This window comes from Phaseolus vulgaris, chromosome 1 (assembly GCF_000499845.2).
Source record: "Phaseolus vulgaris cultivar G19833 chromosome 1, P. vulgaris v2.0, whole genome shotgun sequence".
Lineage (NCBI taxonomy): Eukaryota > Viridiplantae > Streptophyta > Magnoliopsida > Fabales > Fabaceae > Phaseolus > Phaseolus vulgaris.
The window spans coordinates 36,916,865-37,048,960 of NC_023759.2; the positions used below are offsets into that span (position 1 = coordinate 36,916,865).

The 132,096-nt window shown below is 33.2% G+C and overlaps 9 protein-coding genes and 1 long non-coding RNA gene across 13 annotated transcripts; 4 read left to right on the top strand and 6 right to left on the bottom strand.

The window, feature by feature from the left end:
* Positions 1-4,111: 4,111 nt before the first annotated feature.
* LOC137814051 (disease resistance protein RGA2-like) lies at positions 4,112-6,956 on the bottom strand. 2 transcript variants are annotated; one of them, XM_068616585.1, is made up of 2 exons: positions 6,582-6,887; positions 4,112-6,507 (listed from the first exon to the last, which is right to left on the bottom strand). In XM_068616585.1, the coding sequence occupies exon 2, from the start codon at positions 6,417-6,419 to the stop codon at positions 4,245-4,247; it is 2,175 nt and encodes a 724-aa protein (XP_068472686.1). In that variant the 5' UTR covers positions 6,420-6,507; positions 6,582-6,887; the 3' UTR covers positions 4,112-4,244. The 2 variants fall into 2 exon arrangements, with proteins under 2 accessions (XP_068472686.1, XP_068472685.1); XM_068616584.1 differs by having other exon boundaries at positions 4,112-6,956.
* Positions 6,957-13,528: 6,572 nt separating this feature from the next.
* On the top strand, positions 13,529-14,475 carry LOC137815984 (uncharacterized). Its single transcript, XM_068619091.1, has 3 exons — positions 13,529-13,930; positions 14,082-14,144; positions 14,353-14,475. Exons 1-3 carry the CDS (start codon positions 13,529-13,531, stop codon positions 14,473-14,475), a joined length of 588 nt encoding a protein of 195 aa, XP_068475192.1.
* Positions 14,476-23,728: 9,253 nt separating this feature from the next.
* LOC137814052 (putative disease resistance protein RGA3) lies at positions 23,729-26,805 on the top strand. Of its 2 annotated transcripts, XM_068616587.1 has the most exons (2): positions 23,729-25,404; positions 25,746-26,805. In XM_068616587.1, exons 1-2 carry the CDS (start codon positions 23,836-23,838, stop codon positions 25,761-25,763), a joined length of 1,587 nt encoding a protein of 528 aa, XP_068472688.1. In that variant the 5' UTR covers positions 23,729-23,835; the 3' UTR covers positions 25,764-26,805. The 2 variants fall into 2 exon arrangements, with proteins under 2 accessions (XP_068472688.1, XP_068472687.1); XM_068616586.1 differs by having other exon boundaries at positions 23,731-26,805.
* Positions 26,806-35,710: 8,905 nt separating this feature from the next.
* On the top strand, positions 35,711-38,416 carry LOC137814055 (putative disease resistance protein RGA4). The gene has a single exon (XM_068616591.1). The coding sequence runs from the start codon at positions 35,834-35,836 to the stop codon at positions 38,348-38,350; it is 2,517 nt and encodes an 838-aa protein (XP_068472692.1). The 5' UTR covers positions 35,711-35,833; the 3' UTR covers positions 38,351-38,416.
* A 7,755-nt stretch (positions 38,417-46,171) lies between these two features.
* On the bottom strand, positions 46,172-47,413 carry LOC137815985 (uncharacterized). Its single transcript, XM_068619092.1, has one exon. It carries the CDS (start codon positions 47,411-47,413, stop codon positions 46,172-46,174), a length of 1,242 nt encoding a protein of 413 aa, XP_068475193.1.
* An 8,438-nt stretch (positions 47,414-55,851) lies between these two features.
* Positions 55,852-83,946, bottom strand: LOC137814053 (insulin-degrading enzyme-like 1, peroxisomal). 2 transcript variants are annotated; one of them, XM_068616588.1, is made up of 26 exons: positions 83,521-83,946; positions 83,316-83,391; positions 79,707-79,774; positions 78,254-78,345; positions 78,107-78,180; positions 77,973-78,016; positions 76,588-76,639; positions 75,827-75,949; positions 75,620-75,732; positions 75,367-75,529; positions 69,285-69,377; positions 68,972-69,057; positions 68,541-68,627; positions 68,350-68,453; positions 68,067-68,169; positions 67,804-67,899; positions 67,503-67,692; positions 67,333-67,394; positions 66,558-66,662; positions 61,626-61,827; positions 61,341-61,549; positions 60,775-60,899; positions 60,641-60,692; positions 60,465-60,551; positions 56,441-56,563; positions 55,852-56,285 (listed from the first exon to the last, which is right to left on the bottom strand). In XM_068616588.1, the coding sequence occupies exons 1-26, from the start codon at positions 83,638-83,640 to the stop codon at positions 56,043-56,045; spliced, it is 2,892 nt and encodes a 963-aa protein (XP_068472689.1). In that variant the 5' UTR covers positions 83,641-83,946; the 3' UTR covers positions 55,852-56,042. The 2 variants fall into 2 exon arrangements, with proteins under 2 accessions (XP_068472689.1, XP_068472690.1); XM_068616589.1 differs by having other exon boundaries at positions 78,254-78,710; positions 83,521-83,892.
* A 9,358-nt stretch (positions 83,947-93,304) lies between these two features.
* On the bottom strand, positions 93,305-94,433 carry LOC137814056 (uncharacterized). The gene is made up of 3 exons (XR_011081590.1): positions 94,297-94,433; positions 94,108-94,217; positions 93,305-93,439 (listed from the first exon to the last, which is right to left on the bottom strand). It is a non-coding gene; the product is annotated as an uncharacterized lncRNA (long non-coding RNA).
* Positions 94,434-97,446: 3,013 nt separating this feature from the next.
* On the bottom strand, positions 97,447-99,055 carry LOC137815987 (uncharacterized). Its single transcript, XM_068619093.1, has 2 exons — positions 98,351-99,055; positions 97,447-98,262 (listed from the first exon to the last, which is right to left on the bottom strand). The coding sequence occupies exons 1-2, from the start codon at positions 99,053-99,055 to the stop codon at positions 97,447-97,449; spliced, it is 1,521 nt and encodes a 506-aa protein (XP_068475194.1).
* Positions 99,056-107,727: 8,672 nt separating this feature from the next.
* Positions 107,728-108,450, top strand: LOC137815988 (uncharacterized). The gene has a single exon (XM_068619094.1). It carries the CDS (start codon positions 107,728-107,730, stop codon positions 108,448-108,450), a length of 723 nt encoding a protein of 240 aa, XP_068475195.1.
* A 14,378-nt stretch (positions 108,451-122,828) lies between these two features.
* LOC137814054 (putative disease resistance protein RGA3) lies at positions 122,829-125,761 on the bottom strand. Its single transcript, XM_068616590.1, has one exon. The coding sequence runs from the start codon at positions 125,617-125,619 to the stop codon at positions 122,992-122,994; it is 2,628 nt and encodes an 875-aa protein (XP_068472691.1). The 5' UTR covers positions 125,620-125,761; the 3' UTR covers positions 122,829-122,991.
* Positions 125,762-132,096: the final 6,335 nt, after the last annotated feature.

Here is a 132,096-nt window from a genome sequence, read left to right on the forward strand (position 1 = left end):
CAGATACTGATCTCTGAGTTGTTTGACAACCTCCCCAGTCTGAGTCGCAATAAGCTGTCAATGTCAGATTGTTCTCGGATGGCAATAGAAATCCTTGTCCCGGTGATCCTTTGATGTACTTTAAGACTCAAATTGCGACATCCCAATGAGGTTTCTGTGGAGCCGGTATATATTGACTTAGGATCCGAACCGAAAACACTATGTCAAGCCGAGTAACCGTGAGGTATATCAGTTGTCCCACATGTCTCCTGTATGTGACTGGATCCTTTAATAACTCTTCATCGTCTGGTGTGAGTTTTAGGTATTGTTCCATTGGAAATTTGTCTAGACATACAATGTTCTCCCCCTGTCGATGACGCCTAGGTGGCAAGTCCATGTAAATAATTTCATTTTATTTGCCATGTAATAAGGCATTTTTCACATCCATCTAGTGAATAAACCAATTTCTGGTTGTCGTAATGATGAGGAGACACTTGAAATTTGTTAATTTCGTTATTGGTGAAAAAGTTTCGCAATAGTCGACACCTTCAATCTAAGTGTACCCCTTTGCGACAAGGCACGCCTTATATCTGTCGACAATGTCATCTGAGTTATACTTTATTTTATAGACTCATTTACATCCGATGGGTTTTCGCCCGGCGGGTAAAGTGTCAAGGTCCACATTTGATTTAGCTGCAAGGCAGAAAGTTCTTCGTCCATTGCATAAGTGTGAGGTTCTTTGGTGGTTGTGATTTTAGCATGATATCCACTATGTGTAGAAGAAAATTGTGAATTAGAAAGAAAATGATGCATAGGATACCTGGTTCCATTCAGCCAGTCTTGGGTAGTGGTCAAATGATTGGCTTGGAATCCCTTTACGTAGTCTTGAAGCCAAGAAGGTGGGGTTGATGTGCGACTGGATCATCGAACAGGAAGGTCAAATGGAGAAGGTTCGGCAATGGGTGTTAGACTTCTTGGCGTGGGAGAAGAAGATTGGTCTGCTAGAGATTCAGGTGTGTTGTGATGAGTAGGAGAAGATGGTGGATCGAGTGAATGTTGGACAGGAGTGGGTAAGTCAATGTCAATTGCGGGCAAAATATCTAGTAATGGAGGTGAAGATTGTGTCTGAGACTATTGGCAGAATGGGAAAACACTTTCATGGAAGGTGACATCCCGACTTGTAAAAAAAGTGCCTGCATCTATATCAAAAAATTTGTATCCTTTTTTATTGAGTGGGTAACCAATGAAGATGCATTGTCGAGCGCGCAAATCAAATTTTTGCTTAGGTGAAACAACAGTTGCATAACAAAGGCAACCAAAAGTTTTTAGGTGAGAAAGTGAAGGTGGGCGAATATATAGCATCTCAAAAGGTGATTTATTTTTTAGTAAAGGTGATGGCAAGCGATTAATGATATATGTGACATTTAAAACGCATTCCCCCAAAATTCTAATGGTAAATGGGACTGAAATAAGAGGACTCGTGTTGTGTTTAAAATGTGTCTATGTTTGCGTTCTACTACTCCATTTTGTTGAGGAGTGTAGACGCAAGTGTGTTGACATTCAATACCTTTTTTGAGAAAAAAAATTACGCATTGAAATAAATTCCAATCCGTTGTCAATGCGAATGATTTTAATAGATGCCTGAAATTGATTTTGTACAAATCTAATGAATGATTCTAAGAGATGTTGGGTTTCAAACTTGTGATTCATAAGAAATAGCCAAGTACATCTAGTATAGTTATCGACTATAGTGAGAAAAAAACGTTTTCCAAAATGAGTTGGGGTTTTATGACAACCCCAAATGTCACAATGCAATAGATTAAATAGAGAATGAGATTTTATTGTGCTTAAAGGAAAGGGTAGCTTGTTTGTTTAGCTTTGGGACAAATACTACAATTATTATGAATGGGAATGAGATGTTTACTGATAGGTAGTAATGAAGATGCAAGTTGTAGACGTGCTGGAGAAGGATGTCTGAGGCGCTTGTGCCATAAATCAGGGTTGGTCGAAATTTGAGATGCGTGGGCTTGGTTTGGAAGAGGGGACATGTAGTATAAGCCTGTGAGTTGTTTACCCGAGCCAATCATCCTCCCTTTAGTCAAGTTCTGCAAAACGCAACCATGTGGAAAAAAACGACACATTTAGTGAATTGATTATCTTACTAATGAACATGAGATTTAAATTAAAAGAAGGAACGTAAAGAACATCTTTGAGAGCGATATTGTCATTGAATTTAATTGTGCCCGTAGATGAGATGGGTGCAGTTGAGACTGTGGGCAGATTAACTCTGCTATCCAAAATCCATGGTTTCGTAAAAGCATAATTAATAGATGAGTTATGGACAAACAGACCTGCAACGTTTATAAACGTGTCACTTTTACCATTATGGTTAAGTGAGTAAACAACATTTGCCAATTGCTGAATTTGTTCGACAGTGAAGCCTTGTACCAAGTTTCCATCGGACTCGTTACCGGTGCCTTCTTTGTCAGACATGATCTCTTATTTAGTGGATAAAAATGGAGAGTTTGTCAGAACATCGATACCATATAAGAAAATTATATATAGGAAGATGATAAGAAAAATGGAAATGATTTTATTCTCTTGTGTGTAGGGAATATATACAACCTAATTATGTAGTGATCCACTAATCATGGAATTCTATCATTATCAAATTAATTACGTAGAATAACGTAAAATAATTACGTATAATTTGATAATCATTATTTTCTTAATAATTTTTTTGAAAACCTTTTTAGGATCAGTTCAAGAAAATATTCTTTATTTTAGATGGTTTGAACAAAACTAGTTAGACAAATTAAATCTAAATATCATAAAAATCGATAAAAAAAAATATGGAGAACTTGACCAACAAATTGCTGTAAAATCCCACCTTTAGAAGAAACAAAATTTCTAAATATTGAAAACAAGAAGGTAACAATACAACTTCCCCTCTTGAAATGCTTAGAGAAAAATGAGAAATATATATAAAAGACATTCAAAATATTTGAATATTCATAGTCAAGTCGATAACAATCAATTATACCAAGTAGCAATAGCTAAAATACAATGAATCAACGGTATCAAACAAAAGTAAAAGGTTAGAAAAATCACTAATAAAACCGTTTTAATTCTTCAAACAAGAATTAAAAGATCTGAAAATAGGAAGATATGCTAATACAACATTGGAAGAAATTAATAAAAAATTAGATTGTATAAATGTCCTACTTTAAAAGGTTTTAGAATGTATATCGATAACTTTAGGTATTTCTTCCTGCACCTCTATATTCTTTGAAATACTAGACTCATCCTTGATAATTTTTTATGATTCTAAAATAAGGGTTTCGGAATATTCTTTCTGGAATGATAAATCTGGAATTCATAAAATGGATTACAGAAAGTATGTTCCGGAATTATTAAAAAAATAATAATTCATAAGTCATTTTTAAAAGGATAAAATGATTTTTTCCAAAAATGATTGGGGTGGAGAGAGAAACACCCATAACTTTATGACAACGTATTAACTAGAGAAAACCATAGAAAATATTTTTGGAAAGAAAATATTATTGCAGGGTACCCTCTAGTTTTTTTTTGCTGAAAAGGTTAGAGAAAACTAACCTGATACGCGTTAAAAGATATCACTTGTGGAAGAATTGTTTCCATGAAAAAGAAAAATACGATAATTGCTTTCTACAAATAGTCTAAAGATAGAACACCGAATTAAAAAAAGTGAAGCCCAAGGAATAAGAGAGTTGGGAGATTTTTGTAATCAATAATAAGGGTACAATAAGAAAATTCCACCCTCCACGGTTAAAAGAAGAAATATTAAAAGAAATCAATTGGCTAGAAGAAATGCACAACACCATACAAATACCAAAAAAATCACAAGGTTGCCACCACTAACAACAATACTAATAAATCTACGGACAGATCAAGAATATTTTGCTATAAATGTGGAAGGATTGACCACATGAAAAAAGATTTGTAAAGTAAAAGAAAAAACTTAATAAACTAAATATGAGTGAAGAATTGAAAGAACAAATAGCTAATTTACTCCTGTATAAAAAGCGTAATTAGAAACAATTTTTTTATTTTTATTTCTAGAATAAGAAATAAAAAACATAAGGGAACTATAGAATAAGAATTTTTTAAAGTATAACTAGAAATAAAGAAAGCCAAATAAGTCACATAAAAAACGAGTTAAATATAAAAGAGTTGAGAGAAAACATTTAAATACACTACAAAATTTAAGGAAATAAAAAACGAATTTATATCTGCAATTTCAAGCGGATCTTCTTCTGCATTTGGAAAAGGAGTTTCCGTTCTCTTGTTTCACCAATGGAAAGGTGTTTGATGTGAGCAATGAAGGACCAGTACTCACCACATTGAGGTTCACATTTTCGACTCAATTCGGAACAACCGTCTATGCTCAAATCTTCAAGGGAACGGAGGCGATGCATGCCACTCGGGAGACAACACAGCTGAGGACAGTTAACAATATGAAGAATCTTAAGACGAGTCATTGCTGTAAGCCACTCAGGAAGCATCTCAAGACTATGCCAATTTGAAATTAACAATGTCTGCAAAGTGTCGGAAGCTCCTTCAATCCATTGAGGCAATGTCTGTTGCCTTGGACATTGCTCAATATGCAGAAACTTCATCCTCAAACTGTGGATTGGTTTTTCACAGTCCAAGGACAGATTTAGCATCTCACACCTTATGACAAACAGAACCTCCAGTTTAGGGAGAATATGAAAAGGAAAGGACTCTAGCCTCCTACATGATTGAACAATCAAAATTTCAAGGGATGTGAGTTGTTGTGCCCCTCGGAACAGAAACATCAAATTGTCACAAAATTCAAAACTCAAAGTATGAAGATTCATCAAACTTGCAAATTCCTCCTCTGGCAGAATAGACTGTTTTGTGGTGATAAACAATTTTCGAAGGCTGATTAACATCCCTAATCCTTTAGGCAATGTTTCAAGCTCCACACATCCTCTCAAAGACAAAGCTTGCAAATTTTGGAGTTTGCATATAGAATGAGGAAGTCTTTTTATGTTGCGGTTATTTTCAAGACTGAGAGCTCGCAGATGCTCCAGTTTAGCAATTGAATTGGGAAGTGTCTCAAGAGAAGAATCGCTTAAATCTAAAATACGCAAGAATTTGTATCTTGTTATCCATGCATCCAAAAGAGCTACATTATCAACACCAACTCCAACTATTGGAAATAATATAGTTCTCACACTACTGGACTTGGGGAACAAAGCATGGCTAAGTGAATCATTTTCAACAACTGATAAATGCCTTACTTGCTCAGGTATATTCCGGGTAACTGAGTTTACCACAAGAATCTCTTCTTTTGCAACATACTGGGCAAGATCATGTACCAAATCATGCACTTTGAAATAGTAAAGGTGACCAAAGTCCTCAAAATCCTCAAGAAATGATCTCGAATGTAACTCGTCTATATACTGTCTTGCAGTATTCTCTATCTTTTGACTTCCAACCTCAGATCTAAGTAAGCCAAGTGCCGCCCAAAGGTTAACAACTTCAGCACCAGTACAGCCATAATCTTTTGGATAAAGAGAAAAGAAAGCAAAACAGTGTCTCAAATAGGAAGGCATTTGGTCATAGCTCAACTTAAGAGCAGGTAAAATGTCATCTTTTTCTTGTTTTAAGTTCCATATGCCATGGTCTCTCACAAACTCCCACCTTTCTGAATTAAAATTTAAGAACAGAGAACTTCCTAAAGTTCGCACTGCTAGTGGAACCCCTCTACATTTATTCACAATTTCTTTTCCAATCTCTACTAGATTTGAATATTTTTTTTCTTCGCCTTCCTTAAATGCCCATTTGTTAAACAGAGAATAACAATTCTCCATGGAAAGACCTTCCAAAACATACGAGGGAACAGTGCCCATCATTGTAGCAATTGAATTACTTCGTGTTGTCACCAAGATTTTGCTTCCAATTGCACCCACTTTAATTAAATCTTTCAACTCTGTCCATTTTGCTCGATTATCATTCCATATATCATCCAAGACTAGCAAATACTTCTGACCAGAAAGCCTGTGTCTAAGACGACTTTGTAGCTGCTCAATATCAAAGTTTTTATTGTTTTCTTGGTGAGCAAGAGCAATAGTTGGAGCCGAAGCTGAAGCAGAGTTGATTATTTTAATAATTATCTGTCTTATGTCAAAGTCATCAGAGATACACACCCACATCTTCAACTGGAAAAGATCATCCATTCTCTTATCATTGAAAACCAACTTCGCAAGTGTGGTCTTCCCCAACCCTCCAATACCCACTATGGGAATAACACAAACACTTTGATCTCCATAACCATCACCATGAGGGTGAGGTTGCATCAAAAGATTAATAATTTCTTCTCTATCACTCTCCCTTCCAATCACCCCTGAAGCATCAACATGGGAATAACTCATATCTCTCCTTTGCACAAGTCTGTGATCAACCTCAATCCTCTCAAGACCAAACTTGTTTCCATCAGCTGCTATCTTATCAAATCTACGCCTAACATGTTTGATTTGATGAGCCATCCTAAAACGAAAAACAAGAGAATTAGATGAAGAAAAGAAGTGGTCTACCTTCATCCTTGTGCTGCATGAAGCTTTGAGAACTTGTTTTCTCAGGTTTTGGCACTCAAGTCCATCCAACACATCTTCAACATCGAAGCAGACGTTTCGAATCTGCCTGAGCCATTCCTGCAACCCATGGTTTTGTTCCTTCTTCTCCTCAGCATCTAAGAGCACACCTTTAACTATTAACAAGGTGTCTTTGATCCCTCGAAGATCCTCATACACACCATAGGTTCGAGAAGCTTCTTCCTAAGCATAAGAAGCTAGGTTGCTTAGCAATGATACAGTAATATCAAAGACAAAATACTCTGCCATGTTCTTCGGGAAGAGCCAAAGCGGTGTTGTGCTCAGTTTGTGGCGTGGTCGATGTCAATGCTCCTCCTCCTCCTTATGTTGTATTCATGTACACTTGTTTTAAGAACAATAAAGTTTCTTAACAATCATCACTAAATGAAATACACTTAACAAACATTAATAATAATATAATAATATTTTAAATTAAAAAAATAAATAAAAATGAATAAAATATTAATTTATTGAAGTGAGAAATGTTTTCACTGTTTACCGTGTTATTATATCAGCACCTTTTAAGAAATGTCAAACACATCATAACTATTTTGGAGTATGAAATATTTTCATTAGGGTAAATTTCCAATTTATTTTGTTTATAAGAAGGCAAATAGAGGATAATTTGTTTTTAAAAGATTTTTTTTTTGGTACAGATAATTTTTTCATACTATTATAATATTTAAAGACTATTTTTTTTTTATAATCAATTTAACACTAAATCATAAAATTTATGAATTAGTTACATTGTTTAATAGTCATACTGATATTATAATGTTTAGGTGTAATTTTTCATTTAATTTATGGAGAATTAATATTAATTGTCATTCTCTTTATTCACTCATATACTAAATAGGAATTTTCTTCTTTCATAACTAAATTGGATCCAAACTATCATTTATTTTTTGATAGAGATGAGTAGTAATGCACTAACATACTTTCTATTGACAATCAGTTAAAAGTTATTAAATACTAGAAAATAGAAAATAAAACATTAAATCAAATTCATATCTTATCTTATATTATAAAAAGAAAATAATTTTGTATAAAATTTCTTCCCAAAAATATTTTTTGATAAATATATATTAAATTAATTAAATAATAAAATAGTAAATATAAAAAATTAATAATATAAAAAAACAAAAGTGTCACAGTTAAAAAAAAGAGAATTCCATTAATTAGACAGGTGTGATATGTTAATAAAAAAGCAAACATATCACCATTTTAAATAAATTTTAATTTTTTTTAGAAATCAAAATAAGATAAAAAGAAAATTTCATTAATTTGGCACACAAATCATGTAGTTAATCACTTAGTATATTGAAAAAAGCAAACATAATTATCTTGAAAAATAATTAATGCAGTTTTAATATATATATATATATATATATAAATTAATTTAGGAAATTGTTATAAATAGAGTCACAAAAATTGAAGGTTAACAAATGGATACGCGTATATGTTACAATATCAATATTTTTGTAAATTAAATATTAATACAACCTTATTACAACTTACTCTTTTAAGTGGACATGAGTATTATAACCAAAGATATAATTATGTTTTCAATACCAATTATTATAAAAATATTTTAAGCTTTTGAATTTTATTTTTATTTTTTAAACAAATGATTTAATTAAATTTTAATCATCTCGTAAATTTGGATAATTTTCATTAAACAAGTGTTCTATATAATATTTAAAATATTTTTTATTTTCATTAATGGTCATGTAAAAATAAAGTACTCAGAAAAAAATAAAAAAATATCTTAAAGACTTAATATAATGGTATTTCTAATAAGAACTCAATTGAATATAATCATATTTATGAGTTAATTAAAATTTAATTAAGTTTTTAAAAATTATTTAGAATATGATTTATTAACAGTATGAAATAAAGTAATTAAAATTAAGTTAATAAAAGTTTGATTAAAAAACATGAACACGTTTAATTGAGCACGAAGAAGTTTCAGTTAAGCATGTCTTTTTGCTCCTTAGTATGTGAATAAACCTTTCTTAACTACGAAGCTAACAAAGTGAGCCACTCGCTTAGGCTAGGAAAGATAATAAAGGGCATTGGTATATTTTATTTGGGACCCACTAGAATTCTTATGAATAAAGACCTAGAAAAAACAAATTCAAAACTTTTATATTAAAATTTGAAAATAATTTCTCCAAACATTCAGTATAGAAAATTATTCTCTAGTGATAATATGAGTAACTATTTTTTCTAATAGTTGAATGTAACAAGACCAAAACTTATGTAAATACTACGTAAACTAATTTTTAGTAAAAAAAAATAATTAGTTGTTAGAATGACTAAATTAAAGATTATTTTAGAACAAAAAATTGATTTCTAAATTAGTTTCTATTATTGTTAAATGATTTTTAAATTAGTATTTAATTAACAACAAGGTTTTTACTACCAAATTTAGAAACTAAATAATTGGTAGTTAAAACTTTGGTTGCTAATTATATACCAATTTAGAAACCATTTAACAATAACATAAACTAATTTAGAAATCATTTTTTTTAAAATGGTCTCCAATTTAATTATTATAGCAACTAATTATTTTTTTATTTAAAATTGGTTTCTATTTCATGTTTTTTCTTGTAGTGTTATTTTTGAATTTGTTAAGGTTTTATTTTGATTATATTGTTCTTATGTTTAGGCTATATATTAATCATCATATTTTTCTTCTCATATTTGATATTGAAAAATACTTTTAAATCTATTTTTTTAATGAAGATTACCTAATTGAAATAATGATATAAAGTTGATTAATTGATTACATTTTAATAGATTAATATTATAATAAATTAAGACTTATTAAGTTTTAAGTTCTTTATAAATTTAATTATTTTTAATATTTATATTAAAATTTTATTTTATTGAGTGTCCAAATTTTATATATTTCAGTTGAATTCTTACAGTTTGATTTTGTCATTAAATGAGTGAATTAGATGTTAGCTTGAATCATCAACGCTTACATGAAAAATCAAGAAATTAAACATTTAAGTATTTATAATTGAGTCCATATTAAAAGTTCTCATTCATTTGAGTGTCTAAAATTTGTATATTTCTCAAATGAATCTCTATCTTCAACTATGGTATGATCATTTGATCTTATAGTCTTTAGCATAATATCATGAGCAATGAGAAAAATGAAACTTTGGAAACTTAATTATCTTTATCAAACACATTGTTTCGTGTCTCCAGTCTCCACTTGGTCGGTTTGATTTTAGTTTTAATATTCAATGTAATTTTTTATAAAGATAATTATGATTTTAGAGATTTGTTTTTATTATTGTTCAAGTTTGTGGTGTTGTGCTTGTCAAATGATTATATTACTTTAGTTGATGACAAAATCAAACAACAAAAACTCAATTGAAATCTATAAATATTTTGGATACTCAATATAATGAAAATATTTAAGAGGAACTCAATTAAAAATACTTAAATTTATGAGAAAATTAAAATTTAACTATGCTATTTTTAATTTTTTTATATAAAAACACCTAAGCAATAATATTTAGGCAGATTCTTCCTGCACCAGATCATTTTAAACTACACCCAATATACATAAAGGAAAAGACTAAAATACCCTTAATGAAATGAAAATTAGGGTTTTTTAAAATGTGCACCCAACCCACATCCAATTCACCCAACCCAACAACATTGCACCCTTTTTTCTATGATCACTGTGAGGAGGCAGCGCGCCGAGAAGACTGTGAGGCAGCGCGCCGAGAAGGAGATGAAGCCACTGGAGAAGGATTGAAGCCGCTGGAGAAGGATTAAAGTCGTCGGAGAAGGAGACGAAGCTACCGGAGAAGGATTGAAGCCGCCGGAGAAGACGAAGCCACCGGAGAAGGATTGAAGTCGCCAAAGGTAGTTGGTAAAAAGGTTCTATGACATATAGGTAGAGTCTGCAGCCAATATGAATAAATATGCAACTTTTGCCCAATTTTCATTGGCGATGTAAAATTAATATTAGAACCATTATCTCAACTACAACTAGTTTTTGCAAGCAAAATAGTAATGAACAACATAGATCATATCCTGTACTTATCTAATAAACTAAAAATGATTTGGAAGCTAAAATTGATTTGTAACTAGTATGTATCTCTACACTGCATCCAGTCCAGATTTGCTTTAGTAATATATCCCTCACTTGCTTAACAGAATGCAGTCTCGGGAGCTTGGATGTGTAGGAGCAAGAAGTTATGCTGTAAAACAATTTTTTTTGTCTTAGATTCAAGTTCAATCAAACTTTCAAGTCTGTCTGGTGCCCTAGATGCAAAGTTTATGAAGGAGAAACTTCATCTTTGCACTTTGGAGGGTGCTATATACAGATGTAAATGAATCAGAGGAAACCACTAGTCATGTGTAATACTGATCTTTGTGTGATACTGATCTTTGAAAGAGACTTTGCATGCTTCAGCTTCACCATGCTATATACACTTTTGGTTCAACTTTTTTTGTTTTGTTTAAGATCTTAAAAAAATTATTTTCATATGATTTTGTAGGAAACAAGCTCCGGAAAATTATGAAAGCATGAAAAATAAACACACACTTTTGCTCATAAGCAATTTATTCCACATTACATTAAACACTGAAGCCTTAAAATAGTTCATTTTATTTGAGATGAAATCTCATACTAGGTTTTTTTTTTATGAAAATGGATGTCTATTTAAGTATGCATATTACAAATTGAAGATTAAAGTTTCTTGTAAATTAATAAGTGTTATGCAATCTTTATTTTTATTTTATTTATTTTTTTGGAATGAATCTTCTATATTTTAATAATGTTATTAAATATTTGATATATATAAAATAAAATAAAAATAATAATTAATAATAAAAATAATAATCGATATATTTATAAAAATAAATAATAATAATTAATTAATTTAATTTATATTCATTATTATTATTATTATTTAATTAATATTATTATTTTATAAATTAATTCTAAATATGATTGTTATTCTAATATTCTAATATTTAAATATTCATATTATTAATATTAATATATTTTTTATTATTATAATATATATATAAATATATTTACAATATTATTATTTATTTATTATTATATTATATAATTATATTATATTATATTATTATAATTAATTATTTTAATAATAATAATAATAATTGTTGTTATTATATATATATAACCAAAAGTTCGTAAGTCAAATATGAGTTTTGGATAAACTTATCCAGAAGTATATTTTGTATTCTAGATATGAATATCCAGAATGATTTTATGTGTTCCAGATTTCAAATTGCGGAAGGATATTGTGAAACTTACGGATTTGTATATTTGAAAACTAACTTTATGTTGTTTTTTTCAGCATTGCCAATGGATACAACTGACTCATACATGGGAATTTCAGGAAAGATTGATGTGTGGGATGGATTAGATGATGTTGATCTGGAGCAGTCAATAACATATAACACGTTAGATAATGAACATAGAGCACATGAGTGCAGTGAGGCGTTTACTACAAATAAGGTAAGGTAAATGTTAGGCGTGTGAACCTTATTGTTTATGAATGTCACGACAATAAAGCAAGTTTATAATGCAATGAGTGTTCACCGAAGATCACAACGAGGTCATAGAACAGAAATGCAACAATTCATGTTGTTACTAGAGCGAGACATGTATGTGCATTGGTGTAGGTGTGAAGAGGTGTCGAATGTTGTGCAAGATATATTTTGGACACACCCAGATTCAGTAAAGCTAGTGAACTTGTTTAACATTGTCATATTGATGAATAGTACGTACAAAACGAACAAGTATAGGAAGCCGTTACTTGAGGTTGTTGGGATTACATCAACTGGTTTGACTTTTTCCGTTGCATTTTGTTTACTAGCAGCAGAAAAGGAAAATAATTTTTTGTGGGCCCTTGACAGACTTAAAGGGTTGTTTTTTAGAGTTGATTCATATCCTAGGGTGGTGGTATGTGATAGAGATATTGCCTTAATGAATGCAATCATAATCGTTTTTCCTGAAGCTTATAATTTACTTTGCCGATTTCACATTGATAAAAATGTGAAAGCAAAATGTAAAATGTTGGTGCATCCAAGAGAAGCATGGGATCAAGTAATGCAGTCTTGGAGATCTATTGTGGATTGTGATATTGTTGAGGCCTTTAAAGATCGTGTCAATGCATTTCAAGTTGTGTGTTCTCCATGGCCTATATTTGTTGATTATGTGATGGCTACATGGTTACGTCCACATAAAGTAAAATTTGTTAAGGCATGACAGATAAGGTGATGCACGTAGGAAACACAACAAGTAATAGGGTTGAGGCGACACATTGGAGCCTAAAGAGAGTTCTTCAAAATTCCATGGGGGATTGATGTTTCTGCTGGGATTCGATCAACAAGATGATTATTTTACAACATAATGCAATCAAAGCTTCATTCCAAAAGAGTCTGCATGTGGTCGGACATCGGTTTAAGGTTACAACTTACAAAAAATTGTTGGGTTTTGTGTCTAAATATGCTTTGAACCTGATTGCTGAAGAACTTGATAGGGTTAAATTTGTGGGATTTGATAAAAATAGATGTGGTGGATGTACTCTTACATGTACTCATGGTCTTCCTTGTGCGTGTCAATTGGCTTCGTTTGGTGCAGGTAGCATACCACTTAAATCAATACATGTCATGTGGACTCGATTAAGCTTTGATGATATTGCAACAGAACAATGTTCATATGAGTTGCCAATTGACAAAGAGTTTGAGGTGATCGCGGGCGGTTCAAAGAGTTAGACGTTGCAGGTAAGGTTAACATCAAAACTAAATTGCAAGAGATTGCCTTTCCAGAGAAGACATCTATTTACGCACCACATGATAAGGTCAAAACAAAAGGTGCTGTGAAGATGGCTCGTCCTACCAAATTCATGAGATCAACTAAGCGAATCCCTTCTTATTTTGAACATGTGGATTTCTTACACTCACAACATGATAGTTGTTCGAGTAAAAAATCTACTGAAGGACACTTACCACAAATTCTACCAGCACAATCCATTCCTTTGCTTGATCAGTTCCCTATAGGATATCATCCATACATTGTTGATGTTGTCGACATTAAGGCTGATGGCCATTGTGGGTACCGTGTTGTTGCTGCCGAATTGGGCATGGGAGAGGAGTCATGGGTTGTTGTTCGAATGAATTTGTTAAAAGAACTAAGTGAATGGAGACAAGAATATGTTGAACTGTTTGGTGGTGATGAACGATATGAATACTTGAAGAAGTCACTTCTAGTTGACCACATGTCTATGGTATCAACCACTAACACCATTTCATTTGTACTTTGCATTTCTTCATTTAACTCACTTTGCCATTTGTACTTTGCATTTCTTCATTTAACTCACTTTGCCATTTGTACTTTGCATTTCTTCATTTAACTCACTTCGCCATTTGTACTTGCAGGCAGGAGCAGATAAGTGGATGACAATCCCAGACATGGGATACGTTATTGCTAATCGGTATAATGTCATTTTCGTTTCATTGTCCATGATACAATCATTGAGTATTTTTCCTTTAAGAACCCAAGCACCAAGTAACTTCACTCATCACTGAATAATTGCAATTGGTCACGTCCACGGAAATCATTTTGTCCAGGTATACCCTAAACGAATAAAAAAAGCAAGTCATAATGTTAACTTAAAAGTTATGTAACTTATATTTATAACTTTTATAGGTGAAGCTGAAAGATGGTTATCCAATTCCACCAACAAATATACTATGGGCATCGCATCGTTATCCTACGACCCAATCTTGGTCAACATACTACATTAGTCGATACAAGTTTATACACAAATAGTGTCCATTAGACGATATTTCTAATATCAACATTTGTAATACATATTTAATGTTTATGTTTTAGTATGTTTAGTTTATTTTAATACATGTATTCACTACATTTCTATTGCAAATACGCGCTTATGGAACTATCATAAACAATTACGGATGACACAATCCATCACACACAATGGTGTCTACAAATGCCAAAATTCGGAACACATTAGTGATGGCAAAATCTGGAACACATAATGATGCCTAGGGATGACAAAAAATTAATAATATTGTAAATAATATATATATTATAATAATAAAAAATATATTAATCTATACCTATATATAAAAGGGATTCCTCTCTTAGCTGCTCTTAATTTTTTTTCCTATTTTATCCTTATATTAATATTTAATTTTATTATTGTATTATGGTTATTGTGTCATTTCCTATTCCCCTCTTAACTGCTTTTAATTTTTTTTTCCATTTTATCCTTACTTAATAATTTATTGTATTAATTTATTTTGGTTATTTGGACATTTTATAATTTCAAAAATTAATAAAATAATTTTTTAATTTATTTTATTTGTTATTATTTAACTGGAGAGTGGAGAGAATGGAGAGAATGGAGAGAGTGGAGAGATTGATTAATTACGTTTCTGTTTTAAAGATCTTCTTCTCTATTAAATAAAAAATTAAAGATATTTGTAATATTTTGTGGACCACTTTAACAGTGGAGATTTGGTACGTTACTTTTCTGATTTAAACTGATATTTTTTTTATTAAATTTGATTTAAGAAAAGGATTTTATGATTCTCCACTACACATAACCCACATATCCTACTTAAGAAAAGGATTTGGTACGAAGGAACATTAGATTTGGGTGCGAAAGATGGGAACAATTTAAACGAGTCTCTATACAGGTTTAAGGGTCCAAGGTGAAGAAAAGAAGCAGATTTCATTGCATTTTCTTCTTTTGTTGGTTTATTGTTTAATGATGTCATATGTATTGTAATGATTGTCATATATTATTGGTTGTTTATAGACCTAATGAAAAATATTGGTTTAATTCCTATAATTGATAAAATATTAAAAATTATTAAAAAAAATATGAAACTCAAATTCTATTTAATTATTTTTTCGGTTGAGTTTGTAGTTTTAAATAAATTTTAACTACCAAATACATATATTTTTACCCATAATTAATAAAATATTAAAAATTATAAAAAAATATGAAACTCAAACTCTATTTAATTATTTTCTATGAGAGACGGTTTTGAATTCAAATAGCAATTTTGAATTTTAAATTTTGAAAATTCATTCATTCTCTTTACCATATGTAACTTTTAATTACTGTTCTCCACTATTTTATTAACCTACTCTTTAACTGTATACTCTTTAACTTCTCATTTTAATGTCATTAAGAGAAATTGTTTTTGAAGAATAAAAAAATACTAAAGAAAGAGAAATAAAAAATGCGGATACACACTACTCTTTAACTGTATACTCTTTAACTTCTCAATTTAATGTTATTAAGAGAAATTGTTTTTGAAAAATAAAAAAAATACTAAAGAAATTAAAAATGCGGATACATAGGCACGTCAGTGCCTGTGTTCCCGCTAGTATTAATAATATGAATATGAATATTTAAATATTAGAATAACAATAATCTTTAAAATTAATTTATAAAATAATAATATTAATTAAAAAATAATAATAATAATGAACATAAATTAAATAAATAAATTATTATTATTTATTTTATTTTATATATATCAAATATTTAAAATATAGAAGCTTCATTCCAAAAAAAAAAATTAACAATAAAAAATAAAGATTGCATAACACTTGTCAATTTAAGCTTTGATCTTCAAAATGTGATTTGTGATATCCATACTTAAATAGACATTCATCTTCATAAAAAACTTAGTCTGAGATTCCATCTCAAATAAAATGAACCTTTTTTAAGACTTCAGTGTTTAATGTGGAATAAATTGCTTCTAAACAAAAATGTGTGCTTATTTTTCATGCTTTCAAAATTTTTCGGAGGAGCTTGTCTCCTACAAAATCATATGAAGATAACTTTTTTAAGATCTGAAAAAAAAAAAAAAAAGTCGAACCAAAAGTGTATATAACATGTACAAATATAGGATTTTGAACTGAAGCACTGGTGAAGCTGAAGCAAACCTGGGTGCAGCCCACATATACATACTAGTTACTTTAGCTTCCAAATCACTTTTAGTTTATTAGATAAGCACATGATATGATCTATGTTGTTCATTACTATTTTGCTTGCAAAAATTAGTTGTAGTTGTGATAACAGAAAAAAGGGTGCAATGCTGTTGGGTTGGGTGAATTGGATGTGGGTTGGGTGCTCATTTAAAAAAATCATAATTTTCATTTCATTAAGGGTATTTTAGTCTTTTTCTTTATATATATTGGGTGTAGTTTAAAATGATCTGGTGCAGGAAGAATCTGCCTAATATTTAAGATAATGGTGACGTCAACCTAATTGATGACAAAATTAATTGAAAATAAATAAATTAGACACTCAATAGAGATTTTTTTTAATAAATACTTAATTGTTGGTACAAAAACAAAGCAGCTGATCCAGTAGTGCGGGCTGCAATAAGAGCTCGGTGTCATTATGTTAATAAAAAATGGCTCGGCGGTATGTTAACCAATTGGTATACTACAAAAACACGACTTCAAAAAGAATAATCAAATTTTCGAGAGACCTCAAGTTTGGTTAAATCATAAATTAATTTAGGTTCACTACTTAAAAAATTAAAATTTGAATAATTTAATGAGTTAATGATATGATTAAATTTACCAAATTTATTTTTTAAAATTATCTTGAATAAATTCACTATTTCTTTCTTTTTCGATTGCCTGGAAAGAGCAAGATGTTTCTTTTGTTCTTTTTTCAACAATTTTTGATCTCTAATAAACTTATCATTAGGATTTTCATGTGAGGTGGTTTGGTGAGTTTTTCTACCAAACTTGTGCAATTTTAATTTATCGATGGATAAATTTTATAAAATTGACATAAATGAGGTACATCGTGTTTTAAAAACCTAATTTTTCTATTTTATTTTTATTTGTTAAATTTGTTTTTATTTAATATAAATATATTTTTTATTTAAAATATTTTAATTAATAAATTAATATTTAAATATTTAAATATTATTATATATTTTTTTCAAAGTATTCACTTATATTTTTAATATTATTTTCAAAGTATTTACATATATTTTTAATATAAAACTTTTTTTTAGCATTCCAACGTAAGCCTCCGAGACCCTTCGTTCTTTTTCACATATATATTAATGTTCCAATCTCAAGTCCACTAAGATGACATTGTTAGGTTCAATAATCACATTCAATGTATTGTTTGTTTTGAAACTTGATGCTTCTATCATAATTTTTCTTGTAAAAGGTGTCTTTGTTGACTAAAAGAGGTGATTGCACAAAAGTTATCCTTAAACTTGAATCCTAAGCAACGTGAGACTTTTTGACTTAATAAAATAAGCCCTCAGTCAAGGCCTAAGGGGTAGGAGTAAATTGGAACTCTCCTTTGTGGAACAAGATGCTTTGATGTCTCCAAATCCAAGAGAAAAGCTTGAAGACCTTGTTGTTGGGTGTGTGTGTTGTCTAGTTGTTTGAAACTTGTTAATTCACTCCTTAAGATGATCCAAGTTCATTTGAATCTTTAACCTTTTGAAAAGATGAGTTTTCTAAAAAGTTGTTGAAATTTCAACAGGTTGAAATTTCGAAACAACAGGTTGGTTTACCTTAGTAGTTTTTTAAAAGGTTTTGAAAAAGCTTGACTTTGTTGTTAAGTCAATTCAACCGATTGTTTCGACAAATCAATCGATTGTTTTTCCTGAAAACCTTAACAAAATTATGTTAAGTGGTTTTAAGATGTTTTAAATTATCCTAGCTACCTTGGCTCTTTTATTAAATGTTTTTGACCATTTGATTGGTCTATATAAAGGTGGTTTTACGCTCCTAATCTTGAAGTAAGAAAAATAGTTAATCAAAAACAGTTTTTCCAAGATTTGAAAGTGTTTTGGATCATTCTTAAGTGTGTGGAATAAGATTGGGTTGTAATTTTGAACTTTAAGCTTTGTAATACCTAGGTGTATTCTATTCCCTTCTTCCTTGATTACTGTATTTCTGTATTTGTGTTGCTAGAAAGTGTTGTGTGTTCTTGAGGGGTTCAAGATCAACACTCTTTGTGTGATTTTCCAAAGGTAGTGTGTTTCTTGAGGGGATCAAGGTCACTTCTTTGGTGTGTGGTGTTTGTAATATGGTTTTAATTGCATAGTGAAATACCCAGTGGTTTCTGGGGACTGGATGTAACTTTTAGTGTAAGAGTGAACCAGTATAAATATATTTGTGTGATTCTCTCTTTCCATGACCTCACATATATATGTTTTAAGTTGTTTTTATTAACTGTTGTTAAAAACAACTGGTTGAATCGCAAAAACAACCGGTTTGATTTTCTGGAAATCAACTAAAACAATTTTGTGTTTTGCTTTCCTTAGTTTATTTCTCTGTGATTCTTCATTGACTTTTATTATACCTTCAAAGTTTGCGAAAATCATTCTTAAACAATTCACCCCCCTCTTGTTTAAGGCCATATATTCTAACATCCTTTTCCTCCCCAAAAACGATACCAATGTTCTAACTTTAAGTTTGCTAAGATAGCATTGTTATGGTCAATCACCATATCTGAGATATTATCCATTGTGAAAATTGATGCTTCCGTCACAATTTTGCCTTAAGAGATTCTATAATGTTTCAAAAGAGGAAGAAGTTTATAAACAACCATTGGTCTCGACTCCTACGTGATGTGAAACTTGTGGATGTACCAAAATAATTTCTAAGGAAGCTTGCATCATAGGTTTATGAAGAAGTTTCTGAAGTCTATTATTTGTATGAGAACATTTAAGGGATCAAAAACACTTTGTCAATTGTGAAAGGTGAGATTTTTTATGTTAAGGAGAAGTAGAACCATGAGTTATGTGAATGACTAATGCAAATAAAAAATGTATGCTTGGATGTTATTAAGAGCCAGAGATCTTGAGAAAACAAGTTGTCAAAGCTTAAGGAAGCATCAAGATAAAGCTAGGCCACTTTTTTCTTAATCTAATTTCCTTATTTTTTTGTCACAAGATTTCTCATCAAATAAAATATATTCCACATAAATTGGATAAGAAAACAAACACTACAAGACAATTTGTTATTACCTACTACAAAAATCATAGGTAATACAAGAAATTCATTCGTAAAACATAATTTACCTATGGTAAAAAATTCGTTGGTAAATTGTTTGTAGGTAATTGTTACCTACATATTTTCAAAATTTGTCGATAAATTCATATGTTGGTAGTTAACGTCCATATGTAATTACGTATGGATAACTTCACATATAATTATGTATAGATAAATCTATTTGTAATTATGTATGAATAGATCCTTACATAATTACTATGGATAGTATGTACGTATTTATCTTCGAAATCATCCATACGTAATTTTTTTGATGTTTTCATGTATTAGTCTTTTTCTACAAGACATATATACAATCATGGACATTAGTTCTTTAATCTCTCCTACTCAACAGGATTTAAGGGAGTGCATTGTGAGACACCAAAAGAAGAAAACTCATATAATGTTTGAGAAAATCTACTTTCAAAATTTTCTTATTGAAATAAGACATGTATGTTATAAAATAGTAAATAATTTACATGTATAATAATAAACTTGAAAGAAACTAATGTGTGTCCGCCTTGATCTATTATCGACGAAATCCCCATTACAATTTTGTATTTGTATTTGTTGAAATACTTCATCATTATGGATCGGGCAATCAACCTTCTTTGTTCAAACAAAAATTTTATAAAGTGAGAAATTAGTATTACATCATAAATGAATGTGAAAGTATATTAAAGAAGTCATATAAAATGAATGGTGTGTTCATCCAACCTGATAGATCCTCCCGTGTGCAAACTCCCACCCTTTTTGGGTGCACGATTTTTCTTAGTTGTATCATATTTTGATTGATATAAAGACATGTTTCACTTTTTCAACAGATTATTTCAAACATTATTTCCAATTCATTTAGGCTTCTTATCTTCTTTTCAAACTTCTTTAAACATCTCTAAAAGTCTATAAGATGTCCTAGAGTGAAATTTTTTCCTTAATTATGTTTTTATCCTAAACCTTGATGACATCTTCTTTGTAAGACATAATGAAGAAGTTGCCATATATAATTCTCCATCTAAGCAAATGTTGTTCAAATAGACTAAGTATATTTAAAAAATAAAAATAACTAAAACAAAATTAATGCTGAAAACAACAACCATTGTAGCATTGTATGTTATCACAAAGAGAAGCAAAACCACATTAAAAAAGTCTATTATTATTTTGTAGATTATTCACATTATCCAAATTATCAAAACAATAAAATGATCATTAGACAATAAAACAAACAACTTCACTTAAATTTTAGTAAAATATAAGGCACATGTCTCCAATATTTCAAGAGTTAGATTCAATTAACTATATATATTTAGATGTGATATTATATATAATATATCTTGGTCTTAAATTATAAAAAAATATTAGGTGGTGTAGATTATTATGACCCAACTAATTTTTATATGACACATAATATATTATTATTATTATTATATGATCATAAATTAAAAATTAAATATGGGATAGAACAATGTCATAGTTTTCTTTGAAGTTATAGTATATAATTGTAATTATAAAGGAAAATATAATAATTTGAAAAATGCGATGATATGTCTAAACCCCTTTTGAACTTCTAAGTAATTTTCGTTTAATAAATTTGACCTGTGGTGATTCCTCTTATATGCAATTCAATGACATATAGGAAGTAATGTTAGGCAATATAAAATGAAAGTTCGCGTGTGGGAGGCAAGTTCATTTCGAAAATGGATAGGGTGATTCTCACTCCATCCAATCAATTTGAATTTGCACCCAATCTTTGCGAAAATATGAAAATACCCTTAATGAAATTTGCGATAATATAAAAATATCCTTAATGAAATTGAAAGAGGTTAAGGGAGAGATCTGTACCCAATCACAACACCCATTCGTTTTCGCATAGCAGTCGCCACGACCACCGCCACCTTCGTGCTCGCGCAGCAGCCACACCGCCACTGCCACCTTTGTTTTCGCACTGAACGCAACGGGCAGCGTCGTCTTGCCATTCTTTCGTTCACATTTCTCCTCTAAGGCAGTTGTATCCATTGAGAATGTTGAAAAAAAAATTCACTTAGCTTCTGGATATAGAAATCCATAAGTCAAAAAATATATTTTCGCATGCCCACATCTGGAACACAATTAACAATTCCAGATATGTACATCCGAAATTCAAAACCCAATTCCAGATATATACATCCAGAATACAAAAACCAATTTCGAAAAATGATATCCATAATGCATTTCTCTACTACGGACATAGGCATCCGGGAGCTTCAACTACAAATGTTATTTACTTATGGATGTTTATATCCGGAGTGTTTAACAAAGACAAGGGCATAATGAGATTTTAAAAAATTTGTTGGGTGTAGGAAACAATTGATTGGGTGCAGGAAGTAATTTCCAAATGGAAACTCAAACTGCAAAATGAGCAATGATAGAGAGAGGAAAAATGAAGACTCTTTCTTCCTACACCTCCATAGCTTCTTCTGCCACCCCCATACTAAATGTAAAAATACCATTTTCTCCTTTTTTGTGCCACCTCCATATATAATCCGGAAGCTGTTTTTGAATCCAGAAGTGTTCTTGAGATTTATAAAATCCAGAACTCTTTTTTGCATTTGAAATAAGCCTATGAATTATGTAATCCGGATATATTCTGGATTACATAATCTGGAAGTCAATCTCATATTTAGAAAAGACTTCTGGATTATATAATCCGGAAGCTAATCACTCCTCTGAAAAAAGGCTTCCGGATTACATAATTCGGAAGCTAATTTTACGTATAGAAAAGACTTCTGGATTATGTAATCCGGAAGCTAATCACAGAAGGCTTCCGGATTACATAATCCAGAAGCTAATTCTGGATCTAGAAAAAGACTTCCGGATTATGTAATCCAGAATATTAATAAAGGGTATTTTTGAAATATAAAAAATATATGGGGGTGGCACAAGAAGGTATGGAGGTGCAGGAAGAAGCAGCCAAAAATGAAATTAAGTCATTGTTTACTGGATCTGTACGTTAGATTCACCATGGATCCAATTCTCTATACATACAAATAATTCTATTAGTTGTTTAATATACTATTTTATAAAATTCGTATATAATATAAGAATGTAAATAACAGTTTCTAAATGTTATTGACTACGCAACATAAACATAGAAATGCAATAGCAGTTAAGAACTATAACCCAAAAAGTCCGTGCTGACCCATCCTGTTTGGTCAATACGTAACCCAAAAAGTCCTTGCTTCCACCTCATTACAAAATAATAAATAAGTCAAAGGAGTGTTCTCAAATTTTAGACTAGAAAAAAACCTCAATATTAAGAAAATTCAAACACGTCATCACAAAATCCTAAAAAAAATCTGTATAGCTATATAAAGTTCCTAATTGTTATTGATTATCCAACATAAACACTTTAATGCAATAACTAAAAACTATAGTCCAAAAAGTCCTTGCTTCCGCTCCTCTTCCAAGTCATTTTGTCAAAAATCCATTCTATTTGGTCAATACGTGTTCGCTGTACATTTCCTTTGCTCCTCTTCCAAATCATATCCTACTTCCATCAATTAACTGTATTAACACCATTTTCCTATAAATTAATAAAATACAAATTTACTTATTAAAATAAAAAATAACAATTTTTAAGGTTACCATATCACCTACTTTATTTTTATTGCTAACATCTGAAATATAAAATAATCGTAGTCTAATACTTATAGAAATTAAAATAATATTTGTATAATTTCAAGCACTAAATTAAATGTGGAAGTATATTACTTAAGGATTTAATTAAGTTTTAAATATATTATAAATTTAAGTATTTTTAATTAAATTTGTTGTTTTATATTTAAAATTTCTTTTATTTTTATTGAATTACGGGATGACATAACCTTATCTATATATTTTAGTCTCCAGTTTGTGGCCATTCATCAATTTGATTATTCCCTTAACTCAGCAAAGTCAAAAGTATTTGATTTGAATAAAAAAAAATTAATCAAGCTTTCAAGAAGTAAGAAAACAAATCTACCACACATTTTGTTCGTTTACTTTGTCCCTCACTTATGAAAAATTATACTTGCTTGTTTGTTGCCGGTTCAAAACGGTACACACTTCCAACTCTGTTTCTTCTCTTTCGTGAAGAACATGGCCGAATATTTTGTCTTTGATATTGCTGAATCACTGCTAAGGAAGCTTGCTTCTTTTGTTTGTGAAGAAGCTTCTCGTGTTTATGATGTGTATGAGGATATCATAGGGATCAAAGATACTTTGTCAATTGTGAAAGGTGTGCTTTTGGATGCTGAGCATAAGAAGGAGCAGAGGCATGGGCTGCGTGAATGGCTCAGGCAGATTCAAAACGTATGCCTAGATGCTGAAGATGTGTTGGATGGACTTGAGTGCCAAAATCTGAGAAAACAAGTTCTCAAAGCTTCAGGCAGCACAAGGATGAAGGTAGACCACTTATTTTCTTCATCTAATTCTCTTGTTTTTCGTTTTAGGATGGCTCATCAAATCAAACATGTTAGGCGTAGATTTGATAAGATAGCAGCTGATGGAAACAAGTTTGGTCTTGAGAGGATTGAGGTTGATCACAGACTTGTGCAAAGGAGAGATATGAGTTATTCCCATGTTGATGCTTCAGGGGTGATTGGAAGGGAGAGTGATAGAGAAGAAATTATTAAGCTTTTGATGCAACCTCACCCTCATGGTGATGGTTATGGAGATCAAAGTGTTTGTGTTGTTCCCATAGTGGGTATTGGTGGGTTGGGGAAGACCACACTTGCGAAGTTGGTTTTCAATGATAAGAGAATAGATGATCTTTTCCCGTTGAAGATGTGGGTGTGTATCTCTGATGACTTTGACATAAGACAGATAATTATTAAAATCATCAACTCTGCTTCAGCTTCGGCTCCAAGTATTGCTCTTGCTCACCAAGAAAACATTAACAGGTTAGATATTGAGCAGCTACAAAGTCGTCTTAGACTAAAGCTTTCTGGTCAGAAGTATTTACTCGTGTTGGATGATATATGGAATGATGATCGTGCGAAATGGATAGAGTTGAAAGATTTAATAAAAGTTGGTGCGGTGGGAAGCAAAATTGTAGTGACAACACGAAGTAACTCAATTGCTTCAATGGTGGGCACTGTTCCATCGTATGTTTTAGAAGGTCTTTCCATGGAGAATTGTTTTTCTCTGTTTGTCAAATGGGCATTTAAGGAAGGCGAAGGAAAAAACTATCCATATCTATTGGAGATTGGGAAAGAAATTGTGAAAAAATGTAGAGGGGTTCCACTGGCAGTACGAAGTTTAGGAAGTTCTCTGTTCCTAATTGTAGATTTAGAGAGGTGGGAATTTGTGAGATACCATGAAATATGGAAGATAAAACAAAACAAAGATGACATTTTACCTGCTCTTAAGTTGAGCTATGACCAAATGCCTTCCTATTTAAGGCACATTTTTGCTTTCTTTTCTCTTTATCCTAAAGATTATGGCTTTTCTAGTGCTGAAATTGTTATTCTTTGGGAGTCACTTGGATTACTTCAATCTCCAGTTGGAAATCGAAAGCTTGAGAATATTGCAAGGCAATATATTGATGAGTTACAAGCAAGATCATTGCTTGAGGATTTTGAGGACTTTGGTCACTATTACTATTTCAAAGTACATGATTTGGTACATGATCTTGCTCTGTATGTTGCCAAAGAGGAGCTTCTAATGGTAAACTCCCTTACTCGCTATATACCTGAGCAAATAAGGCATTTTTCAGTTGTTGACAATGATTCACTTAACCATGTTTTGTTCCCTAAATCCAGCAGTGTGAGAACTATATTATTTCCCCTAAAGGGAACCGGTATCGACAGTGAAACTCTTCTGCATACTTGGATAACAAGATACAAATACTTACGCTATTTAGATTTAAGTGATTCCTCTTTTGAGACACTGCCTAATTCAGTTGCTAAATTGGAGCATCTACGAACTCTCTTTTTAAATAACTGCAAAATAAAAAGATTTCCTCATTCTCTATGCAAACTCCATAATTTGAAATTTTTGTCTTTCAGAGGATGCATGGAGCTTGAAACATTGCCTAAAAGATTAGGGATGTTAGTCAGCCTTCGGAAATTGTATATAACCACAAAACAATCTGTTCTGCCTGAGGATGAATTTGCAAGCTTGAGAAATCTTCATACTTTGAGTTTTGAATATTGTGCCAACTTGAAGTTTTTGTTCAGAAGGGAACAACTCACTTTCCTTGAAGTTTTGATCGTTCAATCATGTGGGAGCCTACAGTTATTACCTCTTCATAATCTCCCTAAACTGGAGGTTCTGTTTGTATCAAGGTGTGAGATGCTAAATTTGAACTGTGAAATCCCAATCCACAGATTGAGGATGAAATTCCTGCATCTTGAGCATTGTCCGAAGCTGCATACATTGCCTCAATGGATTCAAGAATCAGTAGACACTTTGCGGACATTATTGATTTTGAATTGTGACACTCTTAAGATGTTTCCTAAGTGGCTCACAACGATGACTCGTCTTAAGATGCTCCATATTATTAACTGTCCTAAACTGTTGTGTCTCCCTAGTGAAATGCAAGGCCTCACTGCCCTTGATGATTTGACTATAGAGGGTTGTCCTGAATTGTGTCGAAAATGTGAGCCACAAAATGGTGAGTACTGGTCTTTCATCGCTCATATCAAACGCGTTTCCATTGGAGAAACAAGAAAAGGGAAACTCCTTTTTCGAATGCTGCAGCAGATGCGGTTAAGATTGCGCGATCAGTAACACTGAAATGTTGCATAAAAAACTATGCTGTGGCTGAATTTTCCATTTAACAACAAAAAATTGTATTGGGCAAGAGCAATTAACAAACTGTTAGGCACTTGTAAAGCCATTGCTAGTAAGTATTTTCACTTTTAACCTTTTTTTCTTTTGAATACTCAACTGTTAATATGAGAAAAGTTTGCATCTTCATGTCAAGGAGATGATTTGACAGTTACTTCTATCGTCTCCGATTACATTGAAACGCATCTCTATTTTTGAAGTACATAGTTTTTATTTGGGTTACATGAAGAACAATTGTAATTATTTTTTTATAATTCATCCATTTTAGTTCTACTATCTATCATTTTTTGAATTAGCATTAGTTTTCTTAGATAACCAATGAGTGTCATATATTCTATTTGGTAATTTCATATGTCTAAATATGTTTCGCAATGAGAGAAGAATGAAGTCATCACAATGCAGGTCTTAGTTTATGTTTCCTTAACGTAAATCATACAGATATCTTACTATCCACCATTTCCATGAATGTAAGTATAAACCACCTTGCTAAACCTTGACCACAACCTTGAGGATGACGGGGATGAACCAACTAATAATGAAACTTGGGGACGAACCTGATCGTGATTAGGTGCATAAAGCTTAAGCTCAACTTAAAGACTGTTAGATATTTTCAGTTTTGTTATGACCTGTTCTACAACATTAGTTAGTATTTGATTTAAGTTGTTATGCTTTATTTTTAGAGTTAGTTTCGTATTCATCTATTTGTTCTATTTTTTGTTGAGCCTATTTAATTTTTTTTTCCTCAAAATAAATATACAATATTCCTCCCAAACAGTTTCTCTTTTATTTTTCATTCCTGTTGTTCATATAAGAGTGATATTCAAGCTGTGATTCTGTGAACAATAAATTATTAAACAAAACAAAATGTCCTCCGATAATTTTGTACAACCAGTGATTCCGCGCTTTGATGTTACATGATCATCAAAGTATGTTAATGGAAAATTTTCTGAGATCCCATCATGATCAGTACCGGCAAGTAGATTTTCTGGGAATACCAGATTTGGCTGAGGGCACAACAACAACAGATTCACAGAAAATAGAAGTTGAACTGTTGAAATTGAAGGATCTTAAGGCAAATAATTATCTTTTTCCAAGCAATTGTTCATACAATCTTGCAAAGACACATCAAAGGAATTTTGGGATTCGATGAAAAATAAATTCCAAGGATCAGCTAGCAAAGCGACAACAACTTCAAGCACTTTTGCTCAGAATTTGAAATGCATCAGATGAAATTTGGTGAGTGAGTTTCTAACTTCTTCTCAAGAACGATGACCATCATCAGCAATATGAACATTTTGGGAAAAATTAGAAGATGTGGTTGTAGTTGAACAAAATAATGTCCTAATTGATACCAAAATTTAAATGTGGTTTGTTCCATTGAGGAGTAAAACAATATTGATCTTTTATCCCTTGATTAATGGCAAGGTTCATTATTAGTTCATGAGAGAAAGTTGCAGCAGCAAGACAATGTAGAGTTAGCTTTAAAAGTCCCATCAGATCATTCGAGGAAAGAAGATGGAGGATGTGGATCAAACAACATCAATAAAGATCGACGTAGAGGATATGGTAGAGGTCGAGAATGAAGAAACTATGCTTATCAACTGCTGGTGTTGACCCTCTCAGGTGGGAAGTACGGGCCAGTCTCGTAACAATAAGGGAGTCTCTAGTAGACTTAGGCAGGGTATTATGGGACTGCAATAGAGGTCATGCAATCAAGGAGCAGCTACAAGGTGTTGTACTGTGGCAATAAAAGAAGTGTTATAGGGGAGGATGGAGTGCGGAACAAGGCATCTAGCAAGGAACGAGTGTCAAACCTTTGTATTGAGCATGGTGGTTGGATGCTGAGGAGTTTGGTGTGCAGATGCTGTTATGTGCAACACTCTGTTGTTTGGTATGCTGGAATTGGATATGGGGATGTGCTTATTTCACTTCATTCAGTTTTGAAGCCACTATTTTTGGGCTTTTCTGATTGACCTAAGGCATGTGCTGGTTTCTAGTAGCCTGCAAGTTGTTTTACTGCATCAATGGTTGTGTGAGTCTAATAGGTGCTCTATGGTGATCAAGAACCAAAAGCTTCTGTTGTATGGAATTCTTGACTTTTGTATACGGGTTGGGATACCCCTGAAGTGTCCCATTTTAATTTTATTTATTCTTTGCTGATAAAAAAAAAAACTGCTGGTGTCAAGGGAATAAAACCGAGCAAGATATTTGTGAACAAAAAATATATATTTTATTTCACTGCTATTTTTCAAATAAGAATACAATCTCTCTAAATAGTCTTACCATAGACTTCTCAAATTCTACCTTCTCTCTCATAAAACCTATACTATAATTTACATTTAAATCATAGTATAAATGACATTCAAAACTAGAATTAAAGATAATAATTATTGGCTATTCAGATGCTAAAATAAAACTGGCGGAAGGCTTTGAGTTTAATGCTAACAAATTCCCCCTTAAACTCAAACCTTTCATATTATTCATTCAAATTGTTGCTTTTCTGATTGTCATACCTCACACTGCCTCCAATATTTGTCTTCACTATATCAATCCGTGCAGAATTTTGAATTGAATTACTTTTAATTTTCCAAACAAAATCTTCTCCACCTTCACCCTTTGAATTAAAAGGATTTAAGAAAGACTTTGACTTCAATGAGCTTCGAAGATAATGATTATACCATATTTCCCTTTCAGATGATGTCTCAACACCATTCCATTTATGGTCTTCTCCTAAATCAAAACCATTATTTTCAAGTAAAACACATGAACCAAAAGGGGCTTTTAATTTGAATTGTAATTCATTCACCTTTTCTTTTTGTGCCAAAAGCAACAAATGGAGTTCTTCAACTTGATTGACTCTACTTTCCTTGTCTTTCTCCATATCAACATATTTTTCTTCCAATTTTGTAAACCTTTTTTCCAGGTTATCAAATTTTGCTTCAACACTCTCCAATAATTTTCCCATACTGAGAATATTTTTTCTTCAAGTCAGGTACATAAATTTATGTGACACTTTCTTTGGACTTAAAGGCCATGTGCTCCTCCTCCATTGGATTGAGAGCAAAACTTTTTCCCTTCATTTCAACTTTAAACAAATCTCTGTCATCAACATCTTTGATTAAGCAACGTTTATTTTCAAACATCACTTTATAGCCTTTTTCCAACAATTGACCAACACTCAAAATATTTTGATCAATCTCTGGCACAAAAAGAACATTTGTGATGATTTTTATACCTTTATAGCTTGTGATAGCTATTGTGCCTTTTCCTTTTACTGCAAGGTGTTCATCATTTCCAATCCTCACCCTTTTAATTTCAGTAGTTTTCAATTCCTTGAAGAGTTCCTTGTCATGTGTCATGTGGTTGGTGCAGCCACTGTCAATTAGCCAAGATGCACTTGAAATATTGCAGCAAAAACCAGTTGCAACGAAAAGTACATCCTCCTCCTCATTTGCAATTTGAGCATCTACATCTTGTTGCTCACTTTGGTTTCTACAAATGATTGCTTTATGCCCAAGTTGATTGCACTTGTTGCACTTAGCATCAGGTCTTCTTCAACACTTAAACGGTGGATGACCTAACTTGTTGCAATGCTTACAAGGAGGATAAGTTCTACCTTTGTTTCTCCAGCCACCTTCATGTTTGACTAGTAAGGCTCCTTCTACTGCTTCATCTTGTCTCGTGGCTCTCCTTTGTTTTTGTGCTTGTAAAGCATTTAAGAGCTCTGCAAGAGAAATCTTTGATAGGTCCTTTGTGTTCTCCAGGGTTGTTATGGTGGCTTTAAACCTCTCTGGAACTGTTACAAGCAGTTTTTCCACAATTCTTGAATCTTTAAACACAAATCCAAGCAACCTCACTTTGTTGGCAATGCTTAGAAGTCTGTCCGAGTACTCTTTTACGGATTCTGACTCCTTCATTCTCTGCAATTCAAACTCTCTGATTAGATTCAGGGTTTGCATTCCACGAATCCTCTCATCGCCTTCATATTCTGCCTTGAGGTAATCCCAAATTTCTTTTGCTGACTTCAAGGACATTATCCTTGTGAATACCATAGGAGATACAGCTGCAAATAGACATGCTTTTGCCTTTGATTTCTTCATCTTTTATTTCTTGTGTGATTTTATTTGTGCCACTGTAGGGTTTTCTGGAAGGGACTGAATTTCATAGTCCTCTTCTACAGCTTCCCATAAATCCAATGTTTCTAGGTAGGTCTCCATACGAACAACCCACATTTGATAATTGTCTCCATCAAAGACAGGTGGTGCCATTGCTGAAAAATTTGATCCTCCTTCCATTGGTGCACTCTACTAACCTCACAGATCCCTCAAGAAAATAGCTCTGATACCAATGGTTGGTGTTGAGGGAATAAAACAGAGCAAGATATTTGTGAACAAAAAATATATATTTTATTTCACTGCTATTTTTCAAATAAGAATACAATCTCTTTAAATAGTCTTACAATAGACTTCTCAAATTCTACCTTCTCTCTCATAAAACCTATACTATAATTTACATTTAAATCATAGTATAAATGACATTCAAAACTAGAATTAAAGATAATAATTATTGGCTATTCAGATGCTAAAATAAAACTGATGACGGCTGAAGGCTTTGAGTTTAATGCTAACATCAACAAATCAACATCAATGAAACCAATCTTAGAAAAAAGGAAGGGGATGAGGTGGTTATCAAGAGAAGTTAGCAGACAAGACAAGTGTTGAATGCTATCAGTGTCACAAGTATGGTCACTACAAATTAGAATGCCGATCAAATTTGCCAAATGCACACAAAGCATCCAATTTTGTAGAAAAGGAGGAAGAGCAAGTTGGAGAAATCTCATTGCTGATGGTTTGTCATGTAAGGGAGTCAACCAGCGAACTTATGGTATTAATGTTGAATCTTAACAACTTTGATACCAATTATGGGATTAAACATTTATCATTACACTAAAAGATATATAGTTTATATTTAGGATGAAATCTTCTAGTTAAGAAGAGTGCAGCAGTCCAAACATTACGTATGGGACAATTGATGTACCTGCAACAATTTAGACGTGAGTGCAGCAATAATATGAGTGTCAATTTAGCTCATTTCATCCATTTCCACCTAAGTTCAATGGCTGCAGCATCTTCTTCAAGAGGTCCACACAATCTGATAATCTTGGTGCTATCTACTCGAATTCAAATAATGTATTTAACTCTAGGATGAAATATCTAGAAATAGACTGTCCATTTTTCCGAGACCATGCATCCAACAAAGAGCTTTGGGTGCTGTACATTGCATCTAATCTTCAACTTGCACACTTTCTAAAGCTCTTTCTGCAGCAAAATTTTCTCTTCTAAAGTCTAAGATTGGTGTAGCCCGTTCAACCACCAACTTGCGTGTTCCAATTGCTGCTATCAAAATATAACTGATCATGTCTTTCTATCGTTAGCTTTTTTGAATTTGTAAATTGCTTTCAATCCTGTCCTGTTATCAAATTTGTAAATCAAACTTACTCTTATCCGTTGTTTTTAGCTCTATCTCTCGTGTGCAGCAATTCAATCAACAAAACAATCATTTCCACTTCATTGTTTCACTGTAAACTTAATGTTATTTTTTCTTTAATATACCAATAATTAATTTTATAAAGAATCATTTTATTTAGATAACTTACGTAAGTTTTGAATCCCCAATTCTAATTAGTATAGTACATATGTTCAATCCAACTATAAATTTTGGTATAATAGTAACAATTTACATTAGAGCTAATGTCACAAATTAATTTAATTCTCAGTTGTACAATTAATAATTAGGGATGGTGGAGAGTTACATCAACTATCTTATAACATAGTTGAACTAAGTCAAGTTACATTCGAATAGTTAAATTTCTAGAACAACCCATTGACATTTTATATTTTGTTTTAATATTCTTGTTATTGTGAAATAAACATAGAAGAATTGAAAAATTTAGGAAAATGATGCTAATTGCATTTAGTAAAACAAGATCTCTATCAATGACAAATAATTGAGGACAAACATTCACTCTCAGAAACAACCTTCAAATTCTTTCACGAGCTCAAAAAAAAGTTGTTTTCTTGTATTACCCGATAACACAAAAGCCACAAATAAAGTCAATAATATACATGTGTTGGTTTTGCATTAACAAAATGTTATATGTATTAAGTAACTTCACTGCATGAGTCCAAACACTACAAGAAAAAAACATTTTAGTTGCCAACAGAAAGTGGGGGCTATAAAAAAGGGCTATAAAAAAAGCCACTAGTAAGGGTGAAGTTTACTAATGTTGAACACAAAAATAAATGTCAAATATTGTGTCCATAATGGATACCTTTAACTCACACTACAAATTATTAAAATAATAATAATAAATAAACGTCTAGAATGAGGACACAAAATAGATGCAATGAAAAAATTAAGTGACAAAATAATATTGAGTTTAGAAAGTGGACACAAAGTGGATGCAAGTTAAAAATTATTAAAATAATAATAATAAGTTAGCGTTTAGAATGTGGACACAAAGTAAAATGCAATAAAAAAATAAGTTGCAGAATGATACTGCGTCGAGAATGGAAACACAAAGATGCAAGTTAATATTTTATTAAATTTAGTGCAGGTTTAGGTGACACTAAGTTTAATTATTGTTGGAGATCACACATCAACTAGATATGAGGACATTTCATAGTATATAAGTGTGTGCAAACCTCAGCTTTTATGAAGTTGAGTTAGGCTTAAAGTCTACTTCTTAATATGATATCACAGTCATTTCGAGTCTATCCTAGCATTGTTTGTTGGGCTTATCAGACCACCTTCTATCGGTCTCACGCAAGAGTTGGTAGCCTCGACGTGAGGGACTATTTCATAGTATATAAGTGGGTGCAAAAACTTAAATTCCACTTCTTAATAATTATTTAACTTTATAGTCATTTTAGTGTCTCCAAAATCTATGTTATAGTTAAATAATATATTTTTATTTATGTAGGCTTAGCCAACACTACCTAATAAATTTGTGTCCCATTGGAAGTCGTCTCTAATGCATAGCCACCAAAAGATTAACTTCCATTTCTATTGGGACGCTAAACTCACACTAGCCCCATGTAGCGTCTCTTTTTTGCTCTTTGCGTTGCTCTTTTGGGGACTCTACGATTATTATTTCTTGTAGTGAGAAAACAGTTATCATAACTCTAGAAGTGTTATCAAACTCATTTTAGTAAATATACATGTCACACTCTAGCAACATCAATCATTGTTGCATATCAGTTCTTAATCTTCTTACCTCACATTCATGTGTAATGATTATGTGCATTACTTACTAGATAATCGTATGTAATGATTGAATGTATTACCTATGACTATAATTGGTATGTAATTTTAGGATAATATTCGTATGTAATGTTGAGTTTACCTACGGATTTGTATCTATATATAGTAATCCCTACACTAGAAGAAAATCATTAAATAGTAACAAAATTTAGAGACAAAAAATAATTAGTCACTAACTAAATTAAATACTAATTTAGAGACTAAAAGGTTATTCATATTTAAAGTGATTTCTATTATTAATAAATTTTCTTAAAATGGTTTCTAGATTGGTATCTAAATTAGCTACTTAAGTTTTAGTTACTAATATTTTAGATTCTAAATTAGCATCTAAATGACTAGTACAGACTAATTTAGAATATAAAGTACTAAGTAGTTAAAACATTAGTAGTTAATGGATAGATACTGGCCCAAGTCCACATCGTCATGGTTTTTGGGAATATTATTATAACCCCCACATAATTATGTTAGTGTAATAATATTAATTTAGATAAATATATTACGTGAATCAATCTTATTAATGCACAATTAACATAATTTTAAAGCACAATATCCAGATCTATTTGAATACTCTGATTTACTTGCACAATGTACCTAATTATATTATATAAACGTTTTAATATCTCTTATTATATTACATAAATACTCTAATTATATTAGAGGAATACTCAAAACTTTAAAATCTGGAGAAACCAGTGTCAAAGATCCAAGCCCTTGATTATAAATAGATGACCACTCATAGGAAGTAATCTCAACTCGAATTTTATCACTATACTTACTATATACTCATAATTTGATATTCTTATTGACCTGACCGTCAAAGTGTTTATTTTTTTGCAGGTGGAGCCCCCCTCATTACTTGGAAGCTGAATCATTAAAGCTTGAAAGAAGACTATTCGAAACTCACCCGGATTTGAACTGACCTCATCCCGACAAATATCAATTTATAAACCATTTTATAATTTTTTTATTAATAATAACAACTACTTTAGATACCGATAATTTCTTTAGTTTATAAAATGATATCTAATTTAGTCAAATAATAATTAATTATTATGGTATTTAAAATTAGTTTTTATTTAATGATTTTCTTGTACTACTATCTAAATATGAATTTTTTTAGTGGGAAAATTTGTCAAAGAGAAACATGAATTTCAATTAAAAAGATGAATTACATTCTATAACATCTAATCCGAAAGTAAAAAAATAAACTTTTGAATTACATGTTTCATGAGCCAAGAAATAAATTTCTGATTTGCTAAATCCAAAATTCGTAATTATACTTTTGGATTGGTTTTCCGAGAACACCTTACAAATTCCTAAATCTAGAAGTTGAAAAGTAGAATTTGAGACTGCATAATCATGATTTTTCTAATGAGGTGTTTTTCCCAAATTGTGTAATGTGGAACTTTAATCTTTTCTAATTATGGAATGTACTATTTGATCTTTCAAATTATACAATTTATAACTACATACTATTATGAGTTGCTCAAAGCTTTCAAGTTACACAATATTCTAGAAAAAAGAATAAAAAACTAGTGTGAACACCTCTAGTGTTGCTCAAATGCTATGAATAAAACGTAAAACATACCCAACACAACTAAGTAACTTCAACACCTTCAAGGCCTTCACCTCCAACAATAATTTTTTCCAAATCCAGTGACTAAAGCAAGAGCTAACAAGGGCATCAATGGAAGTTGAATGTGGTCATAGATAGAAAGGCTAAAAAAGACATTTAAAAAAAATAAGGGATGGAAACAAAAGCCCTTAAGTAGAGATGGTCCAAAATGTTTTTAGATCACATAATTCAATACTTACACTAGTATTATAGGCATACCGAGGTTAAAAGAACATTCAATCACTAAAAATTGACTTTGGTTGGTCAATGTCAACTGCTTGACTTGTCAAGATTTTGTATGAGCATAGAGGGACAATCAGCACCAACCAACTTTTACCCCCAAATCCTTTCTGCTATCCCAAAAACATGGCCGATTATTTTGCCTTCGATATTGTTAACTCACTGCTAGGGAAGCTTGCTTCGTATGCTTATGAAGAAGCTTCTCAAGCGTACGGTTTGTATGAGGATGTGCAAGAGATCAAAGACACTTTGTCAATTGTGAAAGGTGTGTTGTTGGATGCCGAGGAGAAGAAAGAACATAATCAAGGCTTGCGCGAATGGCTCAGGCAGATCCAAAACGTTTGCGCCGATGCTGAAGATGTATTGGATGGATTTGAGTATCAAAGCTCTCGAAAGCAAGTTGTCAAAGCTTCAGGCAGCATCAGGGTGAAGGTAGACCACTTCTTTTCTTCATCTAATCCTCTTGTTTTTCGTCTTAAGATGGCTCATGAAATCAAAGATGTTAGGGAAAGATTGAATAAGATAGCAGCTGATGGGAACAAGTTTGGTCTTGAGAGGATTGAGGTTGACAACAGACTTGTCCAAAGGAGAGAAATGACTTATTCCCATGTTGAAGCTTCTGATGTTGTAGGAAGGGAGAGTGATAAGGAGGAAATTATGAAGCTTTTGATGCAACCTCACCCTCATGGTGATGGTTATGGAGATCAAAGTGTTTGTGTTATTCCCATAGTGGGTATTGGAGGGTTGGGGAAGACCACACTGGCGAAGTTGGTTTTCAATGATAAGAGAATGGATGATCTTTTCCAGTTGAAGATGTGGGTGTGTATCTCTGATGACTTTGACATAAGACAGATAATTATTAAAATCATCAACTCTGCTTCTGCTTCAGCTCCAAGTATTGCTCTTGCTCACCAAGAAAACATCAACAGCTTAGATATTGATCAGCTGCAAAGTTGTCTTAGACACAAGCTTTCTGGAGAGAAGTATTTACTCGTGTTGGATGATATATGGAATGATGATTATGCAAAATGGATAGAGTTGAAAAATTTAATAAAAGTTGGTGCGGTGGGAAGCAAAATCATTGTGACAACTCGAAGTAACTCCATTGCTTCAATGATGGGCACCACTCCTCCATATATTTTAGAAGGCCTTTCTCCACAGAATTGCTTATCCCTGTTTGTGAGATGGGCATTTAAGGATGGTAAAGAGAAGCAACATCCAAACCTAATGGAGATAGGAAAAGAAATTGTGAAAAAATGCTGTGGGGTTCCACTAGCAGTGAGAACCTTGGGAACTTCCCTCTTCTCTACTTCAGATATAGAGAAGTGGGAATTTGTTAGAGATCATGAGATATGGAATTTAAAGCAAAAGAGAGAAGACATCTTACCTGCACTTAAGTTGAGTTATGATCAAATGCCATTCCATTTGAAGCACTGTTTTGCTTACTTTTCCCTTTTTCCCAAAGATTTTCGTTTTATTAATACAGAAATTACTAATCTTTGGGCGTCACTTGGACTACTTCAATCCCCGAATGGAACTCAAAAGGTGGACAAGATTGCAAGACAATATATAGAAGAGCTACATTCAAGATCTTTTCTTCAGGATTTCACTGACTATGGACTCTTCTATTTTTTCAACGTGCACGATTTGGTGCATGATCTTGCACTGTATGTTGCGAAGGAGGAGTTTCTGATGGTAGATTCACGTACGCAAAGTATACCAGAGCAAGTTAGGCACATATCAATTGTTGAAACTGATTCTCTTGACAATACCCTGTTCCCCAAATCCAAAAGTCTGAGAACAATTATTTTTCCCGTTGAAGGAGTGGGTCTTGCGAGAGAAGCTCTTCTGCAGACATGGTTATCAAGGTACAGATACTTACGGATGTTAGATTTAAGTGATTCTTCTTTCGAGACGCTTCCAAATTCAATTTATAAATTGGTGCATCTGCGAGTTCTGGATCTTTCTAACAACCGCCAAATCAAAAGACTTCCTCATTCTATTTGCAAACTCCAGAATTTGCAAGTTTTCTCAGTCAGCGGATGCATGGAGCTTGAAGCATTGCCTAAAGGAATTGGGATGTTGAAGAACCTTCGAGAGCTGAAAATAACCACAAAGCAAGCTTTTATGTCACAGGATGAAGTTGCAAAGTTGAGCAATCTTCAAACCTTGAGTTTTGAATATTGCGTGAACTTGAAGTTTGTGTTGGAAAAGGAACAACTCACTCAGCTAAGTTCCCTTCAGATATTGGTTGTTCGATCCTGCGGGAGCCTAGAGTCCTTACCCTTTTACATTCTGACTAAATTGGAGGCTCTCTTTGTGGCAGATTGTAAGAAGTTAAATTTGGTTTTTGAAGGCGAATTCCAAAGACTGAGGATGAAGTTTCTGCATGTAGAGAATTTTCCGTGGCTAATTAGACTTCCTACATGGATCGAAGGAGCTGCAGATACTTTGCAGACCTTGATTATTCATAATCTGCCAATCCTTGACGTACTTCCTCAGTTTATACCTAGAATGACTCGTCTTAAGAGACTCCACATTTCTGAATGTCCTTCACTTCGCTTTCTTCCCACTCACATGCATCGCCTCACTACCATTGAAGATTTGAGCTTAGATGGAACAACCGTAATTAATATTGTATAACTAATTCTTATTTAATTAGAAATTGGAAATAGATTATTTTTATTGAATTAGAAGAATATTCTTTTGGTTTTTTTTGACTATCATGGAGTTACTTTTTTTGCTTTTGACCAAAATGGGGTCCGTTTAAAAAAAATTATAAATTTAGGCAAGTCATGCCAATTCGGCACGACTTCATATGCACAAATCATCCCAATTAAACACGACTCTGCCCTGTCATACTGAAGTCGTGTCAACGTGGTATGACTTCTGCCACGTCATAATTTTTTTTTTATTGTTTATATTGGGTAGTAAGTTATGTAATGTTAAAAATTAATTTGATACATAATTTTCTAAGAGTGTTAGTTTTAAGGAACAAAAAATTGGATAATCGTGTATGGATCATGTTTGACGGTAAACCCTAAACCCTAATTAAAAAATGAAGAAAATTGTTATTGAATTTGGAAATAAATAGATAAATGAAAATTTATTGTATTTGAAAAATAAATAGAGAATTATTGTTGTGAATTAGCAAAATAAATAGCTTGAGAAGTAATGATTATTAGTGGACTTCAGTATACGACTTCAGTATGACATGGCAGAGTCGTGTCAAATTGGGACGATTTGTGCATATGAAGTCGTGCTAAATTGGCACGACTTGCCCAAATTTGTAATTTTTTTTAAACGGACCCCATTTTGGTAAAAACAAAAAAAAATAACCTCATCATGATCAAAAACCCATATTCTTTTTAGAGAGAACATCAATCCTACCATATAAATGTATGTCAATATTTTACATATCTTAATAATTGTTTATAGTATATTACAAAACTATATATATTTTGAAAAATAATAAGAATTCTACATCAAAGTGGAGAACTATCTATATATTTTAAATATTCTAAATTCTTCACGAGTCATTTTTTAAGGAGTTCTACTTCTACTGGTATAACATGTACATAAAGAAAAACATGGAAAGAAGTGATGTCTTTATAAATCTTAAATATCAATCTTAATAAACTTAACAAACAACAGGATCTATGACTTGACCTATAACCATAGTAATAGAGCCTATGTCATAATCTCACTTTATGACACATATGAATCCATATTCCATTTTTGATGATTCACTATAAACATCAAAAGTTACTTGGAAAGAAGTAGGTAGTTGAGTAATTCTCATAAAAAATATTAGTACAATTATAATTATTTTTCTCGAGAGTTCTTCTGTTAATAAAACGATGTATATTGACTAACATTGGCAATGTTGAGCAAGTATCATAGTGTCAAATTTGGTCTATGAATATCTTAATTGAGGACATTATTATGAACTATTAAGATATTTCACCTACTTGGGTAACTTCGGTAGATCTCATTATCTTTTATTTTGCAGTGTACCAAACTGTGACTTTCCAAATACAAAGACTCATACATTAATCTGATTTTAACTTAATGCAACAAATTATTACTCTTAATTTCAAAATCACATAGTATGATGATGATTAATCTATGCACAACATTCATACAAAAAAATATACAAATAATAATAAAGCATATAAGCGATTTTCTTTTATCCAAACTCATTAAATAAAAATAATAATTAATTTTACTTTATTTTATTATTACTTTATATATTTCTTTGAGTTAAAAAATTATATTTCTAATAATTTATAATAAAATAAAATAAGAAATAAAGCAAAAACTTTAAATAATTAAATATGAATCACTATATTATAGAAAAATAAAATAAGAAAAATTTAAAGAAATAAACAAGACTAATGCGTGACTAGAGGTAAAAAAAAATAAAAAAAAAAATAGGACCAATGCTTGACTAGAGATAAATATAAATAAATAAATATTATCAATGCGTAACTGGAGGGAAAGATAAATAAAACCAATGCGTAGCTGGATGTAATAATAAACAAATACGATAAATCTGTAACTTAAGATAAAAATAAATAAATAAAATTAGTGTGCAACTAAAGATAAAAATAAATATATAAATAAGTAAACAGGACTAATGCTTAACTAAAAATAAAAAATAAATAAATAAAACTAGAACCAATGCTTAACTGTAAAAATAAATTTAATTTTTCTTTTATTTTAATGTTTCACATAATATCTTCAATAATGTTTTGAATAATATTTTAAATATTATTATTATTATTTTATATTATCCATTAGAAGGTTTTTAATATTATCATTATTACTATTAATTAAAAATATAAATTTTATTAATTAATTAATATTTTAATTATTTATTTGTATTATTATTTTCAATTTATTTAATCATAATGTTTCTTAAAAATTACTTAATTTATTTTCTAACATTTAAATTTTATCTAAGATATAAAAAAAATTTTAAAAGTATAAAATTTGCTAATTCTTATTTTAAGGTAAAGATCAAATAATTAATATGGTTATTTAAAAACAAGGATATTACAGTAAAAAGTTTCCCTACCTAAATAATACAGGAACAAGCCTTATTTTAAGTGACAATCACTGTAAAAAAATTATTAAGTAAAAATTAATTTAAAAAAAAATTATTGATATTTAAAGTAATTTTTATTATTAATAAAATTTATAAATTATTTTTTATTTTTTTTATATATCAATAATTTTTAATTATTAATTAAATATTAATATAGTTACTAATTATTTTTATTTTTAAAAATAACTTTTATTTAATAATTTCTTTTATAGTGAACAAAGGAGAGTAACAAACATGAGAGATGCAATGGCAATATTGTGAGCATGGTTACCGTGAAGGAGCTTCAACCAACTTTCCAGGTTTTCTTGTTTACACTTGCAAATAGATATATTTTCAATTAGCTACTTTGGTTATATTTGGGTTAACCGTTATAGCTTGGTTTCTCCTTGATGTAACTGAGGAATCAAGTGGATGAAAATTAGAAATAGATTCAACAACATTGAGTTTGGAAAAAAAGAAACCGAACACGAGAAAGAGGTTTAATAAAAGCATCGACTCATTGATTTTTTTTTTATTAGCAAAGAATAAATAAAATAAAATGAGACATTTCAGGGGTGTCTCTTAACCCTTATACAAAACACCCAAAACAAGTTTCCTAACACTCTACCAACACATGATCCAACAAATAATACACTACAAACCAACAATAATAAACCAGTTCGAGATATAGGAACCCAACAAATACAGTTACATCAACCCACCAACAAATCACACTCTCAATATAGGACATGCACTCCACAACTAAACAGGATCTTTTCCAGCAGGCAAAGGTGCCAAACTAAGTGTCAAAACTCGACACACCGATCCTACAAGAGGGACAAGTACGCCAAAAAGAAATCCACCAAAGAGATCACACCCTTAGAATAGGACACAACACCCAACAACAAACAAAGTCTTTGCAGCAGGCTGAAGAACACCAAAAACCTAAGTGCCAATACCAACAAACTCATACATAACCAGAGAAATCCTTTCAGACCTGCACACAACACGGACACTTTCCAAGCGCAACCCAAGGCCACACACCTCAATCCAACCTTGTCAGATAGGAGTACCTGATGAAACCTGCACAAAACACACCACTACTACCAAGTCTGGGCAAATTCGTTAGTTAAATATCGCAAAAAATCAGTCTTTCAAATACCTCATACAACAATGAGGTTCCAAACACCAGTTTGAGTAGGAGAAAACGACCAATTTTTCTTTTGTTGTGATCCAAGACCAAGTCTTCCTTTGTACCACAGTAAAAACCTCCACTAGGTCCACCTGCCCATTCTCAAACACAACCTTATTCCTGTGATTCCAAATTTCACTTACAATACCTACCCAAATGCCCCCCCAGCACCTGATAAAGGTGTGATTCAAGCCTATAGGATTGAACATCCTAAAATGCATTTGTGCATCACGATGTAGAACTGAAGAAAACCCCAACCACTCGAGGCACATACCCCAAATTCTCCAAGAGATCCTACATTCAAAAAATAAATGTCTTACCGACTCTTCTTCCACACCACACAAGGGGCACCGATCACTCATCAAAGGTAAACCACGTCTCGAAAGATTGTCCTTAGTGGGAATGACATTACATAGCACCCTCCAAGCTGTAAATTGTGTCGAAGGTAAAGTTTTTAGAGTCATGAATTTCGCAAATAGTTCCTCACCCATAACAGTCTCCTCCCCCATGAGAAACTGATATGTTGCCTTCACAGAGAAGTCCGTAGAATCCACTCCCCTCCATATCCATTTATCGGGCTTAACTCCACCCTATCTTGTTAACCTCTTGTTATCCAACAACTGCATCAGAAGATCAGCCAGACTGGATTCCCACACAAAAAGGTTCCTTCTCCACCGCAGCTTCCACGACCAATTATTATTATTCCAAACCCCAACTTGTGAGAGAGTACAACCAGTATCCAAGGAAATCGAAAAAAGCCTAGGGAATTTATGCAGTAGAGGAACGTTGTCCAACCATTTATCCTCCCATAACCTGATTTCTTTCTCGTCCCCTACTTCGCATCGACCTCTATCTTCAAAATCATTACCTCACCCCTCTAGGTACCATACCTTCCTAAGGTCCCTCCACCACAACGACTCCTTGCAAATCTGACCTTGAGATTTTAATCCCCTCCACCCACCATACTTGGACTCTAGAATAACCTTCCATAAACTTCTCTCTTCAGACTTAAGTCTCCAAATCCATTTCCCTAGAAGAGCCAAGTTAAACTTGTTGGGTTTAATAGTGCCAAATTTCAAGAGGGGGGGGTGAATTGACCTTTTAGAACTTTCTCGCAGAAACAGTGTTTAACCCAGTTTTACAGAAAATAAATCGATTTATGTGAAAATGAACAGATTTATTTCAGCACTATTTTAGTTTGAAACGCTTTTAATACAACAAGGTTAATCACAAGATTATGCAGATAGAATTTCCAGATGCACACACACAGATATCAGATTGAAAAACAGTGAAACACAAAACAGCAAGCTTCAATTTCAAGCAAGTGATTAAGGTTCAATTGATAGCATACTAATTAATTGAGTAACCTTTACAAACAACCTGTTCCAGTGGCTTTTAACAAACTATGAGTGTTCTTCTTGATGTCAAGCAATTTTCCATAAATTAAGAACAATGAATCACAGAACAGCAAGCTTCCACTTTAAGCAATTGTTTAAGGTTCAATTAATAGCTTTGACAATTTCTTGAGCAACCTATCACAGTCAATCTGTTCCAATGGCTTTTAGCAGATTATATATGTTCTTATCAGATTCAAACAACTTTTTCAGAAATTAAGAACAGTATGCACAGTGCCCAGAAAGAACAGATTTATTTTCAATTGAACAGATTTATTTCTTTGTTGTTTTATCAATTATGCAGAAACGAAATTGCAGAGAGTGAGAGAGAATGAACACAAGCAGTTATACTGGTTCACTCAACTGAGCTACATCCAGTCTTCACCAACAACAGGTGGAAATCACTAACACACAGTACAACCAAGTACAATTCCCACTGTTCTTGAAACCTACAAGAACTTAGGTACTCTTGCTGAAAAAAAACCTATTTCAGCACACACACACCCACTCTTCAAGAACACCTATCAAGAAGAGTGTTCAACCAACCTATTACAAGAAATGAGAAGTGAAACGACTACACCTGATTGAGGATACAAAGATCTGCCTTAAACCAGTAGGCAAGATTGCTAGAACAGTAGCTGCACCTCACACCAAGCTTTTGGAACCAAACCAAGAACAAGCACTTTGTGATTTTTTAAATCTTTGAAGAACAAATGCTAATCCTTTGTAAACACTTAACTCTCTGCTGTCAAAACTTGTTTTTGCAAATGTATGAATTGGTATTAATCTCAGAAACAAGTTTGCATTTTATAGAAAGCCAACTTATAACAGATTTTTGAAAAACAGTTAAAGCTGTTATAAAATGAACAGATTGAAAATAAAATGAACAGATTTATTTTCAAAAGCAGTTAGAGAATTTGTTAAGTGAGGAGACTTAGTCAACCATTCTGGTGCTGAGATAAAACTGAAAAACGTTTAAGCTTGACATGGCACCAGAGACAAAAAGAATCTATTCATTTACAGATGAACAGATTTATTATTCAAAACGAAAACAGAGAAAGTTTAACAATTTAAAACTCAGTCGTTTTGAAAAGAAGAAGACTTAGTCAAAATACCTGATGCACAAAATCTAATTTTTATAAGACTTAGCCAAGGCATCAGTGAAAAAAATGAATCTGTTTATTTAGAGAAGAACAAATTTATTTTATGCAGTAAACGTGTTTTTGTGTAAAACATGTGAAAAACAGTTTAAGAAAACTTATATTTGTTCTTATCACATGGCCAGTGGTTATGAGGTGAGTTACTCAGCAAAAAGCCCACTCTTAGACAACCTCTAAGCACTACCTAAGACACACTTAAAGCAAAGCAAAATACAAATGAAATGTACATATAAGTCTTCATCAAACACAATCTTGAAGGGGCAGTAACCATCTTCAACAAAACTTTCCTATGTCAATGACCCCTAATCCGCCTTTATCTTTCGATTGACACATCTTCTCCCACGCTACCCAAGCAATTTTCCTGTTCTCTGACCCCCAATCCCACAAAAAGTTTTTTTGTATCCTTTTCACTTCCCTCATCACAATTGTTGGCATACAAAATAGGGAAACATAAAAGAGTGGTAAGGACGTAAGCACCGATTTGATTAGACATAATCTGCCTGCCAAAGAGAGGGATTTCCCTTTCCACGCGCTCAACCTATTCCGTAATTTAGTGAGCATAGCTTCCCAAAAGCCACATCTCTTATGATTCCTGCCTACCATCACCCCAGGTAACTGAAAGGTGCCTTCATAATGTCACAATTAAGAATAGAGGCGAAAATCATCGTCTGATCCATATTCACACCCACTCCACCAACCTTACTCTTGGAATAATTAACCTTAAGACCAGAGGCAAGTTCAAAACACTTTCAGAATAGCCTTTAAATTCAGAACACTTTGGATTGAGGCTTTACAGAAGAATAGAGTGTCGTCTTCATATTGCAGCATACTCACCTTTACTCACTTTTCCCGACCTCAATACTTTCTACTAACATTTTTTCTTCCACCTGTCTAACTACCCCTGCAAGTCCTTCAGCCGCAATTAAGAAAAGGAAAGGTGTTAAAAGATCCCCTTGTCTTATGCCCTTCAAAGGTTTAAACTTAGTTGTTGGACTTCCATTTACTAACACAGATATTGAGGATGATTCTAAACAGTTTTTTATCCATTCAATCGACTTACCACAAAAACCCAATCTTCCTAGCATGTAGTAAATAAACTCTCAACTTACTGAATCATATGCCTTTTCATAATCCACCTTAAACACCACACATTCTTTCTTTTTCCTTTTTATCTCCTCAAGGGTCTCGTTAGCCATTAACACGCTATCCAACAAACCCCTTCCTTCTAAGATTACAGACTGCCTGGGGTCAATAACTTTGTTTAGTACCCTTTTCAACCTTGAAGAAAGGATTTTAGAGATAATCTTATACACACAACCCACCAAAGAAATCGGTCTAAAATCATTCAGTTGTTGTGGATTTGCAACCTTTGGAACAAGGGTAATAAAGGAGGCATTAGTACCTTTCGGCCAACTTCCACCCTCTGCAAACCTTTGTACCGCACTCATAACATCTCCTTTTAAAATGTCCCAACAAAATTTTATAAAGCTAAAATTAAAACCATCCGGTCCAGGACTTTTGGAGCTGTCACAATTCCAAACTACCTCCTTAACTTCCTCTTCAAATATAATTCCAACCAACATTTCATTATCCTCCCTAGATATGCCCTTAAACTGAACATTATCCAATCTAACCAGTTAACTCCCCCCCCCCACTGAATCTGCCCTCAAAAAATTCCTTCACTCTAGCTTTTACTTCAGCTGGATCTTCACACCACTGATCTCCAACCTTGAGACCATTAATCCCGTTTTGCATCCTCCTCCACTTAATACTTGAATGGTAAAATTTTGTATTCAAATCACCCTGACTTATCCAACTCAACCTTGCTTTTTGCTGTAAGATCGCCTCTTGTTTAACTCTGACTTGCCCCAAATCAGCTAACAGTTGTCTTCTCTCCTCTCTGTCTACCACACTCAACTCTCCCTCATCATCTTTTCCATCCAGTTCTTGGACTCTCTTTTCCAATTCCACTCTTTGTTTATTAACATCTCCAAAGACAAATTTGTTCAAATTCCTTATGTCAAACTTTAACCTTTTCAATTTCTCCTTTAAAACGTACAAACCGTTTCCCCTAATGTCATAGTTTGCCCACTTATTCCTTACGAGTTCCTTAAATCGGGCATCTTTTTGCCAAACATCGAGACATCTAAATGGTTTTGGACCCCAGTTGATGTTTATCTCCTTTAAAATCAAAGAACAGTGGTCCGAAATCGATCTCCCTTCCACATACAATTTGCTTCCCGACCACTTCTCTAACCATTCAAGGGAGACTAAAATTCTATCTATTATGTTCTTCACTGTCCCATTAGGTTTATACCAAGTAAACTTTCTACCCACCAATGAAATATCAACCAGACTAGAATCTTCAATAAACTTATTAAAACTTCGTATTTCACTACTATAATTGACATTATAATTTTGACATCTTCTCTTCCCAACACTTCTAATAGAATTAAAATCTTCAGCTACGCACCACAGTTTTATTGGGTGACTTTTGCTTATCTCACTTATCTCGTCCCAAATAATTGTCTTTTCTCTTAAAGTACCGCCACAGTAAACATTAGCTATTGTTATTTCTATTGGCTTTCCTACCTTCCATATTCCTTCAATAATTGAAAAGTTGTTCCCACTTCTGTATCTTTTCAATTCAAAGCAATCTTTCTTCCACATAGTGATTATCCCTCCACCATTATTAACAACTCCAACCTCAATGCACTCAATTTCATTTGAACCCCAAATTTGATAACACCTTTCCTTACTAATATGTTCACATTTTGTTTCCTCCAGACAGATAAATCCAACTTGTTGTTTTTTAAAGAGATCGCTAATATACTTTCTTTTTATCCTTCCTCCCAAACCCCTAATATTCATACTAATCAGTTTCATCATTAACAACATTTCGCCCATCCCAACCTAATCCCTCCTTCACATTATCCCTTTCTTCCAGACTCTTTAACCTGTTTAAAATATCATCCTCGTTTCCAAAACGAGAGTATCCTACTTTCTTTCCTGAATTCCATATTCTATATGCTTTCAACTTCTCATCATTTAACCAAACCAAACAGTTTTTAGTATCGTTATTAGTAAAAGCGGTAGAACTAGATACTAACCTTACATCTATTTTGTGAGATAGTTCTTTGAGTCCATCAATACGTGTAGACCCCCACCTCTTGTGACTTGTTTTGCTACATTCTCCAACTTCCATCAACCTCTATCCAGCACCGGGTATCGCTGCAATTTGACGATGAATAAGCAAGTTCCCCACAGGGCTCACAAATATGCCCCTAGAAATTGTTGCAGCCATGCACAACGGCCTACGGACCACCAGAGAATACGCAGGGTTGCTACCAGATTCCGAGGAAGTTTCCGCCACCACCAAGTCGACGTCTCCGGTAGGCGTAGCAGGCGCGACTAGGCAGGACGAAGAAGCCGTCAACGCAGCTTCGCGTGCGGCAGCCATTCAAGTGTTACCAAAGGCGGAAAATGGTGACTCAAGATCACAAACGGCGGAGGAGCCCTCCATACGAACATCATGACTAAGCTCGCAAGCAGAGGACGAAGACACAACACAGTGGGCGACGGAGGTGACCTCCGTTCGTGTGCCACTCTGTGCAGCCACCGTCGTCGCAGAGATGGCCACCGTTCGTGCAGTCGTGCCACCCCGCACAAACGCAACACTGTGGGCGGCGGAGGTGACCTCCGTTCGTGTGCCACTCCGCGCAGCCACCGTCGCCGTAGAGATGGCCACCGTTCATGCAGTCGTGCCACCCAGCACAGACGCCGTCGCCGCAAAAACCCCCTCGTCACCGGCAACCGCTACCGGCGGGGGATGGTGGTCGCTGTTAGGTTGACCTAGGGCCATGTCAGCCTTACTTCCAACTCCAGATAATTCAGTTTCACTAAGGATTGGGCCAGTTTCAGCTAAACACACCTCGTCTCTAACGTTTGGAATTGGGCCCAATCACACTCAAGAGGACCAATATCAACAAATAGACTTTTATCTCTATTAGGGTTTGCCTCTGACCACCCACCTCATTAAGTGCAACGTTATAATCTTTAATCAACCCTCTACTTCGTCAACTACCTCATTAATGCACCCGTCTTGGCCATCTAAATCATCAATTACCTCATTACTATGCCAAGCATTTTGTAACCCACTAATTTGCTGAACATCCACGTCATCACTCCTGTCTACTGCAACCGCATATGGCTTTCGTGCCTTCCTGCGGAGAAGCCCTTCCGCCTCCTCCATCGTCGGGTCCTCCCTCATATCTCCATGAAAATTTAAATTACTACCAAATTCTAACTCTTCTGATTCACTACACTCCCTCCCTACGAAACTTCCGAGTTCACCATCATCAGAGTTGCTTTCCTATTCACCAAAAAGACATCTTTTTACTTTATTGACAGGTTCTTCTTCAATGGCTATTTGACACATGGTCTCATTAACCTTCATACAGTTTGTCCAACGAACCTCCCTTGCTACAGGCAGTTTAATTAAGACTCTTGCAAATTCTAGTTCTTCCATCTCCAAAGTATCCTTATCAATTTCTACAAGTGTTCTGACCATAAACACAATACTTTCCAAACTATGTCTACTCCACAGATTCAGGGGCAGCCCTCTAATGCGAGCCCAAACAAATTTTTCCGACACCATAAAATCTTTCTCCCAAGGGTTAATCGATTCAAAGATTGATTCAAATCACTCTTTAATGGTCTTTTTAATCAAACTCGCATCTTCTCCAGACAATAGCACACAGTTACCTCCCAGAAACCGCACACGAATAAACTTAAATCCACCCAAGATAAAACTTTTCTTCAAATCCTTAGCCTTACTTGGTTCCACAGTTCTACCAATGAAACAATTATCTAACCACTTCGAGTGTTGCACCTCTGCCTTGAACGCTATTGGGTTCTTATTCCTTTTTCCCCCTTACAACCTTTCTCCACAGCAGCAGAATATGATAACTTTTCCTTCCAAACATTATGACTCTGATTTACGTTGGGTTCTACATCCCATTTCTTCCTTGGCATTCTGACTCTACTAACTTTTGGTTTGGGTTCTACATTCCTAACATGCCTTGGCTCTCTATCCCTGCTGTATTTCAGACTATTTACCCTTACTTTCCAGTAACCGATCCAGACAGAATCCAATCTCCTTTCCAGATCTACGACATCTACCACATCTTGAAACTTGACAAAACCAAATCTCTGGTTTTTTTTATTCAATCTTCGGGAGATAAACACGTCAACGACTCTTCCCCATCTCTGAACACTCTACACATGTCCTCCTCTTCGTATTCAAGAGGGAAATTCGTGAAGAAAAAGTTAACACTTGATTTCTTCAACCCAGAACCTATCTTCCTCACGATGTGCCACTCACTCTCTCTCTCCATCTCTATTCTAGCCTATCGACTCATTGATCTACAACAGGGATATGATAAACTTTGAAGATTCTTATATAAAACTTTCTCTTTGACAAAGAAATTAATTTCAATATGTTATAGTTCTGGAGTGAAGAATAGGATTATGAGTAACTGTCACAACACTTTGATTATTATTGTATAATGTTGAAACTAGGGAGGAACTGATAATTCCGTTAAAAGTGTTTGAATTCAAGTAATTTCAGCAGTAGCACTAGCCAGACAGTGACATAACTTTTGTGGATGATCTAGCAAAACAAGTTTTTCTTGGACCACCAAAGAGACTAGATTTGGACCAAAAGAAATCACTGCACCTGAGGTGGAGCACTATCAAGATTAGAATTTCAATCATATTATAAAGAGTTTGTGGGTTTGGATTGAAGAGGAGATGTGTGAGGATTTGAGAGAGTGAATGTCTGAGGATGTGAGATGAAAATGTGAAAAAAGCGAGATTGTTTGGATTTGGGTATTAGAATGGGTGTGTATAAGAAAAAAATTATGAGAGTTTGAGTGATGCGATGACTCTCAGATATATAATTTTAATTTTTTTTAAATATATAAAATGTTATTTTACAAAATTTACTCTTGCTTGTTAAAAAAATTTAATAACGAAATGAGTTATTTTTGTCTAAAAATAAATATCTTTCAGATTTAAAAATTATAATTAAAAATAAATATGTATAAAATGTAAATAGGTATAATTTTAAAATTATAATTAGAAAAAATTATGTATTCAATAAATTAAATAAAAAACAGAATTTCAAGTAATTTATTAAAATATTTACATATGCTACAAAATTGAAAAAACAGATTTTATATAAATAAATAAAATATTATTTTTTTAATAATAAAAACTATGTAGTAATGAAAAATAAAAATACTACAACAAAAAAAGTATAATATAATTAACCATAAAAAAAAATTTCATAACAAATTATTATCAAATAAATTATAACTCGTAAAGATAATAATTATAAAAAAATATTAATATAAACACAATAAAAAATTAAATAAAAAATTTAACATCAAATAATATTTTAAAATAAAAATAAATCACATTTTATATAAATAAATAAAAATACTATTTTTTATATTAAAAAATCTTACTGTAATGGAAAATAAAAAAATACTACAAAGCAGTAGAATAAAATAAATGAGAATAAATTCGAAAATAATTCATGCTCACTTGTCTTTTCCTCTACATCTTTTCATTCTCCAAGAAAGGATATTTACTTATTAAAGGTATATCATTTTCTTCTCTTCTCTATACAACCCTAGATCTAAATGACAGATATCCTCTCACTTATTTACGGTAAACAGTACATCCACATAATCACTTAGTGAAAAAATAGTTGTGAAGGAGCAACTTGAAGATGTAAATCATGATGGACACAACCCTTAAGTATCTCTCAAAATGCCCTTAACAACTATCCAATGAGTATCCAATGAGAATCCATAGGATTTGCTATAAACTGACAAACTTTATTCACAATATAATTCAACTCTGGTCGAGTAACATTAAGATAATGAAGAGTACCACCAATTGATTATAAGAGTAGGGTCATTAAAATAATATGAACCACTTTTAGTTTTAGTGAGTTCGGAGGTTCATTCATCTTATTATTTTGTAGAAGATTTCTAATATATTTGCTTTTGAGTTAAAAGAAGAGAGCCATCATGCGTAGATTTGATTTCTATGCCAAGAAAATAGTCTAATTTTCCCAATTGTTTAAGAGAAAAATTAAAATGAAACTGGGAAATAAGTTGCTGAAGCAGAAACACTGAATTGCCAATAATTATAACATCATTTACATAAACCAAAACGTATACAATGCTATGGTTTGCGTTGTAGATAAACAAGGAGGAATCACACTTATTAGCAGAAAACCTAAGCTGAAGAAGCGGTTCTTTAGTCTATCAAATCGTTGTTTTGGAGCATGCTTAAGTCCATATATAACTTTGTTAAGTCTGCACAAGAGATTATCATGATCTTCAAACTCGGTGGTTGTTGCATGCAAATAATTTCTTGAAGATAATAATTTAAAAAGGCATGTTGAGTGGATGAAAGAATTCTTAAGAGCAAAAGTAATAATCAAACATATGGTAACAAGTGTTTGCGAGGAAGAACATGATAACCGCAAGAACCAAGGGCATCAACAATAATTTGATGCGAAGAAGAAATTAATGCTAAAAAGCTCCATTTGTAACTGTTGTGATTTCACACGCGTCTGTTTCTAAAAATATTCATGAAGCTGCTCCGAAATTTGATGAGTGAACACAACCTAAGCCGTGATAAAATCGAGGAAGAGAGTCCATTGAAGCCACGACAAAAGGACTTGATCATGTTCCAAATTGTAGTATGCCGGATTTTGCTTCCTGCTAGACGATCCTTTTTGGTAAGAAACCGCAACAAAACATTGAAGTTTATGCAAATTAATTACCGATTCAACTTGTTGCCTAAATAGAAGAAAATTAGAATCATTCAATTTCTCAAAAATTGGATGAAAGGAAGGAGTAGCGGAAATGGAGAAGATAGGATTTTGAGTGGCTCCATTGATGGATCTTCAAGCTCGTGATACTATATTAAAAATGTAGAAGTACCAGAAGAAATGAGATAATAAGAAACAAAAAGAAGTAAAAACAGAGAGAACGAAAACTATACTCTGTTATTCAAAACTAAACCTTGAAAGAAATACTAATTGCTTCTTATATAAAAGTTTGGTAATATAAGAAAGTGACAGTTGTCCGAGGTGCGACTAATGTGCCATCAACAAACAAATCTCTTCCATGTTTTCATATTCCTGTCCATGATCATACTCATGCTGTACTAACCAAATCTCTTACAACATTTTTCTTTGTGATAAACTCAAAGTGCTCGATATTTGAGAATGTTAAAACAGATTAAAGTCAATGGATTACCCATCTAACCTTCCTTAATGAATTGGATTGAATTCACCAATCCCATGAGCTAACGATAGATTATATCAGACTCTGACCCATCAAATTCAGATATTTGTTTTTGCAATTTTAAATTTGAATATGTTCAAACCATAATTTATTTATATCTTCTTTGTAATTAAGGTATGCAATAATGATTTTTTATATATATATTTCTTATTTATTTGTTTAGAGACATTTTCTAACATTTTTCATATTTTTATAATTGTTCTTTCAACCAGAAAATCAAGTTCAACCTTTCTGAGAACATCTTTGAAAGGTATGTTGAATTGAGTTGACAATTTGACACTCTACACAGCACTTCGAAAGTTAATATATATATATATATAATAAAAAATAAATTTATAATTAAATAATATAAAAAAAAAAATATTAAAATAATAATATTATTAGTTATAAAGTGAGTGTAAAAAAGTGTTAGATGTGAACATATTATACTTCAATCACTTCTTAGTCACGATATACTAAAGTCGAATTTACTATTATATCTTTCACTAAATAATATCAAATATTAAAATTTAAATCTAAATTTACTTTACTTTACTCTTTCTCTTCTTTCTCTCTCTACATTTTGTTTTGACATTTTTATTTATGTGAAACCGACAAAGAAGATTCGTTGTTTTAGAAGACACAATATTGATGACATTCATCCGAGCAAGATCTTTATCACAAAAAATGACTTCAAACCCCACATGCAATGTTAACAATAATCTTCTACATTTTTGTAGTGCCCAAATGAAGTTATTTTTTTTCTTGTTAAATTACAACGCAAAATTAGCAGAGAAGGAGAAAACTTGTACAAGTCACACCGACAATCTCAAGCAAAGATAGTCGATATTTGTTCATTTTGTAGGTCATATCCATCAATAATACAATGTAAAATGCATTCATAAGTTTCATAGCATTAGGATAAGTCCAAAAAATATCACTAACAACATTGGAAGACTCATGTCACATACTCCAATGAAGATAGTTGTCATGGTCTAACAACATCATTAACTATTGTAATTAAGTTCTACGTCCTCTAATTGATCGCTTGCACAAATATCTTGCATTGTATACCTATTATATTGTTGTTATATTATCCTCGTTATTTTCCTTCAAAGTATGTAGTATTTACCTGGCTTAATCATGCCTTTAGTCATGTCAACAAGCATGGAAAGTTCATTCGTTTTTAATCTGCCTGCATATGGATGACCAACTAATGTATCATACAAATCATAATTATGAGTACCACATATTACCTTACGTACCAAACATTCACCCTTTCCAATTGGTTTATCTCACATTTAGAGGAACAATGACATTTTTTTAGTACCAATTACAGTAACCTTCAAACCATCCTTGTACTTTCTACAACTACCCCCCCCTCCCCCCTCAATAACCTAACAAGACATATGTCTTTCTCCCTTGCTTTTCATTTCTTGTGTCAGACTTAATAATGACAATAACGAAACCAAGTCCATATCCAACCCTACAGACCCACCGAAGTAAGTCTTCCCACGAAGGACACTCACACAAAGTTATTCTAACAATACTACAAAATCACTTCTTCAAATTATAATGCAATAAACATGAATGAAATTAATGTTATTCACCTCAACTGATGTAAAATGGGTACTATAGTCCACTAGAACCAATTCATGTTCAAGCACAAAATTCACTATGTCTTCCATATTGCACATAATTTTTATTTCATCATATCATTTTGTAAACAATCCAACCTCCATGTCCATACTTCCACCTTCATGAATAAAACATAAATTTTCATTTTGTTCTATTTTTCATTCAAATTCATATAATTATGCAAATTAAAAACATCATTCAATTTTCCTTCCGAATTGAGTAATTCGTAACTCATTTGATAACTCAAAAATAGTTTTCAGATTGGGTAATCCACAAATCATTTATAACTAAAAAAATTATAACTAAAAAATTTATAACTAAAAAATTTATAACTAAAAAATAGCTTCTGGATCTATAAGTCATTTGATAACTAAAAAATAACTTTTGAATTGGGTAATCTATAAGTCATTTGCTAACTAAAAAATAAAACTGCTGGATTGGATAATCCATAAGTCATTTTTTAACTAAAAAAATAACTACTAAATTACAAATTATGGAACATGTGCTCATGAGTTTTGCTTCATTTTCAGATTCAGTATATGTTCGAATTAACTAATCCATAAGTTTTAAAATTCAGTGCTTATATTTCAGATTCGGATTAACTTTCCAGGTTATCTAATCCAAAATACAATGGTGTATTACAAATTAAATCAGAATATTATTCCGAATCCAAGATTTAGTTCCATGTTCCATAACCCAGCACATAATTACTTTATATTGAAACTTATATATTATATAATCCGTTGTTGGATTACCTATTTGGAACACAAAAAATCAATGCCACCCATGCGTAAAGAAGTCAAAAACTCACCTAAAAATGACATCACCACAAACCACCACCACCACCACAACCATCACCACCTTCAGTCAGCAACAAAAAAAAATAAAATTGGGCCTTCTATTTTTATGTGATCAAAACCAAAAATCAAAGAAAAGAAACTCCATAACAAATTTTTTCAACAAAAAAAATTCAATAAAAAAATTGTGAAAATCATGTAGAAATAATCTCATTTATTAGAGTTATGATATGTTGATACCTTTTGATTTTATAACACTACTATTGTATATTTTTATTTCAAAATTTTATTCATACTTATTATTATCATCATGATCTAAATATAACAATGTATTATAGAAAATTATCAAGTAGATTTTAAGAAAAAAATGGTTATCAAAATCTTTCTTATTTATTTTTCAACCGTGACTGTTTTACTTGTGAGCAAATCTAAAAAATATTACTCTCAGTAGATACGAAAAAAATACTTCTGCAAGCATTTCTGAAAATATATAAGCACAAGCAAATTGGGAAAGACCATTTTCATTAATACTAGGGTAGACCACAATGATATCTAAATTGAGAATGGTTGTTCTTCAACAGTTGTGAAGAAACGGGGGTATTTTTATCCAAGCTTATGAGAGTGCCCAATATTACTAGTGTTATTTCGATTAAATATTCCTTTAAGGTGAGGAAGTTTTAAACCTGGAGGATGTCTCTATAATTTCATCTGCCCAGAGAGTCCTTTAAAAGAACCATAAAGAGACTGTGATCTTCTAAAAGTAAAGATATTATCTATTCTGGCCAAGTGTGATTCTGAGACTTCTGCTTTGTAATCAGATGAATGCCGGTTCCCATGAACTCGTACACTTAAAGTTTTCTTTCGAGGTGCACCAACTTTCACGTATTCATTGAAGAAATCTATCAATTCTTGAAGAGTGAGCTGCCTTAATGCTTCAACCTGTTCCAAATCCATACAATAGTATCACTAATGCAATTCAAGTGTAGTGCCAAACCATTCATTAGTTAAATATGAGTTTCTTCACTAAGTTCAATTTTCAAGTCAATTCATCCAACTTTAATTCCTAAATTCATCCAACAGAAAGAAGTATATACCTCATAGTCTCTCCTATCAAACCTCAAAGTACCATCGTTAATCTCTCGCCAGAAGAATGATGATTCTTCCCTCAAATTTTTGTGTTTCTCTAGCTTCATATCTATCAAAGCATTTACATTACTCTGCATACATGCATTACAGAAGTCACATGAATAAAGTATGTAAAACACAATTACCAACACAGATTATAATGATTTGTTAAGCTTAAACTGTGAAGTAAATACTCAAGATTGGTTTTCAAGTAACAGTGCAGGTCCAATAGCAGATATATTGCATAGCCAAATTGATATATATATATGCACACACATATGAAAATGACGACTGAATAAAATTTATTGATTCTAACTCTCCTAATTTGAACTTATCCATAGTCATGGAACGTGAGAGAAAGCAATATATTTAGCAAACATAACCTTCTGCCAGTTAATGTTCCTGTTCCACTGAAAATTTAATACATACCGTTTCAGCTACAAATTGACAACAAATTTAAGTTTAGTTTCAGTATAATAATGGATCTTAAGAATATCATAATTTAATGCATTGACTTAATGACTTCCTATTATAGAGTAATGATTCATCCACCGGTTTGGGTAACACCACTGTTCTGTATATGGATTGGCCACATGCAGTACTCCCAAGTCCCCTGTAAATTGTGTTCTGTTGAGATATTTTAGGAAGTTTCAGATTTTATTCTTATTAGTTTCAATTCTTCTATATTTATTGGTTTTAATGCTGTATATTTTGTTGTATCTTATTTTATTTAGCATAACAGTCCTACAATCTAAGGGATTCTGTTTATTAGAGTAGGAGCTATTTATTTCCGAAAATACTCAACTCATCTATGTATATATATATATCAAATGTATGTAATGAGAAATAATAAGAAAGAATTTATTCTCTTTCAAACTTGAGATGTATCAAACTCTGATTGTGTGTATTAATTGAATGTTCATCTCGGTCGAAACTGATGATGCTCCTGTTGAAGATGATCCTACTTTCAAGTCATGGGATGAAGAAGACTCTATGATAATGGCGTGGTTATGGAATTCAATGGTTATAGAAATCAGGGACACATGTTTGTACCTTAATTCAGCCAAACCAATATGGATTGCAATAGAGCAAACCTATTCTAAGGCAAAATATGCTGCACAAATGTATTATGTAAAGGTAAAAACCATGCTTGCGAAGAAGGGTACCAAGACTGTCACTGAGTATTAATGTAACCATGAAAGGAGCATAGCATCACCATCTAAACTAGTCCAACTTTACAAGAAGATGACCAAGAGCAAAAAATAATATTCAAGGCTAGGTCAAGCATCTCAGGCTAAGACACAAGGCCCCACCATCCCTCAGAAGATCATCAAGAGCAGAACACTAGAGCATGGGTGAGGATACCAACTACTCTTTCTTTTAATCTTTTTAGGAGGTGTTAAAAGCATAAAAATTGGGCTTGTTCATGGGCCATACATAAACCCTAACATGTAGAAGGTCTCCCATGTGCAGCCCCTAGTCACACTTCCCACATTAAGCACATGCTTAAATGTGAGAAGCATGACTCTCTTAGATCCACTTTTAGTGGCGCAGAATTAGGGAGCTTAAGCATGTTTAATTTGAATTTGAATTTCCCTCCACTCCCTAAACCTCATGGCACCTACACTATAAATAGGTGGCCACCCCCTCTTGTAATTCTCAATATATTTTGAGTAATGAAACTCAGCGTGAGTGATTTTTTTAGTGTCTAAAATTCTGAGTCTTATCTTGGCAAGATGCTTCAAGTGGCGACTCTCTTCATCACTTACCATGGAATTCCTCTCCTCCAAGTGGTGTAACCTCCTCCATTCCTCCACCTCCATGGAAGTCTTCAACCATCTAAGTTTTGCATTCTTCTTCTCTAATTCCATGTTTTCCATTTTCGCCCATTCTATTTTCTTTTGAGTTCTTTTTCTTTCGAATTCATATTGTCATTGTGTGAGTCTTTTTCTTTTCTCTTTGAAGAGAACATTCACACTTACTTAACCACTTTGTTAAGTTCTTGTCCAATTACAATCACCATAATTGTTAATTCAATTCTTAATCCAAGTGAAATCTATAAAATATGTGCAATTCTCTTCCATCAGCATAAGTCACACCCCAATGTAACATGATAGGACTAAACATATTGAAGTGGACAGACATTTTATCAAAGAAAAACTTGACAATGGCATGATTTGCACTCCATATGTGTCTACTCAAGAACAGATTGCAGACATACTCACCAAGGGGCTGAACAACAACTTTGAGAAAATTATATCCAAGCTAGGAATGGAGAATACTTATTCACCAGCTTGGGGGGGGGGGTGTTGAGATATTTTAGGAAGTTTCAAATTTTATTCTTATTAGTTTTAATTCAGTATTTATTGATTTTAATTCTGTATATTTTGTTGTATATTGTTTTATTTCTAGCATAACAGTCCCACAATCTAAGGGATTTTGTTTATTAAAGTAGGTGCTATTTATTTCCGAAAATACCCAACTCATCTATATATATATATATATCCAATGTATGCAATGAGAAATAATAAGAAAGAATTTATTCACTTTCAAACTTGACGTGTTCTCTTATTACACCTATTGTTTTCTCCCTTTGAGTTTTCCAATAAGTGTTATAAGAGTCTATCCTACAACAAGACCTGGACTTGTATTATCTACCTACTATCGGACCACTATCAAACTACCTACAAATATCATCTAATCCTCAGCGTGAGAGTGTGTTAAGATCTCATATCAACTGGAGGTAAGAGCAAATTATAGTCTATAAGTCAATTTTGTGAGGTTAGGTCAGATTTAAAGTCCACTTTCTAAAATGTTACAAGAGTCTATCGTAGCAAGATTTGTTAGACTTATACCCAACTCATCTATATATATATATATATCCAATGTATGCAATGAGAAATAATAAGAATGAATTTATTCACTTTCAAACTTGACGTGTTCTCTTATTACACCTATTGTTTTCTCCCTTTGAGTTTTCCAATAAGTGTTATAAGAGTCTATCCTACAACAAGACCTGGACTTGTATTATCTACCTACTATCGGACCACTATCAAACTACCTACAAATATCATCTAATCCTCAGCGTGAGAGTGTGTTAAGATCTCATATCAACTGGAGGTAAGAGCAAATTATAGTCTATAAGTCAATTTTGTGAGGTTAGGTCAGATTTAAAGTCCACTTTCTAAAATGTTACAAGAGTCTATCGTAGCAAGATTTGTTAGACTTATACCCAACTCATCTATATATATATATATATCCAATGTATGCAATGAGAAATAATAAGAATGAATTTATTCACTTTCAAACTTGACGTGTTCTCTTATTACACCTATTGTTTTCTCCCTTTGAGTTTTTCAATAAGTGTTATAAGAGTCTATCCTACAACAAGACCTGGACTTGTATTATCTACCTACTATCGGACCACTATCAAACTACCTACAAATATCATCTAATCCTCAGCGTGAGAGTGTGTTAAGATCTCATATCAACTGGAGGTAAAAGCAAATTATAGTCTATAAGTCAATTTTGTGAGGTTAGGTCAGATTTAAAGTCCACTTTCTAAAATGTTACAAGAGTCTATCGTAGCAAGATTTGTTAGACCTATCATGTCATTCACTATTGGACCACTCACAAATATTTAATATCACACTTGAGACGTCTAATCTTTAGTGTGAGAGTGTGTTAGAGAACATTGACTAGAAATATAACCAAATTAAAATATGAGTAAATGTAAACCTCACCATCCAAACTAGTTTTGTAGGGGTTGTGTTAGACTCAAAGTCTACTTTCTTAGATATAGATCCTACATGTATATCCTTTACGATCCATAAGATCTATGTTTGTAATGCTTCCAGAGAGAATTGAATTCAAAGCTCACAAGGTGTAGGACAAGCGTATGTATGGAGAAGTATTCATTATTGAATATTTCAATCATGATTAGGGAACAACATTTGCAGCAAGCTAAATAGAATATTAATAGAGCTATCAAACCTTGAATTCATCAATTGTCATCTCATAAAGCTTGGTCTCAAACATTTTGAGAAATGCCTCAACCCTTTGTTCAATGTTCCCGGGAGACTGAGAAGCAAGTAAAATGCTGGGCTTAAGCATAAGTCATTATTTGAAAATTATTTTAGATTATTTCCAAGTTCCAAGTAGGAAGATACCTTTACTGTGGATTGGATAATAAACTGTAGTCCACGTATACCACAATCATTCCTACACATGTTTAAATTTGAAGTTAAAAACAAGTGTAAGTCTTCCAAGCTGAATACATACAGGATGCTGCAGATCAACATACCTCTGCAAGAGCACAGTAATGTACCCCAGCTGCTCAACAGATCGTAGCTGATGAAAGGTTGGTTGCTTTGCAACAAGAGCAAAAAGCTGAAGTTTAACATTAAGCTTAAAGTCATCACGACCAACCTACAAATTCAATTGGAGGGCAATAAGAAACAATGGCTTCAAAATTACAATGAAAAAACTAAAATCTGATCAAATGGCCAGGCCAAAAGAGTAGGAGAATAATACATTTCTCAATATGTAGACAGAAAAAACTGAATGTTTTGGCTTAGGGTTCCCATCCAGATGATTTTCAGAGTCAATTTTCATGACTACACTAAAGAGACTAATTAAAGTAATATACTAACAGTATAGCTTTCAAAAGCCAGGTTCATCGATGTTACTCGGTTTGTTGGCATCATTTGAAATCTATTCACAGCCAAAATAAATTAGGTAAAATAGGCATAAGCTAACAACTTGCTTTTCCAGTCAAAAGTGATATTTGGATGGCATAATGCATATCAGTCTAGGCAGCCAGACATATCTTAATACAAATCATGAACAAAAAACTATCGCAAAATTTACCTGTATGTAGTGCAGAAGAGCAGAATTCTCATTTTCAGGATTAAGACATTCTGAAGGGTAGAAGTAACTCATGCCACGTTCAAGTTTAACAACTCGGTTGGCCAAATGTTGAGATGAGAATAAAGGCTTACACACAGGTTTTGAACAATTAAAGAGAGCATCATCAATGTGCTTGACTATCGACTCTGCTTCATGGCTTTCAATGTTCCCTGTACATAAAATTTCATTCCAGTTGAAATAAAAGTAACTCTTGCCATCCATAAAGAGAGAGAAAGGCCTAAGAACCTGCTATATAGAAGTCTAAAAATGTCCTCGAGAGCATTAATGGTACAAATTTAGCAATATCTTCAACTTGAAGAGCAGGAAGTATGTCGAGTTGTTCTGTCCAAGGCCAGGTATGATCTTGTAAGATCAAAGAGCAATAGTACATAGCCTGCTGATAAGGTTGTTGGTATTTCATATTCTGATATTTCTTGGTTACCATTTCCTGATAAAATGGTATATGAAAAGATAAATATGGATAGAGAAATTAAAAAATCAAGAAAAATTTTTATCATAATAATGTTGATATAGATAATTTATAAATCAAATACTGAAATGTTCATATTCATCTGTAAGCATATCTTCTTATTATGATATAAAATAGGATATGGCTCCCTGGATTTCACGGATTTATCATAATTTCCTTTACTTTGTTTTCTGTATTTGGTATTTAATTTTAGTTTAATTCATTTTTTAATATCAGGCCTTTATCATGATAGTTGAGATGGGATATAAATTGTGAATTGGAAGGCCCATTTTCTAAGTCATGAATGGAATCGAGTCATAAATCATAAGATTCATGATCAATAATAAAACATGACTCCTAGAGAAATTTAATACAAAGAAAAACGCACACACATATTTGTATATTAGCATTGTGAAGTTAAATAGCTAACAAAGTGACATAAGTTTCAAAATATCATGGTTAGAAAATATATTTGTTTAAATTTGAAAAAAAAAAAGTATTATGAAAGAGTTTCTTTGTTTAAATTGTGATCATATATAAAAATCCTTTATTTATAATAATTCAAAAAGATAGTATAGGGAAACCTAAAAATGGCTAATAATGGAGAATATCCTTAATTCTCAATTGTAAATATTTTCCTAATTACTAAGATTAGATCATATGTTTTACACTCCCCCTCAAGTTGTAGCATGTATGTCATGAGTCAAGCATGTTACAAATGTGATCAATACGAGAGCTGTTTACAGATTTAGTGAACATGTAGTTGGTGAGTTGACAAAGTCAGTAATGATTTCTCTAGAGAGCACCTTCTCTCAACTTTTATGTGTTCAGTCCGCTCATGGAAAATTGTCTTTGATGTAATGTGAATGGAAGCTTCCTTGTCACATATTAGTCAAGTATCTTGTGTATCTTCAAATTTTAATTGAAGGAAAAGTTGCTTAAGTCATGTAATCTCACATGCAACTACTGCCATAGCACAGTACTCAACTTCAACACCAGACTTAGGAACTATTTCCTACTTCTTGCTCCTCCAAGAAATCAAGTTCCCACTAATGAAAAGACAATATCAAGAAGTGGACCCACAATCTCATGGTGATTTTGCCCAATTAGCATTAAAATACTTGAAAAGAATTCAGCTGTATGAGAGAAAAGTTCTTATTGAATTGAATGTAGTACATAAACATCCATATATAGAGAACTATATCCTTAAAGTAATGATTACAAAGAGATCTATAGTATCTTACAGCAGCACACATGTAATGATTACCATATCCTCTTGTAACTTTAAAGATATTTTCTTCCAATTCAACAAAAAGAACAAACAATATTGGAATTTCTTATGCACATATTAAACCATGACCTGGTGAATATTTCTATGTATGAAAGAATATGTATCATAACATTCCAATTTGGTCCTGGCTTCAAAATATCTTTCCTGATCTTAATCATTTTTAATGTTCTGGTTTTATAACTTTTCTTAAATATCCCGGTAGCCCTATTATTAAGCACATAAGCTTGTTGCTATCACCTTTTCTCTCTGGATGATATGAAGGATGAGGAATCATACTAGATTTCAACAGTGAATCAGTATGATCTCTGCCCTTCACATAACTGCATTCAGATTTCAGGTAATATGTCTAAAAATGTATGTCTAATCATATGGACTTCTCTGCCTTGAAGTTTTTTGGCATTAGCACAAACCTTGTAAGGTCTTTGTTCCTGTGCAAGTGTATTGGGACTTCCCTACTATGGGTGGGACTAAAGTGAAAACTGACAATGCTGCTCGGAGGTCTCCAGGCCCTACTGCTTGTGCGGGAATCTTAGAGGGAGTCAGGGAATATATTGGTGCTTTTTCTGGTGTTTTTGGGGAATCATAATGCCTTGTATGCTGAGGTCATGGGGGCTATTCTTGCCATTGATAATGCTCAGAGGGTTGGGTTCAGAAACCTTTGTTGGAGAGTGATTTTACTTTGCTTTGTCAAACTTTTTCTTTTGTAGAAGTGGTTCCTTGAACTCTTAGAGGGAGGTGGAGAAGGCGTATGCAGATATGTGTTTGCATGGATTTCAAAAGTTTCTCATATTTTTAGGGAAGGAAATAATTGTGCTGATAAATTGGCTAATTTGGGTGTTGATAATAAGTTAGACTTTTGTTGGTACTTTGTTCTGCCTCCTTGTCTTAATTTGGATTTTTTCCATAACAGATACCGATTTCCTTTATTTCGTATTTAGGTTGTGTTCCTTTTTCTTACATGGGTTTTGGTTTGGTCCACCCATGTTTTGTATTTGTTAGATATCATTAGATATTATTAGATATTGTCAGATATTTCTTTCCATGTAATGGGCTTAGCCCATATTTTTTGTATGTTTTTTCTCTATATAAACATTACTCTCTGTTCAATATACACAAGGGATTATTTAATCTATTTTTTATTTTTCATTTATTTTAATAGTATTCTTTTCTTTTCTCTTTTATGATATGTTCCATGTGATGGTAGATGATTGGTGGTGAAAGTCATGAGATATTGAATGAAAGCCAAATTAGAAGAAGTCATGGTACCAAACTAGTGCCAAACCGGTGCCAAACCAGTGCCTAACAAAGCCCAAAAGTGATTCGTTGGAGAAGGACAAGCACATTGGGGAGACTGTCTCAGATACAGCGCACGTGAACGGTGCACTGCAGAAAAAGAAAAGGAAAACCTTGCTCTACCATAAAGAGTATTTTTGTTGTTGTGAAGTGTGTCACACACGTAAATCTTTTCTTTATAATCATTCAAAGTATATAGAGAAACCTAATAATAATGAGTAACAATGGAGAATATATCTAATCATTAGTTTAGCTGTACATATTTCCCTAATTACTAAGATGAAATCATATTTTTTACAATTATAATGAATCTAGCTAACAAAGAGATTAGGAATCCTATATGAATAAAATGGTTCAATAGAACTTATGGCCAAAAGTAAAAAATCATAATTTGGTGGTATTTGTATTGGAGCTTAAATATAAAATTTTCCTAACTTAAGAAAAAAAGAATGCAGTTGATTGTAGTTTGACTTTAGGGATGTGGGTCATCTTCCTTATCAACCCACCACCAGCAAGTACAACTTAAGTGGCACAAAGGAGGCTGTACATTTGCACTGCAGTATGATTTGCTACTCTGTTGGCCATTTTGCAATTTTGGCTGCAAAAATAGCCTAATCAGCCAGGTGAGATCAATGGCCTTTGGCAGCAAGGTGTTGTGACCAGTTGAAGAATCAAACGATTTGAATGAGATTTTATCGTTTTAGATCAAATGAACAAGAATAACAAGCTGAACTTTTATTATTTCATTTCACAGAAAAAAAAGAAAAGTACAGACTTGTATACAACTAATGATTTATTTGTGATTCTCACAACCATGTGTGATTCAAACACTATCTCTACAACTCAAGATTCATATCACCAAGCTGAAGAATTGCATCATGGATTCATGGTCCTTATAGCTTCTAATCTATTGTTACTTGTATCTTCTCAATGTTAACATAAAACTTTATATTTTAAAACACCATAAATGAGTCTGATTTTGTCATTACTGTTGGGAACTTCATAACATACTATAACAGTATGTTGGATTCAGACACAGGATTTTAAAACTAAAATTAAAAACTGAGCCCAAGTTTAAGAAATTCTAATTAGGTTCTTGATATCAACCAACCATTAAAATTCAGAAAATAATTTTTAATAACACTGACCCAATTAGAAATTACACACAAAACTCCCTAAATTATAATATTTAAATTACCAAAATTGTCTATCTACTGCAATGTATCCAGAGAAAGATTTACATTAATTGTGTTATGATCAAACTTAGGTTCTCTACTTATAAAAGAGAGTAATAGTACAAATAAGAAAAGGAAAGAAAAATAAAATAAAATCCCTAAAATAAAGCTATACAATATTTCCCTATTTACACAATCATATCTTTAACAATATCATTCAATAGTTCTGTAAAAAAGAAAGATATTGATAAATCTTGTGTTAAACTTAAAATCATTTCTTTTGGAATGCACCAGTCATATGGTTAAAGGAAAATTTTAAGACAGCCATAAGACCAACTAACCAACACAGAATCATTTATTTGTATTAGAATATAGAGAAAATTAATCTTTTCTTATGAACCAAAAAATTATTCTCTCTGAAAACATTATTAATATATTTCAATAGAATAGTTGAATCTTTAAACTAAAATTTCGAGTCCCAACTATAAAGGTTATTTTATTTCATCACAAAACAAATTGAGATGCTTCATATTATTTAATGATTATTTCTATTTTTGAAGATACACCGTTTAACATAAATAACAACAAAAATTTTGTAATCCTCCTTCAGTACTAGTGGCATAAAACTATCCTAAAGCAAAACATTCTAAAGGAGCCAGAAGAACAAAACAATCCGGTAAAAATAAGAGGCACCAGAATGAGGCATCCAGTCAGAGACACACCTTAGACATGAAACTACTAATGGATTTAAAAATTTTGATGGAATATTAGAGTATACGGAAGAAAGTAATTGCCAGTGTTTGTTTGATGCAAAAAGACGGGTATAGAAGAGAAGAATCCAACAAAGAATCAGCCTTGTCACGTGGTACATAACATAAAAAATCAATTCAATCTCCAAATGAAAAGAATGAGATAATTAAATCCCATGTGAGAAGAGTCTGATGAAGTACCTTGATGACTGAAAACCTGTCAGTTTTCACTTCAAATGCTGCAATCTTTTCAACTATAGTTTCAAGCAGAATCCTTAACTTGTGATTATAACCAAAGAGTGTCACCTAAAACATATGGCATTTTAATTATCAGAATGAAGTAACACATTTCTTCAAGACGGGCAGAGGAAAAAATAAATTCTGTTCTATTTTCATTTATACTCCCACACAAATTTCTTAGTACAAAGCAGCCAAAGAACTTAAAGGTTTAATTAAGATACAAAAGGAGTTGATAGATAAATAAAAAGGCTTAATTATAATGAGAATTGGAAATCTTCCAAATTATATGTCAATGTTATCCCTGCCTGGTATAATAAACAATTTAACCCTTTATTATCGTTTCAAATATCATACTCATTATTATCAGGATCCGAATTGTCAACCTTTACATGATTTCTGTTATTTTAATCAATTATAGTAGTAAAGTGTAGAACTGAACTCAAGTATACCTTTAACAATTGCACTTAAAATCACATAGAAAGTTAGGATCATCTATATGTTACAATTGAACAAAAAAATGCAATAATGCACATTATTGATTAAAGAAATGTGAGCAACACTATCTTTCAAATACGTTTCATTATTGGTTAAACTATGAATTTCATCTGATGGAGTGTTGAAAAGAGTGTGCAAGAAAGAATCTTGCTAGCATTCATCGAGGGTGATTGTAGACTAATATCTAACATTCATATTCAGAAATTGCAATATTGCAAACTAAAATACATTACAAGAGTACCTCGAAACCACCATCTGTGCGATTTATGCCATAGTATAGACCAGCAACCTGAGCGTAATAAGCTAAGAAAAGAAATTAAGAACTCCTTCAACTTTTATTTAGCAACTTAGTAGACACAATATGAAGAAATAAAAAGTACAAAGTAAAGTCCATCTAAACTAGAAACCTACCATAGTCATTCAAGTAATCCATCAATAATTGTGTGAAAATATTCACCAAAATCTGAGCCTCAGGAGAGCTTCCAGCATATGGGCAATTGAAATCAATCTTAACATAAGCCTTGGGTGTAGCAAACAATGTGTCTGGCTTGTACCATAAGGCTGAATAAGTTGACCTGCTTAACAAAACTGGAAACTTCACCTGTTTCCAAGTATTAATAATATGATCAAGATAACCATGGTGCAACACCCTCCCCCCCCCCCCCCTTTCTCTCCCACCACACACCATATATATTTGAAAAATATATCATACCGTTTCTTGCACAGTTTTAAGTGACAAGTCCGTTGGAATGAATTTGTTAGGAGCTGGAAGATGCATATTTTCATCAGCAGAAGAAGCCATCCACCCCTGAAAATACAAGCATTATCAGGTCTATCAAGTTTCATCTTTTCATAACAATTTCAACATATCACTGAACATAGACTCATAGTAAATTCCATGGGAAAAACAGAAAAATTATCCAAATGAACAAGCCAGTACAAAAGTCATACATTACTGTTCATATAAGCACATACCTGAATAGCAGAGCCAGTAATCTTTTCAAGGGAATACGCAGTTCCATACCATGGCTCCACCTTATCAGTAAGCCCTTCAAAATTTTTAGATTCCCAAAAAATTCTGCTCGAGAATGAGTTATAGGTTAAATTTAATAACTAAGTCACACCCTACTGATAGAGTATCTCAAACACTTTAATCAGTATTTTCTTTGTTGAGTAAAATAACAGCTTAGGAGAATTGATCTGATCCTTCACATCCTTCATATAAATAAATTTACAGACTTGATTTTAGTACACCTACCGAACATTGTCCGGAGAAAGCTGATTTAGTACCATATGGATAACATTTGGGCTAAACTTAAAAGGCAAGGATGATCCTGTCAGCCAATCTTTCACAGGATAAAACTGTAAAATAACAGGTCCGTTAATAATATGATTTCCATCAAAAAGCTCCCCTGCAATTTTTTTTTTTACTTAGAAAGAGAAATATACCTGCATATTTGATGCAATATCAACAACATAATCACCGGGAGGAATTTTGTCCTGATAATGAAACTTGGTCTCACAAACTGCAGAAAGCTTCATCAACATAGAAAAATCCATTAGATGTAGTTTAGACCATGTGTGGAAGCAATAAAAGAAAAGAAATGGATACCAAAGTTAATGTAGTTCAATAGTTTACCTATGGGAAACTATAGCCCTACTACCCACAGGTGAAGCATAGACAAAATTCAGTCATCAATGAAGATTGCAATTGTACGATCACATTTGTCTTTGCTTTTCTTTAACTTACATGTTACTTTCAAGCTAAATTTAAAAAATGAGCTTTTAAACTTATGTTGAAGCTGTCTGAATATTTTTCATTTTTTCACTTAAAAGTTGAGTTAAAAGTTGTTTGTTCATTTTTTAGACTACATCCATACCTCTTCAAAAATCCATTCGCAAACACCAGACTGCTGTAGAAGCTCAATGTATTTGAACAACAACCCAATGATATCTTCTATGTGCTCTAGAAATAAATAAATAAAGAAGGTAAAAATGAGTTCACAGAATCAACAAAACTACAGATAACAAACCTTGAATTTAGTAAAATTAGTAGCAGTAGTAGTAAATTTAACAATTGCATAACTGCAATGAAGAGCACGTGCACAAGTTAACACAATAAAACTTTTTAAAAGAGGAGATATTGTGCAACAAACAAGAAAACCATGGAGGAGAGGGAAAGAGAAAGCTAACCATGACCAGAATCAGTAAGATCAATTACAACTGTAAAGAAAGCAAACTCCAAGCTCCAATCTGATTCGCCGGCAGACAAGCCCGTAGCCCACCCTGCAAATGGAATTTTTTTTTCTAAGCGGTAAAATGATAAATTTATAGCATGTAGGGACACATGTATAAGCATGTATCAGAAAATCATTGATTCAAACTCCAGATAATCATATGCATATCAATGATGAAGGTAAAGAAATCCAAAAGGTTTAAGTACAGTGGGTCTTCAATCAGCTCCAATTCCATGTAAAAAGAAAGGGACTGAGTGAGAAAGGAGGTGTAAGAGAAAAATGTTTTATTCTGCAAACAAACTCAACTATTTGGCTCAAATAACTATATCTATATACACTGCAAATAGATTTGCATTGCACTTGCACATAATACAACTTTGAAGCCTAAAACACAAAATTACAAGACAATCCATTATTCTGAACTGAACAACAGTGTAAATTTCACATTTTGCAATATAAAGTTCAAAGTCATACAAGCCATTGTTAAACCTCCCACCAAAAACGTATATACTAGATTGGAAAGAAAGAATAGAAATCAATATTCTGCTAAACTATTGGGTAAGGCAAGACTTACACAAGGCAGGATTCTTGAAAGACCTGAAAGAAACTGAGTTATAACTCATTCTTCTTCACATATGTAATTCTTTCTCCTTCAATGAAGGAGAGTTCTTGTAATTAAAGTCTACTCTTCTCCATTCTATCAACCAGTTCCTCTCAACCATCTTCCAAAATTGCTTTTTTTCTTGTGCAACAACATTCTTGTCACCATTTGTGAGTGTATCTTCTGTTGGACAATGTTATTGGTTAGTTATATGGTTAAAACTGTCAGTTCTGTTCTATTTTAGTGTAACCATCCAGCACTATTAGGCTTGGTACATGGATAACAGTGAGTGACCCTTTTAATGGATCTAAAACTTGGAGTCAACTGCAGAGTCCCATGAACCATAAAGTCTTTGAATGCAAGTTGTGTCCAAAGCTGGTTTTGTAGAATTGACTTAGGCCTAAACCCATTTTCTAAGATGGTCTATCGTTAGTCTTGTGAATCTAAAGGTTGATTGGAACAGTGTCAACCTGTGCACAGATCATGGACTAGAGTGGGTTGTGACCAAAATTCCAGTCCCCATCCTACATAAATCTACTTCAAAACCAGCTTTTACACAATTGAAATCAGAGAGTAGTTTAGAGAAGCAAACATTCTAAAAGTGAGTAAAATATTTTCATTAATATAGGGAAGACCTAAGGGTGAGTCTTGGTGCGAGTGTTAGAAAATGCTACTGATTAGTTATTGTCAATTCTGTTTTGTTTTAGTGTAACTGTTTGTGTTACAGTTACTGTTTGTTTCCTATGTGGTTAGTATAACTGTTTTAGAATCATAACTAACTTTTCTTGTAACTGAACTCTGTATATGTAGCTTTCTGTAAACAGTTTCTGATTCTTCTTTTATCTTTGTTTGTTACCTAATAAAATCAGGGTATCAGTGTTTCCTATCACACCTAGGAAAACATATTCGGTCTTCTTTTCTCAAAAGAACTTAAGCATGGTTCAATTCTGTCTTTTCTACAATTCATTGGGTTCAAAGTGGAGTAACATCCTTTGGGTTTCTTTATTTTGTCACTTTTATTGATGAATATTCTCGTTGAACTTATGTTTACTTATGAAATCTGAACTTTTAAATATCTTTGTGTCTTTACTTAATGAAATTGAAAACCAATTTGGTCATGTAGTCAAGATCTTAAGGAGTGGTAATTCCAAAGAATACTTTTCTACTAGTTTTTCCACTCTTTTAAATTCACATAGTATTTTACACTTGTCCACTTGTCCTTATGCACCTCAACAAAATAGTATAGCAGAGAGAGAATAGACACTTAGTTGAAATTGTCCGTACCTTATTGCTTGGTGCTAATCTACCTATCCATCATATGGGTGATATCATTCTAACTACATGTTATCTTATTAATAGAATGCACTATCCTTCTTTGGACAATAAAGTTCCATATTCCATTGAAATAAACCTCTATGTTCCATTTCTCCTGAAATTTTTGGTTGTTTTGTGCATGATGTGTCTTGAGGTTAGGACAAACTCTCAACTAGAGCTATCAAATGTGTCTTAGGATATTCTTGTCTTCAAAAAGGGTATTGATGTTATTTCCCTGACATTAGAAACTATTGCAGGTCTGTAAGTGTCAACCTTTTTGAAGAAACTCCTTTCTTCTCTTCCTCCACACAAGATGTTAACTTTGTCCAACGGGTCTTGCCTATGCCTTTAAAGCCCTTTGTGTACTCTATTCCAAACATTGTTCCATCTTTTTCCAATCATCCAAATTCCTCTCATCAGTCCAGCTCACCTACACCATCAACCCCTCCTCTTATGACCTACCAATGACAAGCTCAAATGACTAGTCCAATACCACAAGGCAAATCCTCTTCCTCAAGTCCTTCATCATCATTCAATAGTACATCTCTCCTGATAATGAAGATCACAGCAAAGGTACTCGCTCTACACGCAATCTTCTTCCTATTTACAATTTTATAAGCTATCATCATTTGTCTCCTTTCTATTCTTCTTTTATCTCCTCTGTATCTTCAGTTACCATTCCTTAAAATGTGAAAGAGGCATTTGATCATCTTGGATGGTAACAAGCCATGACGTTGAAATGCAGGCTCTTGGACATAATAGTACATGGGACTTAGTTCCTTTTCTACCTGAATAGAAGGTTGTCAGTTGTCGTTGGGTTTACGCCATTAAGGTTGGGCCGATTGGTGAAGTTGATCACTGTTACTAGACCTGGTCTATCTTCACAGTTGGTGTTATTAATTAATTTATGTAAAATCTTTGTATTGATCTTTGGAATGCTATCGTCCAGATTGTAAGGTACCTCAAAAAAGGTTTAGAATAAGGTCTGTTGTACAAAGATAAAGGGGATACCCAGAACTCTAGGTATTGTGATGTTGATTAGGCAGAACCTCTTATGGATAGACGCTCCACTACAGGGTATTGTGTTTTCACTGGAGGCAACATTATTTCTTGGAAAAACAAGAAACAAAATGTGGTAGCTTAATCTACCGTTGGAGATGAATATAAGGCAATGGCTTCTCTCACTTGTGAACGTATGTGAGAGAAACAATTTCTTCGAGAATTAAAATTTTGTGAGATACCACCAATGAAAATGTATTGTTATAATCAAGTAGCTCTCGACATTGGCTCCAACCCTGTATTCCATGAAAGGACCAAAGACATAGAACTTGGATTGTCATTTTATTCAAGAGATGTAGTCCAAAGTTTATACTAAGTTTGTTGGATCCAATGATCAACTTGTAGATGTGTTAACAAAATCCCTAAGAGGACCACAAATTCCATTTATATGTTCCAAGCTTGGCACATACAATATGCTCTAGCTTTGTTAGTAAGAATTGTTAGTTTATAGTTGTCAATTGTTTGCTTTTTCTGTTAGTGTGCAACTGTCCAGTTGTTTGTTTGTTTGTTAGTGTAAAGTTGTCGAGTTGCTTGCTCGTATGTTAATGTATAGGTGACTAGTTGAGAATTGCTAGTTACAGCTGTCCAGATGTTAGTCTGTATATTAGTGTATAGATGGCCATTGTAATATTCATATTAGCTAAATATGCTACGAGGTAGCACACAGCTATTCAACAATGCAAACACTATAAATACTTGTAATATTCATTTCATTGATTGTTGGACAATTAATAAAATTTCTCTCGTTAAGTTTCTCTAATAAGCTTGAGGGGAAGTATTAGAATAATTTATCTTGATTGCATAACTTAGCATGTTTAGATAGGTTAAGTAGTCTGTCCTGAAAAGTTGTTTAGGTTATTAGCATTAGTTACCTAGATATAGTCTTTTCCTTGTACCTCTTGGTATTCTTGATGTAATTTTATTCTATAAATAATATGGTTCAACTAAGAGATGATTAATCTCTTAAGCCTTTTTTATCATATTTCCAATCTTATATCTTACTAACTTAATCAAGAAAAAAAAAAGTCTTGAAACTCCTTTCATTTACTTTCTCATTCCACAATAAAGGAGGAAGTTTAACCCTGCATGTAATTCTTCAATGGGAAAAGCATTGGCTTCCTTTTTTTAAATGGTCATGGTATCCTGGACCAAGGATCCATAATCCATGGAGACAAACCGAGATAAGTAGTCTTCCAATTAAGTTTAGTCATCGTAATAGTAGTGGCAGAAAAGAAAGGAGCAAAAATAGGAAAAGTCATTCCAGAGACAGAGGGAGATAAACATAATTGAAGACATGCGAAAAAACCCTAAGCTGTGAGGAGACAAACTTGACCAACAAGTTTGTCGAAATAGGTAGCCAAAGGCAGAAACTTGACCAAAAGACACCAACAAGATGAATGGCAGTGGTCGGATGTGTTTTTGACATCACAAAGGCAATGTATGGGACACACACGATAGGTGACAAGCTGACAAAGATCAGCGTGTCTTAAAGCTTTTGATCATGCAACCATCGAGGTTTGGTTGTAGTGGTCCAGTGACAGGAGAAGATAGACTAGCCTCTTAACACCAACTTGAATTTAGATGAAAAACAAAATTAGTGAGTTGTTGTGCTTAGCTGATGTATATTATATATACATATATATATAGAGAGAGAGAGAGATGAAAAGAGAAAAATACAATACAGGGAAAAGTTATATATCCTATAACATAAAAACCTTAGGCTAGGTACATACACCCGAAAAGCAGTTTTATGAAAGTAGTACAATACAATAATAATCATAATTTTAACAATGAGAAATAGTGTGATCTATTACAAAGTAGTTTAGAACTAATTCAATCCTACAAAACAGACTAGTAAGGTAAATATTGTCGCCACTTATATACCGTATTTTAACACTATTTCTAGTTGATGTGAGACTTCGTTTTTTCTGAATATGCCCCATCACGTTCAGCACTATTGGGCTTGGTACATGGATAACATGGTGAGTGACCCTTTTAAAATTGCCGAGTCCCATGAACCATCAAGTCTTTGAATGCAAGTTGCATCCAAAGCCAGTTTTGTAGGATTGAGTTAGGCCTAAACCCATTTTCAAAGATGATCTATCATTAGTCTTGTCAAGCTAAAGGTTGTTGGAATGGTGTTAACTTGTGCATAGATCATGACCTAGAGTGGGTTGTGAAAAAAATTCCAATTGCCATCCTACATAAATCTGCTTCAAAACCAGTTTCTACACAATATAAATCAGAAAGTAGTCCAGAGAAACTAACATTCTGAAATATGAGCATTTAAACTACTTTCATTAACATAGCAAGACTTAAAAGTCTTGGTGCAATACAGGGCGGCTGCTTGTTGGAGGTTGAGTTCAAATACTACAAAATGCTTGCAAAGGCAAGGCTTCGGACATCTACCCTCACTAGGCAGACCTGTTTGGTGAGATCCTCATGTAATGTACTAGGTCACCCCTTTTACTCAAGATTATGTTCTAAATCCCTGATAGTGGCCCATTGAGGCCAGTTCCAAAAACACTACCAAGTATATTGCGAGATAGCCGCTATTTTGATTTTTTTTATACAGTTTATATATAATGGGTACCACATATACATATAAAAAGTCATAGGTGTCATAAATAAAACATAAAAGTAATACCAATAAAAGTCAAAAACAAGTTTCCTACATAGTAATGATCGTTGTCCACTTATTCCAAGTCTCTTTTACCATTTTCACTATTATTAATACATGTGTAGTTTTCATATTTGGAAACTTAAGTCCCAAAAGTAGCCCTCCAAGAAAGCCCTAATGTCTCTGTTTGGGGTTTTTTTGGAATCAACACATGACAGCACTACATTGCCAGCTACCACTACCATTCAGCCTGCTATTTGGCCTTCTATGGCTGTTACACTAACCACTCCAATACAGCAGCCCCTGTAGCAGGAAGTGGTCGCTCTGCATTTTTATAATGATGCTACTTAAAACCCAGGCAACATCTCATAATATAGAAGAATCGGATTTCATATGAAGTAGACAATACCCAAAAACTAATAATGACAGATGGAGAGTACCCACCCAATTTTTTCAAGATGTAATATAAAGACCCTTCTCCTTCATGACCAATGAGATGGCCAAGATACCTGCTTGGCCCTTCAGTGTAATGATGAATTTCAGGGGTTACTGGCCATACAATTCTCAATTTGTGACCTTGCTTTATTGGGACAGTTTTGACAAGAATCTGAAACAGAAACCCAAAATAAGAAATAGATTACAATCAATGGTGAAGAAAATAGTTAGTTTTTGCCATTAAGATATAGTAAAACTGCACCTGCAAATGCTCTGATTTGCATGGCTGACCACAAGGATGGAAACAACTTTTGCTGGTGTTTCTAATATCCTGGAACTTTTCTTCTACAAGGTTTTGAATTTTATCAAGGGTTTCTGAAAATATCCATGCACAAATAATTGGATTGTTGCCATTCAAAAAATATAAAAAATAATTCAACTGACATATTGTAAACAAAATATATGTTACCATTTGTGTATATAACTAGATGCATTAAATTGGCAGAATAGTTTTCATCATAAAACTTGAGAAGCTCCTTCCTTGTGTCTAATCCTTTTGCTTTAGGCTTAACTTCCAAAGTGTCCCAATTCCCTACAAATTAGAGCACTGCAGTAATGATTATGATGAAAAGTATACTGCAACAATGATAGCTATTGCAGATATTCCACTTCATTTGGACAAACATATTTCTTTTAAAACAAATTACAATTAAGCATAGTTTTAAGCATTAATCACCAGATTTATTTAGGTTCAGAATTAAATCAATGACATGATACTAATGCACATAACATGAAATTCATAATTATTCAAAAAAACACAAATTGGCAGATGGAACTTTATTACTTTTTAAAATAAATTCCAGGGAAATTATAAGTAAATATCTTCCAGTTGGCTCAGAAGTCAGCAGCTATCGATGTGATAAAAGAAAAGACAGAGATCCAAAAATATCTAAAATCATATAGTCTGCTGTCTTCATATCCAAAATATAGCCATGACATTCTCAATGTACTTCAAAGAAGTTTGTAGCAAAATACTCCGTTGAGTTTATCCTAGTAGTAGACAAATTTATTTGAATTTTAGTACACAATAATGCATTTAAGCAAATAGAATTACAAAGATTCTCATTATCAGTTCTTTGGCAAAACAATCCAACCACAAGCAGGATGGTGCAAAAGTTCAAAGTTCAATTGTACGAGTTTAAAAACAAAAGAAATTAAATAACCACTGACCTGTGCTAAACTTATGATATGGATGATCTTCGTCACTCAGATGCTTCTGAAGCTGTATAGATTGCAATGTTTCAGGGGGAAGGGGGAGACCAAGAGAGATTAGGAACATTTCTCCATAAGAGGCTTAAAAACACAATTTGCAGTGCCAGTAAAGCACCCAATGATCCAACTACATATTTTGAAGAGAAACGGCTAGTATATGAGGAGGACAAACAAATTGGGAAAGGAAGAAAAATGGATGAACAGCAAAGGCAACAAATTAGTCCAACCTCTTTGAATAACAAATAAATTATGAATCTACTCTTTGGTTAGTAAATAAGGTTATTAAGACTAGTCAATCCTAGGTTGAGATTTGAGAGAAGGTAGACAATACCACTGCCCTTTCCTCAACTTTGCTATCAATCTAATTCAGCAAGAGAAGCAACCAACTATTTTCATGAGACCCTGGCCTCAAGCATCAGTTACCAAAATGCTTTCAATGTTTCATCACTCTAAAAGCACCATAAGTAAAAGCCACACTACACATGGAAAATGGAAGAAAAAAGACGAGACTTGCTATTCCAACAAGTGATCCTTAAAGTAAAAATATAAGAAAAAAACATTATAACTGATGATAGACTTCCCTACACATTCTGACCTGGGAATTCTAAATAGTGCAGCACAAATGAAGTGACACATGAGGTGTATGCACATAGATGATACCTGTACTGGATAACCATGTTTAACACCACATTGCAATAAATGAGGTACTTACAGCTTTGAAATGTAATCTACATCATTTTAGACCAATTTAACAGTTGTAAAGAGATACATGGATACAGGAAATGCCTTGAATATCATAGTTATCAATGTTGGATGTTGCATCTAGCCAACCCAAAAAATGTTATAGCAGTATCACACTATGTAGGATGGCTGCTATTCTGAATTTTTATATATACATAAATGTTTTTGGTATTATATACATAAATGCTGTAACATATACATGAATGCTCTAAAATTAAGGGGGGTGTTACTCAAAATTCATAATGTATTCATAATTTACAGTAAAAGGGCATACGTTTTTAGGCCACATATACAATAAAAGTCATGAAAAAACACCAAATCTGAAAGACATTAATATTTCAAAATGCAACATATCTTAAATATCAATAAAAGGTGAGTGTGAGTGTTGCACAGAGAAAAGAACAGAGGTTGGGGGTTCAAAGTTCAGAACAACCATAGTTTAGAGAGACAAAAAATGGTTGGGTGTGAGTTCAGAAGCACTTGAAACTACATGCTATAAGGGAACTTTTTTAAATTCTAAAGAGTAGGAAAATCTCAACTTTGCCTCTAACCCACCCCACACCCCCTGTAAAGAAGGAGGCTGTGTAAAACATAGCACATACCTGGTTAATTCTCCATCCATCAGATAGTAAATTCTTCTGGTTTTCTGCAAAAAAGAATGCAGATGAACAGTATACCAATAAGAAACAAGGAAATAAAACAAAATAGATCAAATAATGACAAAAGATAAGCTAACCAGAGTCAACAGCTTTAATTTCCCTCATGGTGGCATCAGGAGACATCAATGGTTTAGTGAAGAACTGAGCAAATCTGGAAGATAAACTATACTGAGCTAGAACTTTTATTAGGGATTAAAGAGGAAACAATAAAAAGCAGGATGTACCTGTCCAGAGCCTCTTCAAAGCCGTCTGTGTTAACTTCAAAATGATAGTTGGTTTGTTCAGAACTTGTAAAAGCATTGGTGCTTCCTCCATGCTGCATCAGAAAGGCAGACGACAGCCATGAAACCAAAAAAAGTCATTAGAAAAAAATTAAGAATATTTAAAAATAAATAATAAATCTATGGAATTGCTCCAGCTTTCTAAACCCCAATTGATATTGATGTTTGATACAATATAGAAAGAAATAGAAACTCTTGACCATTCTTAAAATACAATATGCATCTGCATAGATACTGGCAGAGTGGGAGGCCAGATGCATGAAACTAAAAACATAACATAATTTAAGCTCAAAAAATGCAGTGATGAGTAATCATAAAGTCTTATAGAGATTTCCCTCGATTTCATTCCTTTTTCCCTTCTCCCAAAAAAGCCCTTGGGAAAACTTGAGAGCTCCGACCGCTTCACCAGAAGAACCAAAAAAACAGGTCTTAAATCATAAACCCTCTAAGTTTAGAAACAAGGCAAATTCATTATGTGGTTGAATAAATATAGCCCAGACATGACAAAACAATCACTTTTAAAAGGTAATCATTTTGTCCTACAAATATGTCCCTGTCAACAGGAAACACCTATGTTTCTTAAAGCTATGCTCACCTGTCAAGAAAATAGAATACAGATATTTAAAATATCAAGTTAATTTAACCAATGAATTATAATTATCAATTTTTAAGTGTTGAAAGTTGAAATATCCCATTAGTTGGTCAGTGATTCTAAGAGGTCTAGATGATTTTCTTATCAAATGTGAACAAAACACATATACATACTTTCAAGGCATCAACAAATTTTAGAAGTAAGGACTGCATTGAATTTCAGTAAAAGAGCAAAGTATTTAACTGAATTTAAAGTTTATGTTTTTCATTTTACAGGAAGTTTGTTGTTTAATACTATTTGAGGGCTAGAATTCCTTTTGAGTTCATTCTGGATATCCGCAAATTTTCCCTCTAATTAAAATTTTGTTGCTAGTCTGTTAGTATCTGCAATTTTTCCCACACACCCACCTCCCCTTTCAGAGCTTCTGATTTCTAAAAGCATAATAGAAGAACTGTATTTGATTATTTTGCAATCTCTCCTAATTATAAACTGCATATTTGCAGTAAATAATTTGTATTTGATTTGAATATTTTGTGATTATTTTCAGTTTCCTACTTTCCTGGAATTAGATGTTGTAAATCATGTTACAAATACTCAATCATGCTAACGGTCCACAAGAAATTCAGACTTTGTTTCTCCCTATTCAAATAATGCTTTTCACAAAATTTCAACAGTGACCGACATTCCATAAGTACCAATAAGATTAGGAATAAGGATATATGTAAACTACCATTAAATATTCTCTTCAAGGCAGGAAAATAACATGGAACGTTAAACATGTTAAAGGAGCAGACATCATGATACCTCAGTAATATACTTGGAGTAGCTATCTTCAACTGGGTATTTTTCACTCGCATAAAACAGCATGTGCTCTGTCAACCAAAAACACAAAAGTAATAAAATTCTTGAAATGAATAAGCCAGAAAAAATGAAAAACGAAATAGGTAAATTTCCAGCACCAAACCCATTAGTTATTAAAATATAGTTTGGTATAAATGAAAATTCCAGATGCTAGAATCTAGTATCTTATTTGTCTTTGTTCCTAAAAGCAGTGAATAATGTTCTATATCTCGAAGTATCAACTCAAACATCACAAGTAGCAAGTGCTCCAACAATTAGCTCCTCTTTTTCATGTATATAGTCTATCTTATATGGATTGCATAACGTGCTTTGCACTATCACACATGTACCCACTCAAATCCTCTATCTCCTTTCCCTCTCCTGTAATACAATACTAGTTGTGACACAGTTTTAAATAAATTGTCGCAGTTTCATCATGTTCCCAGACAAATGTGGCCGATTCTGAAGATTGGCTCAGCAAAATCTTATCTAAAGGTTCCTAGATCGTCTAATTGTGCTAGACCATCCATTCTTGATATGCAGGGAGTCCTCAACATAATGGTCTAGCTGAGAGATTCAATAGGGGACCATTCTGGAAAGAGTGAGGTGCTTCTTGTTGAGTGTTGGAGTTCCAAAACTGTTTTGGGCTGAAGCTGTAACTACTGCTGCCAATCCAATCACAGCGCTGGAGATGAAGACTCCGAGGAAATCTAGTCAGGACATTCTCCCAACCTTAAAAACCTAAGAATCTCCAGTTGTGTTGTCTATGCTCACATGAGGCAAGGAAAATTGGATGCATGTGTTGTTAAGTGCATGTTTCTAGGCTATCCAAAAGGTGTAAAAGGATATCATCTATGGTGTCTAGAGCCAAGATTCAAGAAATGTATCATCAGATTGAAAGTCGTCTTCAATAAAATTGAGATGGCCCATAAGCCAAAAGTTTCAAAATGTGAGTTTGGGAGTAGCCATGATACTGAGAAGGCTAACATTGAGGTGGAGTTTGGCAAAGAAAAAGCGTCTAGTTCCCTACAGGATGATGCGTATTACGATCTGGTAAATGACAAACAATAAGCTTTTAATGATGATAGATGATATGATTATTACATGCTTGCTAGAGATAGAACAAGGATAAGAGCTCCAAAGAGGTATGAATATGAAGAACTTATTGCATACTCCTTGGTAGTTGCAAGTGAGGTGTTAGAAGATGAAACTTCTATTGTATCCTTTGCACTAGCAAGTAAGGAGAAGACTCAATGGTTAGACGCCACAAATGAGGAGATGAAGTCACTTCATCTGAACAATACCTGGACTCTTGTTTGTAGACTTGTGGGTTCTAGGTTGGTTAGTTGTAAATGGATTTCCAAACATAAAGATGGTAATCTAGAAACTGGTCAACAAAAATTCAAAGGCGAGATTGGTGGCTAGGGCTTTATTTAGAGGAAAAGAGTCGATTATAATGATGTGTTCTCTCATGTATTAAAGCACAAATTCATTTGAAAGTTGTTAGTCCCGATTGTTGAGCTTAACCTTGAGCTGGAATAGATGCATGTTAAGATTGCATTTCTATATGGAAACTTAGAAGAGACCATCTACACGAAGCAACCAAAAGGATTTGAGGTAGGAGACAAGAAGGATTATGTTTGTAAGTTAAAAAGATCCTTGTATGGTCTGAAACAATCCCCACGGCAATTGAACAAGCCTTTTAATGCGTTCATTGCAAGAATTGGCTTTGAATGTAGCAAGTATGATGTTTGCGTCTACTTCAAGTTTCTAGCAAAAGGTCATCTCATAGTATTGTTGTTGTATGTCAATGACATTCTAATAGCAAGCAATAGTAAGCCTGAAGTTCAGAAGGTTAAAGCTAAGCTAAATAGCAAGTTTGAGATGAGGGATCTTGGAGCTACTAAGAATATTTTGAGGATTGAGATCATTAGACGACGTGATTTGAAGTGTCTACACTTGTCCCAGAAGACCTATCTCAAAAAAATCCTTAAGAAGTATAGTAGGACAAACTTAAAACCTAAATCCACACCTCTTGCATCTTACTATAAGCTAAGCGATGAACATTCTCCTAAAAAGTGGAGGAACAACATTATATGGACAGTACTCCATAATCCAATATAGTTGGTTTTGTTACGTATGCAATGATTTGCACACACCCTATAGCCTATGTTGTGAGCATTATTAGCATGTTCATGTCAAATCCTTGGCGAGCTCATTAGCAAGCTCTTAAGTGGATTCTTTGGATTGAAGGGATAGCTTGGAAGGGTTCTAGTTTATGATGAAGATAGAAAATTTGTGATTCTCCCATAGAAGGATTTGCTGAGTAGGACTTTGTTGGGTGTTTGGACACCAGAAAGTCTCTCATGGGCTATGTGTTAATTGCTTATGGTACTGCCATCAACTGGAAAGCCAATCTACATAAGGTATTGGCTTTGTCAATGTCAATCATTAAAACAGAGTACATTATCATGACAAAAGTAGTGAAGGAACCCTTATGGCTGAAGGGTTTAGCCAAAGAGCTAAAGGTGCAAGACCAAATTAACACTGTCTACTGTGATAATAATCATGCAATACAGTTGTCCAAGAACCAAGTCTACGATGAAAGAACTAAACACATGGAAGTTAAGTTGCATTTCATAAGAGAGAAGATTACACAAGGATGCGTGAAGGTGATAGATGTCTCAACATATCATAATCCCTCTGATATAATTACAAAGGTTCTATCAAGTAGCTCCATTGCTTGGATTTGATCCAGCTAATTGGTGATTAAGCCCGTAATGAGCTTAAGAGCAGTTAGTGACTCTCGCTCAGAAGATTTGTGTTGAACCAAGGTGGAGATTTGTAAAGATGACTAAATATAATCTTGTCTAAAGGTTCCTAGATTGTCTAATTGTTTTATATCATCCATTGTTGATATGCAGCTTTTATCATCTGTGGTGGATAGTCTCAGTAGACAGTTTAGTCTCTAAAGGACTATCAAGACTTGAACTGTCTAATGCAACTGTCTAAGTAACTAACCAATTCTGTAAAGTGAAACACTGTTCACATATTAGTTTAGGCACGTTTCACATGTGTTAGTTATAAAGGGGGTATTGTTGTATAAACAGGACCTTTGTATCATCAGTTAAGGTTAAAAACGTTAGTTATACTTAAAATGAGAGTTTAATGAGAGAAACATAATCTCATATTATAGTGAATTCCTCCATGGACGTAGATTAAAATTTGTTAAAAGTTGTTTTCTACTGTTTGCCTTCGACCTATTAGATTTGTGGGTTTATATGTTATCGTTCTTTGTTCGTGTGATAGATGTGTGGTATATGCATCTGGAGTAAATTTGTCCCTGGCACCGATGTTGCCGCAATTGCAGTAGCGGAAACTCAAAAGGCCTTAACATTGCGGCCAAAAGCATGCTCAGGAACCAGTTTTAAAATCATTATAGACTACAATTGAGGCACATCAAACTTCAAACAAGGAATCCTCTTCAGACTCCTAATACATCGACCAGAATCCTACAGAAATCGAAACCTATACGCGACAGAATAGAGTCAAAACTGGAAAAGGCAAAAATACCGAGGAAATGGGCGAGGCCTTCGAGGCCAGCAGGATCACTGAAGTAACCGACGCCAACGTTCATGGAAGCAGCACACTGCAACGGACAAAATCGAATCACAGAAACGGAAGAATCATGAACTGAGCGAGTGAATTGAAACGAAAAACGAAAATCTGATCCGAATCGGAATCGGAATCGGAATCAGAGATCGAAGAGGAAGTCGACCTTATCGGTAACGGGATCGCTAATGAGGAGCACTTGGAGCGAGTTGCGAAGCACGACTCTTCTGTAATCCCTCTTGTCGATGCGAGCCTTCACAATTTCCACGTCGTCCTTAATTGCCATCTTCTCCCTCGCTCTGATTACAACCCTAACTCGTTCTTGTTCTGGCTTGGTGGCGTTGGAAGGTAATGATTGCGTGTTCTGTTCTGTTCCTTGCGCTTGAAACTCGAATTGAGATGAGTGCTGCAGAAGATTGATATTTCGCGGTGACGAGTAAAAGTAAGGAAAGACGACGACGACTCTGTTTTGTTTTGTTCTGTTCTACTTTTCCTAACTCTTATTTCGCTATTTTGTGGACTGTGGAGTGTTAGCTACAGAACAGAGTCCATTGCGATACTCGTGTTTTTGTACTGGTAATGGGTTCAGTCTATTTGTAATTTGATAAAAGAAAATATAAATGAAAATTAGATAAAAATACAAATCCATAAAGTTTGTTAAAAGAGAATAAAAACACATAAAAGATTAGATAATTATTACAATAAACGTTTTGATTTGAAGAAAAAATGTTATTTAAATATTAAAAAATAGGATACTATAGAAAGCAATAGTGATGATAGATGGTGTCTGTTGTTTAGATTAATTATATTCCAGACAGTTAATTAATATTATAAATGATTGTTTCAAAATCTTAATGAAATATAACTTTACCGATCGGAACCGAATTTTTAGAAAATAATTTTTATTGTATATAATTAAAAATTAAATATAAATTTTTTATTTTTAATACATTAAAATTATTTTGATGTCTTAATAAATTATAAAATTTTAACTGGAAAGTTAAAACGCGTAACAAAAAGTTTAACATTAAGTGAAAGCACACAACCATGACAATCTAATTTAAAAATTATGTAATTTTAACAATCTACATATGAACAAATTATATATGAGATCATATCCTACATAAAGGCCTTTTTCGTTGTCTCGATGGATGTGGCCTATCATCGTCATTATTTTCTTTTTCGTTGTCATCATATGGAATATCGAACCCCATTGAAGAAATTGGACAGACATGTTGTGGTCCATAAAGTTAAATATTTATGGTGGTTCAATGGGGGCGGATTGAAGTTGGACTTGTTTTTCAAATTGTGCAACATTTGAAAAAGACCCAACATGATGAGACTCATGATAAGGGTGGCCTTCAGAATGGTATGGTTGACTATCAGGTGACATGTTGTATTGTTGTTTAAAAAAAATTAATGTAGAAATTTTAAAAAATAACAATATGAAGTGGGGTACAAATTGAACTTACATCATCTTCAAATTGATTGTTTTTCGAAACAAGAGATTGAAATTTTCTAAAAGAATATTGATTCAATAAAAATAACCAATTATTATTAAAAACAATTGATTAAAAATTACAGGCCACACAAATTACAAGGCATAAATATGTCAATCAATTTTACTTACAAAATATTTGAACTTGTTTAATAAATTCCAAAACCAATTTCAACCTATTATCTTTAAAAACATCTTATTGTTTTTCAATTTCAATTTTAGTAACCGAGAAAATATCAACAGATTAAACCTTAAAACAATTGATTAATTTTTTAATTATAGTATTTGAAAAAAATATTAAAAGATTAAATTTGAAACTAACTAATTAATTTTATGGTTATAAAATCATAGAAAAAATATTAACAGGTTAATTTTCAAAACAACAGATTGATTTCCTGATTTTTTTTAAAAGACAAAAAATATTTTAATTTTCATGAATCAAAATAAGAATCCAAATACAATCAAGCACAATTTTCAATAAGCTTTTTGATTCAAACAATGCAAGTGTAAACACATAACCAATACACAAAGATTCACATTCACAATTGCTTAGAACACTAATTATGACCAGTCCAGAAAGTCAAACAACACTGTAGATAAAAACAATTGATTAATTTTAAAAATAACTCATTGATTTTTACACCAGTATGAAGAAAATTAAATTGTAGTGACAAGGAAAGCTTAAAGCATACTAAGATTTATACAGGTTCACTCAAAACTGAGCTACTCCCACCTCACACCAAGATGAAATTCACTAGATCAACAATTTCTTTTTACAAACATAGATTTGAAAACACAGTACAATAAAGGAACAAATTCACCTTTGTTATGAACCAAGAAACTCAAAAAATGATCTCCAAATTCAAAACACATTTGAAAACCTTTGACCTTAAGTGAATGATGAAAGTTAAGAACCAAGAGCCACTACAAGAAAATTTGGTATTACATACAATACAATTCGTATGTAAGAGACCAAATTCGTATGTACAACATAGTTACATATGGATTACATACAAAAAAAATCCGTTTGTAAAAATGTAGTAGGTAACTGTTGCATACAGATTCAAAATTTGCATGTAATTACATACGAATAAATCCATATGTAATTGTCTATTAGATTTACATACGAATATTTTTTCGTATGTAATATCGTTTCTTGGCAGTTTCAAATTAGGCTCCAAACAAACTAAATTTGGAGTTCATGGATCAAACATACACTCATATATAGCAACAAACAATGATAGAAAACTACAATTAAGAGAAGCCCAAATGATGAGATAACACAAACTCCAGAATACATTATTGTTTTAGTCGTAATCAACTCCATATGAAGAAATTGAAAAAGGTAAAAAGAACAAGAACAAAAGTATAATTTCACAAGACATTCTAGAGGAACTCCAAATCATCGTATATAAAACACAAGATATGAAAGGTGCAAGTAGATATACAGAAAAAATAATGTGAACTACACATTAGTCTAATTTACAATCTTAGAATGAGAGATTTATCATTTCTTTTAAGGCATGTCAATCTTCACCATGTGTTATATTCAACTAGTGGTTTCTCTCTGGTCGCCATTCAAACATCCCAAACACGTATATTGCCATTAGATGATGCAAAGACCACTTGGTAAGGGTCATCATCCCCTGTAGCACCATCAATATCTGTGAGCACAACAATACCTTTGACATGGGAAGTATGTGCGTCTCCCAAGCAATATGCAACTTTTCCAGTCTTGATATCCCATGTTGTGATACTTTTGTCCTCATACACAATGTAAAGAAGTCCATTATGCAAAAAGGAATAAAAAAATTTAAATATTAAAAAAATATCAAAGTTAATTACTTGATAACACCACACAAATTATAGTACCTTAAACTTGATCATCCATGTCAAAGATAGTTCATTCCACTAGAGAAACTGGCTATATGAGAAAAAGGTGATATACCAGGGAAAAAAACAGTTATACCATACTATACATACCATGACCAACCCCACTACCAATATCATAAACTTCATACAAATATTTTCTTAATAGAAGATTTATATTACATTCACATGTATTACATAACACTGACCTTCCCACTCTTGATTGACAGTAAGAGAAAATTATATAGGATTTATATACACATACACATATTACATCATTTAAAATCCACAACTTCCCGCCTAGACATAGCGCATAGACCATTAATTCATCATTAAAACATACAACAAAGCATGTGATTATAGATTACTATGTAGCCAACACTCCTTCAAAAGACAAGAATTTATATTCATTTTATTTCATAATAGTGTTTCAGTTTTGTTAAAATGATATAATTATAAAAAGTTTGGATTGGATGTTGAAGGAAGTGGAATGTGATAAGAAAGGGATGAATCGCTATATATGTTATTGATATACAATAAATGAAATATACCAATGATATACAATAAATTATATCAATATCTTTGTAACCAAACATGTTTACACTACAGTTATATATATCAAGCCTTGTTATGTGTTGCTTGTAACTAAAGATCGATGACTCAACTGAAAAGCTATAGAACAAAAGTATCTAGACATAAAAATAAACACAAAACTAAAGAAAACCGAGCACGATTGAAGCAGGGGAAGCCAGGGAAGTAGAGGAAGATGGAAGTGAAGAATCTGAAATGGGACGCACATATAAGCCTTGTCAAATAAATCATACACCTTATTTCTACTTCCTTTTCACCACACTTTTTTTCCCTGTCTTCAATTTAACCATTACAATAATGTAATACACTTTATTTTTTATTCAAAACAACATTAACATTAGTATTATTGTAATTCGAAGTTTAAACCATTTGTTTAAAAATCAGAAGTAAGATTAAATGCTTGTTTTTTTTGGAACTATAGGAAATCAGGGTCCAATAATTTTCTTGTTGTGTCCTTCTCTAGTCCATGAAATGTGGGTTAATAATTGTCATGATTGGTGTTAAAAACTGTTGGCATTGAGTACAGTAAGTATAGGTAAAATAAATGTGAAATGGATGGGTATAGAAAAAAAATAGTTTATGGATTATTTGAAATGTAAAATGGGCTTAATAGATAGTTTTACCAAATATGTAGATTTTTTTTTAGTTTAATTCAACAAGAAAAAGCTAATTCACCACTATAGGATAAGATAGTTAAATCACTTTTTTTTTTTTTATGAAAACCATTATTATTTTCTATAATTATCTTTACATTGATTCCCTTCTTGTGCTTCTTTTTGTTGATGTAATATTCAACATTGGTGAATGTAAATAACAATCATATGAATCTAATAAATTTTCACTTTACAAAAAGAGGAAAAAGAGTAATCATGTGTGACTATGAAGATCTGAGATTACATACTGATATTTTGCCTTAATGTCAGAGAAAGTTGAGACCATTAACAAAGTACAATTTCTATCAATTGAGATATATTATAATGAATGGATGTTCATCAAACTTAGAGCACTAAGTTTGGAAAACAGACCATAATAAGGAAATATGGTAACAATCCTAGGATATGATGAAAAATTATTTCTAGCAGATAATCTATTATATACTTTATCTATTCCAATTGCATTTATTTAATTGCCAATATGTGCACAACAAATATGCTAGAATATTAACATTTATTTGACTTCTATTCGATAAATGTTTTTATGCAAGTTTTAGCAAAGGTGTTTAAATATGAAAGCTGAAAAAAATCTATCTCACACAAAAATTGGCAAAGCAAGGTTCCAGCTACAATAAGCATGGGATAAGGAAGACTGCAAATTTTAAAAAGGAGCAAAACTTTATCAAAGTACAAAACCAAGTAAATATATTTACCATTGGTGGCTGAACATTTGGAACGACTTTGGAAGAAATAACTTTGCCTCTATGGTGACCACCTCATATACTGATGCATGCACTTTCCTGAGTTCAACAATCCATACGCTTGTCTCATTTGATATTTTTTTTTTTGGTAAACAACCAATCGTGCTCTTCTTGGGGGAAGTTTAGAAGGAATCACTGGTCCTCCTTTAGTCCTGGGAAGCAACGAAGGTTGGAAAGGAGGGAAGAAATATGCATTTGCCAATGCAACAACTTGCTTAGCTAGTTCTACCAATTTTACATTTGTGTCAAAGCGCATGCTATCCCTCACCTAAGAGAATAATCAAATAATTTTGCACAAGGTAAATCTGGAAAAAGAATCTTTTATTTTTCAAATGTTATTATTAAGCTGGCAAAAGTAAGTAATTATTTCTCAATATAAATTCAACCAAACACACTTCATTAGCATTCAAACACAAGCATTTGGAGAAGTTACATAATGTCAAACATAACATAATATATATACATATAATTCAAATTCATGGTAGATAATGAATTATCCAAAAAAGAAGAAAAGGAAGAAAAATGAAAAGGGTGACAACGAAAGAACCTTTGCAAAAGTAGGTTCTTGAGATCGGATGATATTGTTTGGATTTCGCAGTGATTGTTTGAAAAAGAAAAGTGGAAAAACTATATTATAAATATGAAGAAAGAAATCATAGATGATGTTTTTGTTTAAGACACTTTCAATAGATTATGAGAAATTAACTCCCACTCTACATTATAGTATTATATGAAGATCTTTTCTGAATATAAAAAGAAGAGATGAATATTAGTAAGATTGTGTCTGTGTTTGAAGGAGATAAAAATGAGAGGCTATGGGAATGTTAAACGTAATCCTCATCCACTCACTCTGTTAACGGGTCATTTGTAACAATGTGAGCTAATCACTAAAAAAAAACGTGTATGTGGTGGAGGTTATAAAAACTGTCACAATTATTCGTATAATACGATACTTTAATAACCACCAGAATTCTCCTTCAAAAAGTGTCATTTAGAACCGTCACAATTCTCCTTCGAAATATTCACTCTCACGCATTTTCGTTCCCTCCATACATTCCTTTTTTCCAATTTTCTTTTTCCTTTAACCCTTTTGGAATCACATTTTTATCTCTTTGGAAACCTCACAGTGACCCTTTCACCCCTCACAGAAAGCAGTCTTTCAAACCCTCTCAGTAAACCCTAAATCTTCCCACTCTCATTAGCGTAAACCCTCTGATGAGAATCAAATAAAGGAGGTTTTTATTAATGAAGGAAGAGGTCATTCACCTACACATTTGAAGTTCTTCCTTCTAGTCTTCTCAAAATTAAAAGAAGACATAAAATAAAGAGAGGATCAAGCCTAAAGCCAAAGAAGTCTACAAACTTTCAAGAATAGGCTTCATTTAAATATCTCTCTTTATAGTCTCTTTTGTATAAAATTGCAAATAATATAGAATAGTGTTTAGGAAGGTGCTTAGAGGAAAACCATAGATACCTCTTTTGTAAAGCATCTTTAGGCATTAGTTTAGAATTTTCTAGAAGGTGACTCTTCATAAAGTCACTATAGGCGTTAGCTTAGGAGACTTTTGAGTAGCTTGTGGTACAAGCTTTGTAAGCTTCATGACCGGCCCTTGCTCCTATAAAAGGAGGGCTTGGGTCCTTCATAATTCAGAATTGGAATTTGTAGTATCAAAACTCTCCCAAATTGGTGATTGAGTGTAGTGAGAACTTGTCTTCTCCTCTTCCTAGTCTCATCTTGAGTGCCTTGGTTCTCTCAAGTGGCGGCATTGCACACTTATCTTGGAGCATTCACACTTCAAGTGGCGTGTTCATCAACCAAGTTCTTCAACCACATAAGTCTTCTCTCTTCTTCATCTATTTCTTCCATTTTCGTGATCATATGAACTCATAAACATGTCTTAGGTTCTTTTCTTGCAATTCTATTTGGTGCTTTGCCTTTATTTCACATTTTGTTCGGTTCATCTTCTTCCTTGCTGAGTTTAAACGGTTCATCTTCATTCTAGCTTGATTTGTTCGGTTCATTTCACTTTTAAGGCTTTTTAATCAGTTCATTTGAACTCTTGCATCTTTTAATCGGTTCAATTGGCAAGAAATGGAACTTCCATGTGAGCTTTAGTGTGTGGTGCAAGTTTTGGTGAGTTCTTGAAACATAGAACATTGATCCATTTCTATAAAAGTGCCTATTCAATCTCCAACTCAAGTTGATTCCATAAAATGTCAAAGAATCATCTATATTTTGCTATTGGAATCATATCATGTGATATCATGTGGTATCATGAGTCTTAGGTTTGTTCTTGTTTGATTTTGAGTTGTTTTGCCCTTTTAATTCAAGAACTCTACATTCTTGTGTTTATCTTTCTGTTTTTAGGCTTAATTTTGAGTTTTATTGCTGTTTTCTTAATTGTGCCTATCATGTGTTTGTGTCTTTTTCTTTTTTAATCCTTTTAAGTTTTGTCATAGTCATGTTTTTCCAAGATTGTTATCAATTCTTTGTGGTCCTTTTATTGTCATTTTTGTTTCTTGCTTTTGTGTGATACAGTTTTTCTGAACTTGTTTCTTGATCCTTTTATGCATTTTATGTTTAGTTAGGAGTTCATACTTGTATCTTAGATCTATACAAGTTCTTATACATCATTTCCATTATGTCTTTGCTAGTTCTTAATATTGTTTTTCATTCCTGTTAGGATTCCTCTGTTTTATGCAAATGTGTTGACTGTTTTGCCTTATAGCAATTGATTTACTTAATGGAAATTTCTGAAATTTTGGATTTGTGTTCTTTAAAGTGTTATAAAAGAGTGAAAAAAAGAAGTACTTAAAAATTCAAAGTACAAAAAAAATGATAAATAAAATACAACAAGTGTGCAATTCTGCCAAAAAGAATACGGTAATCTGGTAGTGATTTTAGAAAATTTAGGGTTTATTTTTACATTATCCAGGGTTAAAACCTCCATTAAGTCATTTACTCAGGGTTGTAGTTTCCCCCGCTAAACCATCTCTGGGGAATGTGTTCCCCAGGGTTTTTTTAAACCTCAGAAAAAGCCTTTCAAAACTCTTGTTAAATACCATGGGTTTAAGAACCTCCGTAAAATACCATGGGTTTCAAAACCTCCGTAAAATACCATAGGTTTCAAAACCTCCGTAAAATACCACATGTTTTAGAACCTCCATAAAATACCACGGGTTTTAAAACCTCCGTAAAATACCATGGGTTTCAAAACCTCCGTAAAATACCACGAGTTTCAAAACCTCCGTAAAATACCATAGGTTTCAAAACCCCCGTAAAATACCATGGGTTTCAAAACCTCCATAAAATGTTTTAAAACCTCCTTAAAAAATACCATAGGTTTCAAAATTATGAAAATTTGTTTTTTTTTATTCATTTACCATTTAGGCATTCATGTGTTTTTTAAACCACAATTATTTACATCTATTGTATTTATTTATCTATGTTTGTTAAAGTATTTTCTTTTCAATAAATAAAAGAAAGAAATGGGACCAAGCTTTATCTTTAGCAATATCTTAGGATGAAGATTAAGCAGAGATAAGTTAGTGTTTATCAAGCTTTTTATTTATTTCTTTTTCGACCAAATTTTAACATTAAACACCATGCATACAATAAATCAACAACTCGACGATGATCAAGATCAAGTACACATATTGGTCCAAAGATTTATTTTGTTCCGCTTTATTAGTTCAAAAAGATTACTTATATCAATAGACTACATCATTCTTCAAATTTATCCCAAGAAAATTCAGTTCTCCAGAAATTAAATTCATAAAAACTTGAAGGACTAGATTGATATTAAAATAATCTTTTGAGAATCAAAATATTAATCTATTGTAATAATTAACTTTAAGCACAATACTCCCTTCAAAGGAATTTGTTCTGAAGTCGCACTTATTTTATGGCAATGTATTGTATTGGGCTTCAACATATTGTAAGTTTTACTAAACTAATCATGACTAAAGCATTATCAATGAAATAGGATATTTATCTATCTTCTTTGAAGTGGATTTATTTATCTTATAGTAGAAACTTGTGAGTTATTTTAAGCTTAAGGTATCCCAATTTCTAACCTTGACCAAATTGAACGTGGTCACCCCTATAATATCATATTGAGCAAGTCCCAATAATTCTAACCCTTCCTCCCCACAAAAAAAAATCCCCTGCCTTCGTTCACAACCTCCAAGTTTTTTGCTACGAGATAAAGGAAAACTTGAAAAAGAATCAATTCATGTTTGACTAAACAGTATCAAACACACATAAACCCCATGGGTACAAAACCTTGACTAGAGAACCTCCAAACTACAACAAAAATAATCTTATCTAATAACACAAAACACCTAATAAAAGCACTGAAAAACATTTTAAGCAATATCTTCCCCACTACCTCACACAAGAAGATTGGACAAACCATTTTGGCCCTAAATGGAGAAGCTTTGTAGAAAGAAAACAACAGTTTGATCCAAACATACTGCCAATATGCCATCATTCCCGACATTTAACAATATTGCACTATGGTACAAAATCAAATTTCATAATTGTTCATTCCTTATATAATCATTATGCTCATTTCACAAACAGGACACAAAGCTACTAAGTATTACCTTGCCTACTGCTCCTAGAACTATTGTTGCATCTGAACACCCATAAACAATAACATATCTCAAAGGTGCTAAGATGTATATGGCAGACTCGTGGCAATTTAGAACCTGTAACAATCAAACAAATTTTTTATTAGCATACTACATATAGTTATCAACCATAATCTGAAGTGGCCTCTCAATTTCCAAACACACATGATTCAAGCAGAAAAAACATATATTCACTCAAACAATACCATATCATAAAATAGTGACATATCCTTTTTAAGGAACTAAATGTTAAAAAGTTTACTATAGATGTTCAAAAACTAAGCACGAAAACCAAACTTAACCCAATACAAACTGATCAGTTGGAAATTTTATTCCCTCATTTCAAATATGCCTATAACATAACCATATCAATCAGAATTGTTAAATAGCAGCCATAGTGATGATATAGCTCAACTGCATAGCGGTATTTCTTGGATCCACAATTGCGAATCCATCTTTAATTACAACCTCTATCATTGTTGTGGTTACAACATACATCCTCTAGTCATCTTTGGTGAAATTTAGGGGAGAACTTGGTTTAAGTTATATAATTGTAATACCAGGAATAACATTACAGAGAATTTTTAGTCAGAATCTTATTCCTATGCATGTCCAAAAATATGTTTGGTTCATTTTTCATATTCCTTGGAATGTTTTTCAATTTTAAAATGATTAAAGATATAAAAATGGAATGGAAGTTAAACTAGAGTTAAAAAATAACTTTCCTCATTCCCATGGAAATGTACCTTTCTCACCCCATTAGCACGTAAAATCAGTTCAGATAATGCAACTTCCTAATTTTTATGGTTTTGGTTTTGCCTTCCTAATTTTTTGGCACACTTCCTTGATCAGACACCTACAATATAAACATATATCACAATTAGAAATGTAAATCTGAAAAATAAAACAAGTTATTTAAATTTTTTAAATATTACCGATGAACGATTGAACATAGTCAACTCAGGAGGCAATTGACCTTGATAACTTTGAAAGAAAAAATTCACCATTATCTCAAATCTTTTTTTCATGTTCTTCATATCTTTTTTCACGTTCTTCATATCTTTTATTTTGTTCATCCAATTGTGACTTTAATGCAATAACCTATATTAAAACACAATTTATAATGAAAAAGAGTGAGAAAACCATACACATTAAAAAATAACCAATTTATCAACAAAAGCTATACTAAATTTCCTATAATTTTGTGTGAATAATATTCAACACAACATTTCCAATCTTGGCATGATAATCTAAAGTAAACAACACCAAATTGCTACATAAGAAAATGCATGTTCAAAAACCTGATTCTCCAATTCTATAAGAAGTAGTTGAAGATATCCCAGTGCGAGAATTTCTAGTATATCCAAACACATGAGAAGGGCAAGGCCCCAATCTCATCCCTCGAACACGACTACAATGTTCTTCACTTCCAAAGGCATGAGCTAGTGAATCATCAATTGATATATCATGTGAGAGGGAAGATGTATTTGACTCATATGCTTGAATCTTTTCCTACAAATAATGAAAAAAGTTATAAATGAAGCTCACATCCAATTTGGTTGAGTTTTCATCTTTACAAAATGATACTTACCCCAATCTCTCTTGCCCCATCATTCACAAATTCTCCGTTAGCATGTTTATGTGTTGCTACCCATACTTCTCCTACTAACTTTGCGACCAAGCTCTTTCTCCTATAAAATGTAACAATTATACGAATCATGATATATGATATAACAAAAATTATAGGAGAATCAAGTTACCATCTCATCTTTCTTCCGTGCAATGCTCTTGGATCCACTAGTATGAGGAACTGTTTGGTTCTTTCTATTATCCTTGTTCTTTTTGGCAATTTCCTAAGCATACATACATGTAGTAAAAGAACTAAATATAAATAAATCAACACTTTAAAGAATAAAGTAGTTTTTATTACCTTTGTCCTTGAATTTAAACAGTAGTCAACAAAAGAAGCCCAATGGTCTTTATTCATTACTTCTGGACACATTGCAATAATTTCATCTCTATTGTGTGTTCCATCATTTCTTTGTTGCCATAGTTGTTGCCTATACTCAGTCCACTTTGTGTTAAGTGATTTGAAGATATATCTTACATGAGCATCAGATTCAACTTCAAACTTAGCCTTCAAAATTATTACACAAGTAAATGTAACGATAATTGCAATATAATATCAATTAAAAAACAGAAAAATCCAAAAATCAATTACTTGAATGGTTTTCTTAAGTATATCTTCTTTGTAATCTTTGGGAATCTTCCTCCAACTTTGATAGCTAATAGGAAATGCATTAACATTTCTTGCAACATGACCTAAAAACCTATTCAACAATGCTCCACTGTCATCAACTGGTTGGTTCTCGTTATTCCAGTTAACAAGAATTCTCTCACCAACAGATAAAAACCAAACATCATTTGTTGTTAATTGTTTCCTAACCTTTTTGCCTTCACTATTTGTCAAAATTATTGTTAGTTTAAGAGGATGAACATAAAAAAGAAATACAATGTGAGTTTGGAATGTATTGATTCAAGCTTACCAATGACATCAACAAGCCATGATCTTTTACGTGATACATGCTTTGATTGTTCAGTTTGCATCTCAATACCCACATTTTCTTCCCTTTCTTCATCAAATTGTAACCTTGGTGTAGGTTCAGATGTAGATTCATGGACAGATTCATTTGTATTATCAAATTGAAATTCAGGTGCAGAAGTGTTCTTAGTAGTAGAAATCAACCTATGAGGTGCATGTGCGGAAGAAGGCTTCTTATTATTATTCTCTATAGGATGAGAATTCACATGAGGTGTTGCATAATAATTAAATGAATACATGTGAAAAATAATATATTTTTAAAGAGAATGCCAGATTAAAATATAAGTACAAACATCTCACTAAATGGAAGTTGTGTATGAACTTACTTGAGTTATTAAGGGCTGCAAGTTGGTCAAAAGTGTTATTAAGGGTATCATGTTCTGTTGCTCTAGTCTTCTTGATGGACATTTTCTTCATCTTCAGGTATTCTTGAAATAAGAACATTAATACAAGTCAAAATAGAAATTCAATAAATCATAATATAATGCATGTATAAACAATAATGTATAAGTAATAAGGATGATAATTTAAACAAAAATAATATACAAGTGTTCAATTAAAAATAGGACCTTGTTAACGATATACTCCCTTCTCCATTTACAAATAAAGTTTCAAAATTGTTTTGTACAAATGCTTCACATTCATGAAAAGTGACATCATTATCTTCTCCCATGTCATATAAGTCTCGTGGCTTTAGATGTAAAGGAATGCTCCAATCTTTAGCTAATTCATCCACTACATAATAAACCATTTGTGCTTCTTTAGCTTGGATGTATGGTTCATCATCATCATTATCACCAATGTGTATCAAACGTGTAAAGTTTACTAGTGTAAATCCAAGATCATCTGTCATAATCCCTCTAGAAGTAGTTGTATTAGCCCACATACATTTGAACAAAGTAACAGAAAATCGACCATTATAGTTTATCTCAATTATGTCTACCAATTTTCCATAATAAGGCACACCCCCAAATTGCATTTGATTGTCGATGCTACTTGCATAACTCCTTGTCCCAAAAGTACCAAATATCCCACTGTTTTGTGTTTTAAGTCCTTCATCTCTCTCCAATGTACGGAACTTGAAGCCATTTACATTGTAAGCATTGTAACGTTTTGCACAATCAATTGGTCCCATAGCTAAGAACTTTAAATCATCTAAGTGAGGTCTATTCAACTTATTTCTTATCTAAAAAAGAGGAAAATATGATCAAGACAATTCTATATATTCAATATAATCAAACCTTAACAATATAAATTATACATGCACGACGAGAAAATCATTCTGCAAATTCTCTATGAACCCTCTTATCTATCACAGAGGATGACCGTGTACGACTTCTTAATTGTCTTCCTATAATGTCTCTAAATTCTCTAAATTAAATAAATAATAATTACATGGTTAGTGTTCAATTGTAGATGAATCATAATAAGTTATAAAGTCAAAGTACTTACTGCAGGAAAGGGTCAACTTGGGCACAATTAGTCAATATATGACGATGTGCTTGTAACTTTTCCTTTGCTGATAAAGAGAAGTAAGTAAAAGACCCAATTGGTTTTCCAACAGGTGGAAACAAAGTGCTTGCACTAGATGATATATAGTGTCTGGTTCATCATTAACACGCCTTATTCGATTAAATACAATCTCAATTTCATTTAAATATCTTGAACAAAAGGTTAAAGACTCTTCAGCCATGTAGCTTTCAGCTATTGAGCCTTCTGGTTGTGCCTTGTTACGCACATAAGATTTCAATTTTCCTAAATATCTCTCAATGGGATACATCCATCTATACTGAGCAGGTCCTCCAAGCTTGGCATCTTCCACCAAATGCACAATCAAATGAACCATGATTGTAAAAAATGCAGGAGGAAATAATATCTCCATGTGACATAATGTGAGAACAACTCTATTTTGCAGTTGGTTAAGTTCATCCACTTTTAAAACTTTACTGCATAAGTTTCTAAAAAATGAACACAAATCAATCAAAACATAGCACACTTCCTTAGGGAGTGTCTTTCTCATTGCTAAAGGTAGAAGTTGCTCCATCAAAACATGTGAATCATGACTTTTCAATCCTCCAAGCTTACATTGTTTGACATCAACACATCTACTAATGGTACTTGAGTAGCCATCTGGAACAGTGATGTTCTTTAGTGTTGTCAGAAATGTATGCTTATTTTCTTTTGTCAATGTATATATAGCAGGAAGATATTTATTATTTTCATCAGGCCAAAGATCAAGTCTAACACCCCAATCTTTTAAGTCCTTTCGTGCCTTTAGGTTATCTTTTGATTTTTTTACCTTGGTTCAATAATGTATACACCACATTATCGCATACATTTTTTTCAATGTGCATAACATCTAGATTATGGTGCAATAAATTGTTTACCCAATAAGGAAGTTCAAAAAATATACTTTTTTTTCGCCATTGTAGAGGGCCATCAATAGCTTGGTGATCTCTGTGTTGTCTTTTCCCCAGTTCCTCAACTTTTGGTTCTTTCCCAAATATGATATTGACATTCTCAACTTGTCTTAAGACATTTTTTCCTGATATTGTCAAAGGACAATTTCTATTTTCCACACTTCCATCAAAATGAATGCGGGCTAATCTAAATTTGTGTCTTGCATTTAACCAACGTCGATGATCCATGAAACAAAATTTACCCTGAATCTTCTTAGGAGTAGTGTCAAAATTACACCTAGGGCAAGCCAACCTAGTATGTGTATTCCACCCAGATAAAGTTCCAAGACCAGGAAAATCACTAATGGTCCACAATATAGCTGCATGCATATTAAACACTTCATTGCTATATGAATCAAAGTTCTTCCATGCTTCCGAATCCCTCAGATGCCTTAGTATGCCGTCATTTGTACTTCCTGAAGCATGCCATTGCATATGCTCAGCTATTTTAGAAGACATAAACATTCGTTGTAAGCGTGGCTTCAATGGAAAATATCTTAAAACTTTAGCAGGAACTTTCTTTTGCTTTTTCATAGTACCATCAATAGTCTTGTTCTTCTTTCTTCTTTTCCATCTAGATTCATTACATTTCTTACAAACTTCTTTGTCTTTGTCTTCTCCATAGTACAACATGCAATCATTTGGGCAAGCATCAATTTTGGTGTAATGAAGGCCAAGCTAATTGATGATTTTCTTAGCTTCATAGAAGGAACATGGAATTTTAGCATAATCAAAGGCATCTGCTAACAACTCCAAAATCATTGACATTGCCTTGTCAGTCATTCTACATAGACATTTGATGTGGTACAATTTGAGCAAGAAAGAAAGTTTAGAATACTTGTCACATCCTTCATACAAACTTTGTTGCCCATCATGCATAAACTTCAGATACTCAGCAATTTCATCAGGCATCATTTCGCTTGATCTAGGACACATATCCTCATCATCCTTCACGTTATGATCATAGAAAAAATTTCCGAATGCGTCATTAACCATGACACGTATGGGATCATTACCAGAAACTTTATGCTCATTTGATTGGAAAATTGGAGGTGTTTCAGTCGTATTTTGTACAAAACTTGTCTCGCCATGTAGAAGCCAGAATGTATAACCTTTTGGAAAAGGATGAAGAATCAAGTGCTCATGTGTTGCTTCTCGAGTTTGCCATTTTTTAAGATTGCATTTCAGACATGGGCTAATTATCTTACCCTCAACACTCTTATTAGCAAATGCAAAGTCCAAAAATTTATTCAATTCGTCCATGTACTGACATGTATTTCGAGGCATGTTAATCCAAGACTTATCCATATCTAAATGGAATTGTTTGATAAAAAAAAACAAACCTAGCATGAAAGTTTTAAAAAAAAACATGTGTCAACAAGAGCATTAGAATGCGTAAAAGAATAGAAGTGAAATAAATGTATAAAGAAGTTGTACAAAGTGTATGAAAAAGATATGAAAGTGATAAAAAAAATATATTTTATTTCTATTTGAACTCAATTAATTATTAATTAGTATTCGAATCTCGATACTCTCAATTAAGACATGATAAAGATTGATCTAAAAAAGATTAACATGGAATATTACATGTGTGTTCATTCAATTATGAAAAGCACACATCACAGGTGCAATTAAGGGTAAGCAATGTTACAAATGAAAAGCACAATTTAGTGTGTACAAACAAAGCATATGTGAAGTTAACACCTAATGGTGTTAACCAAGGTAGTTGAATTGACACAAGTGGCTCCAAAAAAACATGAAAAATGTAGGAAACTGCAGCATGCACTTGTCTGGGTGTATCACAAAATGATATATATATATATATATTGATGAATGTAGTGATTAAGGTTAAACTCACGTTTTTGGTTGCGGAGCTGAAAGCCTCCATGTGGCTGATATTTGGATTACTAGCCTTAATCCTTTAGAATTTCTCCCTGCAAAATCAGACACTTGAAAAGACTTGCTATTTGTTTTTACTCAATGGAATCATCTTTAGTCTATTTTCATGTTTCTTTTTTAAATTATTTTAGAATTATAAGAGATTATTTTTACTTGACTACGTACTCCATATATTTTAATAATTTTTACTGACCTAAAGTACATATAAAAAAGATTGAGACGACCACTATACGCTAGGTTTTGTGCTTGGTCCATGTGTTTATAATTTTCGATGTATTTTTTATATTTGTCATCAAAACTCAGAAATTAAAGATAAAAAATAGTACAAAATATATGATTTTTACATATAAGAACTAAGATAATATTTGTTTGACCATAAAGATCTGATATAAATAATGTTTAATTGATTTTTATTCATTCAGTAACAACCAATTATTCAATCCAAATAATCTCTTTTTTAATTAAATTTATATATGGTTATATTTAAATAAACTTGCAGTCAGTATAATTATTCTCTTTAATTCCGCAAGTTGCCTAGCTACTTGGTTTGGCATTATGTGCAAATAAACTAACAGAATGGGGACGTGAAAATTAATGACAAACCGGAAAAGGACACAATTCTCCCTTGGATGCTTAAGTACGAAGAGATTTAGATGTTATTGGTTTGCTGAAAGGAAAGGGCTAAAAGATACTACTCAAAAACCATAATATCAACCCAGCCCAACACATAACAAAAGTGAAACAGTTTTTAACAAAAATAGGAAAACAGAAGTTGCTAGCCCAGGAAGGAGTTAAAAGATATAAAGCATCTAGTAACAATGAAAAAGCTAGACTAACAAATGTCAAATAATTTATGAAAAGCAGGTTTTTCATGTGGTGGTGCAGGAGAGTTAGTCTAGGTGGTTAGCAATTCTAAATGGTTTAAATCTCGACTTGAACCCATCCAAATGGATTTAAGCATATTCAACTTTTCAGCGATAAAAAAATTAGTTCAAATAGCAAAAAGGTAATGGATTGGCAAAATTCCAACAACTTACTGAATGTGAGAACTTGTTGTGCTCAAAGCTTCAACAACTGTGTCTAGCTCACCATTAGTTAGTAGTAATGTATCCTGCAACATTCAGCAACCAGTTTGTAATAATATAAGCAAAATTGCTTTCTTAATGGTAACTAACACAGTTTGTTATTAGCACACACAGGTCTCCATCTTATACTGTCTAAAGGACATTTATGTGCAGAAAGAGATGCCTTTACACCTCCTAAACATAAAACATGAAACATGAAACATGGTAAATTTAACATGATTGACTGTTTTTCTTTCGCATCCTAATCAAAACACAAATTTTCCTCCTGCATTTGATCTAGCCTTCAAAAACGGAATAGAAACAAACTACACAAAGTTTAAAAAAACCTAAAAAAATCTTCTAAGAAAGAAGAAACACCCTCTACAGAGAAATCAAACAAACTATGCACATTCATCAAACCATATCAAATGACTAAGACAATAATAACATGATATACAACTTGAAAGAACCATACATGTTTCTCATTATTTAGCAACATATAAAAGACCAAGTACAAACCAATCAAAGCACTTTCACCTCGTGGTTCAGCTCGCAAAATTCAATTAGAACTTAGGAAGTTCTGTCTATACCAGGTAAAAAAAATACCAAACCAAAGAAAATCGTTACCATTCCATATTATTAAACAACTTTTGTGAGCTCGTAGCTAACTGGCTCACAATAATTTGAATATGCGATTGCAATTTAGAACCTTGGATCATTGATTAATCCATTCTCATTCTTCTATTGCAAAATTTAGAACCCAACAATCATCATTCTAATCAGTGATGTATAAAACCTTGAATCATTGATCAATTCACCACCCTTCTTCTTCTACAAAATTTAGAATCTGACACACATCATGCTCCTCAGTGCTGAAATAAGGCCTCTTCCCAACCAATTCAGCAACTCTCTTCGCAACACCAAAGTTTAGTTAAATGGATCCTTACCAAAAATAACCTAATTTAATTCACCAGCAAACCCAAAGAAAACACCAATTCATTTTTTCCAAGTAAAATGCTAAATTCCTCCTTAATAAGACCTATAAGCACAAACTAATGAGTTCACGAAGAAACTTCAACCCTCTCTTCACAATAACAGTCTTAATTCGAAAGTTTATAGGTCTTATCATAACTTAACTTAGTGGCCTCGTATTTGTTGGACCTGTAACAAAATCGTTAACATTTTTATTTCGGTCAAGCGTTAGGGATTATGCTTCAACTACTGATTCAAATAAGCATTTGCGAACACGACACGAGCAACTTAGAAAATTCAATGCCAACTGAAGAAATCGACAATGGAAACAGAGAAAGGACAATGAAAAAAAGAGCAAAATCGATGGTGATGACGGTGGAGTTGCGTTCGCCGAAGAGAACAATGGTGGTGGAGCGTATAGGGGCGTGAAAGAGAATAAGTACTGAGAAGAGGAAGAAGAAACCAATTACCGTGATGAAGCAGCAAAAGCAGGTCCGTGGTGGAGGAGGAGAAACAGGTCCGTGGTGAAGGAGGAGAAGCTCTGTGGTAGAGGATGAGAAGTAGCTCTACGATGGAAGAGGAGAAGTAGCTACGGTGGAGGAGGAGAAACAATAATGATTTTTTTAGTCAAAAGTTTGAAAAAGTGAGTATTTTCCTAAGGTTTGAAAATAAATCTTTGGAAAAGTTAAAAAAAAAGATAATTTTTCTTTTTTTATTAAAAATATTTATATAAAATAAATAAAAAATTAATTAATTTTAATTAAATAAATATTAAAAATTAAGAATATTTTATAAAAAAAATTATATGTTTAAACTTACACATTCAAAAACTTTAAGAATTTAGTTATCAAATATATTTAAATTATTTTAAAAAAAATTTAATTATATTTATTTATTGAAATTTGAGAAAATTTAAAATATTTTATTGATGTTTTACAATAAACATTTCAAACTTAATGAAAATTAAAAAAACTCCATTATTTTGATGAGATTTTAGAATAAATTAATGAAACTTAACAAAGGTTAAAATGTCTCAACTATTTTGCGGAGGTTTTAAAATAAACCTTTGGAAATTAACTAAGGTTAAAAAATCTCCGTTATTTTGTGGATGTTTTGAAATAAACCTATGGAAATTAATGAAGGTTAAAAAAACCTCAGTTATTTTGCGGAGGTTTTAAAATAAACCTTTGAAAATTAATGAAGGTTAAAAAAATCTCCGTCATATTGCCGAGGTTTTAGAATAAACCTTTGGAATTTAACTAAGGTTAAAAAACCTCCGTTATTTTGTTGAGGTTTTAGAAAAAACCTCTATTAATTAAATCAATTCCTAGAGTTATGTTAACCTCCGCTAAATAACCTCCACTAAAACCTTTTTTTTTGTAGTGACTGTTTTTGAGTAAGCTAAGATCTTGAACTTTCTGTGGTTACAATTTCATAATCCAGTTCGCTTTATATCATTCCAGATAAATCAGTAAACATTTCGCACAGTTTGCCTAATTTTTTTTTTCCAAGTAGTTCTGTTTTTGTTTTCTTTATCTAATCTAGTGCTTTTCTTTTGGTCTCTTTTGTGTGCCTTCTTTTTCATTGAGTACCTTATTTTCTTGCTTGTCTTTTCTTCAATACTCTTTGAGTTTGTCATATATCTTGTATTCCTTTTGTTATAGCCTTTTCTTGTTTGTCTTTCATTGTTCATTGGTTTTGTGGTGATTAGCTTTGAGATTATGTGCTATTGCTTTGACATCTTTCATTTGAGGTTACTAAAGGCCTCAAGATCAGATTGGTAAAGGGGAGTATTCTTTCTTTGGAGTGCTTTAAGTGACACTTCACTTCGGCATTTGTTCTACATTTTGTGTTTGCTAACATTGTTTTCTTAACATTTGTGTGCTATTTTGTTTGCTGTTTTCTTTTATAAATGGCTTCATATTCCAGCAGTGATTCTTCTAAACAACATTCTCCTAGAAAAGCTTTTGTTCTTGATGAATTAAAAAAAGCAAAACGAACCATTACTCTCAAAGATGAAGCTATAAGAAGGTTGGAGGAAAGATTACAAAGAGTTGACATGAAGCAACCTAGGTCCTCTAATTCTATCAATGAAGAGCGTCATTCTCATAGACTTTCATCTAGAGGTTCTTCCAATGATCATGGCCGTGAAGAGGAACATAGAAGAAGGAGACATCATCACCATTTTCATGGATATAGACCTCACGCTCATGGAGATAGACATTACCGTGAAGATGGATATCACCAAAAAGCCAAGGCTAAAATTTCTTTTGTAAAAGTCCCTAGTTTTAGTGGTGATAGTGATCCTAATGTGTACTTAGATTGGGAGGCTAAATGTGAACAAATCTTTGATGTCCATGAGGTCAAAGAAGATCAAAAGGTTAAGATAGCCTCCTTAGAATTCATTGTTTATGCCATGAAATAGTGGCATAGTGTTGTAAAAGACATTATCTATAACAAGGGTCCTCACGTGGACTCTTGGGACACTTTAAAGGAACGCATGCGCCTTAGATTTGTGCCACCACACTTTAGGAAAGACCTCATGTTGAAGCTCCAAAGGTTTCAACAAGGCACGCTAAGTGTGGATGCTTATTTTAAGGAGTTAGAAATGCTTTTACTTAAAATTAATTTGAAAGAAAGTGAGGAAGCTATGATAGCTAGGTTTGTGAGTGGTCTAAAGAAGGATATTCAAGATATTGTTGAGCTTCAAGAGTATTCATCATTGGGTTCTTTGGTTCATCTTGCAATGAAGGTGGAAGCCCAACTTGGAAAGAAAAATGCTCCTAATGATGGTTACTACAACAATTCTTGGAAAAATAAAAAGTCTTTTTCAAAATTTCCTTCTAAAGATTCTTCTTTCACACCTAAAGAGTCTAAGCCTTCTACTTCTACTCATATATCACCCATTAAATCGTCTAGTAAGAAATGCTTTAAGTGTATGGGTTATGGTCACATTGCGGCTAATTGTCCTTCTAAAAGAAATATGTTTGTGCATAATGGCATTGTGATGAGTGAGCATGATTCCAATTCATCTAGGCATTCTTCACCTTCTAAGCCATCAAGTGAGATTGAGAGCGAAAGTCCTTGTGAAGGTGACTTATTGATGATAAGGCGTATGTTGGGCACAATTCCAAAATCTTTGCATGATACTCAAAGGGAAAATATTTTTCACACCCGCTGCCTTATCAACAACAAGTTATGTTCCTTGATTATTGATGGGGGTAGTTGCACCAATGTGGCTAGTACAAGAGTTGTGGAGAAGTTAGCCTTACCCACTATCTCTCATACCAAGCCTTATAAGTTGCAATGGTTAAGTACTGAAGGTGAAATAATGGTGAACAAACAAGTCCTCATTAACTTTGCAATAGGAAAGTATAAAGATGAGGTTTTATGTGATGTTGTACCCATGGAAGCAACTCATCTTCTTTTAGGAAGGCCTTGGCAATATGATAGACATGTTTTACATGATGGCCTATCCAATACAATGTCTTTTTCCTTCTAAGGGCGCAAGGTTATCTTAAAACCCCTCTCTCCCAAAGAGGTTCATGAGGACCAAATGAAAATGAAAACTAAAAGAGAAAATGAGAAAGAAAAAGAAGTAAGTACTAAACCGAGTCACACCACTTTCTCCACTAAATCCATCATGTTGACTCGTGCTATGCCTCAAGTTGAACCTCCAAGGTCTTTTTATTCTTTATCTTTTTCATTACCCAAGGTTCCTATTTCAACACCAACTTGGTTAAAGAATGTTAGGGATGATTTTTTCATACCTCCTAATGATTTTCACCATTTAAGAGGACTTTTTCCAAAAGATATCATCATTCCCAAACAAATTTTTCCAACTTGGTATGTTTATAGGACTTCTTTTTCTGAACTCCCACTGCTTCCAACTTCTAATTCATGTTTGCTTTTTTCTTCAACTTTTAATTGTAAAAATAAACTGACTTTGTTATATGCAGGGATTCAGAATTCGCGGTCGAATTCTCTCTAACTCGAGGAGTATGATGAGAATCAAATAAAGGAGGCTTTTATTAATGAAGAAAGAGGTCATTCACCTACACATTTGAAGTTCTTCCTTCTAGTCTTCTCAAAATTAAAAGAAGACATAAAATAAAGAGAGGATCAGGCCTAAAGCCAAAGAAGTCTACAAACTTTCAAGAATAGGCTTCATTTAAATATCTCTCTTTATAGTCTCTTTTGTATAAAATTGTAAATAATATAGAATAGTGTTTAGGAAGGTGCTTAGAGGAAAACCATAGATACCTCTTTTGTAAAACATCTTTAGGCATTAGTTTAGAATTTTCTAGAAGGTGACTCTTCATAAAGTCACTATAGGCGTTAGCTTAGGAGACTTTTGAGTAGCTTGTGGTACAAGCTTTGTAAGCTTCATGACCGGCCCTTGCTCCTATAAAAAGACGGCTTGGGTCCTTCATAATTCAGAATTGGAATTTGTAGTATCAAAACTCTCCCAAATTGGTGATTGAGTGTAGTGAGAACTTGTCTTCTCCTCTTCCTAGTCTCATCTTGAGTGCCTTGGTTCTCTCAAGTGGCGGCATTGCACACTTATCTTGGAGCATTCACACTTCAAGTGGCGTGTTCATCAACCAAGTTCTTCAACCACATAAGTCTTCTCTCTTCTTCATCTATTTCTTCCATTTTCGTGATCATATGAACTCATAAACATGTCTTAAGCTTGTGGTATCATCTTGGTATTTTGGAGACCTTGTGACTATGGTCGATGCTACACGTTTCGCTCAAGCCATGAAAGACATGGAAGAACGTTTGTCAACACACATGGATTCTCGATTTATTGAATTAGTTATGTCCTTGAAAGAAACCATCCAAGTTCTGGTGAAACAAAATACTAATGTTAAAAGCATCAATCTGCCACCAGAGTCAGCTGCGCACACAAAACGTCATTCTTCTTCTTCATACATCTGCGGTATCCGATTGGCCAGAATTGATTTTCCTAGATTTAATGGAGACAACATCATTCTTAGATCCATCAATGCGATAATTACTTCTTGATCGATAATACCCAGATGAAATTAAAGTGAAACTGGCTATTTTTCATTTGGAAGGTAAAGTTTGTAGTGGCACACGACTTTAACCAAGACTTTTCCCCATTCCTCTTTATTGTTGTGGTCTAATTTTACTAAACGATTGACCGAGCGATTTGACAATATATGTGATGATCCTATGGCAGAGCTAATGAGACTGTGGCAAAGGAATTTCGTGACTGAGTATCATGAAGAATTTGATTCAATTATTATAAGATTGAATCTTTCCGATACTTATGTTTTAAGCTGTTTTCTTGGTGACATCAAGAAGGATGTACAAATGATTGTTAGAATGTTTTAGCCTCCAACTATGAGTCGGGCTTTTTCCCTTGCAAGGATGTATGAGGCTGCTAATCTTGTCTTTAATTCTAACAAGAATCAAAGAGGAGTATTGGGTCCTGCACCGGCATCTCCAATGGGGTTTCAACCAAATTCACATACCAAACCCAAATTTCAGAGAAACCTTACACCGACATACATGTCAGAGAGGAGAGCGAAAGGACTATGCTATTTTTGTGATGAACCTTATTCTATGGAGCATAGTTTGGTTCATAAGAAATTGCAGATTCATGTGATGGAGATGGACAACGATGACATTAACGTTAAGGATACTATCAATGAGGAGAGGGAGCCAACACAGTCGGCTGAACCACAGATCTCTGTTAATGCATTAACGGGGGTAACAAGGCTTCGAACCATGAGGATTACGGGATATTATCAGAAAAAAACAATGCACATTTTGATTGACAGTGGCAGTACTCACAATTTCTTGGATGTTCAAGTTGCTAAAAACTATGGGTGTACAATTGAACAAATGCAACCTTTGAATGTTGTGGTGGCGGATGGATCTAAAATATCAATTTCTTCTATGGTCAAGAATTTCAAGTGGACTATTCAACATACAAATTGTAGAGCAGATATGTTGTTACTTTCATTGGGGTGTTGCGACTTGGTCTTGGGCATAGAATGGCTAATACAACTAGGCAATATCATCTGGAACTTTGATAAACTTACTATGGAGTTTAAAGTCTAAGGAATGAGACATGTGTTAAGAGTAGCGACAACAAATAAGGTAAAAACTATTAAGAAACAACAGTTTTGTAAAACATTAGCCGATGGAGTGCACCTCTCGTTGATGCAAGTAAGGGATGAAACGGGAACTTTATTATAGTCTTTAACAACCCATGCCCATGTCCAGGTGGACCAATCAAAATTACCTCTTGAAGTAGAAGAGTTATTGGACGAGTTTCAAGATGTGTTTCAAGAACCCACTGATAAGTGCTAATGTGTAGTATTTATAATTGAGAAAATTGAATACTTTGGAACTTAATTGTTGCTTAATGTCAAAAAATTACCTTAATATGAGAATTATTGAATCCGATTATATATTTTGAACCGAGAAACAAATGAAGAAATTTAATCTCAATTTTTGTGTAAATTTTAGATGAATATGAAACATTAAAAGAAAGAAAGCAAAGACTTAATTGGATCATAAGAATGAGTAAAGAAGGAAAAATTAAAGGAAGCATCTCGCTTAAGCTAGAAGATTTAGCTCAGGCTAAAATTATCCATATTAAATTAATGGTGCAATACTAGTCTAGCTCAGGCTAGAATCGCTAGCTCAAGCTAAAACAACACCGAAAAGTTTAGCCTAAGCTAAATTGGCTCGCTTGAGCTAGATTTCATTAAATAAATTTTGAACAGAGTTAAAACAGAGGCGATGGAAAAAGATAGGAGGTCTTTAGAGAGAAGTTAGTGAGACAAAGAAGAAAACTCTCTTCTTTAGAGAAGAACTTGCTCATATCAACTTTGTTATACAATTCAGACCAGGAATGAAGATTGAAGAAGCTATCATGAGTGGCTAAGTGCTTTCAACTTGGTAAAGAATATAATCTACTCTTATCAAATGTATTCTTGGTGATATATATATATATATATATATATATATATATAATATTCTCTTTTCTACTTGTTCTTGGTATTTTCGTTTCATGCTTATTGTTTGATTCTGTCTGATCAATGAAGTCTTGATTTTGGTCCTTAAATTTAATTGGAAAGTATTTTTAAGGATCTTAAATAGACGAAAATACTTGATAATTTGTAATGCTAGGAATAAATTTCAGGTTATTAATTGCATCATAATTATGTTCATAAAGTTGGATGATTTGTTAGATATATGAGGAATCAGTATTTGAGAAATTATCTTATAAATTTCATCTGTGAGGAATCAAGGTGAATAACTTTAAATTACAACATCAAGAATAAGTAGTTTTGAGAATTATGTACTGTATTATTCCAAAATATAGGTGACTGAGATAGAAATTCAATCCCAACTATTTTTATCTATATTTGGTAAGTTAGTTTGTTACTTGTTGAATCAAATATTAAACTTAGGGTTATTTCTGATGAAGGTTTTATTTTGGTTATGAACAAGTTCTCACAATTATTTTCTATACTTAATGAGTTTTATATCAGAACATCTTAATTAGAATCGTTCCCTGTGGATTCGACATTCGTACTTTAAATAGTACTATATTACAATTGATTCAATATACTTGCTGAGGAAGATCAACACCCTCTCACTTACCTCCATTCAGGACAACACATGATCACCAAATAACCTTGAGTCAAGGCATAGACCCGGTAAATAGGAGACCATATATGTATGTTAAAAACCAAAAAGACATTATTGACAAACTTATACAGGAATATTTGAAGTCTGAAATCATTCAGAACAGCACTAGCCCCTATGCAAGTCAAGTAGTTTTGGTGGGAAGGAAAGATGGATCATGGCGGTTATGCGTGGACTACAGGGAGTTAAACAAGGGTACAATGAAAAAAAAGTTTCATATTCCCTTAGTTGATGACTTGTTCGATGAACTTAAAAGCTCCACAATCTTTTCGAAAATTGACTTGAGAGCAGGGTACAATCAAGTAAGAATGGACCCTACAGATATATGGAAAACAACATTCAGAACACACTCAGGGCGTTATGAATACTTGGTGATGCCCTTCAGGCTTACTGATGCAGCTGATACTTTTCAGGGCCTCATGACACAATATTTCAACAGTCTTTGAGGAAATTTTTATTGGTTTTCTTTGATGACATCCTCATTTACAGTAGGAATTTGACGGAACATCTACAAACAACTGAGACAAGTCCTGGTAACCCTTAGACTCAATTCTTTATTTTCGAAAAGATCTAAGTGTTATTTTGCAGTGGATAGCGTGGAATACTTATGACATATCATATCATGGAAAGGTGTTTCTACTGATCCTAATAAAATTGCAACCATTGTCAACTGGCCTTTACCTCAGACACTAAAGCAGTTAAGGGGTTTTTTGGGGCTAGCCGATTTTCACACGCGATTTGTTAAAGGCTATGGAGTGATAACTAAACCCTAAATGATATGTTAAGGAGAGACAATTTTACATGGACTGATACAACTGTACAAGCTTTTGAAAAACTGAAAACAATAATGAGTAGCACACCAATTTTGGCACTCCCAAACCTCTCACAAAATTTTGTTATTGAGGTGGATGCTTCTGGCTACAGAATTGGGGCAGTTTTAATGCAAGAAAATCATCCTATTGCTTATATTAGCAAAGCTTTTAATAAGCAACAACAGTCTTATTCAACTTATGAAAAGGAATTGTTGGAAGTAGGCTATACAGAGATGGAGGCATTACCTATTAAATAGGCATTTTATTATAAAAAAAAATATCATTACAGCCTAAAATACATCCTGAACCAGAAGTGGACAATTGATTTTCATCAATGACTTAATAATAGATAATTCATGTATTTCCTATCAAATGTAGGAAAAAGTTAATGTACATGGTGGAGTTGTATCATTGGGGCATCCTTTGGATTGCAGTGGAGCTCGAATCTTAGTCACATTAATAGGGGTAAATTATGACCTTGGTTACTTATCATTTTCTTTCATCCTTGGCACTTGTAAATCATACACCTATTATCCGTTATATTTTATAATTCTGGTGTGGCATTTGCTCATGTCCTTGAGCTCATGTAAGCCTTTTCAATTTGGTTAGCCATAGTTCAGTTCTCTAATACTCTGCAGTGCAGTTAATCCTACATAAATTACATGAGATATGATTCTTTTATGGGGATGTACCTTATCTCATTGAAGCTTAAAAAGTTGTAATTAACTAATTAATTATTCTGAGGTTTCTCCAATTTTGCAGGCCAGTTGTTGTAGGATAGGCTAGTTGTTGTGGGATGTTCTTTGTTATGACAACGATCTTTTTGCATCTTACTATTTATTGTTAAATTTTGTATAAAAAAATTGTATGTAAAAAGATGGTAAGAAGAAATAAATTTTTATTGTATATTTACATCACTTTATATATACGAAATATATACTAATGTAGGGAGTCTCCCTTTAAATTACAATTTAATTAGATAGATCCATTAATCATAAAATTTTATTATTATTAAATAATTTGATAATTATTATTTTTTTAATATTTCGCTATTCATTTCTCTCGCATGCTTTCTTTTCCATTCTCGCATGACATGTTAGCATGCGTGTTGGTCACCACCATTTATTGCCAAATTGCATGCAAATCTGAGAGCATTATATATATTTTCATATTTTAAGGCCTTGGGTTTGTTACTTTTGTTGTTGCATGGTCTACGTTTATGTACCAATTGTTGGTATATGTGGAACCATTCACTTTTTCATTTATTGCTTTTACATGCATATGCATTTTGCAAACAAAGTGCTTTCAATTTGCTGATTCATTTGCTGTGTACGTGGGCCACCTTTCATTTATATTTGTTGTTTTCCATTTAAAAAAATCCTGATCTTCATTTATATTATTCAATTATTAATATTTATCAAATTTAATTATATTATGAAATTAATTTATTATTTAATTATTAATATATATTAAGTTTAATTATATTATGAAATTAGTTTATCTTATAATTTATTTATATTATGAAATTTAATTGTGTACTGAAATTTAATTTTGTGATTGATCATGCTGGGAAAAGGACCAAGTTTGCTGATGAAGACTAGAGTGGCATATTCTTTCTTGCATATACTGAAGTTGAAAACTAAAATTGATTGATATTTTGATAACTTAATGTTAGCATTTTGATTCTCTTTAAGTTTTCTTTGATTATTATATTTATCAATTTTAATTATTATATTTATTAATTTTAATTATAGTTTATGTTACAATTTAATTATATAATGAAATTTAACTGTATATTGAAATTTAATTATAATATCAAATTAAATAATATTATGAATTCAAATTATAAAACTGAATTGAATAAACTATTACAAATATTAAAAATAAAATAAATATTTAATACTCATATTATGAAAGTTGTAACACCCCATAATTTACATATAACTATTACAATACCGGTTCTACATATTTCTATACAAGCTTACAGTTTTTCAAAATATTCCTAATACGTGATTAGGATATATAGAAATACAAATATTTACAATATAAGTTTCAAAATCAACGCCTTAAAACTCTTCTGATCCTCAGACACCTGTAAGATCATCTGCTCGTGTACGTAGTACAGTCATCGCAGTTCAAACACAGCAAGAAAAGCAAGGGTAAGCTAGTGAAAATAGAATTTTATAATATACGCAATTAAATCAAAAGAGAAAACCAAGTTACATGATTAATTTCTCAAATTATACAATCTTCTTCAAATCCCAACATTAAAACAATCACATAGATCTCACATGGATCTACACATCCAAGATATTCAACAAACAACATCTTCCGGAAGACCCGTATTAAGTAAGTCCTACCAGAGACTAACACCTGATCCAAAGATTACCAGCGAATCCAACAGAAAGGATCAGGGTAAGTTCAATACAACCCAAGCCGTGCATCTCATATGTCACGGTGTGCATGAACTCCCCCATCAGCTTCTCACCACCTGATATCTTAGTCTATGTGACTTAGATCATCAGTGAAGCTCGGAGATCTCTGTTACCACATAGGCATGAATACTTAATACACAACAAACATCAGTCCATACATTATCCCAAATGTATGAATTCAATTCCATACCATTCCGTCATACAATATCATTCAAAAAGTGATCCACAATATTCAAAAGCGTAATTAACATAAAAAAACACTTAAATATTAAACCATCAAAATATAATATTTTTACAAATTTAAATAATATATAAACAAACAACCCAATATATAAACACACGACATCCCTGCAAGAAAAATTGAATATTGGGACCACGTCCCTTCCGCATTCAGATTTTCTATCCTAGGGTGCTATTAAAAATTAAATTTAGCTTCCCTTACCTCAATTGCTTGCTTTCCAAACAACTTTTAGAATTTTATTCCCCACCGTTTGGATAAGCTTCAAGATTTACGGGCCTAATGCAAATTATCCAAACAGAACAAAATTTCAGTATATAGTAGAATAAGTTGAGAGGATTAAACTTCTCAACTGACCCCACCAAGATTGATGACTAAATCCTAAGGAAAAACAGAGAACAAAGGATATTTAGAGTAAAAATGAACTTACTCTGTTTGAAAATCTGATCGGGTAGAAATGTTCCTTAACTCGCCAGCTACAACGTGGTATGATCAGATTCTAAAATAGATGAAGATTGGGAGAGAAATTAAGAGAGAGGGAGAGAAGAGAATTGGAGAGAGAGAATGGAGATAAGGAAGAATAATGTGTGCAGGGGGTTCTGTTTTTTAAAAAAACACGTTGTTACAAAAGTCATAATGGTTATTATAAATGTTATATTATACTGTATTAAGTGATGTTTAACATTATCATTATTTACACTAAAATTGGTTTACTCAGTTTCAAAATTATGATATTTATAACTAATATTTATTACGCGCTTAAAATTGTCATTTTATACAATGTATTATATGACAGTTTGCTACATCGGTTCTCAATTGACCGTCACATTAAACTTTGTGGCGGTAAGAATTCTAGCGGTATGCGGTACCACCATACACGTATAATATGGTGGTTATAGACGTCAGGTTATACGAAAATAACCACAACTACATACACGTTTTTTTTATAGTGAATAAAATATATATATATATAATTGATCACCAGTGGTAATTTACCACCGATTATTTTTTATTACAAAAGATATTTTTTTTATATATTTAAATGGAAGAAATGTTAAACTAATGATCAGAAAACTAACTCATTATGCTGCTCAGGAAGGTCATCAACAAATTCTTCTTCCCAAGAACTTACATCAATATCTTTTCTAGTCTTGAGTATAGGCTAGATCCCTTATTAGACAATAAAACTTGCATAGTCATTAGACAACAACCAATATTTTGTTCATTGAAAACAAATAAACCTTGGAGAGATGCTCCCATAATATACCGAAAACACCAAAGCTTCTCGAGATTTTCCAATCAGTGATCCAAAGCCAATGTAGAATCCTAAAATCCACAATCAATCAACAAAAAATGCAACACTAATTTTCATCCAATAGAATATAAAAGCAAAATAGAAAGGATTTTGCGAAGTGAGATTTTTCTAGAAGAAACACCAATTGCCATTGAGATTTGACGTTTATGTTCCAAAACGAATTTATATGCCCTGCTCGAATGAAACAGGGACATGGAATCCCAATAAAACAACAAATGAATGAGAATTTGAAAAATTAAAAGAGAGAGAAAAGGAGCAACATGAACATAGAGAAAAGGAGCAAAACGAACAAAGAGAAAAGGAGCATGTACCAATGCGTAAGTTTCTTGGAATGAAAGAATAAAGGGTAAGAAATGACCATCTATTTGAATAAAAAAATTGTTGTGTAAATCAAATGAAAAACTGCTCCTTATCAAATAAAAAATTGTTTGTTGATTCAAACTGTTATGTTAATCGTTGGTGATGGACTCACCCAAATCGCGTCTTCGAAGATTTCAATGACGTTGCGGAAGGGTCGTTGAAGGGCGCAAGTGGTCTTTTTGACCCATTGAAGAAGAAAGGGAGAAGAATAGGGTTTGAAGGACCCAAGAAAAGTTTGGTTGAATGATTGAAAAGGAGTGATCTTGCAGATATAGCATTTCGTATCTCTTTCATCATTTATTTTTAAATTCATAAAATCAAATTCAAAATCTTCTATGAAAGCACATTTTCAATCAAAAGTTCAATCTCAACCTTTCTCTTCAAACAAACTGTTAATATATTTATTTTTCTATTTTAAATTATTAGGCTTTGTTTGTTTGACCCAACTTTCCTTTTTCTGTTTCAGCTAGGTCTTAATCTTTTTCTTATATATACACCATGTATTTTACTCTCTAATATACAAGTGAATAAAAGTTTCTTTTATATTTATTTTTCTCTACAATTAGGGTTCATCAAAACCTCTCTTTCTTCATTACGATTACGTGCGATTACGTATGCTACATTAAAAGCATCACATCAGACAAGGAATATTCATCTTCATTTACTGTAATATGGTATCAGAGCTCTTCGAATGAAGAGTTCTGCTGCGCTTCTCTCTGATTTTTATTTCCCTCTTTGCTGTTCTTGGTTATTTTTTTTTTCTCTGTTCTCTTTCAAAATCTTGATTGTTTTTAAAAATCTTTTAGGCAATGTTTAATGAAAACCCTAGTCTTCATAGTCTTAATAGTAGTCACACTATTACATGCAATTTTTGTGGTAAATATGGTCATACTGAGGCTGTTTGTTTTCACAAAGTGGGTTTTCCTGGTAATGTTAAAACCTCAAAGTTTTCTTTTACTAGAAAAGTCTGCACTTTTTGTAATCGTCTTGGCCACACTGTTGACACCTGTTATAAAAAGCATGGGTTCCCTCCTGGCTACAAATTCACCAATTGGACATCCCAAGCCAATAATATGATTACTACTGACACTTTTTCTGAGCTTTTTCCTAAAGAACAGGATGTAAAGGGGATTCAACTTACATCACAACAGTGCCAATTCCTTACCAACATTTTGCGTCAGCAAAACCTTGAGGATCCTGCCTCTCACACTCAAATTAATCAAGTCGGCAGCATCTCTACGGATGAAATCCCCAATACTGAGCATTCTTCAACAGGTAAGTTTCTCTCTTCACTATCTTCTATAAAAGAATCTTGGATTATTGATTCTGGTGCCACTGATCATGTTTGTCACAATTTGAACGTTTTTACTACTTATACTAAAATTAAACCTGTCTTAATTAGTCTTCCAAATGGCCAAACTGTTTATGCCACATATTCTGGTTTAGTACGTTTTTCTGATCAGTTTTATTTGTCTGATGTGTTATACGTGCCTCATTTTCAATTAAACTTAATATCTGTTTCTAAACTCACACACCAACTTAAATGCACTTTAACTTTCACTTCAACCCACTGCATTATACAAGACAATCTCACTCAAGAGATGATTGGTACAGTTAAAGCCACTGCTGGCTTGTATCTTGTCACTACCTTGCCTGCTTCTAGTCAATCTAAACCGCATTGTTTTGCTCCTTTTATTAATTGTAATATCATAGACAAAACACTATGGCATTATAGACTAGGACACCCTTCACATGAAAGATTACATGTCTTAAGCAAACAATACTCTTTTATTACTGTTGATACTCATCATGTATGTGACACTTGTAGTCGTGCAAAACAGAGAAAACTTCCTTTCACTTTAAGTAATACTGTTACCTCTGCTATTTTTGATCTTGTACACTTTGATATTTGGGGACCATGTTCCATAATTTCTATGCAAGGTTTTCGTTATTTCTTGACTATTGTTGATGATTACTCGCATTATACTTGGGTTATTCTGTTGCATAACAAATCTGAAGTGCGTCAGCACATCATTAACTTCACTGTTTTCGTTCAAAATCATTTCAAAACTAATATCAAAACGATTCGTACTGACAATGGTGTTGAGTTTGCTATGTCAATTTTTTATGCTTCAAAGGGAATTATACATCAAAAATCTTGTGTTGAAACACCACAACAAAATGGCATTGTAGAACGTAAACATCAACACATACTAAATGTAACCCGGGCTTTACTTTTTCAAGCAAATCTTCCTCCTATTTTTTGGGAATTTGCTGTAAATCATGTTGTTTTCTTAATAAATGCTATTCCTACTCCATTACTTGATAACATCACTCCTCATGAAAAGTTGTTTGGAAAACCATATGACATTTCCTTTCTAAAAGTGTTTGGTTGTCTTTGTTATGCTAGTACCATTACTGCACATAGGAAAAAATTAGATGATAGATCTATCAAAGGTATTTTTCTTGGCTTCCCGCAAAATACAAAAGGTTATATTATCTTAAATTTAAAGTTTCATAGCATAGAGATATCAAGACATGTAATCTTTCATGAAAACCACTTTCCATATAAATTGGACAGTGGCTTGCCTAAGGACCCTAACACTTTATCTCTCCCTATTTCTAATGCATATAATTCTGCTTTTGATTTTTTTTCTGATATTGCACCTCCTGTCGAGTACTCCTGCACCCAATACTGTTCCTCCACCAGCCTCATTATCCTATGATCTTCCAACAAATAGTGCCTCTGCTCCTGCATCCAACATTGCACCTCCATCAGAATTATCACGGCCTGCATCTCCAGGAAGCATCTCACCCCAATTTCCAAGAAGATCAGCTCGTCCTCACCGACAACCTGCCTATCTTGCAGATTTCCACACTGCAACCAACACTGTAAGTAGTAGATATCCTATTCATAATTACTTGTCTTACAATTCCTTATCTTCCAATTTTAGAAATGTTATTTCCTCTATCAATTCTCATCCTGAACCTCGGACATATAACGAAGCCTCCAAACATGCTTCTTGGCAATCTGCCATGCAAGATGAGCTTCAAGCTCTTGCTGCTAACAATACTTGGCAACTTACCCCTCTCCCTCCAGGAAAGAAAACTATTGGTTGTAAATGGGTATATAAAATCAAATACCATTCTGATGGCACTGTTGAGCGCCACAAAGCTAGAGTTGTTGCCAAAGGGTTTACCCAACTTGAAGGACTTGATTTCTTAGACACTTTTGCACCTGTTGCTAAACTCACTACCCTCCGCCTTCTGCTTGCTATTGCCACTACCAAAAATTGGATTTTAAAACAACTTGATGTCAATAATGCATTTCTTCATGGTGATCTCCATGAAGAGATATACATGACCCCCCCACCTGGCCTCTCTCTTCCTTCTCCCCAGCATGTTTGCAAGCTTCAACGGTCTTTGTATGGCCTTCGTCAAGCTGGTCGCCAATGGTACGCCAAACTTTCTACTTTTCTTTTATCAAATAATTACTCTATTTTTGTTGCTGATCACTCTTTTTTTCTTAAATATAATAATGATAAACTCACTGTTATTCTTGTTTATGTTGATGACTTGCTCTTAACTGGTGATGACACGGAGGAAATCAATACAATTACTGCATCCCTTCACCATCACTTCAAGATAAAAAATTTAGGTAATCTCACCTACTTTTTGGGACTGGAAATTGCTCGCAACAGTACTGGTCTTCATTTAAGTCAACGCAAGTATACTCTTGATCTCCTTCAAGAAACTGGCATGCTTGACTCTGCACCTGTGGCCACTCCTATGACTCACACCTCCCGTCTCTCTCCCGACCAAGGCTCACCTCTCGATGCTGATGCCACTTCTCAATACAGAAGACTCCTTGGACGTCTAATTTACTTAACCAACACGCGACCAGACATCGCCTTCGCTGTCCACAATTTAAGCCAATTCATATCTGCACCCACAACTCATCATCAGCAAGCTGTCTCACGTCTTTTGCGTTACCTCAAGGGCACCCCTGGTGAAGGACTATATTTTTCTCACACTAGTTCACTTCACCTTTGTGGTTTTAGTGACTCTGAGTGGGCAACATGTCCTACCACACGCAAATCTGTCACTGGATATTCCATCTACTTAGGAGACTCCCTAATATCATGGAAATCAAAGAAGCAGTCAACTATCTCCCGCAGCTCCTAAGCCGAGTATAGAGCCCTTGCCACCACCACATGTGAGTTACAATGGTTGTCTTACCTCCTTCAGGATTTACATCTTCCTCTCTCCCAGCCTGCAACCCTGTACTGTGACAACAAATCTGCCCTTCAAATAGCTTCCAATCAAGTTTTTCATGAACGAACCAAGCATATCGAAATTGATTGCCACCTAGTTCGTGAAAAACTTAACTCTGGTCTCATCAAACTACTACCCATTACTTCTGCAATGCAAGTTGCTGACATATTCACCAAGCCCCTTGCTTCCGCACAATTCTCTACTCTCAAATCCAAGCTGGGCCTGACAAATATCTACTCCCCAGCTTGAGGGGGGGTGTTAATATATTTATTTTTCTATTTTAAATTATTGGGCTTTGTTTGTTTGACCCAACTTTCCTTTTTCTGTTTCAGCTAGGTCTTAATCTTTTTCTTATATATACACCATGTATTTTACTCTCTAATATACAAGTGAATAAAAGTTTCTTTTATATTTATTTTTCTCTACAATTAGGGTTCATCAAAACCTCTCTTTCTTCATTACGATTACGTGCGATTACGTATGCTACATTAAAAGCATCACATCAGACAAGGAATATTCATCTTCATTTACTGTAATACAAACTTTTCCACGTCTCTCAAGAATTGCCTAGGAAAAAGTTTGCGATTCAAGAGAAGTGGGTGGACTAGGATTAAAGATATAAGGATATTTAATTATGCTATGTTAGGGAAATGGATCTGGCGTTTACAATCAGTAAGGGGAGGTTTGTGGAAAGAAGTATTAGTGTCCAAGTATGGAGGTTGAAGAGATCTCATGATTGATAGGAAAAATAATAGAGAATCCTTATGGTGGAAGGATTTAAAGAGAGTTTGGGCATTAGAAGAGTGGGAGAATAATTTTGAGGATAAAGTGACCTGGGAGTTAGGTGACGGTGATAGTATTCTGTTTTGGGAGGATAAATGGGTTGAGAATGGTGTTTTAAGAGTTTTGTTCCCTAGAATATTTAACATATCCTCGTCTAAAATGGCGAATCTGGCTTAGGAAGGGGTCTAGTATGGAAATCTTTGGCAGTGGAAGTTGGATTGGAGAACGCCCAATTTGAGTGGGAAAAAGATGAGGAGCGTTAGTTGATGCTACAAATTAAAGGGAATAATCTGGTTAAGGACACAAAGGACGCTTGGGTTTCGAAAGAGAATGAGTCGTTAGTTTTTACAATAAAATTAGCTTATAGAATATTAAGGAATGAAGCAAGTGGCAAGCAAAGACGGTTATACGAGCTTTTTTAGAGTATTAAAGTGTTACTGTCAACACAAGCGGTTGCTTGGAGGGTTTTAAGTGACAAGCTTCCGACAAGGAACAATTTGGTGAAAAGAGGGGTGGTGTTGGAAAGTAACTTGTGCGTAATGTGCGGTGTTGAAGAAGAGACGACTAACCATATTTTTTCACATGTAATGTAGTTTGGCTAGTATAAAGTCAATGCATTAAATGGGTAGGTGTCTCACTTTGAACTCTTTAGTTTGGGTTGGTCCAGTAAAAAGGTGAATAGACGGTGGGAAAGCATGTGAATAACAGTGATAGGGGAGATAAGGAAACAGAGGAATAAAATCATTTTTAAGAATAGTTGAGTGGATAGCGGAAATTCTTTTACTTTGACTCAATTAACTCACATCAAAAGGTGTGATCTTGGTTAACTAATAAAGAAAGGCTAACAAATTTTGCATACCCTCAATGGTGTTTGAATCCTATATAATGCTTAAAATCCATATTAAAAAGGTGAATTTCTAAAGGTAGTTTTTTTGAATGTGATTGTTGATTTGCATTATTTGTCTGGCGCTAGTATTAAAACTGTCATGCAGGTTTATCTTTGGGAGCAGGTATTGCTGATCACAACTCTAGGCTGGAAGGGTGCCTTTGTATTGGTTTTGGAGAAACATAAAGCTTATAGGAAACTTTGGTGCTGGAAGAGCTGTGATGCACTGATGCATCAGGGATATGAACACACCTTCTACTCTAGATACCGAGCAAGATTCAATACCAGTTAACATCTTAATAAGGGGTTTGGAAGAGGTTAAAAGGGTATCAGTGGTAAAACAAACTATTCAGGGACTGTTTTTTTGTTGTTGTTTACCCGACTTCGTAGCGGAAAATGGTGCATTTTGGGGTAAGGGCTTATGTTTGTTGGTTATGTTAATGATTCTGCAATGTTATAGGATTAGTTTGTGTTTGACTCATGTCTATGCTTATGTGATGTTATAAATTTGTGGTTATGTAGATATGAAGGTGGGTGTAGTATGAATGATGTACTGTTAGGAATCTAATAAATTTATATCCAGTTGAAATTCGGTTAGATTGAGCTGTAAGGTTGATAAGCAGGTTGAGACAGGTTGAGACTGTAGATTTTTTATAGGATTGGAATACTCCTTAAGGACTTCATCTAATTTAATTAATTATTTAATAATAAAAAAAATAACTAACATATACCACCTTCTTTTATTCGGATGGGAATCTTGACAATAAGTAACATGTACCATAAGATAATTTTATTCGGAAGGGCATAATAGGTGATATTTATTATGACAACTATTTAAACATTATTTTGAACGAAAAGAAAATAATTTAATAAAATATGTTATCTATAATAAATCAAAATGGAGTTAGGCAATTTGAAGGAAATATTTCCTGGAAACAAAAGTTTGATAGAGTATGGTTCGATATTTTAAATTTATTATTTTTTTTGTGAATTTAAAGTTTTATTTTTAGTTTTAAAGGAAAATGTTATTTTTATTGACAATTGAATTAAAATAATTTAAATAAATATGTATATAGAGGATTATAATTAAAGATAATAATAAGGAAAGTAATGATTCAACTAAATAATTTAATATAAAAAGTAATCCAGACCATTATAATATAGTGAAATTTTAAAAGGTGATAGTGTTACAATTTTTTTTGTTTAATAATGTAGTATTGATACAATTTTTTTTAAAATTATATTTAGATAACAGTTATATATCATCATGTATTTGGAATAAAAATATTTATGTTCTTCCTATTGTAATTAGAAAAAATGATTGAAAAAAAATATCCCAAATTAATTAAATAAATAAATTCTTCGAATTGGAGTTAGAAAAGTGATTGCTAACACGCTAACTGGCGAAGTAAGGTTTGTTTCATCAGAATTCACTATTTTTAAGAACAATATAACTTACTTAAGTGTGAAGTTCCGTACCACGCTATAAATAGAAAAACTCCCACAAATTTAATTCTCCTCAGAACAGATTTTTGTTTCAGTGGATAAGTCCAACTAAATCTACAATTACAAAAAGTAAACAAATATTTCAGTAATACACAACTCTGATGGAGCATTCTAAATTAAAATGTCTTTCGCAGATAAAAACTGAAATGTATTTTCACACACAAAAGAGTGGGTAATAAATGATGTATAATGAAACAAATGATCCAATCCAATTTCATGTGAAAAGAAAGTTAAAAAACACATATTAAGAGAAATATCAAATGCACCGGTCTTCATTAAGAAAAACACTTCCAGAAAAAAAAAAAAAAACACACTTCAAGGCTTTTGTGTCCTTAATGCATTTCCTCTTCGTCTTGCTCTTCCTGTAATTCTTCTCGGACTTCTGGTTCATCAATGTAAATGTTTTTTATGTGTGATATTTTGGGCCAAAACTCTCCAACACGGGGTTGATATTTTTCACATAAATCATGACAACCTTCAATCCTCAAAGTTTCAAGTGCAGTTAGGTGATGAATGTTATCCGGGAGAGATACCAAACTTAGACAAGACGTTATAGAAAGTGTTTTCAGGTCAGTCATAGTTGTAAACCAATCTGGAAGTGTTTCAATATTGTCGCAATTTTCAATTATCAAGCACTGTAAGGAGTTGGCAGCTTCGTGAAGCCATTTAGGCAAGGTCACTAGCTGTGATAAATTTGAAAGTAGAATAGTTTTTAACTTTAGCTTGTGGCTTTGTCCTTCAAGGTGGTTGCCCTTCCAGAGTTCCAAGTCCAAATTACTGCAGGAATTAACACCCAATGTTTCTAATTCAGGAAATTTTTTACCATCAAGCTGAAAAGACTTTAGACTCTCACAATTACCAATATACAATGCTTTAAGAACAGGAAATTTCACATCTCCGAATATAGACCCCAAATTATGGCATGATTCAATAGACAGATTTGCAAGCAAGTCCAGACTAGCAATCTCATTGTCAGGCAAAATAGATTGCTTTGTGCTGAACTCTAAATGCCTGAGACTGATTAACTTTCTTAATCCTATTGGCAATGCTTCCAGCTCTATGCATCCGTCAAGCCTTAACACTTGCAGACTTTGGAGCTTGCAAATAGACTCGGGGAGTCTCTTAATGTTGCGATTTTTGCCAATGTCCAAATATCTCAAATGTTTCAACTTAGCAATGGTATGGGGCAAAGTCTCGATTGTCGAAGACCATAAATCCAAAACTCGCAAATATTTGAACTTTGACAGACAAGTATTTATTAAAGCTTCATCGCTGGTTTCTTCTGTACCGTTTGGAAACAATATGGTTTTCACAGCTACCGATTTTTTGTTGTATAAATTGCTAAACAAACTGCTTTCAGCAAAAGACAGATGTCGAACATTATCTGGAATATTTTGAATTCTGGAACTTACATATAGAGATTCATCCTTTGCAACAAATAGAGCGAGATCATGCACCAAATCATGTATTGTAAAACGATAAACAGAGCCAAAGCTTGTAAAATCTTGAAGAAAAGATCTTGACAGAAGTTCATGCAAATATTGATTGGCCACATCTTCAAGTGTCCTGTTCTTTTTTGGTAATGCTATGAGTCCAAGTGCCCCCCAAACTGAAGTTATTTCATAACTATTAAGTTCATAGTCCTTTGGGTAAAGAGAAAATATTGCAAAACATTGTCTCAAATATGATGGCATAAGATCATAACTTAATTTAAGGGCAGGTAAAATGTCATCCTTTTTCTGAGGCAAATTCCAAATTTCATTATCACAAACATATTCCCATTCACTAACCTCAAATTTTGAGAATAGTAAACTCCCTAATGTTCTCACTGCCAATGGGACTCCTCTGCATTTTTTCACAATTTCTCTCGCAATGATTAGTAAGTGAGGATGATTTTCCTCTTCTCCTTCTTTAAATGCCCACTTGACAAAGAGAGACAATGAATCCTCGTTAGAAAGACCTTCTAAAATGTGAGAGGGAACTGAGCCCATCATGGAAGCAATTGAATGACTACGTGTGGTCACAAGGATTTTACTTCCTGCTGCACTTACTTGGATTAAATTCCTCAGCTCAACCCATTTAACACGATCTTCGTTCCATACATCGTCTAAGACGAGTAAGAATTTTTGAGAGGAAAGTTTGTTTTTCAGTTGATTTTGCAGTTGCTCCAGATCCAACATGTTCAAATTCTGTTGGTGAGGAGGAGCATCTTGCTCATTGGCAGAATTGATGATTTTGATAATCAGTTGTTTAATGTCAAAGTCATCAGAAACACACACCCACATCATCAATGGAAAATACTCCTGGATCCTGCTGTCATTGAACACAAACTTTGCAAGCGTAGTCTTTCCCAAGCCTCCAATCCCCACAATGGGGATAACAGAAAGACTTGCATCATCATTCGGATTTTGTGGCATCAAAAGCTCTATTATCTTTTCTTTATCGTGTTTCCTTCCTACGACATCCGAATCACTGACACGGGAGTGTGTCATATCTCTCCGATGAACAACACGTGTGTCAACATCAATTATTTGAAGACTAAATTTATGCCTATCAGCTGCAACCTTATCTAGTCTTTTGCTGATATCTTTAATTTGTTGAGCCATTTTGTAACGAAAGAGAAGTGGATTAGAGGTTGAGAAGAAGTGACTTACCTTGTCTTTGGTGCTACCATGAGCTTTGACCACTTTCTTTCGCAGTGTTTGGCACTCAAATTCATCCAAAAGATCTTCGGCATCGGAGAAGATAGTCTTGAGCTGAGTGAGCCATTCGCGCAGCTGATGGTTGTGCTCCTGCTTTTGCTGAGCATCTAACAGCACAGCCTTGACTAAAGAGAGAGTCTTTGTAAGGTCTCGAAGATTGTCATATAAACCCACCAATCGAGAAGCTTCTTGAAAAGCATGAGAAGCAATCTTTGCTATGAGTGACTCTGCGATGCTGAAGAGAAATGATTCGGCCATAACTGTCTGAAATTCAAACAGCAGAGGAGAGGAGAGGATGAGATGGAAAGGCAAAAGAAAGTCAACTTTGTTGTTGAGAGTGTTTGCCCAACGGATTGAAGAACTATTCAATAAGTAATGCCACTTGCTTTGCCGCCATCTTTTTTATATATAATGTTGAAAGACGAAGAAGACTATGAAGTATTAATCATTTTCTTCCACGTCAGAAGATGCCCATTGGATTCCCGAACTCTGCTCAATACACCAACAATGCCACCTGCTACCATCTTTTTTACATAAAATACCGAAAGAGGAAGAAGACTAGGAAGTATTAAATATTTTTCTTCCAACATGTCATCTTCCACACTCAGAAATCCGAAAGATGCAAGAGTTAAATAATTTTTATTACGCATAAGAACATATATTGTTTTGCAGGAGTTAAAATATAACTGGAGGGCATATGAATATCTATCCAATTTGACATCATTCAAACAATTTTATAATATATTTTAAATTAAAATTGTGACAAAACATATTTGTAATATATTTGGAGGGGTTAATTTAGAAGGGTTGTTGAATACGTCTTGCATCTAGTCTTAATGTTATCTAACAAGCTTATTTGATAGTCTTATTGCACAGCCGTTTGATATATATATATATATATATATTTATATATTCTTTTGTCTACAATGTGTCTTAAGTGCTTATTCTTAAGCTATTAGATTATTAGTTCATTTTAAGTATTTTGTTATTCTCTTATAGAATTAGTTGCGTCATAATTGGTTTATATTAGTCTTATTAATGTAACTCAGATCATATGGGCTTGTATAAAAGAAACTAAAGGAGTTAACTGAAATTTAAGAGTTTTTTTTGTTAGGAATTTCAATTAAGCAAAATAGTATAATTTCAAATATATTCGAAATAGAAAGAACTTGATGTTTCATTCTCTCCTCACACGATTTTCCATTCGCATTCACTTGCTCACTTCATTCTCGTTCGTTCATCATTGACTCACTAGGCATTTACTTATTACAAAGTGAATTTTAAGCCTAACTCAACCCCATAAAACCGGCTCATAAGATTGAGGTCTGCACCCATTTATATATTATAAAATGTCCTTATCTCTAGTCGATGTGGGATCTCCAACACACCCCCCTCACGCCGAGAGTGATAGATAGAAGCTCGTGCGTGGGACTATATATTTTTGGGTGGTCCGATAGCGGCCCGATAGTGGGTGGCACGATAGGCCCAACAAATACTCGCTAGGATAGGCTCAAAATGGCTCTGATACCATATTACAAAGTGGACTTTAAGCCTAACTCAACCCCATAAAACCGACTCATAAGATTGAGGTCTGCACCAATTTATATATTATGAAATGTCCTTATCTCTAGTCGATGTGGGATCTCCAACATTACTCGCGCCACTTTTTCCTTGCTTTGTACATTATCTTTGCTTTGTGTGCACTATCTCCTTTTCAAAATGTTTTCCAAATTTTGCTAACCTGCTTTAAGCAAAAGATGCCGAATATTATCTGGAATATTTTGAATCTGGGTGAGCTTCTAGTGGTCTCCCTTCAAATTCTAGTGATTCAACCTTCAGAAAACGAGAGAAGTTCCTCCTGCAGAAAATACTCCGACGTTCAAGTCAGTAAGAGGATAAAATTTTATGTATATAGTGAATATAGTGCTAAATTTCGAGTTGAGATACTCCCTATGAATGGTTATCTATTTATAAGCATTCATGGGCTTGGATCTTTGTCTCTGATTTCTCCAGGTTTTAATGTGTCAGATTATAGTATCTTTCCATCAAATATGAATATTATATATATATATATATATATATATATATATATATCAGAGTATTCTGTAATATAATTGGAGTATTTATGCAATATAATAAGAGATATTGTGTAAGTAAATAAGAGCATTTATGCAATATAATTAGGGACATTGTGCTGATAAATTGAGCATTCAAAGAGATCGAGGTATTGTGCATTAAAAACACATTAATTATGTTGTGACGAGATTGCTTATTCTTGACATTATTTTAACAAGATCACTGAATTGGGCATAAGCCCACTTTACTGCATTTTGGGCCTGTTCGATTGGCCTTATCGTGATACCTGATGAGTCGGTCTACTCGACTCAATTCCTAGTAGTCTCGAGATGGTACAAAGAATGGAGAAGGTTGTCATGCTTGGCTTAGACCTCGAGCTGCCATAATGGAGAAGGTCATCATGCTCGACTTAGGCCTCAAAAATGGAGGAGGTCGGCATGCTCGACCTGGACCTCGAGCTGCCAAGGTCGGCATGCTCCACCTGGACCTCGAGCTGCTATAATGGAGGAGGTCGGCATGCTCGGCCTGGACCTCGAGCTTCCAGAATGGAGAAGGTCGACATGTTTGGTTCTCTCACTATTTAGGCCGATATGGAATACATCTGACTTGGACTTTGATCGGTATGTGTCCGATCAAATCTGGGACAGAACACAGCCCCCCAGCCTTGAGTCGAGCGAGGTGAAAAGGCTTGTAAAAAAACATTTGTGGCTAAGTTCAACCGTTCAATACATTTTTCTTGAAGAGTAGTATAAGTTTTTATGTGAGAAAGTTCAGGTTAAACTCAAACCTGAGCTTTGATATGTGCGAGCATTTGTTGAAGTCGCTTGCGGTTAAGCTCGACCGCTTGTTGGATCTACCTTTGAAAACATTATATTTAAGAAATAAATGGCCTATCCTTTGGCGAGGGTGTGGGTTCGATCGGGCAGCTTGGTTCTGAGCTGATTCTGAGTTGCTTCAAAGCTACAACTGATTGCAGAATCCCGAGTTCGATGTAGGTGCAACTAGACTTTGTTATGAATTGCGGTTAAGTGCAGACTCATCGGGTCCGATGTAGATTGTAGAGGCAACTGGTTTTTATTCCCAGTTGCTTGTCGATCGTGGACTACCGGGTCCAATTTAGATGTAGCGGCAACTGAATTTTATTCCCTGTTGCTTGTCGATCGTGGACTACCGGGTCCAATTTAGATGTAGCGGCAACTGAATTTTATTCCCTATTGCTTGTCTATCACAGACTCCCGGGTCCGATGTAGAGGCAACTAGTTTTTGTTCCGAATTGCTTGTCGATCGCGGACTCTCGGGTCCGATGTAGAGACAACTGGTTTTAGTTCCGAGTTGCTTGTCGATCGTGGACTCCCGGGTCCGATGTAGAGGCAACTGGTTTTTGTTTCGAGTTGCTTGTCGATCACGGACTCCTGGGTTCGATGTAGAGACAATTGTTTTTTGTTCTGAGTTGTTTGTCGATCGCGAACTCCCGTGTCCGATGTAAAGGCAACTGGTTTTGATTGATTATTGGTATTGTTGTTTTGTTTCCAACTCTTGATCTAGAATCTTACTTCTGACAATGCGACGCACTTGCCGTAAAAAGTCATCAGACTACTATATCTATCTCATGGGTAAGGTGGGAGAAACTGTGTTATCCTAAGAAGGAGGGTAGACTAGGAATTAAGATGTACGAAAGTTCAACGCTGCTCTTCTGGCCAAGTGAAAATGGCGTCTTTTGTTTGAACAAAAAAGGAGATGGAAGGAGGTACTGATATCTAAATATGGCATGGACTTAGATCACTTTCAATCAAATGTGAAAAGCCAATCCTGGTGGTGGAGAGACTTATCTTAAGTATCCGGGGAGGGAGGAGGAGTAGGATGGTTTCAAGCAATAATAGAATGGAAAGTGGGAGTTGGAGAGAAAGTCAGATTCTGGGAAGACGTGTGGTAGACAGTAACAACTTTAAAACAATGTTTCCGAGGTTGTATTCAATTTTTTCGGACCAAGGGAAAAAGGTGGGAGATATAGGAGAGTGGGCAAAATCAATATGGCAATGGAGGTTGAGGTGGGGACGTGACATGTTTGAGTGGGAAAATGCAAAAAAAGAAAAGCTGCTGGGGACTCTAAATCAACTTATTTTGAATAGGTAGGTGAACGACTTACAAGTGTGGGGAGGCGATGCATCAAGACAATTCATTGTGAAATCAACTTATGGGTGCTTATCAAATCATGTCAATGCTGATAATAATGAGTGTTTCGAGCAACTTTGGAAGGTTAAAGCATTGTCCAGTGTGATCGCCACTGCATGGAGGGTTTTGCTGGATAGAATCCCAACAAGATTGTGCTTAGCTAGGAGAGGGGTGATGGTTAACTCATCTACATGTGCTCTTTGCCAAAATGCAGATGAAACATCTCAACATCTCTTTCTAGAATGTGCTATCTCTTAACGTGTGTGGTATCTATGTTATAGGTGGATTGGTATTATTTTCGTCCAACATAAGGATCTGCAACGCCACTTTGAGAGTTTTCACCTAACCCATACTAATAACAAACAAAACTTGATATGGAAAGGTCTCTGGGCAGCTGTGATGAGGTGTATTTGGGAACAAAAGAATTGTGTGGTCTTTAATCAGGGGTAGCCGATTCGGAAGAAATCTAGCATTTGTCACAACTGAAAACTTGGCTTTGGCTGAAACATAGGATGAATTCCTTTGTTCATTCTTTCTCAGACGGGTATCTGAACCCCCTCCTATGTATCAAAAGTTATAAATAAGGAGGGAGGGGTAAAGTGAAGGTTGTTACTCTCCTCTGAAGCTGAAGGTAGTGTGAAGGAAGGAGAGTGAGGATTGGAATGGTGGCAAACTAAACACTTAGCATTACAGTGGTGATTGGCTAAAAGAAGAGGAATCATGGTTTGTTTGGTTTATGCTGAAATGCAGGAAAATCAGGTTTATATTCTGCTTCACCTCTGGTGTTGTTCTGCTGTGGCACTTCTAAATTGACAATATCATCCAGAATTAGTAGAGAACCTGTAGGTGGTGCTTTATGGGGTGTTTGTGCTGAATTACGTTGGTGAAGGCAATTTGAAGGCTAAGCTATGAAGAAGGCATCATAGAAGAAGAGGTTGGAGGCGCAGGGTAGACCATAATGTAGTAGCTGATGCAAAACCACTCCGTTCTTGTGAATCACTGGAATAATTTAGTTTAGTGCGTATGCTGCCAAGCTTTTTTAGAGCCATTGGAACAAAGCCTTTTTGTTGGATGCAGTTGGAAGAAATAGCAGGATGTCGCTGTTTTTGGAAGTTTGGGGATTAAGATGAAATCCACACACTTAAGGATCAAGACTCAAGTCTTTCAAGGTGGAGTAGAGAAGAATTTCATGGAATTGGAGCTAGAAGGATTGGAGTAATTGGTGAGTCAATTCTTGGGTGTAAGCCTTCGCGGTTCAATTTCTGAGAACCAAGCAGCATTTATCTTCAATTCAGAATTTGGTGCAGCCACAATTCTGCATAATTTTCATGCATAAATGTGGCATAAGTGATGTATATCAGCTGTGTAATTGTGGTATAATGGAGGAGCATAGGCAATGGTATTTAATTATAGAGCATTTGATGTGAAACAGAACCGGTCTGTAGCGTCTGTGTGTGCCTAATTTGTGAATGCCGGTAAATGCACATTAAAGACACCTAGTAGGCTATTATTTATTTGTGAAGCAGAACTGTTCTGCCGTGTTTTGTGTGCCTAATATTTGTGTTATGGCCAATTGTGTAGTCCCTTATGAGTTGGTGGAAGGGTTCTCACTGTAAGAATGAATTTTATCTTGGAACTCTATGCTCATAGTTGGTAAGGAGTTCTTGATTTTTTGTACGGGTTAGAATACTATTGAAATATCTATTTTTAATTTATTTAATTCTTTACTAATAAAAAAACTTATTTTGAATAAAAAAACTAAGATTTTAATATAATATCTGATTGTGCTCATATTGCAATATACAATTAATTGTTTAGAACATTATAACATTTTTTTATCTTACGATTTAAAATATTTTCCTAATTAACAAGTTATTTGAAATTATTCATAGATATTTTTGGACATGTGTTTTATTGCTCCGTATTATTTTGAAAATTGTACGTATTGGACTTAATCAGCTGATCATGAAATATTCATTCCCTTTAAATGGTAGAATTTAATAGTTTTACATAGTTAGAATTTAATAATAATAAGTAGAAGAAAAATAATTATTAATTTAATAATAAGAAGTAGAAGAAAAATATTACTAATAATAATATGTGTTTTTATAATAATAATAATTATAATTAATATTCTTCTTGTTAATAATAATAATACAATTATTATTATTATATTATTAATATTATTATTTATTATTAATGATAATAATATGGTTATTATAATAATTACTATTATTAATCAGTAATAATAATATTAATAATGATAATGATAATAATAATAATTATAATAATAATAATCATCATAATCTTAATAATAATAATAATAAGAATAATAATGATAACTATAAAAACAAAATTATCTAGTGTAGGTTTTATGTTTATTCACGGACATGACTTTTTTTCTATCAGCAAAAAAGTAAATAAATAATAGAGTTAGTTTAGGGATACTTCAACCTTTATACAAGAGGTGTAGACAAAATAAACCGG

Excerpts from the sequence above, each read along its gene's own strand:
- LOC137814051 (XM_068616584.1), bottom strand. The coding sequence starts at position 6,587 with ATGAAGGTAGACCACTTCTTTTCTTCATCTAATTCTCTTGTTTTTCGT.
- LOC137815984 (XM_068619091.1), top strand. The coding sequence starts at position 13,529 with ATGGCTCGTCCTACCAAATTCATGAGATCAACTAAGCGAATCCCTTCT. Across the intron at positions 13,931-14,081 it reads TAGTTGACCACATGTCTATG|GCAGGAGCAGATAAGTGGAT; the intron begins GTATCAACCACT and ends TTGTACTTGCAG. Across the intron at positions 14,145-14,352 it reads TTATTGCTAATCGGTATAAT|GTGAAGCTGAAAGATGGTTA; the intron begins GTCATTTTCGTT and ends TAACTTTTATAG.
- LOC137814052 (XM_068616586.1), top strand. The coding sequence starts at position 23,836 with ATGGCCGAATATTTTGTCTTTGATATTGCTGAATCACTGCTAAGGAAG.
- LOC137814055 (XM_068616591.1), top strand. The coding sequence starts at position 35,834 with ATGGCCGATTATTTTGCCTTCGATATTGTTAACTCACTGCTAGGGAAG.
- LOC137815985 (XM_068619092.1), bottom strand. The coding sequence starts at position 47,413 with ATGAATATTAGGGGTTTGGGAGGAAGGATAAAAAGAAAGTATATTAGC.
- LOC137814053 (XM_068616588.1), bottom strand. The coding sequence starts at position 83,640 with ATGGCAATTAAGGACGACGTGGAAATTGTGAAGGCTCGCATCGACAAG. Across the intron at positions 83,392-83,520 it reads GCGATCCCGTTACCGATAAG|TGTGCTGCTTCCATGAACGT; the intron begins GTCGACTTCCTC and ends TGTCCGTTGCAG. Across the intron at positions 68,454-68,540 it reads ATATTGCATCAAATATGCAG|TTTTATCCTGTGAAAGATTG; the intron begins GTATATTTCTCT and ends GTTATTTTACAG.
- LOC137815987 (XM_068619093.1), bottom strand. The coding sequence starts at position 99,055 with ATGTTGTACTATGGAGAAGACAAAGACAAAGAAGTTTGTAAGAAATGT. Across the intron at positions 98,263-98,350 it reads TTTTTGAACTTCCTTATTGG|GTAAAAAAATCAAAAGATAA; the intron begins GTAAACAATTTA and ends TATTGAACCAAG.
- LOC137815988 (XM_068619094.1), top strand. The coding sequence starts at position 107,728 with ATGAGTCGGGCTTTTTCCCTTGCAAGGATGTATGAGGCTGCTAATCTT.
- LOC137814054 (XM_068616590.1), bottom strand. The coding sequence starts at position 125,619 with ATGGCCGAATCATTTCTCTTCAGCATCGCAGAGTCACTCATAGCAAAG.